The 129,577-nt window shown below is 40.2% G+C and overlaps 10 protein-coding genes and 1 long non-coding RNA gene across 14 annotated transcripts; 10 read left to right on the top strand and 1 right to left on the bottom strand.

Moving 5' to 3' along the window:
* The first annotated feature begins 4,603 nt into the window (after nt 1–4,603).
* Nucleotides 4,604–5,271, top strand: LOC101675452 (keratin-associated protein 2-3). Its single transcript, XM_004764570.3, has one exon. The coding sequence runs from the start codon at nt 4,638–4,640 to the stop codon at nt 5,037–5,039; it is 402 nt and encodes a 133-aa protein (XP_004764627.1). The 5' UTR covers nt 4,604–4,637; the 3' UTR covers nt 5,040–5,271.
* A 5,583-nt stretch (nt 5,272–10,854) lies between these two features.
* Nucleotides 10,855–11,542, top strand: LOC123392266 (keratin-associated protein 2-3). The gene has a single exon (XM_045080657.1). It carries the CDS (start codon nt 10,896–10,898, stop codon nt 11,295–11,297), a length of 402 nt encoding a protein of 133 aa, XP_044936592.1. The 5' UTR covers nt 10,855–10,895; the 3' UTR covers nt 11,298–11,542.
* Nucleotides 11,543–14,200: 2,658 nt separating this feature from the next.
* Nucleotides 14,201–14,704, top strand: LOC101678807 (keratin-associated protein 1-3-like). Its single transcript, XM_013062501.2, has one exon. The coding sequence runs from the start codon at nt 14,201–14,203 to the stop codon at nt 14,702–14,704; it is 504 nt and encodes a 167-aa protein (XP_012917955.2).
* Nucleotides 14,705–19,973: 5,269 nt separating this feature from the next.
* On the top strand, nt 19,974–20,523 carry LOC123392265 (keratin-associated protein 1-3-like). Its single transcript, XM_045080656.1, has one exon. The coding sequence runs from the start codon at nt 19,988–19,990 to the stop codon at nt 20,519–20,521; it is 534 nt and encodes a 177-aa protein (XP_044936591.1). The 5' UTR covers nt 19,974–19,987; the 3' UTR covers nt 20,522–20,523.
* A 6,967-nt stretch (nt 20,524–27,490) lies between these two features.
* LOC101675772 (keratin-associated protein 1-5-like) lies at nt 27,491–31,267 on the top strand. 2 transcript variants are annotated; one of them, XM_045080655.1, is made up of 2 exons: nt 27,491–27,938; nt 30,245–31,267. In XM_045080655.1, exons 1-2 carry the CDS (start codon nt 27,517–27,519, stop codon nt 30,663–30,665), a joined length of 843 nt encoding a protein of 280 aa, XP_044936590.1. In that variant the 5' UTR covers nt 27,491–27,516; the 3' UTR covers nt 30,666–31,267. The 2 variants fall into 2 exon arrangements, with proteins under 2 accessions (XP_044936590.1, XP_044936589.1); XM_045080654.1 differs by having other exon boundaries at nt 27,491–27,941; nt 30,233–31,267.
* A 14,196-nt stretch (nt 31,268–45,463) lies between these two features.
* Nucleotides 45,464–45,997, top strand: LOC101676247 (keratin-associated protein 3-1). Its single transcript, XM_004764573.3, has one exon. It carries the CDS (start codon nt 45,500–45,502, stop codon nt 45,791–45,793), a length of 294 nt encoding a protein of 97 aa, XP_004764630.1. The 5' UTR covers nt 45,464–45,499; the 3' UTR covers nt 45,794–45,997.
* Nucleotides 45,998–63,196: 17,199 nt separating this feature from the next.
* Nucleotides 63,197–63,903, top strand: LOC101676552 (keratin-associated protein 3-3). The gene has a single exon (XM_004764574.3). The coding sequence runs from the start codon at nt 63,238–63,240 to the stop codon at nt 63,532–63,534; it is 297 nt and encodes a 98-aa protein (XP_004764631.1). The 5' UTR covers nt 63,197–63,237; the 3' UTR covers nt 63,535–63,903.
* A 13,004-nt stretch (nt 63,904–76,907) lies between these two features.
* KRT40 (keratin 40) lies at nt 76,908–82,441 on the top strand. The gene is made up of 7 exons (XM_045080653.1): nt 76,908–77,351; nt 78,042–78,124; nt 78,390–78,546; nt 79,914–80,075; nt 80,148–80,273; nt 81,598–81,818; nt 82,342–82,441. Exons 1-7 carry the CDS (start codon nt 76,908–76,910, stop codon nt 82,439–82,441), a joined length of 1,293 nt encoding a protein of 430 aa, XP_044936588.1.
* Nucleotides 77,148–79,959, bottom strand: LOC106007070. Of its 3 annotated transcripts, XR_006606973.1 has the most exons (4): nt 79,825–79,959; nt 78,320–78,525; nt 78,039–78,112; nt 77,148–77,399 (listed from the first exon to the last, which is right to left on the bottom strand). It is a non-coding gene; the product is annotated as an uncharacterized LOC106007070 (long non-coding RNA). The 3 variants fall into 3 exon arrangements; XR_006606972.1 differs by having other exon boundaries at nt 78,039–78,525; XR_001181584.2 differs by lacking the exon at nt 78,039–78,112.
* A 6,937-nt stretch (nt 82,442–89,378) lies between the features above and the next one.
* KRT39 (keratin 39) lies at nt 89,379–96,327 on the top strand. Its single transcript, XM_013062604.2, has 7 exons — nt 89,379–89,834; nt 91,102–91,184; nt 91,817–91,973; nt 92,614–92,775; nt 92,885–93,010; nt 94,497–94,717; nt 96,075–96,327. The coding sequence occupies exons 1-7, from the start codon at nt 89,379–89,381 to the stop codon at nt 96,325–96,327; spliced, it is 1,458 nt and encodes a 485-aa protein (XP_012918058.1).
* A 21,413-nt stretch (nt 96,328–117,740) lies between these two features.
* KRT23 (keratin 23) lies at nt 117,741–128,097 on the top strand. The gene is made up of 5 exons (XM_045080652.1): nt 117,741–118,246; nt 124,439–124,521; nt 126,146–126,302; nt 127,695–127,856; nt 127,945–128,097. The coding sequence occupies exons 1-5, from the start codon at nt 117,851–117,853 to the stop codon at nt 128,080–128,082; spliced, it is 936 nt and encodes a 311-aa protein (XP_044936587.1). The 5' UTR covers nt 117,741–117,850; the 3' UTR covers nt 128,083–128,097.
* The last annotated feature ends 1,480 nt before the right edge of the window (nt 128,098–129,577 follow it).

Here is a 129,577-nt window from a genome sequence, read left to right as displayed (position 1 = left end):
ATAAATGGTGCTGGGAAAACTGGGAAGCTATATGTAGAAGAATGAAACTCGACCATTCTCTTACACCGTACACAAAGATAAACTCAAAATGGATAAAAGACCTCAACGTGAGACAGTAATCCATCAGAATCCTAGAGGAGAATATAGGCAGCAACCTCTTCGATATCAGCCACAGCAACTTCTTTCAAGATATGTCTCCAAAGGCAAAGGAAACAAAAGTGAAAATAAACTTTTGGGACTTCATCAAAATCAAAAGCTTCTGCACAGCAAAGGAAACAGTCAATAAAACAAAGAGGCAACCCACGGAATGGGAGAAGATATTTGCAAATGACAGTACAGACAAAAGGTTGATATCCAGAATCTATAATGAACTCCTCAAACTCAACCCACACGAAACAGGCAAACATATCAAAAAATGGGCAGAAGATATGAACAGACACTTCTCCAATCAAGACATACAAATGGCTATCAGACACATGAAAAAATGTTCATCATCATTTAGAACTCCAAATGACTTTACCATTAAAACAATCCCCAAGTAGTTGAAGTGGTAAAACATTAATCCACACTGGGCATATCTACCTGTCCAGAGAGATGAGGCAGGCCAGGTAAGCTCTGTGAAGGTCTGGAACTTAAATGACTTTCTTCATTGCTGGATTCCCACTGATCTGTGCCATACTTGGCACACAGGATAAAATCAGAATTTGTTGAAGGAGGGAATGAATAAGTTCTACAGGGTTGCAAGAGAAAAACATCTCTATCCCTCACTGATTCTCTCCTCATGCTGGACATGTACATTCTTATAATAAAAATAAATAAGCCACCTTATGAAAGAAGTGTTTTTCTTGAAATATGGTAAAAAAAAAAAAAAAAAAAACTTTCTCAACAAGAAGTCCATTGCAGTCAAAACATTTACACGCACAACAGAGTCTTCTCTTTAGTAAGGGTCTATCTACTGATATATAGAAACTGGACTTGTGAGCCTTTCTACACATTCTTGGACACCATTTAAAAAATTCTCCCCTCTCAGAATTTTCTTTGTTGTCTTCCTACAGAATTCCTTGTCTTACATTAGTTTCTCAGATGTAGAATTCTTTGTGTACTCCCAAGCTTATCATCATTATTGAACTGTGCTTATTTTCAGAGTAACTCCATGCCATGGTCAACCACAGTGGTTGGTGTGGATCTGGGTAAGCCTGCAAGACTATGCAAGCAGAATGATCAGAAAGGAGTCTTGCACCATAGTCTTCAGCCACAGATCTACAACAGAATCAGTTGTAAAGTAAAAGATCAGAACCAAGCAAATCCAAAGACAGAGTCTACAAAGTGGCTGAGGGAAGTGATTTTCCTCAGTCCCAAATGACTGAGAATCACAGCTGGCTCTGGGAGCAGGAGTGTGCTCAGGCATAGTGCATGGGGAGATAAGGGAACAAGATACAGGGTATGACAAAGCAGGCTTGGAGACCACTTTTGGCAGGATCACTACCTGGGTGCTCTATTATGATGGCAGACTGCAACCTTCATCTAGATGGTGGTGTAGGGGCCAAGGGCAGTCTGCCCCAAAATGGGCCACTTTGGCATAAACATTTTCCTGAGTTAAAAGCAATCAAAACCCAGCAGATTCAGGAAATGTTCTTTACCTCCCCTGCAAATACCTGCCTCTACCAGGAAGAAATCTATTAATAAAGATATCTCTTTATATAAGACACGTATCTGCTAATAGGGCAAACTTTGTTTTCCAAACATCTCCTCTCACCTTCCAGCTAATGGTCTTTCTCCCCAGACCCCCACCTCTCTCCTTAGCTCATGTAAGTATCATGTTGCCTCAATGTCTTTGGAATTTCCATGGCTGTGTGGATTCCCCATAAGTATGCCATTAAATTTTATTTTCTCCTCTTTTTTTTTTTTTTTAATTTTTTATTTTTTATAAACATATATTTTTATCCCCAGGGGTACAGGTCTGTGAATCACCAGGTTTACACACTTCACAGCACTCACCAAATCACATACCCTCCCCAATGTCCATAATCCCACCCCCTTCTCCCAAACCCCCCCCCCCCCGGCAACCCTCTCCTCTTAATCTGTCACATGTCAATCTGGTTTTTAGTCCAGCTAGAAGAAATTTAAAGGGTAGAGTAAATTATACCTTCTCAACAGTGGCTTTGTTCATAGTGCCTCATAACCACTTCGTTAGGTCCAACTTTGATGCTATCTCCTTAGGGTATGTTTTGGAATTTTTTTTAAGATTTTATTTATTTATTTGACAGAGAAAGAGAGATCACAAGTAAGCAGAGAGGCAGGCAGAGAGAGGGGGGGAAGCAGACTCCTCGCTGAGCAGAGAGCTCAATGCAGGGCTCGATCCCAGGACCCTGAAATTATGACTTGAGCTAAAGGCAGAGATTTAACCCACTGAGCCACCCAGGTGCCCCTGTTTTGGGATTTTTAGAAAGCTATGTGGGAGATAATTCTTTGAATTCCTGAGGATATGGGAAAGACATAAGAATCCTTTCAAATAACTCTAAAAATTAGCCATTTCATAAATACCAACTATTTTAAGGATAAATTAACTGTTAAAATTCATACATAGAACAGATGTTCCTTAATGGCAGGGGAATATGATAACCATATTCCATTCTTCAGCTTACAAATAATGTTCCCACAGATGTTTTTGCAGTAAGTTCTGGCTCCAACCTAGTAGGTGTATGATCTTAGGCAAGTCACTTCTCTATTTCCTTATGTGTAAAATGAGGAATACAATACCTATCTCATAGGATTATTGTGAGAATTAATACATGTATTTGTTTTAGCACAATATTTAGAATATAGTTGTTAGAATTCAATGATACATTATTGTGAAGATTTAAAAAATGCAATTTTCCATGGTTTGGAAAGCTACGACTATGGAAAATAATGAGCCCATATCTAAGACAAATTAAAAAAAAAAAAAGCCAAAGTCACAGTAACAGAGAATAGAACAGGGATTACCAGAGGCTGAGTTTATATTGTACATTGTGTACATAAGGAACCAGATAAGTGACTTGTCTAAAGTCACACACTCATGACACCCTAGTGTTGGAGCCAATACTGTGGGATGTTGGGGTGAAGAAATAATTAAGAAAAAAAAATGGTACAGTGGTGGTTGCCAGGGGCCGGGGAGAGGGTTTCAATGGGTAGTTACTGGGGTTTTTTGTTTTGGTTTGGCTTTTTTAAAGATTTTTTTTTTTTTTTTTTTTTTTTTTGTCAGAGAGAAAGAGAGAGAGAGCACGCACAAGTACGGGGAGTTGCAGAGGGAGAAGCAGGCTCCGCACCAAGCAAGGAGCATAATATGGGACTTGATCTCAGGCCCTGGGATCATGACCTGAGCTAAAGGTAGCTACTTAACTAACCGAGCCACCCAGATGTCCCAGTGGGGAGTTAGTGTTTAATAGGTACAAAATTCTAGTTCTGAAAGATGAAAAGAGTTCTAGGGGCACCTGGATGGCTCAGTCAGTTGAGCATCTAACTCTTGATTTCAACTCAGTCATGATCTCAGGCTCATGAGATCAGGTCCCACCCTCAGTCTCTGCTCTCAGTGTGAAGTCTGCTTGGGGTTCTCTCTCTCTCCCTCTGCCTGCCCACCCACCACCCTCTCATTAATTAATTTTTTTTTTAATTTTTTATTTTTTATAAACATATAATGCATTATTATCCCCAGGGGTACAGGACTGTGAATCGCCAGGTTTACACAGTTCACAGCACTCACCATAGCACATACCCTCCCCAATGTCCATAATCCCAACCTCCTTCTCCCAAGCCCCCTCCCCCCAGCAACCCTCTGTTTTGTGAGATTAAGGTCGCTTATGGTTTGTCTCCCTCCCAATCCCATCTTGTTTCATTTCTTCTTCTCCTATCCCCTTAATTTTTAACTAATTATTTAATTACATCTTTTTTTAAGAGCTCTAGAGATGGATGGTGCTAATGGTTCACAGCAGTATGAATATATACCATATCACTAAACTGTACACTTAAAAAGTATATGTTATATATGTATTTTACCAAAATTTAAAAATTGGGGGAAAAAAAACCACACTGATGACAAGACGATAAGATGGATTCCTATAGCTCCCAGAAGTACACAGTAAAACTTCTTTTACTGAGATACAGAGGGAGAAGCAGTCCTTTATTATTTTCCTGAACTTGTTTTGTCCAGGAAGCTTAGCAGTGGAAACAGACACTCACAACTTGGGGAATTCACTTCCACTATTAGTAAGAGCATGACAGCTACTCTGTGTCATCAAAACATCAATTGGCAAAACATCACTGAATTATAAAGATAATTGGACACTTTGAAGTTAGGGTCATTAAGTTCATATTTGAACCATAAATAGCAAAATATAATGGGTCTCTATTAAATAAGGAAAGCAAATGGTCTTTCACGAGTACCTGAGCACCTAAAAAAAAAGTGTCTAGGGAACTTGGTAAACTATCAGTGTCATTTCAGAAAAAATAAACACAAACAAGGAAATGATCATGTGTCCTGGGGGTCATCAGCAGCTGGCCAGGGTATATAAAGGGCCAAGAGTAGGACAAAGATATTCACACCTGACAACACCCAAATCCTCTCACCAGTCCAACCCTAACCAACCCCAGATATCACCATGTCCGGATCCTGCTGCGGCTCCACCTGCTCCTCCTCGGGCTGTGGAGGAGGTTGCTGCCAGCCCTGCTGCCAGCCCTGCTGCTGCCGCGACCCCTGCTGCTGCCGCCCTGTGTCCTGCCAGACCACCGTGTGCCGCCCCGTGACCTGCACCTGCCGCTGCACTCGCCCCATCTGTGAGCCCTGCCGCCGCCCCGTCTGCTGTGACCCCTGCGGCGTGCAGGAGGGCTGCTGCCGCCCCATCAGCTGCTGCCCCACGTCCTGCACGGCCGTGGTCTGCCGCCCCTGCTGCTGGACCTCCACCTGCTGCCAGCCCATCTCTGTGCAGGCGCCCTGCTGCCGCCCCCCCTGCTGCCAGCCTGCTCCCTGCCGCACCACCTGTAGGACCTCCCCTTGCTGCTGAGCAGTGCATCAATTACTGATGGTCCCCAGTAGAAGATGGGGTCCATCCATCCTGTTCTTCATGAAAGAACAGCACGCCTTTTCTGAGAAGTCCGTCTTGCATCTCTTCACCCTAGCTTGGAGTAGGCGCTGAACCCCTTTTTCAGTCTGACTACTCATGAAGAGTACCCTGTCCTCCCAGGAACCCTGTCTAACTCCTCAATCATGTCATCTGCTTCCTAATAAACTTAGTATTTCCAGCATAGAAATCATGGTCTTTGTGATACTTTCTTTTAGTAGGTTCTGTCTGTTTTGTCCACAGATATTCAAAGCAAGATGCAGAATAATCCTCTCAACTTGTTCTCTAAAATAACCCGTCTGGGTAGTTTCCTTATTATCCTTGTAAGTGGAATTTATAAGGCACAGTAACCAAGTGAGAAAGGTGGACACAGCTAAATCTTCATCACACAGAGAGAGTCAGATGTGCTCACAGTCCAGACATGCCAAACATCTGGGAAATGTCCTTGAACAATACCCGGTAAGGAGGCTGCATCTAGGCTGATGAGGGTTCAGTCACTGATCTGATACCTGTTGGCAAGCTTAGAAAACCCAGTGTGTTAGAGGTGGAAAGAACCTCAGGCAACATCTGGTCAAACACATTTGTGAAGCTGGAGAGCAATGACTAATGAAAGATAGAGTAAGTTTCTTATTAATATAATCACTGATGTCCATTAAAGTTCCAGGAGACCATATGCCCCCTGACATTAAGCCCTTAAAAGTCAAACACTTCCTCTCAGTATGGTAGGAGACATGTTCTTCTGCCCAGAGTAACTCTTTGGTCTTTTATAGACAAGAATAACTGTGGTTTCGGATAATTCCTTTCTATGTGTTACAGATCTGGTAGTCATTTTGAGTGTTATTCAGGGTGTCAAGTCTTGTGGGTACTGAATCGACATTGGCTCTCAAGGCTTCTCACCTTTATGCTCAGGAACTGGGCAGTAATGGCATTTTCCAAGTAAACTAATCAATCACTGTCAGTCTACACATTGTTAAATATCTACTATGAACAAGACACTGAGCTGACCACACTGAGAGAATATGAAAGAATAAAGAGAGCTCTTGCTTCAAAGAAGTTACAATGTATTTAGGGAGATGAAGTATAAATAAGAAAAAAAGTCAAATAGTACATACTGCAAGCAATATAAATATAGAAGAAATGTCAAGTAGTTAAAAATAGTTGAAGATTGTAAACATGTACAATTATCTTGTCATTTTTAAGTCAGAAATAAACAAGCTGTAACATAGTCAACTATTCTGTAAGGAAAATATATTCTGCATGTTTATGTATATTTATGCCTAAAAAATTATCTAAAACATGATGCAACAAAATCTAAGAGTAACTGGGGATAATACTCAGTTTCTTCTTTGTAATTTTTATTTACATAATTTTAAAATGAACATATATTTTCATGTACTATCTAAAACCTGTATCTATTTTGGGAAAAATATTTGAACCTTTCTCATGATTATGCTCTGCTTTTAAAAACCTACCTATCAGAGTCTAAATGGATGTAAAGCAGATAATTAGCAAATATTTGTACTCAGAAGTATTTTATTATATATAGAAGAGAATATCACTATGGTATATATGATGGACTTTCTGATACCTTTAAACTGATCAAATTATTAAACACTGATTTGCATTTTAACTCTTTGGGATCATCTCAACTGCTTAAATAAGGTGTGTAATTTGATATATCCCAATTAAAATTTGTTTCAATTGTTAGCAGTTTTAAATTACAGGTATAATTATTTTTGTCCATTTGAATAGACAATTGAGAATTAAGACATAATATTGTCATAAGACAATATTTTCCATGTTAAAATTTGATCATACTGTTACTTTAAATGATAGTGTTAAATAAAGTCCTAGCATTAGTAATACAAAATATGTTTGCCCTTCACCAGGAATCTGTCTAAATCAGCTGTAAGGCTTTTTTTAATGGAAGTTTTTCTAAGAGCTCACTCTGTGTTGCATGGACTGTGGGGTTCTCAGTACATTTCAGGCCACTATCCACAATTCTGACACATATTCTTCTTATAGGTTTTACAACAATAACCTAACTCCCCTTTGAGTAACTGGTGTTAAAAACACGGAGCTCTATATCTTCCTTCCAGGCATTTTTATTTTACTTCATTATTACTTCATTTATTTATTTAATTATTAATGAGACTCTCCAATAGGTTATCTTATTTAGTGTATATTCTGTGGTAACTGAATAGAGTGGTAACTGAAAGAGTGGGCCATTTGCCATATCAAATATGCTCACCTTTATTCTAAATTCAAAAGCTAGAGGTTATAAAGGCACCACATATTCACTTAATAAACATAAGACAGTTGCTAAGTGCCAGGCACTGTTCTGAGCCAGTGACAAATAATAGCTTATTTACTGTCACAACAACCTGGGTGTGCCCTATCATTAACCTTCATGGCCCAAGGACACGCAGCCAATAAGTGGCCAAGTTTTCAGTGAAGGTTACCTAGTTTTAGGATGAGCGGCATTAAAAAACGCTCTGTGGCTTGCCACCAATGTCAAATCACAGAGTTCTGTGGCACAAATTACTGAAATTGGACCCATATTTTCTCTGCCTACACATGAAGCTTGAATATGGGCTGGGGATGAGGATCTTAGACTAACACTAAAACTGCTTTCTGAGAGACTCACGGACTTTCTGTGGATCTTTACAAAGGAGAAAGAAAAAATCTCTTTGGAATGATTTTGGATCACAAGTGTTCAGAGTAGAGATATTAGTCTTGTTAACTTAAAGTTTTATGTATCCTTGAAAGGCTCCCTTTACATAAAATGTGATCATGAAAACCCCCAACAATATGAAAAACTGATGAGACAATGTGTATTGAAAAGAGCACAGGCAACAAAAACAAAACAAAAAAAAAAAAATCAGTAAGTGGGACTACAAATAACAAATAAAAACAAAAAGCAAAACAAACAAAAAAAAAACCAATTTGATTGAAAAATGGGCACAGGACCTGAATAGACATTTTCCCAAAGAAGACATACAGAGGCCAACAAGGTGCCCAACATCAGTAATTATCAGGGAAATGCAAATCAAAACCACAATGAGATATCATCATACCTGTTAGAACAACTAGTATAACAAGATCTAACAAATGCTAGTGAGGATGTGGAGAAAAAGGAACCTTCCTTGGTGTACTGTTGGTGAGAATATAAACTGGTGAAACTACTATGGAAAATGGTATGGAGAATCCTCAAAAAATTAAAAACAGAACTAACATATGACCCAGGCAATCCCACTTCTGGGTGTATATCTGAAGGAAACAAAATCATGGCCTCAAAGAGGTTCTGTACTCCCATGTTCATTACAGCATTGTTCACAAGAGCTAAGGCATTAAAGCAATCTAAATGTCAAATGATAGATGAATGCATATAGAAAATTAGATATATGTATACACACACACATATGGCATATATATGAACAATATATATATGATGTGTGTGTATATTCCAAGTCTTAGAATAACTGTGTTTTTTAAAATATTTTATTTATTTATTTGACAGACAGTGATCACAAGTAGGCAGAGAGGCAGGCAGAGAGAGAGTGAAGCAGTGAATTGGAAGAAATCGGAGCTGAAGATGCAACATGAGGGACTGTGGACTCTGAGAAACAAACTGAGCATTTTGGAAAGAAGGGGGATGGGGGGATAGGTGAGCCTGGTGGTAGATATTAAGGAGGGCATGTATTGCATGCATGGAGCACTGGGTGTGGTGCATAAACAATGAATCTTGGAACACTGAAAAAATAAAATTTAATTAAAAAAAAAAACACAATACTATGCTGTACATTTGAAAGTTGCTGTGAGAGTTAAGCTTTAATCTTTTCACCATAAAAACAATAACAACAAAAACCATAAAAACAATAACAAAAACAAAAATCAATAACAAAATGATAATTATATAGGGTACAGTGAAGGATGTGTTGACCAACTCTATCATGGTAAGCATCTTTCAATATATACATGCATGAAATCACCCCAATGTACACTTTAAGCTTAAAAAATGTTATATATCACTTATATCTCAATAAAGCTGGGGAAAAGAAAAAAAAAACAAGAAAGAGTAGAATACATGAGGTTTTTTTTTTTTTAAGATTTTATTTATTTATTTGACAGAGATCACAAGTAGGCAGAGAGACAGGCAGAGAGAGAGGAGGAAGCAGGCTCCCCGCGGAGCAGAGAGCCCGATGTGGGGCTCGATCCCAGGACGCTGGGATCACGACCTGAGCCGAAGGCAGAGGCTTTAACCCACTGAGCCACCCAGGCGCCCCGAATACATGAGTTTTTATCTTGGCCCTGGTTGCTGCTTTGGAAGAAAGTTAAGTGTGTCTGTGGACAAGAGAAAGAACATGAAATGTGAGAGAATCAAAGGTCTTCATTGATGAGACCACACTTCATTTATCCCTCTTATGTTTCCCCAAGTATGACTATATGTTCAGTCAGTTTACATTCCTTCTGAAGTTTTAGAATTATGTTTAAAATTTCATTGGGTGGGGGGGGTGCCTGGGTGGCTCAGTTGGCTAAGCAACCGCCTTAGGCTCAGGTCACGGTCCCGGAGTCCCGGGATCGAGTCCCGCATCAGGCTCCCAGCTCCGAGGGGAGTCTGCTTCTCCCTCTGACCTTCTCACCTCTCATGCTCTCTCTCACATAAATAAATAAAAATCTTTAAAATTTCATTGGGGGATCTTTAGCTCCTGGGGCTTGAGGCACTTTCTTTTGATTGATGGGAATGATCCTAAAGTGACCAAAAGTCCTTGTCTGGTGAATAATAAAAGGGGGAAAGCTACAAAGTAATGAGACTTCTACCCCCATGTAACTCCCCAAGGGCCTCTAACAAAACTTCCCTAAGAAGCAGTATCATCACAGAACACCTGTGCAGCCTCCTACATGCCTCCTCTGATCAATGTATTATCTATGTCTGCAATTCTGATTTAAAACCTCCATCTTACCACTTAGTCATACAGTGCCTATGTCAAGGATATTAAGAAAAAAAATTCTTGTTACACAATTCTCTATCATAGATATAAGAAAGCCAAATATTAAAAAAAGTCACATCTCAGAAATAAATATCAACATTCTGTGGTTGATATTCAACATTCAACAGTCGCTCAAACTTGAACTAGAGAAAAGAAGGGGAAAAAATGAAATGCAACTATGGATATTTTATTTCAATAACTTAACTGACTTACAAAAGTAACCTTTTATCTTTCCCATACAAATTATCTGAACTGCTGTCTTATTCAAGGTATATGCATTCTATTGTATCAAGTGATATGTCAATAAACTTCCAAGGAGTCCAGACCCAAGGACATGTCCAATACCTGTCTGACTCACATGCAGGTTTCTCAGGGCATCTCCTGGGGGTCAAGTCAGGATCCAGTCACTGATCTAGAGAGCCCTACATGTTTCTTTTAAAATTTGCAGTTCCTTTAGGGCCATTTTCCCCAACATTCATCAGGTGCTACCTACCCAACATAAATATTAAGAGCTGTTATTATCTCAAATGACTATGAGTATTTAGATTTTGATGATGAACAGCATGAATAGATCCATATTTAGGAAAGCAACAAGAATTCTCTAATGAGATCGTGAGTATGTCACAAGCAATGCAATCATTAGTCAAAACAAAATTCTACTTAATTAGCCAAAAGATAAATGGGGTGGGGGGTGTCATCAGCAGCTGGCCAGGATATATAAAGGGCCCAGAGTAGGACAGAGACATTCACACCGGACAACACCCAAATCCTCTCATCAGTCCAACCCTAACCAACCCCAGACATCACCATGTCCGGCTCCTGCTGCGGCTCCACCTGCTCCTCCTCAGGCTGTGGGGGAGGCTGCTGCCAGCCCTGCTGCCAGCCCTGCTGCTGCCGCGACCCCTGCTGCTGCCGCCCTGTGTCCTGCCAGACCACCGTGTGCCGCCCCGTGACCTGCACCTGCCGCTGCACTCGCCCCATCTGTGAGCCCTGCCGCCGCCCCGTCTGCTGTGACCCCTGCGGCGTGCAGGAGGGCTGCTGCCGCCCCATCAGCTGCTGCCCCACGTCCTGCACGGCCGTGGTCTGCCGCCCCTGCTGCTGGACCTCCACCTGCTGCCAGCCCATCTCTGTGCAGGCGCCCTGCTGCCGCCCCCCCTGCTGCCAGCCTGCTCCCTGCCGCACCACCTGCAGGACCTCCCCCTGCTGCTGAGAAGTATACTGACCATCTAGAACAAGCAATCAACCTTCTGAAAAAAAAAAGCCATATTCTCATCTCTACCTACCAAACCTCCTGCCCTGAACCATCAAAATCCAAGCCAACCAGATGATGAATGGAAATCCAGGCTCATCTCTTAAGACTTGGACTGTTCTCAAGTCTTTGTAACAGTATCAACTCCCTTCTTCCCACTGTAGATCTTGGGTCTTGTGGCATGCTTGTTTTCTAATAAACTTCTCTTCTTTGGCCTAGCAAATTACTTATTCATTCTAATTCTTTTCATTAAATTTAAATAAAAAATGTACTGATTGCCTAACATTGGCAAATCACAGGCTAGATGGTATACAACAGCAATTAAACTTGAGTTAAAAATGTGCCCCTCTTTTAAAAACTTCTAGGGAGAGAAATGAAAGTCATAATAATGCAAGTAAAAATTAGAAAATGAAAAAAAAAGTACAACACACTTTGGTGTCAACAGAGAAATCACTATTGATTGGGGAGAACAAGGACTGAAAAGGGAACTAGCATTGTATATGGGTTAAGATTTTGGCATGCAGATCTAAGGGCAGATGGCATTCTCAACACTGGTAACAGTGTGCACAAATGTATAGAGAGAAGGATTGTTCAGAGGATAGTTTGGCTGGGAACACTGGACATAAGTAGAATGAGCAGAGAGCAGAGAGCCCAAAGGCATAATGGAAGATAGATTTGGAAAATGTGTGTGCTTTGAATACTAACCAAAGGAGTATGCCCTTAATGCAATAATTTCAAAGGACCTGTTGAAAGCCGTGGGGAAAGAGAATGGCAGACAGGCATTGGGTAACAGGATGATTCTTATGGCAGCTGCTTATCAAAAAAGAACTCCAAAGTCTGGACATATTACGGCTTTACAGAAACAAATTAAGAGGCCATTGTACTGGTCCAAGTGATACACAGTAAGAACTGAACTAAGATGATAGCCACAGAATAAAGAAGACACAAAGAATATGGCAGACATAGAAACCCAAGGTATGTTACCTAATATGAATGTGGGAAACAAGAAACAATTAAAAATCAAATGTGTTACTGCGGGTCTAGAGAAAACCCTTCTGGCCAGAAGACACTTAAAAGAATCTGAAATATTCATGCTTATTTACTATGTAATTAAAGTTACTACTCCATAACATTTCTGCTCACTACTAATATTTCTATTCCTGAGCTATTATAAAGTATTTCTTTTTTTAAAGTATTTTCTTAATAGGAGACAAAGAGTTTTAATAATTTATTGATCCTGAAAAACAGCATGATATAAAATAAAATGAACTGATACAGGAGGGAGAGGTAGGAGTTTTATACCCAGCTCTTCTGTTGTGTGCTGTGTGAATAAAGTAAGTCACTAACCTCTCCAAAATGCAGTCACTCCTGGACTCAGTAGTATACTAACATCAGCTGATGCCAAGAGGAAATTAAAAGTAGTCTGTACCACAACATCAGTGTTACAACTTAAAACTATGAGAATGGATGATAATATATTTGACTCTTTCCCTTGATTCATCCCTCCTATCAATACTACAATGATTTGTACACTAGAGCAAGATATGAAACAGATTGAATCTTGTTTTCTTTTTTTTTAAGATTTTATTTATTTGACAGAGAGATCACTAGTAGGCAGAGAGGCAGGCAGAGAGAGGAGGGGAAGCAGGCTCCCCACTGAGCAGAGATCCCCATGTGGGGCTCCATCCCAGGATCCTGAGATCATGACTTGAGCTGAAGGCAGAGGCTTAACCCACTGAGCCACCCAGGCACCCCTAGAAAGTATTTCTTAAAGGTGGGATTTTCATTTTATGTAACTATACCATGTGTCCTGTGAAATGATATTAGGCCAAAGAGCATGACAATTGATTTTATGAGGGGGAATCAATAAAAGAAAAAGCAGGAGTTAGGAGATAATTTTTCTGGATTACAGTGTATATAAGGCAGGGTAGGAAATGAATGATCAAATATCATTCAATAGACATAAGTGCAAAGAGATTAAATATCCTTATACTTAAGATATAAGTGTAAAGGGATTGATGTTGTGGAATGGACCACTTTTAATTTTCTCTGAGCTTCAAAAAATTCAAAAAATACCATCTAGATAATCTACATAGCAGTGATTTTTATTACCTTTCATAGAGAAATACAAATTATACTTGAAATTTTGTGTGATACTTTCCTAATTATTGGCTATGAATTTTAACCTTTTAAATTCATGCTAATAAAATATCCACAATAAATTGGAACGGAACCATTTTTGTTCTACAGATCTTCCTCAGTGATATATTCTGATGTCTAAATGTGTGAAGTTCAGGAGAGATCATGGGAATTGGAGAGATCCAGTTTCTGGAAAAATCTATGAATTTCTATGAATGTGAAGTTTATCAGAGTTTTTATCTGGCTGACTGTAGGGACTATAATCTTATTAATCAAAAAATACAAAGACATAAAAGACAATCAGTTGTTAATAATTTTTCTCTGGAAACTTGAGTCTGGTGAATATGACCCTAAAAATTCACATTATCTTATGAGTGAGAGTCACTTTGTCAGGTGATATGATTGTAAATGCAGAATGGAAGCTGAGACTTGAGGAGAAATTATAGCATTGTTTGGAAATGAAACAACATTTCTACCAAGGACAAAAACATTTAGTGAGCATTAGCTGAGCAATAAGGAAAAACCAATCTGAAATGCATTTAAAATAACTCAATATTTGAACAATCAAAGGACTCTGGAAAAGCTTGTTTAAAGAGTAACAAGATAAAAATGCTGCCCATCACAAACACAGGAACTGGCCAAGACCTATAAAAGGCCCAAGTGAAATAAGCAGTTCTAACCCAGAAACTCCACCAAGCAAACCAACTCTCAGCCGAGTTCCTGACATGGCCTGCTGCTCCACTAGCTTCTGTGGATTTCCCACCTGCACCACCAGTGGGAACTGTGGCTCCAGCTGCTGCCAGCCCAGCTGTTGCCAGACCAGCTGCTGCCAGCCCAGCTGTTGCCAGACCAGCTGCTCCCAGCCTAGCTGCTGCCAGCCAACCTGCTGCCAGACCAGCTGTTGCCAGCCAACCTGCTGCCAGACCAGCTGCTGCCAGCCCAGCTGCTGTGGGACCAGCTGTGGCACTGGTGGTGGCCAGGAGGGTGGCTGCGGAGCTGTGAGCTGCCGAGTCAGGTGGTGCCGCCCTGACTGCCGCGTGGAGGACACCTGCCTGCCCCCCTGCTGCGTGGTGAGCTGCACGCCCCCAACCTGCTGCCAGCTGCACCATGCCCAGGCCCCCTGCTGCCGCCCATCCTACTGTGGACAGTCCTGCTGCCGCCCAGCCTGCTGCTGCTACTGCTGCCAGCCCAGCTGCTGCCAGCCCACCTGCTGTGAGCCAACCTGCTGAAGACCTTCTAAAGGAATCCTGAGAAACTGGCACTTCAAAATGAGCCAATGTAGAGTCCCAACAAACTTCTGAGCTCCAATACTCATAACCCAGCTTGCGAACTTTTGTCACATGGCTATATAATTTTCATGAAATGTGAATTTATAATCAAAAACCAAAAATATTTCATAAACCTGGATATGAATAGAAGTCCAGAGGTTAAGAGGAATATGTAAAACTTTACTATAAATATCATCTGAAATAGTTCAAAGCTCATTAGATTTGGGATTTAATAAAATTTTATTCTTCAGTGATGAAGTCATGGTTGGAGCTTTCTTTTCATTGGAATTTTTTATTGCTATTGGGGTACTTGGATTTCTCAAAATCGTACTCACTATGGTATGGCAGTATGGTTGGTCTTTATTTTTGTCCTTTTATAAAGGTCTTTAAAAGACGGTTTTCCTTTGTTTTAACATTAAGTGGCCCAATACTCTGCAGCCAAAATGTATGATTAAAAGAATCTATCAGTATTTAGAAATTATTTTCCAAGGTCCTCACATGTGCAACTGGTGGGCTAGGTGTTCCAGAAGATCAGCTTTAAGAAAAGGAATTTTTATGTCATTTAGCTTCTTGAGGTGTTGCCAAATCTATTCATTTCATTCACATATGACTCTGTGTACAATTCTTTGAATTACCAAGGATATAAATGGGTAATACATAATCGGAAAGACAATAAACACAAGATTTCAAAATATCAGCATAAAATGTAAAGACATCCCGAGTTCTTGTTCTCACTTTGTAACTAAGAATCCATGGATTCTTGAGCAAGACCATTTGCCTGCCTGAGCACCAGTTCAGAAAGCCTGGAAAATGAAAGAACTGACTTCCATTGCTTACAACATCTCTCCCAGGCATTGGACAGATTATTTCCTAAACAGACAATGCACTGACAGACTCTTCAGATGCACAACAGGGAAAAAGTGTTCAATGGTCAAATACGTTGCATATATTTTCACCATCTTGAAGGTTTTCAAAGCACATTAGAACATTAAAGAAAGCTCTATAACTATTACTCCCAAACTGATTTAGAGAATCTTCCACTCATTTATTACCAACTGACATCCTGTAACACTAGTATTCCTCAAAATATACTTTGGAAAATGATGAAAGGAAATTCCAACTAGTGTTTCTATAACATCTATATAGTTGTTTCATGTATTAAGTAGAAAATAAATATTCACTACAGGAATGGATTTAAAGGAGCACGATCCTGGCATTCACCATGCCCATTCTTATTCTAATCTCCAAACAGAGTTCTAGAATGAAGCAAGGATAACATTTAAAAAAAAAAAAAAAAAACACCTAATAAGAACATCCCTTTTAATGGATAAAATCTTTGATTTTAAAATCAAAGTGGTAAACCAGTGGCTGGAGATAAAGGGGGAAGGGGAGTGATTACTCAAGATTATTAGGGATTCTTCTAAGGCGATGAAAAAGCTTCTAAACTAGAGACAGGAATGGTGGTTGTAAAACATTATGGATGCACTAAATGCCACTCAATTGTACATTTTTTAAAGACTTTATTTATTTGACAGAGATCACAAGTAGACAGAGAGGCAGGCAGAGAGAGGAGGAAGCAGGCTCCCCGCTGAGCAGAGAGCCCAATGTGGGGCTCAATCCCAGAACCCTGGGATCATGACCTAAACCAAAGGCAGAGGCTTTAATCCATTGAGCCACCCAGGCGCCCCTCAACTGAACATTTTAAATTGGTTTAATATATGTTATGTGAATTTCACCTCAACTCAAAAACTAAGTCAAAGGGATGCTGTCTCCACTAGTACGACTTCACCAGAATTAGAAAAAGTCACCCCCTTTAGGTAGACATAGTCTGAAGAATACACAGCTTACTGAGCTTGCGCATCTTTTCATGAAGAAGATTCTCCAACTTCTGAGTGGACAAAGCCCCCCAACAGGGGAAACCTACATATTCATACACAATGTGTCTAAAACTTGTTCAATATTGTGCCCCTCATATACCACTCTCTTATCTTCCAACAGATTAGGAAGACTTAGGTTTGCTGTACCTTTGATTTAGAAGGCTTCAGATTAGACCCGAAAGAGCCAGGTTGACATTCAGAGAAAAAATCTTATTACTTGATTTAGAATAAAAAGTTGGGGTTGTTCAACTCTTTGGTATATAAACCACGTCTTATCACTCAGGGACCTAAGTAAGGCAGAAGCAGCTGAATTAAAGAACTAGTAAAATGGACTTTAAGGAATTGAGAGACACCCCAAAATTTACACTAAAAAACCCAGAACCTTGATCTCTTAAAGAAAAATAACTCAAATATTAGTATCTATAAACAGAAGGCAAATATTCAATAATAAGAGACAAACACATCCTTTCTCCAAATGGTACTATTGGGTCTGGGCCCCATTGCTTAAATGAAGTAATGAAAACCAAAGAGAATATGCATAGTAATAAAATACTTTTTTAAGTGTAAAGTTCCTGGCATTCTTTTCTCAAAGACCACAGATGGGGAATTCCAGCCTTTAAACAAGTCTGAAAAATCTACACAGCGAAACATCACAAAGGACTATAACTTCTTACTCCATTTGTATGAAAACCAATCAAAAATAAATAGATTTAAGTGATAGAAGGAAATAATTTTTATTTTCTTGACTTACTTAGGGAAGATAAGAGAATATTCAGATTAGTCTATGGCAGAAGAACAGAATTCTCAAATTTAAGTGTCATACCTTATGTGATGGATTAATCTTATGTAACAACTTGACTAGCTTAAGGAATCCCCAGATAGCTGGTAGAACATTTTTTCTGTGTGTCTGTGAACCTGTTTACAGAAGGAATTAGTATATGCATCTGTAGAATGAGTAAAGAACCTGGGCTTTCAGCAATGTGGGTGGGTATCATCCAATCCTTTGAGACCCCAAATAGAACAAAAAGGCAGAGAAAGTAACAACTGTTCTGTGGCCTAAGCTGGACATCCATCTTCTCCTGCCCTCAGACTTCAGTGCTCTTGGTGGACTTCTCAGGTTCCCTATTTGTGTGAACCAATCCTTCACAATAAATCTCTTCCTACATATTTTTATATTTATCCTACTGGTTCTGTTACTCTGGAGAACTCCATCTAAAACACCTAATAATTCTCTTAGGGCAACAAAAGACCAGAAACAGAAAACTGAGTTAAGTTTTGCACCAAGGGAGAGGCTATAAACAGTGCCACACCAGAAAAGCCAGAAACGGAGACCTAAAAGACAATACCACTATGTCCAGTGCCCTTACCAGGAAGTATTTCAACTCCTCAAACATCTAAATTTTTGCAAGGGGAGATAAATGTTTTTATTATTTATCATTTGTCAAAATAAAAGATTCTACTGAATTTAAATATGAATGAAGTAGCTCCGGGAGATTGTAATGGTGATAAATCTACATGTTCCAAACATCCAAGGTAAATAAATAAATAAATAAATCAGCTTATCAAAGAATCTGTGTGGTAGATTTGCTTAAGGAGAGGAGGCAAAAAACTCACATACCTTTTAACTCACATTTGATGTGGGATTTGAAAACGTCTTAATTCTGATTTGAGAAGAGTTATGATCTTAACTCAAAGCTGTCATTTCTGGAGAAGCAGAACTAAAACTTGGTATTCTTTTTTTTTTTTTTTTTTTTTTTTTTTATAAACATATATTTTTATCCCCAGGGGTACAGGTCTGTGAATCACCAGGTTTACACACTTCACAGCACTCACCAAATCACATACCCTCCCCAATGTCCATAATCCCACCCCCTTCTCCCAAACCCCCTCCCCCCAGCAATCCTCAGTTTGTTTTGTGAGATTAAGAGTCACTTATGGTTTGTCTCCCTCCCAATCCCATCTTGTTTCATTGATTCTTCTTCTACCCACTTAAGCCCCCATGTTGCATCACCACTTCCTTCTGATTCAAACTCTGTATGTGGTATTTTAACTTCCATTTCCCTACAATATAATCCATACTCAATGAAAGCCAGGTCACCTTTCATTGTACCTACACAAAAATTTCATCTTCACCCTCATCAGTTGTCTCAAATTATACTAACTTTCAACGAGTTGGACTAGTTCCTAATATGCACAGTAAACTGCAAGCTGCTGATCTAACACACCATAGTGTGTCATGTGCTCCAGTGTTAATACACTGTCATTTTTATGCAGATAAGGATATTTAAATACAGAAGACATCCTAATACCAAAGTTTAGATGAAGTCTCAAGTCAAATAGATTAACCATTTTAAAAGCACTTGAGATTTTTCTCAAAACGTGCTTATTATGGAGTTAAAAAAAAAAAAACCACCAAAAATTTCCAGAGAAGTCCTAATAAATAGTGTTATTACTCATCCAAAGCTCTGCCTTTCTTCCCTGGACTCTAAAAAGTTTGAAAGTGAACAAATTTTTACATCTTTCTTTTACCCTTTGATTTTCTCTACAACAACTGCTTACATGGAAAACAGAGTACTGACTGCAGTGGTTGAATAGAGTTCAGTATGGAGTCAGATGATGTAAATTCAAATTTCAAATTCACCACTTGTTGCTGTGAACCTGGGCAAGAGACGTAAATCTGCTTGAGGCTCAGTTTCCTTACTTGGATGATGGAAGTAGCTATAGGCATGGCTCATATGACTGCAGTAAAAAATTAAATGAACTGATAAATGCAAAGCAGTCAGAACCATTTGCACCAAAGTGCTCCAGAAATTGTGATTAGTAACAATTCATCCACATTCCTCAGTCCCCCAAAAAAGCATCCCTTTCTGGCCAGCTGGATCACTTCGCCTCATAGGTTGAAGATGAAAAAGATAAAGAGGCAGTAGTTGACATTGGAACCACATTGCTGGGAATTAAACTGTCATGTGAGACCCAAGAGCGCGATTATCAGAGTCAACACTGAGTAATACAACATTCCTTAAAGGTGAGGCATCAATTATTCTTAAGGTAATCACCAAATTTTAACAAATATGGGGCATTTGTGTTATGTACCCAGAGAACGCCAATGACTACTTGACTGTGGTAAAGAATCTTAATTGAAGACCAAATAAAATGAACTTATAAAAGCTTTCAGAAGTTGAACAAATAACTCAGGAATAGGGCAATTATTATTCAGAGACAGATTATTTATACACAAACAAGGAAGAGATTTTGAGAATTATGTAAATCATAGCTAGTCAAGGCTTATAAAAGGCCTGATGTGGAAGTCATCACCAAAACTCAAAAACTTCTCTTAGCAACCCAACTCTCAACCCAAGTCCTGACCATGGCCTGCTGCTCCACTAGCTTCTGTGGATTTCCCACCTGTGCCACCAGTGGGAACTGTGGCTCCAGCTGCTGCCAGCCCAGCTGTTGCCAGACCAGCAGCTGCCAGCCCAGCTGCTGCCAGACCAGCAGCTGCCAGCCCAGCTGCTGCCAGACCAGCTGCTGCCAGCCAACCTGCTGCCAGACCAGCTGCTGCCAACCAACCTGCTGCCAGACCAGCTGTTGCCAGCCAACCTGCTGCCAGACCAGCTGCTGTGGGACCAGCTGTGGCACTGGTGGTGGCCAGGAGGGTGGCTGCGGAGCTGTGAGCTGCCGAGTCAGGTGGTGCCGCCCTGACTGCCGCGTGGAGGACACCTGCCTGACCCCCTGCTGCGTGGTGAGCTGCACACCCCCAACCTGCTGCCAGCTGCACCATGCCCAGGCTCCCTGCTGCCGCCCATCCTACTGTGGACAGTCCTGCTGCCGCCCAGCCTGCTGCTGCTACTGCTGCCAGCCCAGCTGCTGCCAGCCCACCTGCTGTGAGCCCACCTGCTAAAAGCAAGCCTGCTGATTTCTGATTTGAAGTTTCAACCTCCAAATCAATTCATGAACTAATTATCTCTTCTAGCACCCATGGATGGCTAACAAATTCTTGAATTTTTATTTGGTTTTTGTTGTGGGGGGATACCAAATATTTGGGCCTCACAGACCTATCTAATTCCATTCAATTCCGGAAAGACCTTGATCACCCCAATGACGCTGCCAAAATACAAACTTAACTCAAGAAATTGCTTCAGCACACATTTGAATCTACTCTGTGACTCAGTGTCACCGATGCCACAGAAGAATCATCTCTCCTATATTTACCTCCTATACTCCACCTTTCTGCAAACTGCACTTTTTATGAAAGAGGAATAATATACCAATGCCTATTAAATTATATCTATTTGGTGCAGCAAACATATCTCTTTCTCTTCATTGAATGTGTTTGTGATACATATTTCATAAAAAGCCACAAAAGATTTTAGTCTACCTTTGCTATACCACAATTATTTCGAGGAAATTTTATCAGATCTAATGGAGGTTAATCCCCAGAGAAAGATAGAGCAAAGGCAGTTATAAAGGGCCTCAGAAGTGGCACAGGCTCTATTTCCATATCCTGACCTCATAAAGTACTTTTATAACCAGAAAGTTATAGAAGCCAGGAACTCTGAATCCAGAGCCAGAATATGATGTATTTTTTTAAGTCTGTTAAAGGAATGCTCTTTCACGCAATCTTCAAACTCTGGGAATATAAGGCTAATATATTACACTCTTCCATTTATACATAGCCTTGCAGAGTAAAGCAAGAAAGCTACAAGTTGCAGAAGGCTCTCTGAGGAAATATGCCTTTAGTTAGATGGAGGATTTAACTTTTCCCATTTCTAAACTGAAAGTGAAGATAATAATGTAACTAATTCGGTTTAAAATTTTCACTTAGAAATACATGTATTTATTATATATACACACATGTATACATACATAATACACAACAAATGAAAAAAATACATACAGTGAACTTATACATATTTATTTATTTATTTGACAGAGAGGGAGAGCAAAAGAAAGGGTAGCAGCAAGCAGAGAGAGGAGAAGCAGGCTCCCAGCCTGATGTAGGCCTCGATCCCAGGACCCCAGGATCATGACCTAAGCTCAGGACAGACACTAACCTGGCACACCAGAATGCACACAGATTTAAACACAGCATTACGAAATACTTCATGAATCTGGGTAGTTTTCAGACAAGGATCAAGATTAATTTGTGTTTTCTCGGACTCAGAACTGGAGGGAGCCAGGGCCTCGTGGTCAGTTGAGCAACCGATTCTTGGTTTCAGCTCAGGTTGTGATCTCGGGGTCATGGGACTAAGCTCTAGGCTTAGCTCAGAGTCTACTATGGCCTCTTTCTCCCTCTCCTTTGGCCCCTCCACTCTGCTTCTTCTCTCCCTCTCTCTCTTCCCCTCTTCCCTTCCGCCTCTCCCTCTAAAATAAATAAATCTTAAAAAAAAAAAAAAAAAAGAACTGGAGGGAGCTGAAGATAATTCTTTTTCATTAAAATATTGCTTTGGTTAATGGGGCGCCTGGGGGGCTCAGTCCTTAAGTGGCTGCCTTCACCTCAGGTCATGATCCCAGGGTATGGAGATTGAGCCCCGTATAGGGCTCCCTGCTAGACAGGAAGGCTGCTTCTCCCTCTCCCACTCCCCCTGCTTGTGTTCTCTACTCTGTCAAATGAATAAATAAAATCTTAAAAAAATATATTACTTTGGTGAAGATTACAATACTTAATTCATTAAAGAGTTAATGGAATAGCATGGAGGACATGGGGAGTTAGAGAGGAGAAGGGAATTGGGGGAAATTGGAAGGGGAGGTGAATCATGAGAGACTATGGACTCTGAAAAACAATCTGAGGGGTTTGAAGTGGCGGTGGTGGGTGGGAGGTTGGGGTATCAGGTGGTGGGTATTATAGAGGGCACAGATTGCATGGAGCACTGGGTGTGGTGAAAAATAATGAATACTGTTATGCTGAAAATAAAAAATAAATTAAAAATAAATAAATAAAACTTTTTTAAAAAGAGTTAGGAAGTCAAGAAATTAGAAAGCATGAGTAAAAGATAACATGTAAGCAAAGAATCAGTTTCCCCAACATTTCTTCTAGAGACCTGATCCAACCTAGAAGACACCCTTGAACAACAGAACAAAAATGGAAACATGTTTTGTCCTTTTGTTTCTTTAACTACTGACCACATTCAGGTATCACTACCTAAGAGCTCCTGCTGAGAAAAAAGTATAAAATAAAATGACAGGTGACTTGGGTAAAATGCAAATCTGGCTACTTATCATTACAATACACTGCCAATCATTCATTCCTTCCATGATTCAACAAGCCTTTACTGAGTGCCTATATTCAAGATTGTGCAGAAGGCACTATGTAGAATACCAAAATGAATCAGACATAGCAGATCATGCCTTAAGGAATGAATGATCTGGAAAAACAATTATATAATTTTAGCCCTGTAGTGTCTGAGAGATCATCTCATTTTACAGATGAATAAAACAATGTTCAGGGGGATTAAGTATTCTGAGGTCACAGAATACACTTGTTGGTAGAACCTGTTTGAGAAGCCTGTTTAGTTCTATTAGCTTAATTTAGTTCTCATAATCACCTAAAGCTGGACTCCTTTAAAATACCTTTTAGCTTAAAATTCTATGATCTCTTTAATTCAAAAGCACAAACTAAAAGTACTTGTGGATTTGTCAATAGGGGGATGACTGAATAGACTGTGGTATGATCACACTCTGGAATAGTGCATAGCTATTTAAAAGAATAACTAATACATATGGGATAGGCTAAAAAAATAGATAAGCTAGATAAAATGGATAAATTCCTAGGGGCGCCTGGGTTGCTCAGTGGGTTAAGCCGCTGCCTTCTGCTCAGGTCATGATCTGAGGGTCCTGGGATCGAGGCCGCATCGGGCTCTCTGCTCAGCAGGGAGCCTGCTTCCCTTCCTCTCTCTCTGCCTGCCTCTCTGCCTACTTGTAATCTTTGTCTGTCAAATAAAATAAATAAAATCTTTTAAAAAAATGGATAAATTCCTAGAATCACATAATGTATCAAAACTGAATCATGAAGAAATAGAAAATCTAAACAGATTTAGTGAGGAGATTAAATCAGTAATAAAAAAAAAAACAAAAAACCTCCCAACAAATAAAATCCCAGTACCAGAAGCTTCACTGGTAAACTTCACCAAACGTTTAAAGAAAAGTTAAAAATCAATCATCCTCTAACTCTTCTAACAAATTAAAGAGGGAACACTTCCAAACTCACTCTATGAGGCTATCATTACCCTGATACCAAAGCCAAAGACACTACAGAAGATAAAACTAGAGACCAATATCCCTGATGAATATTGATACAATAGTCCTCAATGAAATACTACCAAACAGAATTCAACAGTACATTGAAAAGATTACACACCACGACCTAATGGGATTTTATCCTAGAATGCAAGAGTGGTTCAACAGACAAAAAAAAAAAAAAAAAAAAATCAATGAATATAATACATCGCATAACAGAACAAAGGGGGGAAAACACATGATTATCTCAATAGATGGATGAAATTCAACATGCTTTCATAATTTAAAAAAAAAAAAACAAAACAAAAACACTCAACAAACTAGGAATAGAAGGAAAGTACATCAGCCTGGTAAAAGCCATATATGAAAGCCCACAATAAAATCATACACAGTGGTAAAAGACTGAAAGCTTTTCCTCTAAGATTAAGAAAAAGAGAAGGTTGCCCACTTTTATCTATTCTATTTCTTATCACACTGGAAGTCCCAGCTAAAGCAATTAGACAAGAAAAAGAAGTAAACAGCATCCAAATAAGAAAAAAGTAAAACTGTCTCTTTTTGCAGATGACATGATCTATAGAAAACCCCAAAGACTCCACAAGAAAGAAAGAAAGAAAGAAAGAAGAAAATGTTTAGAACTAATCAACAAATTCAGTAGAGTTGCAAGATATAAAAAAAAATCAGCTGCATTTCTATATACTAACAACAATCTATCAGAGAAAAATTAAGGGGGCCTGGGTGGCTTAGTTAGTTAAGTGTCAAATTCTTGATTTTGGCTCAGGTCATGATCTCAGGGTCGTGAGACTGAGCCTTACATCAGACCCCACAATGGGCATGAAGCTAGCCTAAGGTTCTCTCTCACTCCCTCTCCTTCTCCCTGCTGCTCTCCCTCTCATTCTCTTTCTCTAAAAAAAATAATAATAATAATAATAATAATAATAATAAAGATAAATCAAAAAAAAAGAAAGAACATTAAGAAAACAATTCCATTTATAATAGCATCAAAAAAGAATAAAATACTTAGGAGTAAATTTAACCAAGAAGATGAAAGATCTGTATACTGAAAACTAAGAGACATTGTTGAAAGAAATTAAAGAAGGTACAAATAAATGAAAAGGTATTCCATGTTCATGAATTAGGAGAATCAGTACTGTTAAAATGTCATACTACTCAAAGCAATTTACAGATTCACTACAATCCCTATAAAAATTCCAATGGTATTTTTCACAGAAATAGAAAAAAAAAATCCGAAAATCTGTATGGAACTACAAAAGACTCTCAATAGCCAAATCAATCTTGAGAAAAAGGCACAAAGCTGGAGACATCACACTTCCTGATTTCCAACTAGATTACAAAGCTACAGTAATCAAAACAACATGGTACTGGCATAAAGGCAGTCCTATAGACAAATGGAATAAAAGAAAGAGCCTAGAAAGAAACCTTTACATATACATTCAAATAATTTTCAACAGGAGTGTCAAGATCATTCACAAGATCCTTGTGAGAAAGGACAGTCTTTTCAACAAATGGTGCTGGGAAAAGTGGATATCCACGTGCAAAACAATGAAGGTGGGCTCTTACATCACACCATACACAAAAATTAACAGAAGACAGATTTTAAAACCTAAAGTTAGGAGATAAAACTGTAAAACTCTTAGAAGAAAACACAGGGAGACATGTGTTTTCCATAACACTGGATTTGGCAGTGATTTCTTGGATAGGACACCAAAAACATATAGAACAAAAATTAAAAACACAGATATTGAACTATATCAAAATTAAAAACTTCTGTGCATCAAAGGACCAATGAACAAAATGAAAATTCAATCTAGAGAATGGGACAAAGATTTGCAAATCATATATCTGATAAGAAGCTAATATCGAGAATATATGAAGAAGTCCTACAACTCAACATCAATTAAAAATTGGGCAAAGGACATGAATGGACATTTCTCCAAAAAAGATAAACAGCCAACAAGCACTTGAAAAAAGGTTTCATATCAACAGTCCTTATAAAAATGCAAATCAAAACAACAATAACATATAATCATACCCACTAGAATCCCTACACTCAAAAAACCCAAAGAGTGCTGGCAAGGATGTAAAGAAATTCCACTGTTGGTGGAAATGTGCAGCCACTATGGGAAACAGTATGGCAGTTACCCAAAAAACTGAAAACAGAATTACCATGTGATCTAGCAATTCCACTTCTAGGAATATAGCCAAAAGAATTGAGAGTATGAATTTGAAGAGATATTTGTACACCCACATTCATGGTTATATTAATCATAATACCCAAACGGTTGGAAACGGGCCCAAGGTCCATCAGTGAATTAATGGATAAACAAATCATGCTGTATACATACAATGGAATATTATTCAGCCTAAAAAAGGAAGGAAATTCTGATACATTCTAAACATGGATGAATCTTGAGGACAGTATGCTAAGTGAAATAAGCCATTCATTAAAAAGATGTATGTAGGATTCCACTTACAGGAGACACCTAGTTTGGTCAAATTCATCAATACAAAGAGTGAAAAAGTGATTACCAAAGGCCTAGGGAGGACAGAATAGAAAGGTTCTTTAACGGACAATGAGTTTCAGTTTTGGAGGTTAAAAAGAGTTCTAGAGATTGCACACCAATGTGAATGTACTTCACACCAGTGAACAGTACACTTAAATAGCTAAGATGGTAAATTTTATATTATATTATTATAATTAAAACTTTTTAAAAATACATATAGACCCCAACTTTTACTTAACTAGATGAACAATCTTTCTATCTATCTATGTATGCTGGTTTATGTCTGCAAAAGCAGGGGAAAAGGTGTCAACGAATAGGTACCCAACTGTTAATACTTATTATTTCTGAAGTACTAGTTTTGGAAAGGATGGGTGTTTTGGGGAAGAGAGGAAAATATTAAATTTCTTCATATGCCTGTGTACTTGTTTGACTTGTTTAAAACATGTATTCAATACTAGCATACATTTTTAATTAGTAGAGTGAGAAAACAATCTACCAGCAAAAGTCATTAAGGATTTCAATTGGAAATGGATAAAGGTAAAATCCATTGGATGGATAAAGGTAAAAATACTGGTTAGAGCTCTTGTATCCTCTAACTTGCACAGACAGATCCTAGAAAGCCATAGTGCTTTTGGATGCTGATTCATTTAGATAGCTCATGTCTTGATGACACTAATGTTAATCATTCCAAATCTGAACAAATTCTATTTATGAAGTCCTGGTCCCAAGTGACCACTTAGGAAGAAAATACTCAGTTTAGACAAACTCAGCCTAAAGGTTAACAAAGGACAAGTATGACAAAGCAAGCCAGGGTTGGCCCAACTCTAGTCTCTCATGTGATTCGCATAAAGAGGTGTTGCTCTGATTGGCTTCCATAATGATCCAGAGGGCAAAGAAGAAATACAATGAGACTTAATTGAATAATGACCAAAACAGGTTATTGAAATGCTATTAATAACTTTCTAAACAACTCAGGGATCAGCCAATCAGAGACTTACTTTGCAAATGGTATTAACGAACAATGTTGAATGTCAAGGAAATAGGCAGCTCTAGGAAATATATAAAAGGCCAGCTGTAGAAGGTGCAGCCAAAGCTCAAAAACCTCTTAGCAACCCAACTCTCATCCCAAGTCCTGACCATGGCCTGCTGCTCCACTAGCTTCTGTGGATTTCCCACCTGTGCCACCAGTGGGAACTGTGGCTCCAGCTGCTGCCAGCCCAGCTGCTGCCAGACCAGCTGCTGCCAGCCAACCTGCTGCCAGACCAGCTGCTGCCAGCCAACCTGCTGCCAGACCAGCTGTGGCACTGGTGGTGGCCAGGAGGGTGGCTGCGGAGCTGTGAGCTGCCGAGTCAGGTGGTGCCGCCCTGACTGCCGCGTGGAGGACACCTGCCTGCCCCCCTGCTGCGTGGTGAGCTGCACGCCCCCAACCTGCTGCCAGCTGCACCATGCCCAGGCCCCCTGCTGCCGCCCATCCTACTGTGGACAGTCCTGCTGCCGCCCAGCCTGCTGCTGCTACTGCTGCCAGCCCAGCTGCTGCCAGCCCAGCTGCTGCCAGCCCACCTGCTAAAGCAAGGCTGCTGATTAAGAAAGAATGAAAGGAGAAGCTAAGCAAACTGCTCTGATCTCTGAAGAAGTGTTCAATTTTACTCCCATGCTGAGTATCATGATGTTTCTAAGCCACTCAGAAATAATGAGTCTTAGACAGGACCCTCTTAGATGTGCTGAACTAGCATGCTGAAAGCATGTATCAGTCAAAGTATCCAGATATCCTGCCTTGCTTGAAAAGGCACCAGGGTGGGGTATTTCTTCATTTCAGTGACATCTCTGGTCTCCTCCCTTTCTCTTGATCCCCACTTATTTTCAGACATTTTTCCTTGAATATCCCCTTAATTTCAAATAAAATGTTAAATGTGTAAAGCAAATTGAGTTATTTTCTTCCTTCTACCTCTAAGTTTGTCCACCCTTAGCTGGAATTCAAGAAGAGTGGATTTGCATTTTGATAATAATCCTAAAGCATAAACAGAAACTCTAAACCAGAAAGATTAAATACTAGTTACATTATGCTGAATCCATCAGTTAATAAAATCCTCCATGCATTTAATAATCTTTGTATTTATTCAAATAGCTAAAATGTTCTAACCTATTATGATTAGGTCTAAGCCAGTAAAATCACTTTTGGCTAAAATTTTGAGGTTGCTCAAATCTATAGGACTTCTACCTGGATATATCTCTACTGTTTTAATCTCTTTCCAGTTTATATACTAGATGTTCTCCTTCAGGTGTACCTAACATCTAAAGATTATATTACTTAATATGTACATTTTAAAATATCTACCAGATACTATCTTTTAGATACTCTTTTCCAAGAGCATTTAGGTTTAATTCCTATGTCATACCTATTATATTCTTACCACTGGTCCCCAAATTGCTCTCTAAGTTTTAACTGCTAATACTCACCTTCATTTATTGTGAGTTTGTATAAAATGTATCTCTAATCTAAATGACAGTAGAACAAAGAGCCAGGGAGATACCCTGTGAGTTCTACCATAACCAATGGTCAGACACATGCATTACAAATCTCGAGCTCTGTATATTGCATTTTGCAACCCAATTTGAAAGATGTTCTCTTAGGAAATTAACATAAATCTAGAATTTAAAAATACTTTTACCATTTAATTTTTTAATTCCTCATTAAGTATTTTAGTGCAATATATAAAACACAATAGGACAAAATATAGAACACTTCATGAAAAATATTTTCCAAGTTATTTACAAGCTCCCAGAATTTACCTCTATCATTTAACTGGTAGCAATAATAGATCAAAAACATTTGACAATGATAGATCAAATGCATTTCAAAGAATATAGTAGATGGCAGTGCCTTCTTCAAAATGTCCTAACTCCCAGATGTTTTTCCCTGAGCTTTGGTTCAACTTTTCGATGCAGAAAAATATTTCAGGACTTCCTACTTTCTTTTGACAATAACAAGGACTCCTCCATGAGAGGCACTACAGCTTGAGAGTTCTATTAAATTATTTATAATTGGTACATGTGCCCATGAATCATGTCTTTTACTCCACCCATTCAAAATCAGATTTGGTAAGCATTTATTAAAGATCTACCTGAAGCTAAGCCCTCTGCGAGATATCTTTATATAAACTATGTCACTTGGTTCACAAGAAAAGATTTCTGACCTAGAATATGAATAATATTTACATATTTCAAGTTGATTGAAGCCAAAGGAACTATGATAGTAATTTGATTTAATGTTGGAGTAAATTAGTTGGAAGCTTCTAATTATCTATAACCAAAGGTACTCTTCAATTCAGTGGATGTTCCAAGGTCCTACATTCAACAGAATTCAGTCCATACAGCCAAAGGGAAAAAATAATAGTTAAAACTAAGAGCACAATTATCCTTAGCCTTAAAGATATGGACAGAGTGTCACGTGAAATAACCACCTCTACAAAATGAGGGTGTTGACGTGGACTAAAGTGGAAGAGCTCTTTGAACATGGAAAACCACAAATGTATTCCAAAGAGCAAAGAACCAATATGAGGAGTCCAAATGAAACTATAAAACAAAGTAATTTCTAAACTGCTGCTCATAATAGGTCGTAAGTATTTCAATGTAAGCCAATCAGAGGACCAATGAGGAACAAATTTAAACAAAAACAAGGAAGATATGTTAAGAATTTTATAAATAGAAGCTGGCTCAGTTATATAAAAGGCCTGTCCGACATAGACTTTACCACCAAAACACCTACAAGCAACCCAACTCTCATCCCAAGTCCTGACCATGGCCTGCTGCTCCACTAGCTTCTGTGGATTTCCCACCTGCGCCACCAGTGGGAATTGTGGCTCCAGCTGCTGCCAGCCCAGCTGTTGCCAGACCAGCTGCTGCCAGCCCAGCTGTTGCCAGACCAGCTGCTGCCAACCAACCTGCTGCCAGACCAGCTGCTGCCAGCCAACCTGCTGCCAGACCAGCTGCTGCCAGCCAACCTGCTGCCGGACCAGCTGTGGCACTGGTGGTGGCCAGGAGGGTGGCTGCGGAGCTGTGAGCTGCCGAGTCAGGTGGTGCCGCCCTGACTGCCGCGTGGAGGACACCTGCCTGCCCCCCTGCTGCGTGGTGAGCTGCACGCCCCCAACCTGCTGCCAGCTGCACCATGCCCAGGCCCCCTGCTGCCGCCCATCCTACTGTGGACAGTCCTGCTGCCGCCCAGCCTGCTGCTGCTACTGCTGCCAGCCCAGCTGCTGCCAGCCCACCTGCTGTGAGCCCACCTGCTAAAAGAAAGGCTGCTGATTTCCAGTTGCCCAGAATACAGTATCTCTGAATAGCGTATCTCCTCAACCACCCTGGACCATCACAAGTTCTTAGACTTCCATTTGCGTTTTTGTTATGGGGGCTACCAAGTACATGAGTTTTAGCTGATTTCATTCTGTAGTAGATACCCTGACCATCCACTGCAAACACGGGAATGCTGTGAACCTACCAGCTGACTATCAAAATGCTTTAGATATCTATTTCTGATTTTTTTTGCAGGCTTGAAAATTACTGATATACTGTAGAATTAATCCTTGAGAACTACCCACAACTCTAATTCTTCCCTGCTTTATAATCTATTCTTAGCTCTGTTTACCTAGCATTTTTCTAACATCAAAAGCACCAAAATATAGCCAAGTGACTTTTCTCAGTTGTCACCAGAAAGAATGGAAGCTCTTCACCTAACATTCATCCTCTAAGAAGTAGGCTAGACTTTTTCATAGTTCAACATCTGGTTCCATCCCTTTTTTTTGCAAGGGGGAGAGGATCATAATGATCTTGCCTGTTGGCTATTTCAATTACATCTGTGATACAGTGTTCTCAGTCATCTCTTAATAAATATTATAACTGGGCAAATAAACCATAGTCTGTGCATCTATTTATACATAAAATGGGTTAACTGTGACAATTCATGACTGCCTACTTGAAAGAAATACATTTATTTCTTTTTAAAAGAAACTAAAATCATATATAGTGTATTCATTCATTCATTCATTCTATAAACATTTATTGATCACCACTTCTAAAGCAAGGACTATGGAGATCAGAAAGATGAAAACTTATTTCTTATCCTTGAGGAATTTGCTATCCAGTAAGAAAAAGTATATGTGTGAAAATAGCTACATAGGGCACCTGGGTGGCTCAGTGGGTTAAAGCCTCTGCCTTCGGCTCAGGTCATGATTCCAGAGTCCTGGGATCGAGCCCCACATCGGGCTCTCTGCTAGCAGGGAGCCTGCTTCCCCCACTCTCTCTCTCTGCCTGCCTCTCTGCCTACTAGTAATCTCTGTCAAATAAATAAATAAAATCTTTTAAAAAGAAGAAGAAGAAAATAGCTACAAACAATTTAACAAGATAAGCTGTATTTTCTTGAGAGTTGGTAGAAAAAAATCTCCATCTTAGGAAGAGGCTTTTGTGGCAATATGCCTCAAAGGTCCAACTTACAATAGGTGCATCACATGTGATGTGCATGCTGGCAAACCCAAAACCCTAAAAGAAGGATGTAAAATAATTACACATGAGACAAAGAGAAGGATTTTTTTTTTTTTAATACTCCAGAAAGGGAGTGAGAAGAAGAAAGAAGAGAGGAGAGACCCAGTCAAGAGGTCATAAATATTACTCTATGACTCCTCCCCTTAAGTTACCAAACTCACACAATCTTTAGGGTAGATCAACTTTCCTGTGAATACCAGTGGAAGATCTGAATTTCATGTCTGGGTCGATTCGATTCGAAGGGAGTTGGAGACAACTCAGGACCCAGACAGAGCAGGGAGAACTACAATAAAGTAACACCACTGCTGTGGAAAGTAGTACTTTGGTTATGTAGGCTACAGAAACAGGATTTCAAAAGGAAAAGATCACTTTGGGACCAGCAGAGGTTACGTCAGGAGTAGCATCTGGAAAGGCTTCACAAAGGAGGTAATCTTGGGGGCCCATGAAGATCATTCTAAATGGGAGGAAAGAGTAAAAAAAAAAAAAAAAAAAAAAAAAAAGTTCAAGCTGCACACCATTAGAGTGGCTAAAAATCTAGTGACAACACCAAATGCTGGTGAAATCCTGCTGGAGCAACAAGATTTCTTCTCACTGCTGGTGGGAATATACAATGGTACAGCCACTTTAGAAGACCGTTGGGCTATTTCTTAACAAGTTAAACATAGGCTTATCATACAATCCAGCAATTGTGTTCTTATGTATTTATCCAAATAAGCTGAAGATTTATCCAATAAGCTGAAATCTTAGAATATAAGAGTAATTATCTACCATTATTTAAACTAATTTAGGTAATGGCTCCAATTGGAGCTTATGTTCCAGATGGAGTGTATTTCATGGAACAAATCAACATAGCCCCAGGCAATTAGAAGTATGCAGCTTTTGACATGAAAATGCCTTTTTCTCCATATCAGTTTGCAAGGACAATCAGAAGTAGTTTGCTTTTAACTGGCCTGGCATGACTAACAGCAACTTTACATACTGCCTCAAGGCTGTGTCAACTCTCCTGCTTTCTGTCATAATATACTCAGCAGAGATCTTAATCAACTTGATATTCCCCACAGCATATCAGTCCACTACATTGACACTACAGATGACATCATGCTAATTGTTTCTGAGGAGCAGGAAGTAGCAAGTACTTTAGATGTCTTAGTAAACACATGTAAACTCCAGGTTGAAGATAAACCCCACAAAAATTAAGGAGGTTCCCACCTCAGTGAAACTTCTTAGAGTCAAACTGTCAAGAACATGTTGAGATCTCCTTTTTAGGATGAAATAAAAACTGCTGTCCCTTGAACTGTCTTTGGCTGGGAAAAAACACAACTCTTGGTGGGCTTTTTTGGATTCTGAATTCAATATATACTCTATGTGAGTGTGCTAGTGTAACCCATTTATTGACAACCTGAAAAAGGCCCACTATGGATTCAAGACCTTTCAGAAATGAAGATTTAAATCATTCCCTGTCAGGTTAAGAACCTCCACCAACTCAAGTCTTGACTGAGCATAAAGAAAACATAAAATGGATAGAGGAGGAAGAGAGTTACAAGTATCAACTACAGTCTTGTGACCAATTAGAAGGATTATAGAAACTATGTGGATTTTCTTCCTTATTTTTCTTCTCCTTTCTCCTTCCCTTGTTTAGTGCCATATGCTATACCCAGACTAAACGTCAAGTGAACTCAATTTCATTTAATATTCTATCAGTTCTGTGAAACAGACAGTTACCTTGGTTTTGTAAGATGAGTAAATTAAATTTGAAAGAGGTTAAACAAACTGAAGCCAGGATCTCAAGAGACAGGTGTATTCCCGTGTTTATTACAACATTATTCACAATATCTAAGACATGGAAGCAAAGTAAGTATCCAACAATGAATGATGGATAAAGAAAATATGGTATTTATATGCAATGGGATATTACCCAACTTTAAAAAAGAAGGTAAATTGTATTGTTTCCAACAACATGGATGATTATGCTAACATAAGTAAGCCAGATGCAGAACAAATCCTAGAGGATGCCACTTATATGAGAAACTAAAATAGTCAAACTCATAGAAGCAGAGAAAAGAATAGTGGTTACTGATGTGGAGTGAAAAAGCAAAAAAAAAAAAAAAAAAAGAACAAATTAAATCTCCTTACATTACAGCCCATCAACAAGTATTTGATACAAGCAGAGTGACATTCTCCAGGAACTCAACTGCTTCACCACTAATACTTTGCTAAAGGCAAAAGACAACTTTAGCTTGACATTAGCTAGACCTCCAGGATCCTGTAAAAAACCCCTTTGGAAACTTCCTTTATCTCTACCCTGACCCAAGATATATGTTAGCAATCATCCTCCAAGCATATGGTCCACTGATATTCACCCGAAGCATCTCATGACTAAGGTTTTACTAGACAGTAGTAAATGGAGTTTTTCTAACACCTGCTAGTCCCTCAGGGTCCTGGAAACCTTGCTTCCAAGTTCCTTAGAGACTCAGGCTATCCCCAAACCCCTCCCAACTTGAAAGTATAAAATCAACCATTCTTCACAACCCCAATACAGCCCACAGGACCTGTCCCTGTGCTTTAATAAAACTACCCTTTTTGCACCAAAGATGTCTCAAGAATTCTTTCTTGTTTGCTCCTGAACCCCAATATTTCACATCTGTTACCAGAGGTTCAGGAGTGGGGAGAATTGAGAAGGTAATGGTCAAAGGGTACAAAACTTCAGTTATGTAAAATGAGTAAGTCTTAGAGTTCTACTGTGTACCACAGGGTCTATAGTTAACAATACTGCAATATATACTTCAAAATTTGCTAAAAAGATGTATATTAAGTGCTCTTATCACCAAAAAAAGAGGAAAATGAGAAAAAAAAAGAAGAGGAAACTTTCCAAGTTTATGGCATTTGATTATTGGTATTTATTGGTATTTCACTGGTCATATACTTACCTCCAAACCCATCAAGTTATTTACATTAAACTTGGTTTTTTGTATGTCAATCATATCTCAAAGTAGTTATTTAATGACTAAAGAAAATTAAATAGCTTGCTTATAGTCACACAGCTCACAAAGAAAAACTAAAATATGAACCCAACTCTGACTCCAAATCTCATAATGAGACAATGACATTAAGGAACTGGAAATAAAGAATGGTGTGGGAAGGTTCAGATGATTTATTTTTTATTTTATTTAAAATCAAATAATTGACATACAGCATATTACTAGTTTCAGGGGTAGAGTTTAGTGATTCATCAGTTGCATACAACACCCAGTGCTCTTTACATCACGTGCCCTCCTTAATAATGCCCAACACCCAGTTACCCCATTTCCCCCTACCCACCTCCCCTCCAGCAACCGTCACAATTTGTTTCCTATAGTTAAGAGTCTCTTATGGTTTGTCTCCCTTGCTGATACTGTTGGTTCAGCTGATTTAAAGATGCCTATTTGGGAAGCTCTGGGCTTTCAGAGTAAGCTCTTCTGTGCCAGGTGCTAATATACTGTCCCAGCTGCATGCCCTCCCTGCTGTTATCAGCCCTGTGATGCTCTGCAAACCACTTTGTCGGGCTTTGCCACTAGGGGGTGACAGAGGAAAGCTGCAAAGCTGAAGAGGAAGAAGGCACGTGCTCCTTCCTTTTTGCTTCCTTCTGCTTAATTGGGACTTCCTGAATGCTGACAATTCCCAGGAGTCTCCCCCAGTAATACCTGTTCACTCCAGCAGCCCCAGATCCTTCCCCAAAAAGCACCTAAATCCAGTCTGCGATATTCTCAACACTTGGAGAAACTACCTCACAGCACACCCCACTCAAAGTCACCAGCTAGCCAGTTTTCCTGAAACATCTGATTCTCAGGACAACCCCCTCTCTAAATTTCTAAGTGTTAATTCCCTCCCTTTTCCCTTGAAAGAAACTATCTTTCCCAGGGTTCTCTGTAGTTCCTACATTTGTAACATCTCAGTATCCCCTTTTAACCCTTTCCTTTTTTTAAGAGCTTAGTTTTAAAGTCTCCATATACAACTTACTTGATTCAAATAATGGGTGTGGTTCTTGTTTCTTTTTTTTTTTTTAAGATTTTTATTTATTTATTTGACAGACAGAGATCACAAGTAGGCAAAGAGGCAGGCAGAGAAAGAGGGATAAGCAGGCTTCCCGGTGAGCAGAGAGCCCAATGTGGGGCTCAATCCCAGGACCTGAGCTGACTGAGCCATCCAGGTGCCCCACCGTTCTTGTTTCTTGAAGGGACCCTTACTGTTACACTCTTACTGCCTTTAAAAATTCAGATTATCTACTGAACCATTTGTTCAGACTTCCCATCTAACTTTGGCTAATCCTGGGAACTAACTATGGAACAAATAAGACTCTGAGCTTTGGGGCACCTGGGTGGCTTAGTGGGTTAAAGCCTCTACCTTTGGCTCAGGTCATGATCTCATGATCTCAGTGTCCTGGGATGGGCTCTCTGCTCGTCAAGGGGCCTGCTTCCTCCTCTCTCTCTGCCTGCCTCTCTGCCAACTTGTGATCTCTATCTGTCAAATAAATAAATAAATAAAAATCTTTAAAAAAAACTCTGAGCTTTGGCAGTGGCAGCCAGAGAATCACATTATAGGCCTGACAAATTCTGACTGAGGAACAAGACAGACTACTCAGGACCATTTAGCTCTGTAGTTAAGAAAGCTCTACCATGTCTATAAAAACCTTCTATGCAAAGTGGGCTGTGCCATGGAGACCTGACAGCAGGTGGCCCTTTGTTAATTACTGACATCCCCAAAACTATAACAACTATGATAGAAAGCAGGTTTCTCTGCTTTCCATCATAATTGTTCTATTAAACACTAATAGGCAAACTTAGTTTTAAAAGTCCAAGAATTCAAAGGGATTTTGAGAAACTGAAGGGAGAAAATGCTGAATCATCACATCAACAGAAGCATGAAAGCTTTAGGTGAGCCTGGGGATTTGAAAGTTAGGTAAAAGTGTTCTCGTGAAATTGAGAGAGACTAATCCAAAGCACCAAATATCTGTTCATATTGGGGCTCTTCATTTTTTTTAAGACTTTTCAATACAGTATTTATCTTCGATGGAAGAGACAAACTAAATCTTTTCTCAAAATGATGGGAGGAATCTTGGTTTGAATGGAGCCAGAATAAAGTAAAGATAGTATTCATTTGTTCAAAAGATCAGACCTGTAGGCCTGCAGAAAAGATCCTAGTAGGTTTATAACATTGTGGGATGGAGAAACAAAGGAACACAGGATTTTCAGAGCCTCTGAGGTGGTAAGCCATGAGAAAGTTTGAGAAGAATCAAGATGACAGAGGTTTATGTAGAGTAACAGCCAGAAGATCTCGAAGCAGGAGAAATTCATGGTTCTACCCTAGAGGGCATCATGGGGAAGGCAGGAGATAATATAATGAATCCTAAAGATAGAATTCAGGAAACTCTTAGTTTAGCATTTTGAAACTTCACCCCAACACTTACTGTTTTATTGAACAGAAGAGGCAAAAACGAAAGAGAAGCAAAGAGAGGTTAGGAACAGAAATTTGTGTGGACCAGAGGTTGAAACTGGAAGTAAGCCAAACAAATATCTTGTTATATTGTATTTGAGTATAGACTGTACACTTTGATCACTCTAAAGACCTTTTTAATTGTAGGATGGAACCAAAAAAAGAATCAGAAGACCTAAGATGAAAATCACAAATCTACCCAGTTATATCTTGCCTATCAAATAGGGGTTCTAATATCTCAGTGTCCCTGTATCAAATAAGTTTATTGGGCACCTGTGTGGCTCAGTGGGTTAAGCCCCTGCCTTCAGCTCAGGTCATGGTCTCAGGGTCCTGGAATCGAGGCCCACATTGGGTTCTCTGCTCAGTGGGGAGCCTGCTTTCTCCTCTCTCTCTGCCTGCCTCTCTGCCTACTTGTGACCTCTCTCTCTCTCTCTCTGTCAAATAAATAAAATAGTTTTTAAAAATAAGTTTATCAATAGTAATGTGCTTGGCATTTAAAAAAATAAATAATTTTTTCTCTTCCTCCTCTCCATTCAAGTGTACATCTTCAGGAGAACAAAACCCTACTACTAGGAGGTTAACAATACCCAAATACACAAGAGTAGAGGATAAAGTTGAGAAAACTAGGAAGAAGGCTGTCCAGGGTGATGTTTTACTCCATTTAGGTGGTTGCTTCTTCTTTATCCAACTCATCTGCACTCAGAAAAATCAAAACACTCAATACTTGCAGGAATTTTTTCCCACAGATGATGGTCCTCTCCTTTTCACGTACTTCTTCCCAACTGACCAAGAAGCCAAATTTCTACTGATGAATGCTGACCAGCTATGATTTTAAGCTGTCCTAATACATCATAGTTCTCCAGTTAAAATTTCAAACTGGGGACGCCTGAGTGGCTAAGTGGGATGGACCTCTGCCTTCAGCTCAGGTCATGATCTCAGGGTGTTGGAATCAAGCCTTGCATCAGAGAGCCTGCTTTCCTCTCTCTCTCTCTCTCTCTCTCTCTCTCTCTCTCTGCCTGCCTCTCTGCCTACTTGTGATCTCTGTAAAATAAAGTCTTAAAAAAATTTTTTTCAGGAGCACCTGGGTGGCTCAGTGGGTTAAGCCACTGCCTTCAGCTCATGACCTCAAGGCCCTAGGATCGAGCCCCACATCCGGCTCTCTGCTCAGCGAAGAGCCTGCCTCCCCCATCTCTTTGCCTGCGTCTCTGCCTACTTGTAATCTCTGTCAATTAAAAAAATAAAATCTTTAAAAAAAATTTTTTTTCAATTTCAGTGTGAATTGTAGCATTTCCCATAAACCATAGATATTAATGAGGAATTCAGAATGGAAAAAACCATACTCCCTGACAGAGCTGTGCTTCAGTCCCTTCTAAATAATAAATCTTACTGAGGGTTTGCAAGAACTACCTCCACAAAATAGCAACATGGCAGAAGGTATTAGAGAAGAAGACACTGCTTCCCAATAGCTTCACAGGGTTCCAGCAAAGCAAGGCGGAGAGCCACTAGGCCTTCCTTTGGAGAGGTGGAGCTCCTACTGGTTGCAAAGTTATAGTGAAGACTGAACAGGCAGAAGACTTTTCAGACATTGAGAGACTGGAAAGCTAAACTACTAGGATTTACCCCAGACCACCTCGTTGTTAAATAGAACACCTGTAAATGATGGAAAAAGAACTCTAGCTCCCCTTCATTTAATTAATAACTACCCTTTATTTAGAACCATTTATTGAGCACTCGCTATGTTCCAGACACCGTGTTAAACATTCTTAATGCATTATTTACTTTATTCCTTAAACATTCTAGTGATGTGGTATTTTACAAATGGGGAATTAATGAAGTAATTTCCCTGCTTTAGAAAAACATGCCAGTGGCTTTCAATGGTCTAACTACTTTACTTTTGTTCAAACTCCTCAGCCTGTGAGTCAAGACTCTCCATCTAGCTTTTACCTTCCAAGACTCTTTTCCAGACACAGTATAATATTCACTGCTCCCTAATGACAATTGGTTCTTTTCCATATCCGTGCCTTTACTGCAGCTGCTCGCTACAATTGGAATGACCTTCCTATTCTGCTTTGTCTTCAAGTCCTGTGTGCCCAAAGAACTCCAGTAGAATCTAAACCACCTGAAAGTACAACTGTGTCCTGCTCATTCCTAAGTCCCCTCAGTCTCCTACCACAGTGCAAGGCAAATAGCAGGGGCTCAACAAAGACTTTTCTCCTCAAAAATATAACAGCCAACAATGGAGAGATTATAGATTAGTATACAGTGATTAAGAACACAGACTCTGGAGTCAGATAGTTCAAATCCCAACTCCACTATTTACCAGTTGCTGACTTTGAGCAACTTATTTATTCTCGCTATGCTTCAGTTTCCCTCATCTGTAAAACAGAGGATATCTTTAATAACAACCACAAGGGGCTGCTGTAAGAATTAAATTACATAATACATGCAAAGCATAGAACCATATCTGCTACATAGTGAATGCTATATAAGGGTTTGCTGTTATTATATAATCAGCTGCATATTATAGTAAACTAACAACTCAAAATGTATTTTAAAGTCATCATGCCAGTTATTTAAATACATTAACATTTAATTATCTTAATTTTTAAAAATTTCAGCCACTTACAGGAATTCTTTGGAAATATAGTAGCTATTTAATTTAACCCAGTAATTAGATTTGTCTAACTAATCAATGAGAAACATTTGATTCAAAATAAAATTATTTGATATAACTATTGTTAGCAAATAATTCCAAGGAATAAAAACCCTATGTTTACTATAGAATAATTATGTTTAACTATCTCAATACTAGATTTCACACAGTGAACAGCCAAAAATTTAATTTCCTCAATGCCTGTCATGTATTAGGCATCCAAATTTTATTAAACATCCATTTTCCCAACCAGGTTAATTTTACTTAACACATATAATTTATACCTTCCTTAACTGTGTATAATTTCCTGTTACTACTGCACATTCTACAGCCCACAGTAACACATGAGAATTAACCCTCCAAGAAAAACAGGCAGCACTGCCAGTGAGGAGAAGCTGGGTGAAGCATGCATGTGCCGTGTGGCTGAGTACCACGAAACCTGCTCTGGCATGTTGCAGCAGGACCATACGTGTCCATGGGACACAGGGTGGAAGGGCTCACTCACCCCTCCCTTTAAGCCAGTATCAGCTGTCTTCAAGTCGCAAAACATTATTTCCATTTAAAAGAAATCCATGGGGCGCCTGGGTGGCTCAGTGGGTTAAGCCGCTGCCTTCGGCTCAGGTCATGATCTCAGAGTCCTGGGATCGAGTCCCGCATCGGGCTCTCTGCTCAGCGGAGAAGCCTGCTTCCCTCTCTCTCTCTGCCTGCCTCTCCATCTACTTGTGATTTCTCTCTGTCAAATAAATAAATAAAATCTTTAAAAAAAAATAAAATAAAAAAAAATAAAAGAAATCCAGTCGGCACAGGCTAATAAGCTAGCAAGCCTTGATTCTGTCTTGGCTATAACCACACACTAGAAAATATCTCGAAAAAGCCCCCAAAGTCCACCACTTAACCCAACCCCAGAATCCTCTGCCTGCCTGCTCAGCAAAGAATAAAGTGAACATCATGCAATGAAAAGACTGACGTCCGTAGCCGTCCTCATGCCAGCTATTTGCTCTTCCAAATGATATCATAAAGGAGTTCACCAGAAATTGAATAGATCATGCAATTCAGAAAACAAAGACCAAATGTTTTTACTTACAGGCATTTTTATTAGGATGACAAACTGAAAAGGCTCCTATAGCCTGCTTTTGTGAAGGGATGAAGTGCTCCATCAGGCTTAAAGAAAATTGAGTTGCCTCGAAGTGTGAAATCTCCCCACACTGACATTCCTGCTGACTCGGGAGGTGCTGTCATGGGAGGGTTTTCCCGACAGCACCCAGGAAATCCAGGATGTTGGTAAGGCACACAGAGGCTCACAAAATAACTGTGACTAACACACATAAAAGTGACCTTTCATCCCAGGCCAAGAACTTGGCAGTCAGCACATTCTGCGTCTGGGTGTTGGGGCCTCTTGTGTCTTCAGCCCTGCTCCCTCTCAAGGGCTTCAGGCTGCTTACCTTGCAGGTCCCACACTGACTTCATCATCCACCTCTTCCCACTGCCCCAGATGGCAGCTCTGTGGCTCAGTTCCCCTCTCACCTATGAGTAAATCGGAGATCTAAACATGGTTGTTGGTCTCTCTCTCCACACATCTTCCTGATGAGCACAACCTACCATCTCTACTTTCAAAATGTCTCTCCAACTCTTCCACCTCTTACCAGTTCCTCCACCACTGGCACCACAGCTCATCCTCTCTGTTCTGCCTGTTTTCACTTTGGCCCTGGAGCACCTACCTTTCCCCAGAACATAACACATGCTTTCACCCCCTGCTGCAAAGCACCCAGTGCATTCTCAGTGCCTTCAGAATAAAAGCTAAACTGTGTTGAACCTACAAAAATCCTACATGGCCCAGCATCTGCCTACCTCTGTGAACCTCATGCACTTTCACACTCCTCTTTTGCTACACGCACACCAGCCACCTGGCAAGGGCTGTCACTGACTGCCCTGACCTCCAACCACTCTATCACTTCACCCTGTTTCATTTTCTCCTGGCACTTGTCACTTGTCATGGTTACTCCTTCATTTTTTTATTGTTGTTTTCCTCTACTAGAATGAACACCTTGATAACAAGGACTTTATCTGGTCTGTTAACACCTGTATGTACAGCATCTACCACAGTGCTGGCTGATCTGCTGAATGATTTAACTAATTTTAAAAAATGAATGAACACAATTTACAGTTATGTAAATTTAATTCCAGAAAAATGCTGATTTTTATTAATAAGTATGAGGAACTGCTATTAGACAAGGTGCCATTTACTACCCGTATTACTTTAAATCATTATTTAATATCCTCACTCTTAGTTTTGTCTTCTGGGAAGCAGGTACAGTAATAGTCCTGGTCTTATAGGGTTGTAAGAAATAAGGAAGAAAATGTGCATAAAATACTATGTATTATACCTGGCATATGGTATATATGTTCAATAATTGTTACCTATTAGCCGAGGAGAAGATGACCATATTGTAGTCATCTTAAAAACAAGAATATTAGTTTTGGGGGCACCTGGGTGGCTCAGTGGGTTAAAGCCTCTGCCTTCGGCTCAAGTCATAATCCCAGGGTCCTGGGATCGAGCCCCACATTGGGCTCTCTGCTCGTGGGGAGCCTGCTTCCTCCTCTCTCTCTTCTCTGCTTGCCTCTCTGCCTACTTGTGATCTCTGTCTGTCAAATAAATAAATAAAATCTTTAAAAAAAAAAGAATATTAGTTTTGTTGTGGAAACTGCTAAGCCACCAGTGGTCCCCAGGAAATTGAATAATCTGACGAGAAATCCCAGATATATCCCCTCTTTTGTCTGTAGGACAAAAACCACACCCTCCTCAATACCCCCAAAGGACACCCAAATAGCTTCCCATCTACTGCCCCTGCCTTCAAATTATCTCCTTTCTACCGCTAGCATTTTGGTTAAGAAAACAGGCTTTCAAATCAACTCCCCTTTTTTTTATGGTCTCAAGCACTTCAATAACCTGATCCCACCCATTTTACATCAACTTCTCTTAGGGTTGTCTAGTCAGAACAACACTCCCACCCCACCCCCATCCACCAAGAGGAAATCTGTAGAGTGGCTGAGAGTGCACAACCTGGAGCCAAACTGCTTGGCTTCAAATGCCAGCTCCATCACCTACTCACTGACTAGTTACTTAGCCTGTCTACGGCCCAGGATCCTCATCTGGGAAGTGGCAGGAATGACAACTCTTCCAGGCTCGGCCTGGGGTGAGAACTGTGTAACACATGTTAAGCACCCAGCACAAGGCCTAATACTTAGTAAGTGACGATGTTGCTGAGCCTCTACTCAAAAACTAGTCATCTTTCTAAAAACAAATCCACACATGCCCTATATCTGTTCAAAATCTTTAATTAACCTCTATTGCCAAGAGGACGGAGTTCAAAATCCTGCGTGGAGCCTACTAGAGCAAATTCTTCCTATGTGGCCCTAGCCCACCTTTCCAACTCCATCTCGCACTGCTCCTCCTCCACAGCCTCCCCGAGTAAAGATCAGGAGTCCATGCTTTGTGCTTCCCCCAGTCAACCCTGTTGCCATCCCATGAACACTCGCGGCATTTTGTTTCCTTGATTTACCTCCTGAAATTCCCTTCCTATTCCTTCCTACATGCTAAGCTCCTCATCATGCTCCGATACCCACACAATTGTTCTCTTTTCATGAAGCACTTCCTGAATTTTCCACGTAGAGTCAGTGGTACCTCCTTCTAAACTCCCACACCTCACCCAAAACAGCTGGATGTAAAACCCCGTTGTCATTTACCAGTTGAATTCTCTGTGTCTCTTCTCTACCACTTCAAGGGCAGGCACATATTTGCTTCTTTTTTATGCAATGTCTGAATTGCAATAGGTGTTCGACCAATGAGGGTTTGACTGAACAAGAGATATCTGTGGGAGGAATGTGGATGACAAGCAAAATTCTAGCAGAAAAATCCAAAACCACAAAATCATTCTAGTAGTGATAAGATGGCTAAAATGAAAAGCATGTAAAGCAGCTTTTGGATCCATCGTCTTGTTGATTTTGGCTTCTGACATCTTTATGTTGTACAATTTTCTACTTATCTTTTTAAAGCCTGAGCCATTTTATATGCAGATGCGTCAAGAAAACATATTCTTTAAGACTTTCAAAGTGGGGCGCCTGGGTGGCTCAGTGGTTTAAGCCTCTGCCTTCGGCTCAGGTCATGATCTCAGGGTCCTGGGATCGAGCCCCACATCGGGCTCTCTGCTCAGCGAGGAGCCTGCTTCCCCCTGCCTCTCTGCCTACTTGTGATCTCTCTCTATCAAATAGATAAATAAAAAAAATCTTTAAAAAAAAAAAAAGGACTTTCAAAGTAAAATATTTCCTGAAGGTTTACTAGTTCTAAAACATCACAGTAAGTTTTATATCTTTATTTAATTGAATAATATGATCAATAAGTCTTTAGTAGTTTAGATGTAACTTGGAGATCTCCCAAATGTGCTCCATAGAACACTAACTTAAGAAGCTAACTTATGGAAACAAATGAAATGATTCCATGGCCAAGCAAGTTTGGAGAAAAATACATATTACATCTCTTTATTGGAAAATCACAGAGCACTTTTGCATATTAAAGGCCCTGGAAGGTCCACCAATGAAAAACTCTATTTCCCAAATGTATTTACCAGCAACACATGTTGCTTCAAACATGTGTTCATGGAACTCATTTTATGAAATACTGTTTAGTCTCTAAATGGTCCCATATGACGGTTCTTTGGGTTACGAATAATCCTAGTTCATAACATTGTTGGATGGAGTTTTAAAGGGCATCTGTCACTGTACAGTTTCTGACTCTCATCTGCCTGTCCCTGACAAGTTATCGTTCATGGCCCGCATGGAGGGAATAAAAAGCAAAAGATTTTTACAGCTAAGGAGGTGTTTCTTTACACAGAATCAGAATCCCCTTCTCTACAGATCCCAACTGTTCATCTAAATTCAGCTTGTCGGAGCCATGAAGAATAAATCTAAGACCCTTCGCACTTTTTCAAGCAGAAGACCTGGATTATCCCATAGAATCTTTGGTTGCTAGAAGACCAGCAATCAAAAAGCCTACTTATCTCCTTATCTGAAAAACAGACAAAAGAAATGTGGGGATGATTTGCAGATACCTAACATACCAGGCCATCACTAATGATGTATAATGATTAGAGGTTAATGACTCGGTGCCTTTGAAGATTGAAATGAAGTGTCCTTAAAGTGACAAAGAGCCAACATGAAGAGTCCTAATTTGACAACAAAACAACCTAAACCCTTTTTATAAGGTAAAGAATGTGTCTCAGGTAATAAACACTTAAGTAATTAGACGGTTTTAATGGTGATAGCTATAAACTGAAACACGGAAAAAAAAAAATCGTGGTAATAGGCTGACGCCCAGGGAGGTGAGTATAAAAGAGCCAAGGCAGAAGAGAGAAGCATTGAGACACCAACAGACTTCTCTTCTCAACCCAACAAAAACCCAACTCCTGACACCATGGCTTGCTGTGTTCCCTGCTGCTGCAGCGTCCCCACCGGCCCCGCCACCACCATCTGCTCCTCTGACAAATGCTGCCGGTGTGGAGTCTGCCTGCCCAGCACCTGCCCTCATGACATCAGCCTCCTCCAGCCTACCTGCTGCGACACCTGCCCCCCACCCTGCTGTGAGCCTGACACCTATGTGCCCACTTGCTGGCTGCTCAATTCTTCCTACCCAACCCCTGGAATGAGTGGGATCAACCTGACCACCTACGTGCAGCCTGGCTGTCAGAGCCCCTGTGAGCCCTGCTAAGCAACCCTATCTCTGCATAGGTCAGGGATGTGGGGCTCATCATCTGACCTTCAACCCCTGCTACCACCTACATCAGGCTAAATCAATCCCAAGTCCCTGGGCCATGTTTTCATGAATTCACTCAACTTCTTCTCTCCTCCTTTGAGTGGAGTTAAAGACCTTCTTTCTGTCTTTTAGGCCATTTCATGGCTCTTTGAGAAATAACTATTTTGACTATTCCTTAATAAACTTTATTCTGGCTTAGCAAATGTTGCTTTGTGATGATTTATTCTCGTGTTTCCTCTCAGGGAAAGTGGAATGCCTACCTAAATCTGAACAGCAATTCATCGTATCCAAGATTTATCTCAGCAGAAGGAGAGCATGTGTGGTGGAATCATTGAAAAATTAGATACTGGCTCTTTGTCATGGGTTGAAAAGTGAAAAATTCACTAGGTCATCTTGTAAGATCTTTTTACTCAATAGGTATTTTTTTGAAGACAACCACTATGCCAAGCCCTATCCTGGAACCTGGAGATTAATATGTTTTTTAAATGTCTTATTCATTGTAATTTCCACTGACCCTGAAATTGATTTTTCTTTCTTCCCTAGGTGACTAAACAAACTGGCCAATTTGTAGAAATAATTTTGATTCCCTTAGTTATAGCCATCAGCAAAATTCCAAGCTCAAAATGCAATGTAATTTGGGGAAGACCAAATACCCATTTCTTCATATATGCTATCTTCTAGAAAAATCAATTCTGAATATTAGCATTTATTGGTTATTCCTTGATCCTTCAAATAAGGCTTGGTTTACATGAGTCAGAATTCTCCTTAGAAGTTTATTAGTCCAAGTGTCATATAATATCATGGTGTTAAAATGAATTAAAAGTATCAGACTGTAGTACAGTATTCTCCAAACACAAGAAACAGGCACACAATTCTGGAAGCAAAAACACACAGTTTCTCTTAGAACAAAACTTTGGTGATGACCATTAATTCATCTCCACAGTTGTCCTGTAAAATTCCAAGTGTGCAAGATTTTTACCAATACCCAAACTGCAATCTCATATATTTTCTTAGACTTGCCTTGGAACTTTGGGCTATGCACTTCCTCTCAGCCTAAGTTTCCTTGTTATCATAGCAGAAATGATACTCTTATCCCTGCTTATGTTTCAGGATTATTGTGAGAATCAAACAACCCAAAGTGTTGACAGCCCCACTCTGGATGGTGAGAGACACTTGCCATTATTGCCACACAAGGATTCCCAGCTTCCTCACCAAAAGGCACCCCCTTATTTCTAGAAAAACATTATTTTTCCCATGTACCTTTGTAAAATAATTCATTGCTTCCTTCATGTTTGTTCAAAATACATTTATAAGCATCAGTGAGAATTTTAGGATTAATATACCCGTTACCTTTCTTTTTAGTCAAAAGCAAAGCAGTCTGACATTTTCATACATGCTTGTAAGGGATAAATATTTAGACTTTATTTTTAATACTTAAAATAAGTCTGAGTGTCCCAGTACTACCTCTGTGGACCTTTAGGCAATCAAAGACCCTTGGCTCTAGTTAAAAATGCCCCAGATGCAACCCAGGAAAGATGTGGCTCTGCGCTTGAGCTGCCTCTGCGGCCCTGAGCTGGTCACTGGAGTCTGTGCATCTTAAATCAATTAAAAGGGTTGGTTGATCAGAAGCTCTCTAGGACACTTTCAGCTTTAAAATTCTATGGCTCTAGATCGTCCAGAAGCATTTTGAGTAAAATTATTCCATGCCACTAACCAACTCCACCCCACTTTATCACTTTTGCTATTTCATTCATTATAGCTAACATTTGGTGAATATCTACCAGGAATTCTAATTTATGCTTCATGGGCATTATTTCATTTCTAACAAAAAAACACAGACAGATAACTACCACCATTCTCTTACAGGAGAGAAAACTGAGGCTCCCAAAGTTACACAAATAGTAAGTGCCACGAGGGATCAAACCTAAAACCACCTGGGTCCAAAAACTGCTTCTCTTTCCACTATACCAAAGTACACAGCTCCTTTGCAAACAGCACTATGTTCAAGATAAATAAGATTACACATGGCTCTCTTTATCTAGGAGAAAGTATATGCCACTTAACAATACATTTTCAATTATCCCCCTAAATTATATATCTGGTTGTATATAGTAACTCACTCTTTCTGGGGTGATTATAGTTTAAGACAAAATGAGTATATACAGTGAGTCTAGGAAAAACTGTTTAGGTTCTAAGGTGAAAACAAATCATCTTTTTTTTAAGTCAGACATTAAATAGTGATTAGCAACCTCAGCACAGGAAAAACATGGACTGGGTCATTAAGCCTGCACTGAAATATGGAATGTTTGGCAACTCAAACACATTTTCGATTTTCTAATGAGTTTCAATAACCCAGTTCAATGCAAAAACAATCTGTAAAGTTAATAATTGTTTATCCATGATAAGAGAACAGAAAACCGTCATATCATTTTTCTTTCAAATTTATCCTGGCCTCCAGACCTTTCTTTCCATCTTCACTGATTCTACCCTAATTTAGGCACAGATCACCAGACCCCTGATCACAGCCTCCTAGTTAACCTTGGTTCAATAATCCCATGCCTCTCCCTTCATCCAAACTATACCTCTGTGAGACCAAGCTTCTATTCCTATTATAAATATTGGCTAAATTGGATTGCTCAAAACTCTAGGATAACTCAAAATTTATTATTTTTATTATTTTACTGAATCAAAGCTAAATTCTTCAATGTGGCTTTTAAGACCCCCCAATAACCTGATATAGTCAATTCCAGCGAATCTTACCTGCTACTAATCCTGGGGCATTGTGCAACCTACACTTGTCAGAGCAATGTCCCCTATCTGATAGTCAAGAGAGTTGTCTCTGCAACCAGACTGTCTTGCTTTTAAATCATATCTCTAACACTTACTAGCTATGTGTCCTTTGGTCATCTCATTTAACTCCTCTCTGCCTCAGGTTCCTCAACTGTCAAATAAGATTAAAAATAGTTTGTAACCTACATAACTAGTATACCACAGAACTGTGCAGGTCATGAAAAACTAGGAAAGACTGAGAAAAGATTGTCCCTGACCAGAGAAGACTAAGGAGATGTGATGACTAAATGTATTTTGGGATCTCAGATTGGATCCTGGAACAGAAAAAAAGGCAGTAATGGAAAAACTAGTGATATCTGAATAACATCTGAAGTTTAATTAACAGCAATGTACCAATGTTGGTTTCTTAGTTTCAATATATGCACAACGTCATTGTTAAGATATTATCATTAAGGGAAATTGAGTGAGGGGTAGATAGGAATGCTGTACTATCTGCAAACTTTGTGTAAGTCTAAAATTATTCAAGAATAAAGAAGTGATTTTTGAAAAGTATGTATAAATACAGAGAACTGGTGGTTTCCAGAGTGAAGGAGGTAGGGGATGGGCAAAGGGGGTAAAGGGGAGTGGGGGATACAGGCTTCCAGTTATGTAATGAATAAATTACGGGGATGAAAAGTACAACACAGGGAATACAGTCAATGGTATTGCAATAGTGTTGGATAGTGACACATGGTGGCCACACTGTGTTGAGCACAGCACAATGTACAGATCTGTCCAATTGCTATGTTGTACACCTGAAACCAATGTAACATTGTGTGTCAGCTATATTGCAATTTAAAAACATTTTTTAAAAGTATATACCTCCAAAGAATTTCCAATGGAAAAAAAGACCAGCTCTTCAACAAATGGCGCTGGGAAAATTGGACAGCCACATGCAGAAGAATGAAACTAGAACATTTCCTTACACCACACACAAGAACAGACTCAAAATGGATGAAAGACCTCAATGTGAGACAGGAATCCATCAAAATCCTTGAGGAGAACATAGGCACCAACCTCTTCAACCTCAGCCGCAGCAAGTTTTTCCTAGAAACATCACCAAAGGGAAGGGAAGCAAGGGCAAAAATGAACTATCAAAAGCTTTTGCACAGCAAAGGAAATGATCAACAAAATCAAAAGATAACCGACAGAATGGGAGAAGATATTTGCAAATGACCTATCAGATAAAGGATTTGTATCCAAAATCTATAAGGAACTTACCAATCTCAACACCCAAAGAACATGTAATCCAATCAAGAAATGGGCAGAGGACATGAACAGATATTTCTGCAAAGAAGACATTCAGATGGCCAACACACACATGAAAAAGTGCTCAACATCACTCAGCATTAGGGAAATACAAATCAAAACCACAGTGAGATACCACTTTACACCAGTCAGCATGGCTAAAATCAACAAGTCAGGAAAGGACAGATGTTGGCAAGGATGCAGAGAAAGGGGAACGCTCCTACACTGTTGGTGAGAATGCAAGCTGGTGCAGCCGCTCCAGAAAATAGTATGGAGGTGCCTCAAAAGTGGAAAATAGACCTACCCTGCAACCCAGTAATTGCATTACTGGGTATTTAACTCAAAGATACAAAGGTAGTGATCCAAAGGGCATGTATACCCCCATGTGTATAGCAGTGATGTCCACAATAGCCAAACTATGGAAAGAGCCTAGATGTCCATCAACAGATGAACATATAAAAAAGATGGGATATACATATGTATATAAATACATACACATATATAATGGAATATTATGCAACCATCAAAAAAATGAAATCTTGCCATTTGCCATGATGAGGATGGAACTAGAGGGTATTATGCTAAGCGAAATAAGTCAATCAGAGAAAGACAATTATCATACGATAGTTGATATGAAGAATTTGATAAATAAGACTCAATCATAGGGGAAGGAAGGGGAAAATGAAACAAGATGAAATCAAAGGGAGACAAACCATAAGAAACTCTTAATCTCAGGAAACAAACTGAGGGTTGCTGGAGGAAAGGAGAGTGGAAGGGATAGGGTGGCAGGGTGATGGACACTGGGGAGGATATTGCTTTGGGGATCCTGTGAATTATGTAAGACTGATGAATCACAGATCTGTACCCCTGAAACAAATAATACATTATATGTTAATAAAAAAAGTTTTACAAAAAAGTATATACCTTCTAAAACTGTAGTCAAGATTAAGTTAATTAAAACATGTACAGCCTTTAGAACACTGTGTACCAACTGTCAACCTCCAGGTTCATCTTTTTATACTCTACGATGCTTGGGGTGAGGACTCTTAATCTCCTTTGCCTGACTTTCTAGTAGATTCCACCAATGGAGGGCACTAGAAGGAGCCTGTAAGGCCCAAGGAAGAGAAGATCTTATTGCCCCAGCATCCAGTCCTTTATCAGGCAGCCACAGTAGATTCTAGTCTCCAGCTTCTTTCCATGATGCTCCAAAAATAGCATCACTGCACCCCCTCAGAAACACCTATACCAGCAAGGGGGTGACTCCCACCCATGAAGGCCCACATTCTGGCCCCACAGGGCCTCTCCCCTGAGCTTCCGAGGCAAGAGCACCAGTGGGGCAGCCCCCGGGGTCTGTGCCCAGCTCTGTAGGGCCACTCTTCCAAGCATCTGGGTTCAGTTGCCCCCAGCCTCTTCTCCCCAGTCCCTGCCCTAAGGCTGGTAGCCTGCTTCTTGTGTTTGTTACCTCAGTTTTCCTTTTTGGTTTTTTCAGTCCTCCAATAACTATTTAACCAATCCCCTAACTTAAAATTCTCTCTGTTGAAATACTTTGTGTGAGGTTTTCCTGACTAAACTTGATACAGAAGTATTTGCATCATAAACGTCAGTTATCATTATTTTCCAACCTTCCTTCCTCAACCATTCGTTCCATGTGTTCCACCCCCAAAACTCCATCCCATGATCCAGGCCCTATGGTTAGGTACTACAGAAACCAGGAAAAATAAGACATAGTCTCTGCTTTGAAGAAGATTACATTCTAGTTAAGAACCAACACGTGTGCAAAAACTGCAGCCAAGTTTTATGGGTAGATAGGGGTTGCAATCAAGGCCCAAGAAGGCCTGGCCAGCTCTACCAAGGACAGGGGCAGCATAGGGGCAAAACATGGAAGAAGTCATTGTTTTCCTTGCCCCAAAGACACTAATCTCTTTTCTAAGCATTGTCTAATCAAAACGACTTATTCCAAACCCTGCAGGCATCTCTGATCACTAAGCCCCTCCACTGTATTTCCTCCTGTGGACATTCTCACAGTGCCTATCCGGGAAACTGCACCAAAATGACCTGACAGTGTCACACGCAAGGCTGAATGATTTGCATAAGGAATTCTCATGTCATCTTTATTTAATTCTTGAAGTAAGACTATAGTAGGTATATATTACTATTTTTCCCAAATTTGTAGTTGAGAAAACTAAAGCCCAAATAACTTGATCTAGGTCTCACAACATGTAATTTATAATTTGGATTCAAACCTAGCTCCAGCACTCCTCCCATAACCTTGTCTTGTACTTAATTATACATTGTTTGAATCATATGCAAAGGGATATGTAGCCTTTTCCATCAGAGTTGGTACTCTTGGAGGGCAGGCACCATGCCTTCTATTTTTCTCTCTCTCCTACAGTTTTCAGAATGTATTACAGATTGAATAAATATTTGATTTATAATGAATAGATTTGCTTACCAGTGTCCTTTACTGTAGTTATGTACTAGCTTTGGCCATGACATCTTAATATTACCTTGAATTAAAGTGGAAGGACTTTTCTAAAAGTTTGATGGGAGGTGACTACCAGCTTTGGCAGTAGTATTGAAAAATGAAATAGGCAGGTCAGCAGTTTGGCTTTTCTGAAAAGTTTGGTGTTTTGCAAAGAGAGGAAAGCTCATTTTTCAGACCATATATAATCTTATGGACCTATGTTTTAATATGTTCAGGCTCCTGGTTAAAAATAAAAAAAAAATGTCCTTTGAGAGCTTATTTATACATAATTGCATACACAGACAATGTAGTGGATTGGTACAGAAATCATCTAGCAGGCTCTGAACTTCCCAATGAAGATGATTTTTTTTTTAATTTCTGATACTCATTTATTCCCTCAAATCCATGAAAGATAGCAAGGTGAATCTGGCAGGGAAAAAGTCCCAGAGGTTTTGACTTCCCAAATATATCCAGAACACACATTTTAAGAAGGATCATTTCTTACTTTCTAGGGAAATCACTCTTGATTCTTTACACTCAGCAGTGATCCTTTTTAAGAACACATTCTGGTTGGTAAAAAAGATGAAAGTTAGAAAAGACCGTGACATATTTGCCCGTGATTGAGTAAGTAGAGAACCTACACTGATACCATTTTGAAACAGCAACAGGAAGCACGTTTGAAATGTAGCAACACAACCAAATAAAACTGAAGGAGAGCTCATCCCACAGCTGATAAATAAGAAGTTAGTGAGTTATTTGTATGGGATTATACAAACAATAACAGGGAAACTTTATGATGGACAGAAGCTGTGTTCCCTGAGACAGCTCCATATAAAAGACTCAGAGAACAACTCTGTAGAATATCTTCCTTTGCAACAAAATGTCTTGCTGTGAGTCTGGTCTCCAAGGCTGCTGCAGCATCCCCACGGGTCCTGCCACCACCATCTGCTCCTCTGACCTGTGCTGTCAATGTGGAGTCGACCTGCCCAGCACCTGCCCACACGAGATCAGCCTCCTCCAGCCCGCCTGCTGCGACACCTGCCCCCCACCCCACTGTGAGCCTGACTCCTACGTTCCATCATGCTGGCTGCTCAACAGCGACCACCATCCTCCACACCTGAGCGGGATCTCTGTCACAACCTGTGTCCAGCCCGGTGAGTGTGAAGCACCAGGCTGCTAGCCAAAGATAGGTCCAAGAGCTTGCCCACACTGCCCCAAGAGACAACGATAGTCATTAAGGGCCACTCAGCAAATGGTCTTTAATTAAAAACTCTGGAAGAAAATGTTCTGACCCTGTGCCTTCAGTTTTGCAGAACTGTTCTACATTTTGAATGATTTCCAGTGAGAAGTCAAATAAACACTGTCATGGACCTCCTCACTTTAAAACTAAATAAACATCACTGTGCCCAAACCACGTGCTGTCTCGTGTTTAATGCTATAATTACCAAACAACTCTTGACACATGTGTGCACATCATAAACCTATAAATACGTCCAGGAGAATGACACAATCTGATGACATCAACATAAATCTCAGAGGCAAAAGGAGGCCTCACAAGGATATGCACATACTTGAAGAAAATTGCCTGAACGGTCAAATATATTAACCCTAAGATTAAAATCATTTTAAATTCCAAAGTCAGCTCTTACTTTTAATTTTAATATTTCCCTGCCTCTTTAAGTAATTACATCGTGTTTCTCCTTTTAAAGATTCTGAGAAACTGGCAATTAAACATCCACATACAGAAGAGACCCCAAAAACTGAGCTGAGCCATATTTTTTACTCATTTAGGTGAAGTTTCAAATGTAAAACCATTTTGACAAGTGTAAATGCACTTCAGAAATGAAATGAATCATTCTGCTTATGTAAAGTATTATTATTATTATTATTAAGGGATATTCTAAAAATAAATACATACCTTTTACATTCTAATCTGCAATTTAATCCAATTCAAATCACATTTATCAAATGACTACTCTGACCTAGGTACTTGACAGAGACAAAGAAAGTGAAGTCATAATTCCCACTTTCAGAGAGTTTGCATTGGAGTGAGGAAGACAGATAAAAATGATGAGCCATAATATATAACAGACTGAAACAAGGTTTACATGAAACGATAGGCAGCATACTTTGTGAAAGCAAAGAATGAAAACATCTAGAAGAACCACCTAAAGGTTGCCATGAAGAAAATAAATGAGCTAATACTTGAGGAATAAGCAGGATTTGAGAAGTAGAGAGTTGGGGAAGGACACTGCAATGGGTGATCACACAAAGATGCAAAGTTCCTAGAAGGCGCTAACTTTCATTTTTATTTGATAAGCTTTGTGACACATATCAATATTCAAGCAAAAATCAAGCCAACTTCACTAATGAGTTTTTCTTCCAATAAAACGCATGAAGCTTATTTACCAATGACATTTAGTATTTTCTGCTGATTGTTTCAACCAGGTTTCTTCGCTTTTAAACAGGCCAAGTTGGTTTTCCGTAATGGCCCCTCGGATTCAGCCCACCAAAGAATGCGTACTTTATGTTTCCTCAACAACTTGCCATCCAACAAATTATGTATTTTAGATTCTACTACCTGAGTAGTTTTGTGCTAAACAAGGGGAAGATGCTGGAATCAGGATATTACACCCTGGAGATTATTCAGTCCAACTTCCTCATCTACCAACATAGACTCTGGCAAACCAAGGCCAAGTGAGGTGAGGAATGCTTTATAAGGCATTCTTCAAAGGAATTTACAACGTTAATTGAAGATCCAAGATATGAAAACAAATAAACATGCACAATAGGAAATAAGTCCATGAAGTAAGGATTTCTATAGTTCTAAATCACATTGGATAAGATGAACTTCCAGAACACTGTCATTTTGTGAATCTTATGTCTACTCCTTTTAGTCCTTGTTTCAACTTATTTTAAATTTAGTAGTGCATTCATTTGAAAATGAATAAAGATGAGGTAAATTTTCTTTTAACAGTACATTTTACAAAAGAGCAACTGTGTGGATCTTTCCTCCCAGTGAATTTACATTTTGACATAACTTTGAGTAAAGAATGCTAAAAAAGAATGCTAAAAAAAAAAAAAATCGTAATACAGATTTCAGAAACTTGGAATAAATTAAAAATAATGAAAAGGAGTTTCATCTTATTCCATTCTGGCTCTACCCTACTTACTCAATAGAACCTGAATTATAGCCTCAATAAATAAAGTAAATATGTCTGAGATGCATACAGCCATATGCAGTGTTCATCTAGAAGTAGCCATGTCCCTGTTGACTTTCTTGAGAGGATGGTCCAATTAACCCTTTGAGTTATATGTACTAAAATTAGTAATTAAAAATTGTATCATGTTATGCAACTATTTTAAATTAAGGGGGAAAAACAAGGAAAAGAATATAACCTCTGAAACAATAGCTAAATTGTCTCTCAGACCGATTATCCATAATTCATATAAGGTTTGGCATTCCAGGACCCTGTGAAGATAAAATGTAATCATCTTACGACAAAAATGACAAGTCAGTGAGTCAAAAACATGATTTACCTTAATAAGGGCAGGACTCTTAATGGACAAGTAAATACCAAACTGATTAGAGAATCTTGGTGAAGAGGAGTGGGATAAACAAAAATGAGAGGAAGCCTTCTGGTTGGACCAACACCCACTGAGGAGCGTATATAAAAGCCCCAAAGCAAGAGGAGACATTTGAACCTGAGAAACCTCATCTTTCCAAGAAACCAAGAGCAGACCAGATTCTCAACACCATGGCTTGCTGTGTTCCCTGCTGCTGCAGTGTCCCCACCGGCCCCGCCACCACCATCTGCTCCTCTGACAAATGCTGCCGGTGTGGAGTCTGCCTGCCCAGCACCTGCCCTCACACCACTTGGTTACTGGAGCCAACCTGCTGTGACAACTGCCCCCCACCCTGCCACATTCCTCAGCCCTGTGTGCCCACCTGCTTCCTGCTCAACTCCTGCCACCCCACCCCAGGCCTGGAGACCATCAACCTCACGACTTTCACTCAGCCCTCCTGTGAGCCCTGCATCTCAAGCTGCTGCTGAATGATGGCTGCTTTGCTCCGTGCCTGACAATGAAAAACCCAGAAGCTGTCTATTCAGTATTCACTTGCCTCAGCAGTTTATCAGATGCTGAGGCAGACCAGATGGCCCAGATATGAAAATCTACCTTTCATTTTAACGGAAAGAAAAATTGAGACCCTTTTTTATGATTGTTTGGCTGAATAACCATTTCATTCATTTAGGCAGATGAATATCATCTATTATCAAAATACTAATGAATTCTCTTAAGAGCTCGGCTGTATTTTCTGGTCATGTTGCTTTGTGGATCCCATTTCTTATACTGGATATTTTCTTAGAGAAAAAAAATTCATGATGGGTTTTCCAATAAACTATTTCTCTGGCAAGATTTGTTGTTTGTGTATGTCAGAGTTTGGGGTATATGTTTAATTTTTTAAAAAAAGGTAAAGATAAGATGATTATTCTATTAAAAGAAATAATCTGTTAGAAGAATGCTTGGAACTTGCTAGCTTCCTAGGCTTGTTACCTTCAAATTGGTTATCTTTTATGTTCTCTCCTTTTCCTCAGCCAAATACAATTTGGAGGTGAGCCCATATTTATTTCCCTACATTTTGCTGGGTAAATCATAGTAACTCACATAATCCTTAAAATATCACTCATAGATGAGAAAAATGAAGCTTTAAGAATTATTCAACACTCTCAAAGTTACTTAGTAAGAACTCCAGAATTCAGCTCCTTGTATGTCTGATTTTAAAGCCCAATTCTTTCTACCATATGACAGAGCCTCTAATACCAACAGCCAGAAGCTGAGTGAACAGTTATGACATCAACTTCAAAAATGTAAGAAAAATTAAAAAATGTAAGAATCTTTAACAAAATCATCACATCCAATTATAACAGAAAAGGATCTATTGGCTCACAGATTAAAAGTGGCAGGTATTCAGTTCTAAGATCTGGATTATTTAATGGGTCTACCAATTTCAACTTCATTTTCCCTTAAAGAGAACTTAAGTGGCCAACTCTAGAAGCAGGGCACTGTATCTCTACTTGCCACCATCCTTGGCACAGAAATTCAAATCAAAAGAATGTCAAAACTTTCCAGGCGATGAGCTGAGAACTAGAGCTAAGGCTTGATTAAATATGATTTAATGGGGCATCTGGTGGTTCAATTGGTTAAGCATCTGCCTTTGGCTCCAGAGTCCTGGGATCCAGTCCAGCATCTGGCTCCTTGCTCGGTGGGGAGCCTGCTTCTCCCTCTCCCTTTGCCCCTGTCCCTGCTTGTGCTCTGTCTGTCAAATAAACAAATAAAATCTTTAAAAAGAAACAAAATACAAAAAATAAACATGATTTAATCTATGACTTCGTTTTGTTTTTACCAATCTACTTACTTTTATCTTGAGATTACCCTTTACCCAGCCTTAAAGAGAGAATACATACATAATTCATATATTACACATATCAAGAAGTATACATATACATGTGTAATGTATATATGTGTCATTCATATACAAAGGCACAACTCAAAATCTGAAAAACATTGGGCTAAAACCAAAAGAATAAAGGCAAAAAAGAAAAAGGCAGGGCAAGGAAGAGAAGAAATAAAAACTTTTAAATAAATGTGTTTCTCAATGTCCTTAGTGTGTTTGTCAGTCTCTCCAGAGAGGGATTTCTCAAACAATCTCCCAGGCTTATTAGTGGTTTGAATGAACAGAACTTAGCAGCCATGGGATACATGGATTCAGGCTACAATAATACCAACAAGGAATTTAGTCCATTCATTCATTCACTTGGCCAGTATTTCAGGAGTGCTTCCTTTGTGCCAGGCACCATATCTGTGTTAGGATTGTAAAGATAAAAGAAATGTTATTACCTGGAGTGTTCTCAAGTTTCTCTCAAATCTGATGAGGGAGGCAGACAAGCTGTCTTTTTTTTTTTTTTTTTAAATTTGGGGTACTCGGGTGGCTCAGTCAGTTACACATCTGCCTTCAGGTCAGGTCATAATCCCAGTGTCCTGGGATCAAGTCCCACGTTAAGCTCCTAGCTCAGCAGGGAGCCTGCTTCTCCCTCTGCCTGCTGCTCCCCCTGCTTGTGCTCTCACTCTCTACCAGCTCCCCCCCGAAATAAATAAAATCCTTTAAAAAAAGTATTTATTTTAGAGAGAGAGAGTGGGGGGAGGGGCAGAGGAAGAGAACTTTCAAGCAGACACCCTACCGAGCATAGAGCCCAATATACAATCTCATGACCCAGGAGATCATGACATGAGCCAAAACCAAGAGTCAGATGCTCGGTCAACTGAGCCACCCAGGAACCCTAAGACAAACCAGTTACTGTAGTCACAATACATGTGTTTTCCATAAGCATATGAATATATTTATAATGCCATGTGGATCCTGCTATGACTGATGTGAGCAGCATGGCATGCAAGCACACAGAGGAACTAAACCCCAGATCTGGTGATTCAGTGTCAGGGTGAGGGATAGTTATGGAAAGCCTCTGAGCTATCCAGGCTGAAAATTAGAAGATGACAAGGCAGGAGAGGAGGGGAGATGCTGTTCCAGACACAACAGCAGCTTACTAACTCATGGATTGAGTCCACTGAAGATGGGGAGAAGAAGTGAGGGGAGGAGGAGAGAAGCAATGCAAAGACCCTGAGGTTGGGGCTCCCTAAGCAAAGGGTTTTAAGACTGAAAGCTCCAAGCAAAGAGAGATCTGAAGCAAGAAACTAACAATCCTATTTTGTTATTTTCTTTTTATTATCAACCTTTGAATTAGGTCTTCACTGTCACAGATACCCCTGTAGGGCCAAGGGCAGGCTACCGCAAGATGTGCCACTCTGGCATACTATTTTTTATACTGATTATTTTAAATAAAAATTACTTCAGAGATAGCCTATGCAAGGACATCCAGATCCTCCTTTGTCCCTGTGAAAGCAGGAAATAAATCTCCATTGTGAAAGGTACCCTCCCTGTATTAGGAGGTAAAGACACATCCTCATCATTACCAGAGATAAGAAATGTAAAGCTGAGAAGGACGTATATAAACAAACCTTGCTACCTTTTACTTGCTCCTAATTTACTACCACAGCCCAAATTCCATTTCCAATTCCTACTATTTGAAGTTCCCAAAGTTAAGGGTTTTTTTGACCTGCCAATTTCTCACGTATTGTCTCTTTGCCCGCCTTAGTCATTTCTTTAGGTCTCAACTTCATTACTGGCCTTCCATGAGCACATAATAAAACTTTGGTGTTTTCTCCTGTTAATCTCTCTCATGTAAATTTAATTCTTAGGCCAGCTGGAAGACCTTCAAGGGTAGAGGAAGAATTTTCTCCTTCCCCATACCTCCACTGACTATAGATGGTATAATTAAAACTGGGCAAGTACTTGTGTGTGTGTGCAGGTGCATGTGTACATGTATGCAGATTTTCAGCAATTTGAAAATCTACCATCTAATCAGAATCACCACGTTTTTCCTGCATTTGCTTAAAGGAAAAAGGTGAATTTTGTTTCTTAAAATAAAATGTTTAGTATCTCTGACACATACTTTAAACTTGCATGTTAAACCACAAAAAGGTAGCTCAATTTCAATAGCTCCTATATTTAGTTTATAACAAGTCAGTCACCAGGCCATCTAAGGCAAATTACCTCACCGCTCTAGGATTCACTGTCCTAATTTACGAACAAAGGAGAGTTATTTCCAGGTCTCTCAGACCCTGGCAAAGAAAAAAAAAAAATTTAATAAAGCACCACAAGTTTTTTCAATAAAAGAGATGAGTTTACTATCATAAATGTATTACTTTACAACTGCTTCAAATCTATAACTTTAAATATTTATAATTATGAAAACATAACATTCTATACAGAACAGTAATAATTTCTTTATCTTTATAAGCTTAACTCAAAGTAACACCACATTCTAAATAAGAGTGATCTCTTTCTGCCATGAAATTCTGTGAGAATCTGAAAACCTCCCTATACTGTTTTTCTTAGTATGTTAAAATAATTTCCTTCTGCTTTTAATGTTTATGCTCTTAGAACCCTTCCTATCATAATGTATAATAACAGCAACTTAAAATAATATGTGTATGGTAAACCTTCCATCAAACTCCAAGTTCCACAAGAGCAAGAATGAGGTCTATTTTGTTCACGGTTATGTATCTAAAATTTATCACAGTGCTTAGCACGTGGGAACTGCTCAATAAATGTCTATTAAATTATTTTTAAAATACTGAAAATGTTAGTTAGTCCTAAGTAAAAGAATGAGCAATTTGGCAGGTATTCACTCAAAGATAAATCTGCTTGAAGTCCAGGGACACCAGCAGAGATTACAAATCCTTTTTTCCCAGGATGCCTGGGTGGCTCAGTTGGTTAAGCAGCTGCCTTCGGCTCAGGTCATGATCCCAGCGTCCTGGGATCGAGTCCCACATCGGGCTCCTTGCTTGGCAGGGAGCCTGCTTCTCCCTCTGCCTCTGCCTGCCACTCTGTCTGCCTGTGCTTGCTCTCGCTTCTCTATGACAAATAAATAAAATAAAAAATCTAAAAAAAAAAAAATCCTTTTTTCCCAACTCATAGAGTACTTTCTTAAATTTAAATTTTATTAATTTATGTGCCAGCTGTTTTAATTGTAGGTATGAACCTTTAAATAAATGCTTGCTGTTTCCTATAGGTTTCCTCTTCTACTTGTCTGCAGCTATGTTTTTTTTCTTTAGACTGGTTATTTCCCCTTTTCCTTACTTCGAATTTGATCTGCAACTTACTTGGATAATGATTAGTTTGTGTAGCACCTTATGATTGTCTATGGAAAATAATATTCCAAGTACAAGAATGTAGATATTATGATTCTTATCTTGCAAAGGAGAAAGGATGAAGCTCTAGAATGTGAATGACTTACCATAACAAGGAAGACAATGAGCAGGACTGTGATTAGTAAAGAGCTTTCTGACTCCTAATATGGTCCTTTTGAATCTACATGCCATCCAGGAAAACCATATAGACATGCTCTGCTATCATGCACAGATACACAGGTATACTTAAAGGAAGCGGTGGGGAGCAAGTGAGAAGAATCATGGCTTGAAGTATGAGTGAGTCAAAGTTGAGTGGAATGGTGTGAAGGTCGGGATGATCCTGCACAGAAGCCTACAGAGAGTTCCCTCTTAAACACTGAACCACGTCTAAAGTCTAAATAGTGTACTAGAACTAAAGAGTCCAGGTCCTTCCTACCACAGAAACAACTGATTTGGGGAGAAAATGCACTACACTGGAAAAAAAATTAATTAAATTAAATAAAATGTATACAGATTAACTTAGACCCTTATCTTCATTTTCTACTGTTAGTAATTTCATGTGAATATTAGTAGTGTGGTCTTGAATTATTCTTTTACTTAGGATGTAGATATAAGCTACAAATTCAACTTTCCCCCACACTTAGCAGTTAATGAAGGAAACAAAGCAAGCCAGTTCTCAATACAGAGATATATAACCAATACACATATGAAGGAATGTCTCAACTCAATGCATTATAAAAGAAATACAAATACAATAATAATGAAATCATTTTTACCCACTAAGTTGTTAAAACACTTTTAAAATAAAATATCCATCAAAAAGTATAGGGGAACAGCAACTCTCAAATACAGCTAGTGGGAATACATAAATAGAGACAAAAAGAACTGTTCTGAAGGGCAGTATGGCAATGAATATCAAAGGCCTTAAAATATTGTTCCAATAATTCTACCCGATAAGTCTGTTCCTGAAATGATCAGAAATGTGCATAAAGACTTCTATCAGAAATGTGCATAAAGACTTCTATCCACTATCCACAGTTGTTACTACTGCCACAATTACCACCTTGCAAATAACCTGATCATATGAAATTTTTAAGTAATTTAGATGTGTAACTATATGATGAATACTAGGAAACCTTAAGAATAACATTATCAAATATATTTAAGAATACAAAATAATGAAAATATTTATGTTTAAGCAAAAGGCAAGTTACAGAAAAGTAGGTATGATTCCAGTAACATAATAATAAATATATAGGAAAATGACTAGAGGCATATATACAAATATTCATAGAGAATATCTCTTGATGATAAGAATATGAGCAATTTTTCTTTATACTTTCCTATTTTGTCCAAATTTTTAAATATATAATATTTATAGTCAAAAATGGAATAATACGTGTCTTTTAAAGTTTGCCATGTTTCTCAATAGCATATTTCTCCATATTAATGTAAGTACGATCTTCAAAAGTCCCAACATTTAATACAATGTTCCATGTCGATTATATCTCAACAAAAAATTAAGTAATTTTTTTAAAGTCCCAAAGCTAAAAGAAAGTTACTAAACTTAAGTTCAACTTTTCCGAACAAGAATACATCATCAGGCCAATTGATACAGACAGAGGCAAAGAGAATAAACACTAAACCATCACTAGTGATAAGACCTACAAACTACAGGTATACTATTGTGCAATATTCCCCAGAAAGTCTGGTGTTGGAATTGTAATAGCAGAAGCTTTTGGTGATACATCATAAAGCTTGTGTTCCAGTCACAAATAGCAAGAGTAATCAGTTCAGATTTAGCAAGGAATTCAAATAAATGTTAATTAGGAGAATAGAGACTCTTTACAAGCATCTAAATGTCAAACCAATCAAAGGATAATGGGTACACTAATGTAAACAAGAACCAGGAAAGAAGCCTTCTGGTTGGACCAACACCCACTGGGGAGGGTATATAAGAGCCTCAAAGCAAGAGGAGACATTCACACCTTAGAAGCCTTATCTGTCGTTACAAGCAAATCAATTAAAAACACAGATTCCCAACACCATGGCTTGCTGTGTTCCCTGCTGCTGCAGTGTCCCCACCGGCCCCGCCACCACCATCTGCTCCTCTGACAAATGCTGCCGGTGTGGAGTCTGCCTGCCCAGCACCTGCCCTCACACCACTTGGTTACTGGAGCCAACCTGCTGTGACAACTGCCCCCCACCCTGCCACATTCCTCAGCCCTGTGTGCCCACCTGCTTCCTGCTCAACTCCTGCCACCCCACCCCAGGCCTGGAGACCATCAACCTCACGACCTTCACTCAGCCCTCCTGTGAGCCCTGCATCTCAAGCTGCTGCTGAATGATGGCTGCTTTGCTCCGTGCCTGACTTTGAAAGAATCAACCCAGAAGCTTTAGCGTTCACCTGTCTCTGTACCTGCAACTAATTGCCTCTGCTTTCCAAGTTGGAACAAGGATGACGTTACCCCTGCCAACCCTGGCTCAAAAAGAAACCAAGAGACTCTCAATGGCCAAGTGGTAGATATTAGTGATCAAGGGCAATTTGAATAGGTGGATGCTATTAGCTTCCCAAAGTTTTTCATTTCCTAATATTAAAGATTATCTTTCTTTGGGTGCTTTGGGAATTCTGTTTCCAGAGTTGGGTGGTATCTTTCTGGAAACTGAAGAGCTTCTTGATGATCAGACAATAAATTTTACATCTCTGGCATAGCACAAATGTCTACAATTATGTTTGTTTATTCCTATTAATTCATTAAATGTACTTCTCAGCCTTTTAAGAACTGAGAACATCTGCAAAACTAAAAAGTGTGACTGCAAATATTTCTTGCTTTTATTGTTCTTGTTGCTTAAAGAAAACTAAGTGGTCTTGCATATAAGATGGTCCACTATTTCAGCATACTTGCAAATAGACTTTTCCTGCCTTGTGTTCCCAAGAAATGGTTTAAGGTAAATTGGGAAGAACTGAACATGACATGAAGACATAACATATTAACTCCCAATGACCTAATGTGCTTATGCAAAAAAAAATTAATAACTTTATAACGTCATTATTCACTCAGTAAACAGTTATTAAATACCTGATTATGTGCCCCATATTTTATTGTTCCTGCTCAAAAGGAACAGATTGTCTAGCAGGTCAGGCAGATACAAACACAATACCCATTCATTCCTTCATACATTAACAATTATTTATCGAATGCTGGGCACCATATTATAATAAAAAAAATAAGTTCTACTAGAAGTATTAGCAAAGTGCTGTGACACCATAAAATTGAGGACAATTGAGAAATTAAGATTGTCGCCATGGTAATAAACAGGGGAAAGACAAAGACAAATTGACTTGAGCTTGTGGTCAAAGGGATTTGAAAGAGAAGAAGGTGTCAAAGATTAGGTAGTGGGGTTTTGTCACCTACAGAGCACAGGAGCAGAGAAGTAAGAGAAAATTAAAAAAGGATTTGTGGAGCATAACAAATAGCATGGAGGACATGGGGAGTTAGAGAGGAGAAGGGAGTTGGGGGAAATTAGAAGGGGAGGTGAACCATGAGAGACTATGGACTCTAAAAAACAACCTGAGGGGTTTGAATTGGCAGGTGGGTGGGAGGTTGGGGTATCAGGTGGTGGGTATTATAGAGGTCACAGATTGCATGGAACACTGGGTGTGGTGAAAAAATAATGAATACTGTTATGCCAAAAATAAATAAAAAATAAATTTTAAAAATAAAAGGAAATACTGTATTCTGCTCTAGATATGTGAACTTTGAAGCACAACTGTTTCTAAATGGGAAATTAGTGACCTGGAACTTGCCCAACAGTGTTCTAGAGAGAAAGAAGATGTATGAGGGAAGGTGCCCAAGTCTGTGTAAATGTTCTTATTAAGTACTTGCAAAGGGCTGGGTTGCTTGCACGCAGGATAAAATTCCATGAGGCTCACAAGAATGGCTTCTGGGGATAAAGAGGTGAATGGAGATACCAGATGTCAATCAGTACTAACAGACACCGAAGTTCCAGTACATGCAGAGATGACAAAGCTCTCAGTGCCTCTGGCATTCAACTGATGTTCCGGAAAGACACACCAAAAAGAGTAAAAAAAAAAAAAAAAAAAAAAAAAAAAAAAAAAAAAAATCACAAATTGAGAAAAGAACACACCAAATTATTCTCGCTCTAGAAAAGTCTAAAACCAAGCCTGAGACAATCAAGAGAATCTTCCAGTGATTTAACTTCCTGTCAGAACAAAACTCAACATTCAACAATACCAAGACTTCCTGAAATATATCCTCCAGAATGAATGACATATTAAAAATTGTCAAACAGGGGTGCCTAGGTGGCTTAGTCAGTTAAAACTGACTCTTGCTTTTGGCTTGGGTTGTGGGCTCAGGCTGCAGGCTCTACACTCAGAGGGGAGTGGCTTCTTCTCCCTCTGCCCCTCTCCCACTGACCCACATGCTCCCTCTAATAAATAAATAACTCTTAAAAACAAAAAGAAAAAAGAAAACCCCACAAAAATTTGCCAGACATATGAAGAAGCAGAAAAATGTCATCCATAATAAAAAAAAAATCAGCCAATAGAAACAGGTCCATAGATACACAGATATTAGAATTAGCAGACAAGAATTTTATAACAATTACTATAAAAGTCATTATAAGTATTTTCAGGGACAAAGGGAAAGAGGAACGCAGTGTGAAAGGAAAAGAGTAAACAAGATGAAGAAGCTCACCAGAAAAGTGGAATTTTAAATTTTTAATAAAATTACAAGCTAAATTAAATTTAAATTATTTACATTAAGTGAGAAGCAAATAGAAATTCTAGAACTAAAAAGTACAATCTGAAATAAAGAATTCAGTAGATGGCCTTAACAGCAGATTGGAAACTGCCCATTAGGAGTGAGGTCAGTGAAATAAGAGAACTCAAAATAATCATAGATCAAAATTATCAAAACTAAAACAGAGAGAAGGGGACTGAAAAAAATGAACAGAACCTGAGCAGCCTCCTGTGGGACAGCACCAAGTGACCCAACAATTATGAAATAGGATTTCCAGAATGATCGGAAAGTGGGGCAGAAAGTTGGGTAGAAACAGGCTGATTTTTTTTCCAAATTTAGTGATATAACTTATTAAACTACAAATTGAAGACTCTCAACAAACCCCAAACAGGTAACACAACCTACACACAAACACACACAACCACCTACATATACCACAGCCAAACTGTTGAATAAAAAAGCTCAACAGCACGCCTGAAAGAAGTAAGAGGAGTAAATACACATTAAACAGAGGGCAGCAAAGAGAAGAACGTCTGACTTCAACTCAGACAAAAAACGGAGGTCAGAGGACAATCAAATCTCATTGTAAAGGTCCAGGAGGTGTGGGGGGGCGGGGGCTCGGTTTTATAGTTTGTAAAAACCACTTTTTTTTAAGATTTTATTTATTTACTTGACAGAGACAGAGAGATCACAAGTAGGCAGAGAGGCAGGCAGAGAGAGAGGAAGAAGCAGGCTCCCCGCTGAGCAGAGAGCCCAATGTGGAGCTCGATCCCAGTACCCTGAGATCATGACCTGAGCCGAAGGCAGTGGCTTTAACCCACTGAGCCACCCAGGCGCCCCTGTAAAAGCCACTTTAAGAATGAAAGGAAAATGAAAACATGTTGGGATAAAGCTAATAAAAAGCATCCATCTGAAAGATCACTTTGGAGTTCCGGTTCAAGGTGACGCCTGAGAAGCTGTTGCACGCCCCTCTTCCCACAGATACCCAGGGTTACAGCTCCATCTGGAACAACTTTCTCTGACAGAAACCTAAGGGCTGGCTGCGGGGCACACCAGGTCACCGAGGCGGGTAGGAGGCTGGGGCACCACCTGGCCCCCACCGCTGGGGTGATGGTGGGGGTGGGGTAGGGTAGGGGGGAAGGGGTGGGACTCGCCACCAGGAAAGAACTGTAAACCCCGAGCCTCTCCCAGAGTAGCTGTGCGTTCAAACCCCACATCCGGCATCCCAATTTTCAGACACACACTTGAAAGACAAGCCCCCAAAACATCCAACCCTTCAAACCAGCGGAGGCTCGCATCCCCAGCCCCACGCGACGGCCGTGAGAGAAAGGGCTCTCAAGGTTGCCCGCGCCTGGACTCACCGGTGCAGGGCCCAGCTCCAGCAGCCCATGGTCCCCGGACTTCGACAGAAGAGGCGCTCCCGCTTATATTAGAGCGTGGGTGGCTGAAGGGGCAGGCGCTACTCCACACACACACCCCTCAGCGACAAGCACCGACCGGAAGCTAGTGGGCGCCATCTTGGCGTGCTCCGGTTCGTGTTCCCGAGCTGCAGCGTTTCAGTCCTCAGCTGGTGCCCGGGTTTTTGCAGCCACAGCTGTCTAGCGGATGTGTCCTGATCACCTGGCTCTGGAGGCCAGCGGGGAGCTTGTGCTCCTGGCTACATGGGACTGTCAGAATCCGTGTCACCCAGTCACCCCGTCTGGCACCCCTATTTTTGGCAGTGCTACAAGGGGACACCTCCTGTGGCCCGTGGAGCTTACATTCATGTGTCCCAGAGGACTGTAACCAAAGGAGAAAGAGTTCTTACCCAGGAGCTTGGTCTTTCTAAGAAGCCTGTATCTGGGGCGCCTGGAGGGCTCAGTTGTTAGGCGTCTACCTTTGGCTCAGGTCAGGATCCCAGGGTCCTGGGATCGAGGCCCCTGTCGGGCTCCCTGCTCCTCCGGAAGCCTGCTGTTCCCTCTCCCCCTCCCCCTGCTTGTGGTCCCTCTCTCACTGTGACTGTCAGATAAATAAATTAAAAAAAAAAAAAATAGAGGCCTTTAGCTAATCATATCTACACCTGAGGGGCAGGTTTCTAATTAAACACATACATCTATAATCCTTTCTAGGAATCTCAGAGGGTAGGCGCTATCTTCCCCCTCAGGCTCTGCAGCACTTCAGAGCACCACTATCCCCTGAAAGGGAACTTTACACATGTCCTGTGTCCGAGGGACACCCTAGATTATTTCACACTTTTGGGTTCCACGGGACTGTGGCAACAGGGGAGACAGTTCTTGGCAGGCTACCACCCCAAGAAAACCACAGGGACAAGCATTCCCCCGCCCCCTACTCTGTTCTCTTTCTGTGAAGAAGAGGCGGGTTGCTTCTCCTGGGAGGACTCCAGACACAGCACACATTTTGGGTTGAGTGGCTCTCAAGGAACATAGACTAAGGACACCATCTTGGCAGGCACTCTGCCTTTCTCCAGCTCAGTGGTACGACCCAAAAAAGGGCTTATACACTCATCTTGAGCCCCTATTTTTGTAACTGCGGCTCAGTGGACACCTCCAGATCACCTGGCTTTGCTGGCTGGTTGGGCCAGACTATATACAGTCTCACAGGACTGTATATATTTGCCTACTTTAAAAAGCTAATGCCTAGGGGTCTGGTTCCCAGTCACCCTGAGTCTAGATGCTGACTAAGATCCTCCTCTTTGGGGCACTGACAGGTCTTGGCACATCCTTAATGCTGGGAGCTATTAAAAAATATAATAGGCTACTTGCACAAGCACAGAGTTTGAGACACAATGAAGAGCCAGAGCAGAGCTGAACAACAAGGTTCATCTTCATAAGGCCACTCCTACATAAAGCCATCTACTGTATAGAACCTAGCATAAAGGTAAAGCAAGATGAAGAAACAGGGGATTATCTTCCAAATGAATAAGATAAAAATAAAATGGACTAAAGACTGGAATGTAAGATCTGAAACCATAAAACTCCTAGAAGAAAACATAGGCAGGAAGCTCCCGGATATAGGTCTGGACTATGATTTTTAAAATTTGATCCCCAAAGCAAAAGCCACAAAAGCAAACAAGTGGTACTACATCAAACTAAAAAGCTTCTGCACAGCAAAGGAAATCAGCAACAAAGTGAAAAGACAATCTGTTGAATGGGAGAAAATATTTATAAATCATATATCTGATAAGGTGAAATGTTCAAAATGTATAAAGAATTCATATAGCTCCATACCAAAACACAACCCAATTTAAAAATGGGCAGAAATTCTGAATAGACATTTTTCCAAAGAAGACATACAAATGGTCAATAGATACATAAAAAGATGTTTACATCATTAATCATCAGGGAAATGCAAATTAATACCACAATGACATACCATCTCACATCATTCAGAATGGATAGTACTAAAAAGATAAGAAATAACAAGTGGTGGCAAGATGTGGAAAAAATGAAACCCTTGTGCACTGTTAGTGGGAATGTAAATTGGTGCAGAAACTATGGAAAACAGTATGGAGGTTCCTACATTATGATCCAGAAATTCCTCTTCTATGTATTTGTCTGAAGAAAATATAATTTTTATATAATTTTGTATAATTTTTATATTTCATATAGTTCTATATTTTATATATATTTGTTGTATATAAAAAAAGATACATGTACTCCCAGGGTCTCCTGGGAGGCTCAGTCGGTTAAGTGTCTACCTTCAGCTCAGGTCATGATCCCAGGGTCATGGGATTGAGCCCATGGGATCAAGACCAGGGTTATGGGATCGAGCCTGTGCTGAGCAGGGAGCCTGATTCTCCCTCTTCCTCTTTCTCCCCCCTCCCACTTGTGCTTACTCTTTCTTACTCTCTCTCTGTCCCTCAAATTAAAATCTTTAAAAAAAAAAAAAAGATATGGGCACCTGGGTGGCTCAATGAGTTAGGCCTCTGCCTTTGGCTCAGGTCATGATCTCAGGGTCCTGGGATTGAGGCCCACATCGGGCTCTCTGCTCAGTGGGGAGCTGCTTCCCCTCTCTGTCTCTGCCTGCCTCTCTGCCTACTTGCGACCTATCTGTCAAATAAATAAATAAAATCTTTTTTTTTTAAAGGATATATGCACTCCCATGTTAATTGCAACATTATTTACAATAGCCAAGATACAGAAACAACCTATACCATACATGGAATATTATTCAGGCATAAAAAAGAATGAGATCTTCCCACTGCAATAACATGGATAGACCTCAAGGGCATAATGATAAGTAAAATAAGTCAGATGGAGAAATATAAATGCTGTATGATCACTCATGTGTGGAATCAAAAACAAACAAACAAATAAAACCAATTTGATAGTTATGAAGAACAGATTGGTTGCCAGAGGCAGGGAAGTGGGGAGTTGAAGAAATGGGTGAACTGTTTTATTTCTTTAGTTTAAATATATTGAATTTTAAAAATAAATCACTTTTTAATATAAATGAAAATAACTAAGTAAATACATTCTGAAGTTTATAATCTGGAAAAACTATAATCAACAAAGACAATAGCCTTCTAATAAAAAAGCATATATTTTTGTCATGATCAGACATTAGAAAACTATTAATAAATTTTACCAATACCATTTTTTCATGTCTCTTAGCCCATAATCATCATGATGCTAACACTGTTAAATGTTATCTGTAGTAATCCTTAAATGCTTTAAATTTCTTTTTAATTCAGAAGTATAATATTCTATTAAAAAGAGATGGGAATTGAAGAAAAACAACTATGAGAACAACTAAGAGAAAGTACTTCCAGAAAAAAACTTTCATTTGTGTTATAGCATGTAATAACCACCTTAGGAAGTTTTCTTTTAATTTTTACTTTTTGATAATTTTAAGTCAAACAATGATTTTAATTGCCACTTTTTTGTAGGACCCGTGCATTTACCCTAATGGTATTTTCATCCACTGAAACCAATTGCCTTGGATTACAAAATGTTATCCCTCTGATGAGGGAAACACTGAATGAAGTGCTTTTGGTTTAAAATAGTAATTTTGCCACAGGAAGGAACACTGGAAATGGTAAAAATTTAGGACAGTGGAGAATGTGTTGCAAAGGGGCATATACTTTCTCCTGGATAAATAAACCAAGAAAAATAGGCAAAAGACTTGAATAGTTGCTTCGCAGAAAAAGATATCGAAATGGGCAATAAATGCATGAAAAGTTGCTCAGCATCAGTCATCAGAGAGATATAAATTAAACTATGATATTAGTTTAGATTAGATTATTTAATGTGAATGTTGTGTGGCTGCATTCTTGAAGAACTGTTTGAATGATGGTATTATACTAGAATCAGAGAGAACACTTTTACACTGACATGTTTATAATTAAACTATGTGGCAATAACAAATATTGATGAAGATATAGAGGAATTAAATCTCTCCTACATTATTGGTAAGAGTATAAAAGGGTATGTATAATCACTTTGGGAAAAGGCCTGGTAGTTTCTTATAAAAAGAAACATATACCTACTGTATGACACAACTAGTCTACTCCTAAATATTTATGAGAAAGAAATGAAATACATATCCACAAAAATATTTGTACAGGAATATCTATGGGAGTTTTATTCATAACATCCCCAAAGAAGAAATATTCCAGATGTTCATCCAAGGAGAATTGACACATTGTAGCATATTCATACAATGAAATACTCCTCAGCAACTTTGTGGGTTTTGTTTTTTTTTTGAAAGAAGGGAAGAAAGAGAGAGAGGGGCAAGGAGGGAGGATGGGAGGGAGGGAGGAAGGAAGAAGGAAGGAAAGAGGGAAAGAAGGAAGGAAGGAGAGAGGGAGGAAGGAGATTGGGAGGAAGAAGGGACTAGAGGAAGGGAGAGAAGGAGGGAGAAAAGGAAGGAAGGGAGTGAGGGAAGGAAATACTGTAGAGCTGGTATAAGTGACAACATGGATGAAATAAAAATTGTGACACTGAGCCAAAGAAATCAAATAAAAAAGTACACACACTGTGATTTTACTTATGAAACTCACAAATAGGGAATACCAATCTCTGGTAACCAGAATCAGAGGAGTGTTTACCTTTGGGAGGTGGGAACTAAGTGAAAAAGGGTACATGGGAACATTCTGGTATCATGGAAATGTTAGGTATCTTGACTGGGGTGAGGGTTACATGGGTACATGCATTTGTCAAATTGCATTTCAATATATGTAAATTTCATCTCAACTTAAAAATTTTGGAAGAAAAAAAGAATATGTACTTGGCAATTACGGAGGTATTGGGGACCAAGGTTGATTAACTGGAGACCCTACATGGGCATCATTTTACTATTTATAAAGTGAAATATATCCATATTGTTTATGCCTTGACAACTCCATGTAGAAGTGACAGGTTATTATTTTTCCCTACAGTGAGGACTAAGTAAGTCCCAAAGGAGTTGCATGACTAGATGAAGACAACAGAGCTAGTTAGTAAGAGCACTGGAACGAGAATGTAAATATGACCAGGAGGATGTCACTGTTCGTCCTCCACCTATCTTCCTTGTCCTGCAGCATTCAGCTTCTTTCCTTAGCAATTATGTGTCAAACAGAAACCTCTATTGAGCCAAGTGTTTATATTTTTAGCAAACACTTATTAAGGGCCCATTATATTGTGTCCCAAGTGCTGAGGATCAGACAAATAAGATACGCTGGTCTTAGAAGAGACTTTTCCTAAAAGGAGAAAGAACAGTAAACACAAAATACTGATAATGGTAAGAGATGTGACAACTGCTGTAACGGACATGTGTGCGATGGGAAAGCCTCCATCTCGGTGTGAGGAGCTAGACATCGTTTCAGCTGTCTTAACAGGTGGTTTCATCCAGGGTGGCAGAAGAGCAGTGGACCAAGGAAGCACCACCTATAAAGCTTGAAGGATGGCTGCAGTCTGGGGTTTGTGAGACAAAGTATCGGGAAATTAGCCTAGAAAGGTAAACTGGCACCAGATTGGAAAAGGTCATTTGCCAAGCCAGGAAGTTGGGATGTTATAGGTGGAAAGTGGCAAAAAAATGGATTTGCATTTTATTAAAGTGATTACAGCCCTTGTAGGTGGATGTTCTGAGGTAAGGGGCACATTACAAGAAGAAAACCATGATGTCATGTTATCATGACCTTTAACAGCATCTCTTTATTTTCTCTATTCCCAATGTCCCCTCCTTTGAGGATGATATGCCATAAAAAGGAATTCTGGGCAATTTCAATATTCTTTTTGTTGTTGTTTTGTTTTTGTTTTTATTTTTGTTTTTTCTTTTTTTTTTAATTTATTTTTTATTTATTTTCACCATAACAGTGTTCGTTATTTTTTCACCATACCCAGTGCTCCATGCAATCCGTGCCCTCTATAATACCCACCACCTGGTACCCCGACCTCGCACCCCCCCTCCCCTTCAAAACCCTCAGATTGTTTTTCAGATTCCATAGTCTCTCATGGTTCACCTCCCCTTCCAATTTCCCCCAACTCCCTTCTCCTCTCTAACCCCCCATGTCTGCCATGCTATTTGTTATGCTCCACAAATAAGTGAAACCATATGATAATTGACTCTCTCTGCTTGACTGATTTCACTCAGCATAATCTCTTCCAGTCCCGTCCATGTTGCTACAAAAGTTGAGTATTCATCCTTTCTGATGGAGGCATAATACTCCATAGTGTATATTTGTTTTTGTTTTTAAGTAGGCTCCACACCCAGCATGGAGCCCAGCATGGACATTGAACTCATGACTTGAGATCAAGACCTGAGATGAGATCACGGATCAGACACTTAACCAATCGGGCCACCCAGGTACCCCAGCAATTTCAATTTACTAAGATAGGAACTAAAGCTATAGATTGTCATACAACACTACCTAATTAATCAAGCCCAAAATAAAATAGCCCTGTGTGCTGGTGCTCTCACTACTTTCCTCTCTCTCCATCCTCTCTCTTTCCATATATAACATTTTACAAATAGAAATTAGCTTAAGATTAAAGGAAATATTTCTTATTTTTACCTGCAGTTACTTTAAAATAATGACACATTGCTGCATTTTCATTAACTGGAATCTACAATAGACAACCAAGACATGGATTCTTTTCCAAGAAATCCTTCCTTTAATTCATTAGGTTACTGTGGAAATAAGAATTTTCCTTCAGAGATTTGCAATTTCTGATTTTCAAATGTTTTTGAGTCCTTGAACTCATGTCCTCTGCAAAAACCATCAATATACCGTCAGCACTCCAAGAACATGAAATGGGCAGGAGATATAAATGGACATTTCTCCGAAGAAGACATACAAGTGGCCAACAGACACATGGAGAAAAGTTCAACATCACTTGCCTCAGGGAAATACAAATAAAAACCACAATGAGATAAAACCTCACACCAGTCAGAATGGCTAAAACTAACAATTCAGAAAGCAGATTTGGTGAGGATGTGGAGAAAGGGGAACCCTCTTACACTGTTAGTGGGAACGCAAACTGGTACAGCCACTCTGGAAAACAGTATGGAGGTTCCTCAAAAAGTTAAAAATAGAGCTACCCTACAACCCAGCAAGTGCACAACCCAGCAAATAAATAAAGGTATATATCCAAAGGATACAAAAATAGTGATTTGAAGGAGCACATGCACCGCAATGTTTATATTAGCACCATCCACAATAGCTAAAATATGGAATGAGCCCAAATGACCATTAACTGATGAATGGATAAAGAAGATATGGTGTGTAAATATATAGTGGGATATTACTCAGCCATCAAAAACAATGAAATCTTGACATTGGCAATGATGTGAATGGAACTACAGTGTATTATGCTAAGTGAAGTAATTCAGTCAGAGAAAGACAAATACCATATGATTTCATTCATATGTGGAATTTAAGAAACAAAACAGATGAACACAGGAGAACAGAAGGAAAAATAAAATAAGATAGAGAAAGAGAGGGAGGCAAATCATGAGACTCTTAAACATAGGGAACAAACTGAGGGTTGCTGCAGGGGAGGAGGGTAGGGGGATGGAGTAATGGGGTGAAGGAAGAGGGCATTAAGGAGGGCATGTGATGTAATGAGCACTGGGTGTTATATGCAACTGATGAATCACTAAACACTACCCCTGAAACTAACACCACACTATGTGTGAACGAACTTGAATTTAAATAAAATGATGAAAGAATAAAAAAGAACATTTAGCATTGTTGAAATGTAAAGAGAATCACTAAAATCAAACCCAACTCCACTCTGAATAATAAAACCCAAGAGTCTACAATGATACCTCCCAATCCTATCTGATCTTGGAAGCTAAGCAGAGTCAGTCCTGGTTAGTACTTGGATGGGAGAGTAATAAATCCTAAGAGGCTATTTACACCCATCTATTTAAAATCTCTTGGTTTGTTTTTGGTTTTGGTTTTTCCATTATCACCTACCTAGGTAAGAGTGTTCAGAGTTAGAAAAAGAGAAACAAAATTTTTCTGGATCATGAAAATTTTAACTTTGTAAGAATAGGGTTTTTTTTTCCAAATTTTAAAGTATCTGGAGGCAATCTGCTCTCCCACCCTTTGAAAATGAAATAAATACCACAATTACTCCAAGCAAAGTAAAAGAGATTATTCTACATACTGGAGAGGAAATTCAAGACATAGTCTTAAAAAGTTTTATCTCAGATCCCTATCCATTTGGTACTGCACCAGGGATTTCAACCAATGGAACTGCTGGTCTGGAACTCACCTTATACCATTTTATTCCCCAGTCCCATTATTTCAAATTTTTATACTTGTGGCCTTAAAAAAGAAATAAATAAGAGAAAACAGAGTCTATCTCAGGAGAGAAGCCTTCTGTAGCTTCTTAGCCCCTATTCTGAAGTATAACCCATGAGGGCTTAGTTTCCCAAGAGACTAAAAGATTATAACCTACAAATCATATTTCATTAGGGTGCCTGGGTGGCTCAGTGGATTAAGCATCTGCCTTCAGCTCAGGTCATGATCCCAGGGTCCTGGCATTGAGCCCTTCATTGGGCTCCCTCCTGAGCAGGGAGCCTGCTTCTCCCTCTCCCTCTTCCCTCCTCCCTGCTTGTGCTCTCTCTCTCTCTCTCTGTGTGACTCAAATAAATAAATAAAATCTTTTAAAAAAGAAATATTATTTCACTCTTATTATTAATACAGGTGAAAAACAGTATCCTAATCTAAAATATGAGCCATAAGAATGTGGAAAAAACAAGTTTCAGGAAATCAAAAATCACCACTCCAGATCTTAACAACCAATTTGTATTTTTGCGTTGAGGACACAGATTATGCCCATCAGTTATGTAAATTGACTTTTCAATTTGCGCACAGGTAGATATGGTTCATACACACACATGCACGCGCGCGCACACACACACACACACACACACATACTTTAAACCCAGTTCACACCTCACTCCTCTACCATGTGAACACAGCAAGACCAAAAAAGCATTACAAAGATTGATAACAACATAGAACATTTTATGATGGTGGCACAAACAAATAAATGGCATTTAATGATAAGTGATATGAATTTTTAAAGGATACATAAACAATTTCCAATAGATAAGAGTAAAATCTGTGGGAATATTATTTTCATTATTTGTAATCAATTGTATCTGTAATTATTGAGTGGCCAAATTTTTTCTGCCTTTCCATATTCTACCAAAAAGACAATGCTTCCTATGAAGATTTTCTGAACCAAGCATTTAATCCTACTGGCACATGGAAATAGTGTCCTTACTTGGTAACCTGAAGTTATGCCTCTTTTATGAGGCATAAAACTCTTCTCAGCAAACAAACAACACTAATGAATGTTCATATGAAAACTGGCACCAACAATGATAAACAGAACATCTGGTATATTCTGTAAATACTCATTTTGTGGGCTGTATAAAAGTCTCAGGAAGCAAAGAGACCTTGGGAGCCAGTCAGTTGGAGTTTCACAACTAGTCTTTGTTCTTCACATCTAACAGGATGACTTCTGACGGTTCCCCCACGTGCTGCTCTTCTGAATCCTGTGCCAGAGCTTCTGACTGTGCATTTGCTTCAACCTGTTCCGTGGACACCACTTGCCTCCCCAGCACCCCTGCTACATCCAGATGCCAGACTCCCAGCTTCCTATCCAGGTCTCGTTTGCCGACTGGTTGCCTCACACCATGCTACTTGGCTGGGACTTGTAATCCGTGCATGGTGGGGAACTGTGCTTGGTGTGAGGATGGAGTGTTCAACAGCAACGAGAAGGAGACAATGCAGTTCCTCAATGACAGACTCGCCAACTATCTGGAGAAGGTGCGTGGCCTGGAGGAGATGAATGCGGAGCTGGAATGCAGGATCCGAGAGCAATGTGAAGAGGACCTCCCACTGGTGTGCCCTGATTATCAATGTTACTTCGACACCATCGAAGAGCTCCAGCAAAAGGTCTGATGTCTCTCATTGCCCTAACCTGTGATTTGCTTTATCCTTATACTAAAAAAAGAAAGAAAGAAAGAAAAGAAAAGAAAGTCTGTTCTATGGAAGTCCCCCCCCCCCCAGGGAAAGGGATCTTCCAAGAAGTAGTGTGACTTAGAGGAAAAGGTGGTGGGCTGAGCATCAGCAACCATCAGCATTAGCCATGGGGCTCCAGTAATCATGAAGTGGCCCAAATAAACTCACTCACATCTAGACTATGTCATCCAGAGAATGAGAAGAAAACTGTATGTAACACTGGATATTTATGCTGCTATCTTTAACATAGATATTGAAATATCATCTTTTTAATCGTGTAATATCATCCTTGTAATCATTATCTTTTCTTACTGATGAATTTTTAACATTGTGGATGGGGATACACTCATAATACAAACTACCTCGGGAGAAAAATCCAAGTTCAACTGCCAGGAATATTGCAAAATGTCTTAGATCACTGAAAAATTTTTTTTTCTATTTCTTTTATAAATTGGTCCTGCTTTTCTCTTCATTGAAGTGACATGGTTAATAAGAAAAATAGGCTGAAAGCTATTTTATACTTTCTTATAAAGACTTCTAAAAGATGGCATAGTTGTTAAATAAATAGTTATTTACATTTCTTTCAAAGAGCCCTCTATTACATATAACTAACTTACTTACCAGATCTTGTGCACGAAGGCAGAGAATTCTAGACTTGCTGTACAGCTTGACAACTGCAAACTGGCTGCCGATGACTTTAGATCAAAGTAAGTTAAATTTGAATTTGAAAATAACTTATGGCTGCCCCTCTCTCTCTCTTTCCCCCAAAGTCTCTCACACATGCACGCATCTGCACACACCACCGATATTCTCTATATAAGCTTTACTTTAAGCTAAGAATGCTCACAAAACTCATATTTGTTATTTGGGATATGGCTTCCTTGAGTCCTTGTGTCACTCACCAGCATGCCCAGCACCATACGTGGTGTCTAGCAAAGTAATCACCATCTTGTATCTCTTCGGCTCTAAAAGGTACGAGTCTGAACTGTCTCTTCGCCAGCTGGTAGAGACAGACATTGGCGGCCTGCGGGGGATCCTGGGTGAACTGACTCTGTGCAAAAGTGACCTGGAGGCCCATGTGGAGTCTCTGAAGGACGATCTCCTTTGCCTTAAGAAAAACCATGAAGAGGTGAGGAAAGTGGTAAAATTGCGGAACAAATGTAGAAGTGACAAAGTCACACTGATAGATTTCATGTTGTGTATATAAATCTAACTTGGACAGATATTGCTAAAGCTGGAATGAGATTACTCGAGGCACCGTTACAGGATTTTTGTTCCCTTAGTGCCCACAGTTCTTGGTCATAACGTTTTGAAGAATGAAGAAGTAGACCAGATAAAAGAGTGGTGGCAGCAAAGCAAAATTTATTGAGTGATAGTATAAAGCTCCTGGAGAGGGAGGGGAACCGAGAGGGTTGCCGTTTTCCCTTTCCAGTTTAGCAGTTTCTAGAAGCTCTTTCCAGAAACTATCTTGAGCATCCTGAGTGTGGGCCTCCTGTGGCTTGGCCACTAAGGTGCGCTGATCAAGGCTTTGATGAGGCACCTGTCTACCTATCAGGTTATTGTTCATGTGTTGCTGGTCTTTGGGGCTGATATCTGGAGACTAACTGCCTCAATTTGAGATAGTGACCAGTGTTTTATGGGTAATTGTTTGTTTCAGGATATTTGGCAAAAGTCACTTCTGCAGAGGCTGCAAGATGGGAGGCTATTAAGGTCTTGTCCTTGCTGTAAAACAGGATGCTAGCACAGTTTTGTCTTAGCATCCTGATCCCAGTTTTCTTTTTGGGGACCCTGGCCCTCACGACCCAAGTATCCAATTAACCTCTAACAGCACTAACACTGTCCAGGCTGATCACTCCAGCATATCTCTGGATGTACATATGGAATGGCCCCCAGCCAGTAACAGATGAAAGAACCACTGTTTACCTGCCATTGCTTTTGTGAAGGAGGCAACTCTATAAATGGCTTTCCTTGGAGGCTTTATGCCAGATGTACCTCTAATCCATAAAGTATGAAAATCAGACTGATAAACACAGGGTATGAAGGCCATTTCAGAATGGGGATAATATTTGGGCCACTATTTTGAAATATTCTGTCTCTATAAACCTTTTCATAAAATATGAAGTATATGATTATCTCACATTGATGAAGCTACAGAGTGAAAAGTTGAATGATGTAACATCGTATATTTTCCCTTTGAGCATGTGATGATGATAATAGCATTTACTGAGACCTTCCTCTGTGCCAAGGACTTTCATAAGTGATTTATATGAATATTAACTTGTATCTCACACAATAACTCTCTGGGGAAGGCAAAATTATTATACCCATTCTGCAGATGCAGAAACTGAGCAATAAAAAGAGATTCAACCTAAGCTATCTGACTCTAAATCCCACATTTTTTACTCACTTCTCCAGAAACAGGATGCCCTTGGGATGTCAAAGTGAATTTTCTTCTCCAACCCTCTGTGGCTTTCTTTACTCCATTTCCTCTTTCAGGCGGTCAGCTTGCTCCGGGAACAACTCGGTGACCGACTCAGTGTGGAGCTGGACACTGCCCCCACCATCGACCTCAACAGGGTCCTGGATGAGATGCGTTGTCAGTATGAAACAGTGCTGGCCAACAACCGCAGAGACGTGGAAGAATGGTTCGCTGTTCAGGTCAGCATCTGGAGCAAGAAAAATGACAGGCTTCGTCCTTCTTTGCATCCTCTGATCATACCTGTGTTTCAGACCGAGGAGCTGAACCAGCAGCAGGTGTGCAGCACAGAACAGCTGCAGGACTGCCAGGCAGAGATCCTGGAACTGAAACGCACAGCCAATGCTCTGGAAATCGAGCTCCAAGCGCAGCAAAGCCTGGTATGGGAAGGAAAGACAGCTCTGTTTTTCTCACTAAACAATCAGGCCCTGAGATGCTATCCCCTCTTCCATAACCCCAAGGAGAGACCCACAGTTCACAGGGCAGAAAGTCTGAATTTCTAATTTGCAACAGCTGTATTCCCTTGTTTTCCCCCAAATACTGCTGCTTACCTAGCTAGAAGCAGGGGTAATAGGTCAACAGCTTTGTACTGTCCCAGCAGGATGCCTGACCCTCCCTCCTGGCCTTGAGCATGATCCCCAGCACCTTCCAGAGTCAGAGAGAGAGAGAGAGAGAGAGAGCGCGCATGCAGGAGGGTAGGAGCAGGATGAGAGTGGAATCTCTGAGCCAAAGGCATTCAAGTATTCTAGTGGGTTTTAACTCTGTTTTGATATGGGCCATGTTCCCAAACTCATCATCATATAAAAGAATGGTATTCACACTTTGCATTCTACCACTACCCTAAAATTTCCCAGGATCCACACCTCAACCAGACCCTTCACTCACCCCACACCACCAAGCAACCAGAATACCATCCACTGGGAGCCCCTGGCTGGCTCAATCAGAGGAGTGCGACTCTTGTTCTCAGGGTCGTGAGTCTGAGCCCTACACTGGGCATAAAGATTATTTAAAATAAATAAACAATTTAAGAAAAAAAGAATACCACACTAGCCGCATCCAGTGAAACACCACTGTCTGTGCCACGTTACAGCCTAGGGAGACTGTCTTGGTGAATAATAGCTGCACATTCATCCTCTGAGAGCCTTAAAAGCCTCACAGTAGCTTTACGGGGTAAACCCCTTTATCTATAACCCCACTATATAGATGAGGAAGACTGAGATTCAGATTACATAGGGGCCATGCAGTTTTTTAAGAGGCAAAAGTGGAAGCTGGATCCAGCTGGTTCAATCCCAGAGCCTTTGCTTTGAACCACTCTTTAGGGCTCCTCCCCACCTCAAGCCCACACTCAGTTTCTCCTCTCAAATGCTGTTGACCCTCCTGAAGCTACATCCGAGTATGTTGCAGGTTGTAGTGAGCACAGTGAAGGTAGGAATAACTAACCCTTATACAGCTTTTAAAAATTTTTCCAGGCACTATTCAAAGTGCCTTACACATATTAATCCATTTAATCCTCACAACCATCCTATGAGTTAAATACTTTGCATTACCCATTTTTTAATAGAATAAAACGGAGGCTCAGAGAAGCTAAGTCATTTTCTCAAAGTCACACAGCTGCACTAGGGTAGAGCAAGGATTTGAAAGCAGCGCTCTGGCCCCAAGACTATGCTAAACAGCCCTCCTGAATACACTCTTTTCCTTCTGCAGACAGAATCTCTGGAATGCACTGTGGCAGAGACGGAGGCCCAGTACAGCACCCAGCTGGCCCAGATACAGTGCCTGATTGATAATGTGGAGAACCAGCTGGCCGAGATCAGGTGTGACCTAGAGCGGCAGAACCAGGAGTACGAGGTGCTGCTGGACACAAAGGCCCGGCTGGAGTGCGAGATCAACACGTACCGTGGTCTCCTTGAGAGTGAGGACAGCAGGCAAGTTCCACATGATTATTCTCCAAATCCCCCAAGTCACAAAGAGGCTCATGCAGGAGAATCCTGCCTCCTCAAGGTCTGCCCAAGGTGAAACCTCCCTAACGCATTAAAGAATCTCCTTACAAGGGTAAAATACAAACAAACAAAAAATAGCTCAGGCTAATCACATGACAGTAGAAGTGTTCAAAAGTATTCAGAAGTTCAAAAGCGGAATGAGTATCATATATAAGATTCCATGCTGGCGATCTCCCTTTGTTCCTGTCTGGCACCAAAGGGAAATCAGGAACATGCACAAGACAACATCTGCAAGTGAAGTAAACATGTAAAATTGTATTCAGCTGGCGTAGCTGCAGTGCATATGGAACTGCAATGCTGGGTCCAGGCTTGACATAGGCTTAAGTCAAATGTTACTCGGCGAAGAGTGTTCAGAAGATCATTTGCAGGGCAGATATTGGCATGACCTTTCCTGAGTTGAAATTCTATCCAGCTTTCCCTTGTTAAACCTGGTTCAAAATTTCCACAGGCTCCCCTGTAACCCGTGTTCTGCCATAAGCACATCAAGCAACACCTGTGAGCCTTGCTCGGCGTATGTGATTTGCACGGTCGAAAACTGCTGTACGTGAGCGCTAAACCCCCGTGTGTTGTTGGATGGAGGAATCAAAGTCGGCGGGGTCCTGGAAATTAAAAGGGGCAGCACAGACAGCTGCACCTGAAAGTCAAGAAGGCATTTCTACCCTACACTTGTCCTCTAAACATCCTCACTATATTTCTGCTTTATCATTTCCTCTCCCGCCTGCTTGTGATATTAGAGCAGTCTATAAAACTTTCTTGCTCCAAATAAAATGTGTTTCATTCCTTTAACATGGCAAACATATCTTTGTGGCTTATAACTGTGGATATACTAATGATGTGATGCCAGGGTAATTGCCTATGCCTGGCTTAATGCAAAATCAAAGTGGAACTGAAGTAGGAAACTCTATCCTTTTCTACATGGACATATATAGAAGGAGTTCACCTGGGTTGTCAAACACTGAAATGGCCATTTTATTTTTGGATAAAACAATAAGACCTTCCTCAGTAAAATCTCATAGAGTCCTAATTTTTAGTTAAGGATATAATATCCTTGGGGCACCTGGGTGGCTCAGTGGGTTAAGCCTCTGCCTTCAGCCCAGGTCATGACCTCAGGGTCCTGGGATCGAGCCCTGCATCAGGCTCTCTGCTCAGCAGGGAACCTGCTTACCCCTCTCTCTCTCTCTCTGCCTGCTTCTCTGCCTACGTGATCTCTCTCTGTCAAATAAATAAATAAAATCTTAAAAAAAAAAAAGAATATAACATTCTTGTAGCTTTAACAATGCACTAAATAAAATGCCAGTAATTTTAGCACTTAGTGTTGCATAAAATTTTTAATCTAAAAATATAATGCATCACTCATTTGTAAGAACCAGCAAAAAGCCTTGCATTCTAGTGTCTGTGTATATAGTCCACCATGAGAACTCTCATGTGAAACAATGGCCTCAAAATTTACCTGCTCTAAATGCAAGAAGCATTCATGACCCAAGGACTCGGGCTTCTCATAGTATGTATTTGGTATTTACAACTCATGGATTACTTGCTAGCCCTACAGAGGTGATATTTTCTCCCTATATCTCAGCTACTGATCTCAGTCTGGACCTAAAGCCCAACCTTTCTCTCTCCTACACAGCCTCTTTCCCAGAAGGCTCCAGCCAGGACAACACTGTAAAGGGAACTCCTTTCTATTACTCTCAGACTTGCTTTTCCAGCATCTGGAATGTGCTGGCTCCCCAGTCCCTGGGGCAGGAAAAGAGGCTGTACGAGGGTCTTGAGCTAGAGTTTAAAGACCTGGTTACTCCTAACTGCAAGGGGACAAGAAAGAGTTATCTTCCCACGTGCCCCAAAGGAGAGGAGTACCAAATATGGGTGAGTGCTGAATTCTCTCCCACAGCAGCCTTGAAACACCTAGATGAAGAAAGGTGGAGGAAACCTCAACAATAAATCTGCTCTGGGGAAACAAAGCAAGGAGAGCTTGGAGAATGGTAAGGGATACAGTTTGGTTAGAGTGTAAGCATCGGGTACAGGAGCCAAGGGATATGAGGTAGAGTCAGCTGGGTCAAGACTTGGGGGGGGGTCTTAATTGCCTGGCAATCAAAAATTTGTACATTGCTTTGCAGGAGAAGCACTGAGCATTTCCTCACTGGAAAATGGTGCTATTAAGGCAGATAAAGAAGCTCTTCAAGATAGACTATGTCATAGAATACTCACAGGTTAGTCAGATTGCCAAAAGTTAACAAATGAGCTGGTGGTAGCAAATGAAAGTGACAGACACCCAATGTTGTCTCAAAAAAAAAAATGGTAATGAAAGAAGGAAGAAGGGGCACCTGGGTGGCTCAGTCGGTAACTGTCTGCCTTAAGCTCAGGTCATGATTGTAGGGTGCTAGGATTGAGCCCCACTGCCGGCTCCTTGCCCAGCAGGGAGCCTGCTTCTCCCTCTCCCTCTGCCTCCTGCTCCCCTGTTTGTGCTCACTCTCAGTCTTTCTCGCTGTCAAATAAATAAATAAATAAAATCTTAAAAAAAAAAAAAAAAAAACGGAAGGAAGGAAGAAGCTACCTTCATGGCTGAAATGCTATATACTTATGAATAAGACATTTCCGATCAAATACACTTACAGAGAAGTGTGTAAACCTGGCGATTCACAGACCCGTACCCCTGGGGCTAATAATAAATTATATGTTTATGAAAAAAATAAAAAATTTTTAAAAAATACGCTTACAGGGAAAGGAAAATTGATCAAGCAGTACCGAAGATGTCCAAGATGAAAGAAATGAGGAATATAATTGATGAAATATGATACTGAAGAAATCATAGAGGAGTCAGCTCCAGAACACAAATAAAGCAGTCAGCTATGGAAGGAAGGAAAACCTCTACCCAAGACACTCAAGAGAAGAAAAGTGAGAAGATGAAGAAAAGGGTATGAAAACAAAAATACAAAATAATTGTCAAATCCCGATTCTGAAAGTGATACACCCAAGTAGTTGTAGAATGTGTAGAAAAAAATAAAGAAGAAAATAACATTAATCAAAGTTATAAAACTCAAAGTCCTTTTTATGTGTTTTTAAAATGATTACAATTTCAAATGCTATTATTTTTGGAGTCAGATTTATCCATTTTTTGTGGTTTCTTGATTTTGAGTCATTGTCACTCTTAATTTATGATTAATTTATAAAAATTTTATAAATAAAATTAAAAATTTATACACTCTAAATTTATAAAAGAATTCTCTTACGCTTTCTCTTGGCACATCTATGACTTCCATTTTTCGCAAGTGAATCTATGATCCACTTGTAATTCAAGTATATGAATAGAGTAATGAGCATTACCAGAGCGACTCAGCTGTATCATATCTTAACTTTCTGTATTAATATCAGTTTATTGGGATCTAATTTTCATACGGTAAAATGCATCAATGGAAAGTATGCAGTTCCACAAAATTTGAAAACATACAGTCATGTAATCATCCAGATCAAGATACGAACTAGCATAGCAAGATGTAAAATACCAACCTTGAGAGTATCTTCATGCTCTTTCCCAGTCAGCTCACCTCCCACATGAGAAGACAATCACTACTCTGATATCTAAGGCTACAGATGAGTTTTACCTGTTCTTGAAGTTAATATAAATGTAATCATACTGTTTGTAACCTTTTGTGCCTGACTTCCTCAGGCTGACATAATGTATGAAGTTCTTCCGTGTTACTGTGAATACCAATAGTTCATTCTTTTTTGTTACTGAGTATCAATCTATTCTATGAACATACCACAGTGTGTGGATCCATTGTCCTCCTTGTGAGCAGTTGGGTTGTTTCCAGTTTGGGTGCTATTGAGAATAAAAATGCTACAAGCATTTTTATACAAGCCTTTTTGTGTATATACATGCACTTACTTCTCTTGAGCACAGAACTAGTCATGTATCTGCTGGGTCAAAGGAAGGTCCTTTATAAAATAGTGAATCCTTTCACCCAGCAAGTGGCCTGCCCTTTTGCTTTCTTAGTGGTATATTTTAATCAACAAAAGATTTTAACTGGAATGAAGTGTTATGTTTCTTAGTATTCTCCATGTGCTAGAAATCTTTGCTCACCACAAGATTATGAAGATACTCTTCCATGTTGCTTTCTAAAAACTCCATACATACAATCTTCACATTTAAGTGTTTAATCCATCTTGAATTAATTTTTATAATTAATTTAAATTATTAAATTAATTTATTGTTTATTATATTAATATTTATTATAAATATTAAGTAATTTAAATCTAAATTAATGAATATTTATTATTAAATAAATTTATTTATTATTAAATAAATTTATTTATTATTAAATAAATTTATTTATTATTAAATAAATTTTGTGAGGTAGAAGATATAGTAATTTCTTTTATACAATTTTATACAATTACCTCAACATTTATTGAAAAGGCCATCCTTTTCTCATTGACCTATTTGGGAAACTTTTTCAAAAATCAACTGACCACTGGAGTGCCTGGGTGGCTCAGTGGGTTAAAGCCTCTGCCTTTGGCTCAGGTCATGATCCCAGGGTCCTGGGATCGAGCCCCACATCAGGCTCTCTGCTAGGCGGGGAGCCTGCTTCCCTTCCTCTCTCTCTCTCTGCCTGCCTCTCTGCCTACTTGTGATCTCTGTCTGTCAAATAAATAAATAAAATCTTTAAAAAAAATTAATTTAAAAAATCAACTGACCCGCATGTATATGAGTCTGTTCCTAGAATCCGTACTCTTTTTCACAATTTGCCAACCCTCATGCCAATATCACACTATCCAACTATTGTAGCAGTATAGTAACTTGTATGAATTTTTACTCTCACCAGCAATAAATGAAAGGCTGTATACAGTACATTTGTTATCAAACTGCGATTTTTTCCAATCTGATAGTTGAAAAGATAAAATGATTTCTCAGTGTACTTTAAGTTTACATTTCCTTTTTTATTAGTGACATGAAGCATTTCTTCTAAGGCACTTTTTAAATTGAATGCCTTTTGTATTTTCTTTCCGGTCATTATCTACAATGTTACTGCAAATATGCTTTCCCAGTTTGTCATCGGTCTTCTGATTTTAGAGGTTGTGTTTTTACCAATGTACAAGTTATTCGGTGTCGTCAGTTTATAAGTTTTTATGGTTTCTTTATTTTGGTCATTATTAGAAAGGCCTTCTGACTTTAAATTTATAAAAGAACTCTCATGTTTATTAGCACAATTATTATTTCATTTTTTTGCATTTGAATCTTTGATCAATTTGTAATTTGTTAGGCTCCTGGGTGGCTCAGTCAGTTAAGCATCTGCCTTTGGCTCAGGTCAATGATCCCAGGGGCCGAGGATCAAGTTCTGCATCAGGTTCCCTGTTCAGTGGGGTGCCTGCTTCTCCCTCTGTCCCTCCCCGTGTGTTGTGTTCTCTCACTATCTCTCTCAAATAAATAAAATATTTTTAAAAAATTTATAACTTGTCCTACTATAAGGCACGAGGTATGATTCTAACATTTCCTGCCCTACCTTTGACCTCAAGTGATATAGAATTGTCCCTAAACTACCTATCACAGTCTGTCTTTTCCCCCACTGATTTTAAATGTCACATTTATCATATACTAAATCCCAATCTGTAAGGAGGTCTATTTTTTTTTTTTTTTTTAAGATTATTTATTTATTTATTTGTTAGAGAGGGAGAGAGCACAAGCAGGGGGAGAGGCAGACAGAAGGAGAAGCAGGTTCTTCTTCCCACTGAGCAGGGAGCCCAATGCAGGACTCATTCCAGGACTCTGGAATCATGACCAGAACCAAAGGCAGATGTTTAACCAACTAGACACCCAGGTGTCCCAAGGTCTGTTTTAGACTCCTTATTTTTATTCTGTTCATTTGTCTGGTTATTCAGGGATGAATACTATAGTACTTTAATTATTGAGGCTTTAAAATAGAAAAGACTAATCTCTTGGCAACTTTTCTCTTTTAGAACTTTCCTGGCTACTCAAATTTGATTAATTTTTTCTCATAAAACTTCAGAATTATCTTGTCTAATTGAAACGAAATCAATTTTGGGAGGATCTCAATAAATTTATTGGAATCTAAGTTAAATTAATGTAGAGATCACTGACATTTTTATAGTGATGACTACAGTATTTCAGGCCAAGAACATGATAAATCTTTCCATTTATCCTAATTTTCTGTCCTCCAATGCATTTAAATATTTTATTCATGTGACCTACCTTTCTAACTAAATTTACTCCTGTGTATTTTATATTTGTTGATGCTATTGTAAATTATTGTGCTTTTTCCTTACATTATGTGATATGCAGAATAATGGGCCCCCAAAGATGTCCTTATCCTACAATCTTTGAATATGTTAGGCTACATGACAAAGGGGAAGGCCACTAATCAGCTGACATTAAAATAGGAAGATTATCCTAGATGATATGCATGGGCCCAATATAATCACAAGGTCCTTAAGTGTGGAAGAGGGAAGCAGAAGAGTCAGTGTCAGAGTCATGCCATGTGAAAAAGATCTGCCACATGCTGGCTTTGAAGATGGAAGGGGCCACTAGCTAAGGAGCATGGGCAGCCTCTAGAAGCTGGAAAAGTCAAGGAAATTATTCTCTCCTAGAGCCTCCATAAAGGATCAGGAACAAATAACTTTCTTCAGAAAATGCTGAGAAAGTATTCCTGAGAAAGAAAACACATGCCTTTCAACTGATCATGTTTAAACAGCAAACATAAGTCAACACCATGATAAATTTTTAGCTAACATAATTCTACAAGCAAACACTGAGCGCTAGAAATGTCATAAAATGTCATAAAATTTCCAAGAAATTTCTTTTTAGCAATCAAACCCTACCTGGAAAACTGAAACGGGAATCTAACAATCACCTTTAAGTAGTGTCTTATTTAAAACTAACAATTTAACCCATACTCACAATGTCTGAACAATGAAAATGGGAAAATCAGTGGGGCAGAATAAAATAAAACACTGATTTCTGAGTTCTCCAATGATTATTAGATATTAATAGATTCCCTTTCCTAGAGAAGAAAGGAAAAGAAGGATGAACTCATTCCCGATTCAAGCTTAATGCCAGGTGGAGAGGTCAATAAGGATTTAATGAACTTAATATACTCACACCTACTTAATAATGGATGCTGTTAGAACTGTGACGACAGTTCCTTTTGAAGACTTCATGTGAAGCTCTGGATCCAATGACAAGTAGTAGTTGTGATGGGTCATAACTTAGTAACAGCCTCAATGCACATTTTTATGAGACAAGTAACTCTTCTCAGGCAAGTAAAAAGCAGACTAATGAGATGTTCCTATGGGATTTGATATAAACATTAGAAAGGAAAACATCCTGTCAGCTGTGACCCCACCTAGAGCAAAGGCTATATAAGCACTTCAAAGAGGAAATAGCCGAGAAGCTTGGAAATCAGACACAGTCGAGGTTCCTTGAGCTTTCCATCTGGACCACGGACTAAAATAAACCAAAACTGGGTACACACTATGGAAACCAATGGTTGTACAACAACAATGATTTCTTGTTCAACGCCACACCAAAACTGCTCTAGGATTACAAATTTTCGGACCATTTCTTCTAACGCCAGCTGCCAACATGACGGTCTTGAAGCCAACAGCTGCCAACAAGTTAGCCATGTTCCGAGGACTGCCAGGCCCACTCCTTGCTTTTATTTCACACCCATCTGCTTAATAAGCAACTTCAATGCCTGTCCCCTTCTGGATGATTGTGGCTGGTGTGGTGAAGGCATCAACAGCCATGAGAAAGAGACCATGCAAATCTTGAATGAGCGCCTTGCTAACTACCTTGAGAAGGTGCGGATCTTGGAACAAGAGAATGCTGAACTGGAGTGCAAAATCCAGGAGGAGTGTAACAAAGAGCTCTGTGTTGTATGTCCTGACTACGTGTCCTACTATGCTACCATAGAGGAGCTCCAGAGAAAGGTAAGATTCTTAGGAATGTGTATAATTGGGTTGAGTCATGACACTCTCCAAGCAATAGCCATTTGCTAACCCTTAATATTTTTAGTTCATCTTATGTTGGAAAAAATATTTTGTAGAATAAGAGAATCTCTTGAATGGAATTGTCATCTGGAGGCAATATTCAGAGTTTTATATTTGTTCATCTTCCAGAGATACATTCTGCTGTGTCAGAAGTGTGTCAACATGTGTCAAAATGTGTCAACAACCTATTGCTGTCATTTCTTTAGCAAAAATAAGAAAACAGGGATATGAGAAAGGGCATTTTGTTTTAACAAGCTCCCAAATGTTTAGGAATTATTATATGTTTTAACCATTTTGCCATCACCACTGTTTCCCCCTTTTATGCTCATTTCATTATCTCCAAATTATTTCAGTGGTTTCTTCCAACACCAAGCCTATCTCCTAATCAGAGCAATGTGTTGCTGTTACTTTCCATGCCAGATTTATTCCATTTTATTTCTTCAACAAGTGTTTACCGAACACCACCACCAACACAGCAGACATTACTCCAGGCTCTAGGAAAATATTCGTGTGCTAAAAAGTCCTTGCCCTCATGGTGGTTACATTCCAGAGGATGCAAATCAAGGGCAGATTTTATATTATTTTTTTAAGATTTTATTTATTTATTAGACAGAAATTACAAGTATGCAGAGAGGCAGGCGTGGGGGAGGAAGCAGGCTCCCTGAGCAGAGAGTCCGATGCGGGGCTCAATCCCAGGAGTCTGAGATCATGACCTGAGCCGAAGGCAGAGGCTTTAGCCCACTGAGCCACCCAGGCACCCCAGATTTTATAATTTAATGGTAAAACATATACAGAAATTTTTATTGGTGTGGGTTTTGCTGATTTCTTAGGAAAATAACAAAAACTCGGACTTTCCTGGGGTGCCTAGGTGACTTAGTCGTTAAGCGTCTGCTTTCAGCTCAGGTCCTGATCCCAGCATCCTGGGATCGAGCCCCCCATCGGGCTCCCCACTCTGCGGCAAGCCTGCTTCTCCTTCTCCCACTCCCCCTGCTGTGTTCCCTCTCTGTGTGTCTCTGTCAAATAAATAAAATCTTAAAAAAAAAAAAAAACTCAGACTTTCCAAAGCTTCCCAAACTTCCTAAGCATAGCTATGAAAAGCCTAACTCCCCGCCACCCACTGTTAATTGCAATACACACAAGCCATTGGTTTTTAAAGAAGGAGATCCTGGTGTTTGTCTAATTTGTGTGTACAATTTCATAATTCTAGATCTTGTGCACCAAGGCTGAGAATTCCAGACTGGTCTCACAAATTGACAACACCAAACTGGCTGCTGATGACATGAGAGCCAAGTAAGCCCACCCAGCACTGTCATTCGCGGCAGAATTCACCCGCCTCTGACTCCATACACTCCTGAGAAGATTATCCCCAAATCTGCTAAACCTCCTGCTCCACACCATACCAGCACGAGCCCAGGGAAAACCTTCACATTCGATAAATGGAAACAGTACTTGGAGATTCTAACATATGAACCCATCTGATCACCTGCACAGTAATTCAGGAAAATGGGTTAATAAATAGTTGCCTTGATTACGTTGAGAAAACTGTGGTTTGGGGGGGGGGGGGTCTGTCACATCCAAAGACATACAGCTAGCACAAGAAATAGCTAAAACATGCCTCCAAGTTTTCTAACTCCTCATCCACTGCTCTTTCTCCATCTACTGCATTGCCTCTTGGAGCAGGAGAAAGAGGATAAATTTCCTTATCTCAAAGAATAGCAATATAGCCTCATCCCAGCAAACTGATTAAGGAATAATAATTATGTGTGATATTTATCAAGTGGTCTCACCTCTAACGAGAATAAAACTGACACAGAAATATACTAAATGAAAGACCCAAAGGAAAATGCGGAAGGAGAGTTCTTCTTGGCTTGATTTACACTATCTGATTATATTGCCTTTCTTTTTGTGTCTCATTTTTAAAGGTATGAAGCTGAGATGTCCATACGCCAGCTGGTGGAGGCAGACGCCAAAGGCCTACAGCAGATCCTCAATGCATTGACCCTGGCCCAGGCCGACCTGGAGGTGCAAGTCCAGTCTCTGAAGGAGGAGCTCCTCTGCCTCAAAAACAACCATGGAGAGGTTAGAGAAAAACCAAGAGTCATTACAAGCTAAGCCTCTAAAAATAGCAGCAATTCCTTTGACTTGAACTGGGCAATAGGTGTCTCCAAAAAGTAGATACTACTCTGCTTTTCAGCCCCGACAGTACCTACCACTACTAGCATGGGAATCCATCACCTATAACACAGTATCTGAGGCCTCCATTGTCCTTCCCGCTTTTCCAAGAGAAGGAAGCAACACTTTTCCTGTCCTCACAGCTTTCCTCTGTTTGTAGGATCCCTACACAGACTTCTGCCACTATTTCTATAAGTCTGTATTAGTAAAAGCCCATATTGGCGTCATAGAGGCTATGGTCTCTTATTACAAATTCTACCTCTCTGCTGCTTCACCATTACCCATCGCTGGAAATGATTTAAATTCTTTAAGACTCTGATCTTGCTGATTGATTCCTTTTAATGTTCTACATATTTGAACACAGAGTCATATCTGAACTAGCCTGAAGTCATTTTATGGCATCTCAATAGCACCTATAAATCATCTATGTCTTTATTGTGAGCTATATTTCAGATACAATTAAGCTAAACCATTGCTATTAGACAAACAAGAACACAAGGGTGTCATCTGTTCACCAAGTGACCTCCCATTCTTTTTCTTTTCATAGGAAATAAATTCCTTACAGAGCCAGCTTGGGGACAGACTCAACATTGAAGTGACCGCTGCTCCTTCCGTTGATCTAAACCAGGTTCTACAAGAAATGAGATGTCAGTATGAGTCCATCATGGAGACAAACCGCAGAGAAGTGGAACAGTGGTTCAACACGCAGGTGGGGGAGGGTAGAAAAGTCAAAACCAAAAAGTTGACATTGCATTTCCAGGTGTCCGTTAATCAAAGTCATGTTTTCCTTCATAATAGTCATGGTCTTTGTGTTTCAGATGGAGGGGCTGAACCAGCAGGTGGTGGCCAGCTCTGAACAGCAGCAGTGCTGCCTGAAGGAGGTCACTGGACTGAGACGCACTGTGAATGCTCTGGAGATTGAACTGCAGGCTCAACACCGAATGGTACCCAGCAAGCTGACCAAGCCTAATACAGCAGTGTGATGGCAAAAACCCCAGACACCTGCATGTTGTAATGTTTCACAAATTGTGTCCCTCAGAAGTTCCTCTGTTTGCTAAAGGGCCTATGGCCAAAAAAGGGGCCTGTGGTCCAAAAAGCCTGGGAAATGCTGGAGTAAACACAGGTTCAACAGGGTACCTTCCTGCAGGCCTTTAATAAGCTAATATGCTCTATGGCTCTCCCAGAAGGAGATATATGGTACTCAGCTTTCCAGACTTATTTGGCTCTGGACCCCCTTTTTTAAGATCCTCTCATGGCAATAATGATCTATGGAATACACTTTGGGAAACATTAAGAGGGCATTTTATTACATGCAAAACATTTTTAAAAACTATCAAATTTATAAAATAATCTTATAAAGGAGGTAGCATAATTATTGAGCCAATTTTACAGCTGAGCCTCAGGCAGCTAAAGTGATTTTCCCAAGCCAGATCCCAGGTGAGTTCCATCTTGCCTATTTTATAGAGATGGAGACACTGAGATCCTGAGGCATTAAGTAACTTGTTAAAGGTCACAAAAGAAATGAAGTCTGAACGGAATTCAGGTTCCAAAGCTGGAACCACTTCTGTTTCATTTTACTGCCTCTCTGAAGTAAGCAGTTATTTATTTATTTATTTGACAGAGAGAGAGAGAGAGATCACAAGTAGGCAGGCAGAGAGAGAGAGGGAAGCAGGCTTCCCACTGAGCAGAGAGCCTGATGCAAGACTCGATCCCAGGACCCTGAGATCATGACCTGAGCCAAAGGCAAAGGCTTAGCCCATTGAGCCAACCAGGCGCCCTGTAAGGAGTTATTTAAATGGCTCTGATATGAAGGGTACTTGGAAGAGCCTGCCCCAAAGTTGGTTTTGTCACCAGCTAATCATGTGACCATGGACAACTCACTTAACCCCTTGAACCTCAGTCTTCTCCTCTCTAAAAATTGGGAAAACCATGGAAATGATAGGTTATTCAAACCTAAAATTCCATTGTCCGTAGACTTACAGAATGACGAAGCAGGAAAGAACTTTAATCATCAAAGTTTCAACTCTCATGTTTTAGATATGCTGCGTTAGATGCTGCTGACTTCTTTAAGGTATAAATATTCATAGAATGAGGTGCCATAGTAACAGGTTCTCATAGCCCAGGTGTAAAATAAATTGGAATACTTTTTTGTCTCACAGGTAGGAGAGTGTGGTAGGATATTATCAGGTGATTAAGAAAGAAGTAAATACTTAAAAGAGGGCAAAAATAAGTTAAGAGTATAAAGGGAAGTGAGCTTTAGCATAGTTGATAATTTTGGTTTGGGATTTATTTGGTTAGGAAGTAATAAGAGGGTTGGAGATTCATTAGTACCTGCCCCAAAGAAACCATTGTTTAAAATGATGCAGTTTACAAGTGACCTAGGCTCCAACAAGTCATCGTTATAAATCCTACTTTCCTCCTCCGTGGCAGAGAGATTCCCAGGAATGCATCCTGGTGGAGACAGAGGCCCGATATACAGCCTTACTGGCCCAGATCCAGTGTCTGATCGATAATGTGGAGGCTCAGCTGGCAGACATCCGGTGTGCCCTGGAGAGACAGAACCAAGAATACGAAATTCTGCTGGATGTCAAGTCCCGGCTGGAATGTGAGATTGCCACATACCGCAGCCTTCTGGAGAGTTCAGATGTCAAGTAAGTAAAATAAAAACAGCTCCTACTAGAAAATATGCTCACCTACATGTGTTACTGCCACTGGCAACAGGGGGCGTGAGCTTTGATCTTCTTGCCAATGATGGGAACTTGCGACACATGGTCTCAAGCTGTGCTGTTCCGAGACCTACAATTGTAACCTGGTCCAAACTTGAGGCCTTAGCTGAGCTGAGTCATTCTGAAGAGCCAGTGTGCCAGGTTAATTGCTTATATGTTGAGATTTTTTAAGTACAAGGGAAAAAATGGTTTTCCCAAATATTCAAATATTCCTGGCCACTTACAGATTTTCCCCCACTGCGATGAACTTTCATGAGATTGAATAGGATGACCCTGTTCCGTTTGGCGGAACATTCTGCTCAAGCTGAAATGCCCATCCCTGTCCAGCCATTCGTCCTTGATGCCAACAGCAGCATGTAGATATGTATTTTAGCATCTTTTTTTAAAGTAGAAATTGTAAGGTTTTTCAATAAGAAGCCAAACAACTCATAAGGAACTGACCTAGATAGAGCACAACCTCTTCAGAGGAAGCAGCTCCTTCCAAATGAACGCCCCAGGTGCAGACTCTGTTAAAATTGTTACAGAAACCTTCTTCCCCAAAATAACCACTGAATTCTGTTCCCAGCATTCTTTTAACTTGCACATTTTAACTGCCACATTATACTAGCATAAGGTTAGCCATAGCTAGTCCCTATGAGGAGCTACAAGGCACCAAAGTGCCTTGAATCATCAAAGAAAGATGATGCTTTCTATAAAGAGCTCTGTTAACTGCTTCCAACTCCAATTCTGTAAAGTTTCATTTAAATACACCCAAAGGCACTTTGAAGCTTCTTGATAAAGACTGAGGACTCTTCCATAGATGGGGCTCGGGCCACCAGTAATATTGTGACTCTCTGATAAGAAAAATATCTGACTAACTTCTTGTCCTCAAATAATAAGCCCCTCAGCTTGTCCCGTATCCCTACTGACCCTGTAAATTTAGCTCCCATTATACCCAGCCTGGAGATGAAGAACTAAAGCTCGGGAGGCTTCACTGACTTATCTGAGGTCACCAGCTGGTAAATGACAGAGCTGGGCTGCACCCTGGTCGTTAGCTCCTGGCATGGTGTTCTTCCACAAGGCAATGGCATTGTGCATAATGGCAGCTTACGTAATCTAATGCTTCCAAACTAAGGATGCTGCTTCCCCATGGATCTGCTTTCATTCTTCTTCTTTCACTAATGATAGGACAAAATGAATGAATAAGCTTTTGGGAGTCCTTGTTTTGAGTGGCCCATGTTGACACCACTCCATCACCATCGTTATCTTCCCTCAGTCACAGGTAAAATTCTGTTTTTTCTAGGCTTCCCTGTAGCCCATGCACCACCAAATGTGAGCCTTCCAGTAAGGCCAGTGCCATGGAATGCACAGCCTCAGTTGACAATGCATCACCCTCAACTTCCCACTGGACACACGGGCCCTGCTGTGCCTACAGATGCCTGCCCCGAATACTGGTTAAAATCTGCACCATCACTCAGGAGATTCAGGATGGCAAAATCATTTCTTCTCACGAGCATGTGCAGCCTTGCTTCATCATCAGAACTGTCAGAGTCTAACATCCCAAGGTGATGAAAATGACCCTCATTCATGAAAGAAAGGCCAATACTTGCTCCTACCAGAAAGGCTTAAAAAGTCCCCAGCCCCTTAAGGTACCTAGTTTCTTACTACCACAGTGGGTCTACATTGCTAGATAGAATACCTTGCATTCTGATCCTTCCCTAAGTTGCCACTATCAACAGGATAACAAATGACATTGCTTGGGAAGCACATCACCCATTTCTCTGAGAGACGGGCACTGATTTATAAGTGCCCAGGAAGGTGCCCTACATTACTTGACTCCACAGGTGATAGGCAGGTTTCTCTCTTGTTTACTCAGATCTTGTTTACGTATATTGCTCACTTGATCCAGTCAGACAAGTTCTAAGATTGGTTTTGGCCATGGTACATGAGGCGAAAAGCTGCGATCTTCCCTCCTAAAATCCTTCCTTGGCTGTAGAAAGAAGCCTATATAGGAATAGCATAAATAGGGGGAAAGATCTTTAATGTTGTGTTTCCTTTAATAGTTGTGAGTCTGACTCCTGTTGAACTGGACTGTCTGTTAACCATACGCACATACTTTATATTCCCCAAGGCATTTTTGAAGATGTCCGTGTTCTTCAAAACTTTGTAACCATTGGGTTCTCCAAATATTTTCATCAAGAGTCAGGAAGAGTTGTGGGGAGTGAATCTAGAGCATTTTGAAGGAATACTATGGATCCTTTTATTAAATGTTTGCTGTTTCTCTTTCCACTCTATAGGGAATGGGAGTTGTTTCCGACTGTTTAGCAAGGAACATGGAGCTGGAACTCTCACGCCATAATCCTGTTCCTCCATCTCCCTGGGACTGATGACCATGAAAACATAACATAGCTTCCTCCTTCAATTTATCCATCACAGAGAAATGGACTTGATCCCACAAACTTTGCAGAAAAGTAATCATTGAGTAATTGCTGCTTCAGAGCACAAGACAGTCTCAAGTGAGAAGATACCATGTATGTACCAGCCATTATCAGAGCTTCTCATAAGTAGGGTCACAGAGGGTTTCAGTCAATCCCTACAAAATATTTGACATTTTCAGAAGTTTTCATAAATAATTACAAATCAAATACAGGATGTGGAGCCAAAAGACCTGAAGTCCTAAACTAGTCTCTTGGGACCCTGGGCAAAACCTTTAGCCTTTATCAAACTTAATTTTCTTATTTGTTAAGAGGACCATGGCTACTTGACAGGTTTGCTGCGTAGATCAAATGAAATTGTTTATGTCATATACTTGGTACACTGAAGAGCATGATGCAAATGTTATTTTTACATAAGCTTTGCCTTTAACTACAGCCCTAGACTTAACTGTGTTATTATCCCATGTCAAAATTCTTTCTCCATAAATGTAGTTATCCACTCATGATTTGGGGAGTTTTAATAGTGCCCGGCTTTGAGCGGTGAAAAAAGAACAGAACAAGATCTTCCTGTCATCAAGCCTGCAATTCTACTCAGTAAGGCATTTCTGAATCTTCAGGTCTATATCAGATATCAGCTGATAGCTAGTGCCCACAGCAAAAACAGAAGCATAATTTAACTCAGAGCTCAGCAGCCACTTCCTCCATACAAGTAGCAACTTATACTGAGCAAGAGGAATGGAAAACTCTCAGAGTGATCTCCTTCCTCCCAATAACTTCTTTCCCATCTGAATGCCCAGATTACCCCTGGTAGCACTTCACAGCATACTCTCAGACTGAAGGATGAAGTGTGGGAAGAGCAGGGGGTTGCCTCAGAAGCCCTAGGAGACAGTCTCATCCCAGTCTGTGTGTATGACCTTGAGTAAAAGGGACATCACAATGTAGGTCCTCACACACTGGAGAGATTAAATGGAATAATAACACTAAAAGGGTTGTGTAAGCTGTATAAGGCCAGGCAGAAGAGAGGTTTGTCCCCTAATTGGAACCAGGCATTTGTCATTTCACAAACTTCTTCCTTTGTGTCTGGTTCAGTGATGGTCCCCAGTGGACCCCATATGTACTATCAACACTAACTGAGAAACCAGTTGGTGAGAAGCCAGAGTTGCTCAGTCTGCTCTGAGTTTTGATTCCAACAGGATTCAGGGTTTAGGAACCTCGATGGATTCAGGCTAACCTTGGGTTGATATGGCAATGCCATTCTTAATTTATTCCCAAAATAGGATCTCTTCCTCCCACTCCACTCAAGGCTATCCCATCCCATGTGCCAAGCTCACACTCATACATCCTAGGCTGAATTATAGATATTTGAAACCAAAAAGACTGTGAATCCCAGTCCTGTAAGGCAATATAATGCCAGGTTCCTTTCTCTGGAAGTCTATAAAGTCCTAGTAAGACATAATTTTAAGAAGGATTGACTCCAAGAGCAAGATGGCCTTTTGATTGGTAGAACCTGTCTCAGAGCAGGAAAGAGTATCAAAACCCATTTGGTGGTCTGCAATTATATTTCCCAACAAAGGAGGTTTAAGAATATATTTTTTCTAGATTTTGTCTTTTTTTCATGTTGACCTCACCTTAATATATGACAGCTGGTTTAAACACTTCCAAATGCAGGGGTAACCATGCTTCTCTCTTCCCCTTTGTCTCTCAACCATTAACTGCCCCCCTAGTCCCTATAGATGGCTCACAACCTCTCCATCCTCATCCTCTATGATCAACTCCACCAATTCTTGCTCAGAAGAAGTGGCCTGAAAATTTTTCCTCAAGAGTTTAGTCAGTGGTAACCCATTACATTCCTTGCCACCAGGATTTCTCTAGTTGACTCAGAAACCACTTATATCCAAAATCCCAAGGAACCTATAAAATTTAGATTATTTGGCCATACTGTAGACATCCTGCATCAGCATCTCCAGGTGTGGGACCTAGGCATCCAAATTTTAAAAGATTCTCACTTGAAGCATGCGTGCTGAATTATAAAAGCCACTGCTTGTTAACTGACAAATGCCTTTTGCTTTAAAGATCTGGATGACCTACTGTCTTAGGGAATTATCTTTTAGGTTTTGACACTAGCTTGATAGATGACCACACTTGCAGACAATTCCTACCCTACATATCCATCGACCTATTTATGAAGTAGGGTTATTAAAATCTAGTAAGTAACTCATTTAATAACTAATTCATTTAATCCTTACTACCATGAAGGAGCTACCCCTAATATTTCCATTTAGTAGATAGAGGAACTAATGGATAGAGTGGTTCAATGACTATCACACAATATTGTGTGAATACTGAGTATTGTGTGACTATCACCCAGTGTCACAAAATAATAAGATTGAATGTTAAGTACTTTGATTTCCTTAATAGGGTTAAAATAGCACCAGATACATTCTGTAATCAGTCTCCAAGAATGGAAAGAATTCACAGTAGCAAGAGATTATTTTTTCAACTCTTCAAAGAACTATTTCCTAGCTTGCTTGTCTCTGATTCTAGTGAGAGACCATCCAAGGAGTCTATGGTATTAGCATTAGTCTATAAATAGTCTTAAATAGTCTATAAATAGTCTATATAGTCTTTTTATCTCTAAATTCATAGACTGAGATTTATTTTTTAACTTTCAAAACTTAAATTTTTAAATTTAAACTTTATTTTTAACTTTAACTTTTTTTTAAGATTTTTTATTTATTTATTTGACAGACAGAGATCACAAGTAGGCAGAGAAGCAGACAGAGAGAGGGGGAAGCAGACTCCCCGCCAAGCAGAGAGCCCAATGCAGGGCTCGATCCCAGGACCCTGAGATCATGACCTGAGCCAAAGGCAGAGGCTTAACCCACTGAGCCACCCAGGCACACCTAACTTTAACTTTTTAACTGTGGTAAGAATGCTTAACATGAGATTTAGTCTTTTAACAGATAATTAAATGAACAATTAGCTATAGACACAATGTTGTCCAGCAGATCTCTAGAACTCATTTTATTTTTTTTTTACCCTTTGATTAGCAATTTTCCCTTTACCCTCCCCCAAGCAACCTCCTTCCATAGCAACTACCTTTCTATGTTTTGCTTCTATGAGTTGATTATTTTAGATATATCCCATGTACCATGTAAGTGGAATCATATCATATCTCATATAAATGGAATTATGCATTATTTGTTTTTCTGTGATTGACTTATTTCACTACTATAATGTCTTCAAGCTTCATTTATGTTGTCACTTACTGCAAGATGTTCTTCTTCTTACATTCTGAATAATATTCCATTACATGTGTATGTGTGTACACACATAAACATATGTATACATATACATATATGTATGTGTGTGTGTGTGTGTATATATATATATATATATATATATCACATTCTTTTTTATCCATTCATCATCAAAAAATCCATTTTGATTGTTTCCACCTCTTAGCTATTGTGAATAATGCCTCAATGAACATGGGAGTGCCTATAACTCTCTGAAAATTAGAAAGATTTTTGATGGCATCTAATAGTTTTTTCCATATCAGAGGTGGAGAAACGGGGGCCCAGAGAGAAAGGGGATTGGTCCATGACTACACAGTCAGTGAGAGAACCCAGTGTTCTTTCTTCTACTTCTCATTCCCCACATCTGGAGTAGATAGTGCTGAAACTTGGGTTGATAGAAAACAACCTTGGACCAGCAGGGAGTGACCTTCCATTCTAGTCCTTAGGGGCATCATTTGACTTCTCTGCTGTAGGCCCAGAGATTTTTCTGATCTAATATCTTCAACTTCACTTACAATCCCTAATGTTACTCGCCTTATTAGGTCTTGCCTTCTGTGTAAATAGGAAATAACACTAGAGATAACACCCTTCAGTTCCTTCTTTCTCTGATGTCTTTTTAAAAAGGCAATTAGATGCTATTAATAAGATATTTAAGTTCTTTAGAAGCTAATGATTATATGTTCTTCTTATTAATTCCCATAATTTCCATTTATCAAATGATGGAGAAAAGTATCTTACTTGTTGCCTGAGTAAATCTATACTAAGTCTGTCCATTTTGATTTAAAATGCAAGTTCGGATAATAAAAATCATTTTAAAAGCAAGTGCCCTCTTCAAATAAGAAGGGGGGAAAAGAGATTAAAATTCAGGAGAAACAGAAAGTGTCCCAGAAGAGAAGGGAAGAACACCATCCACGCTAGGAAGAATTTGTAGGCTGAGGCAACCAGTACCCATGACACAATGCCCTGCTGAGTATCAATGCAAGCAAGCCTGGAATGCACTGTTTCAACACTGTAATCAATGCCTTTATAGGAAATGAATCCTTTGGCTGGTTGGATAGCTAGAAAATCTCTGGTGTGTTCATGAATGATTCACAAGCTTCATGGGAACAACCCACACACCCAGTTCAAATGTGAACAACCAACCCTATTTGGCAACACTAGAAAGGTTTATGTAGTCAAATGATCATTTCAGGTTGCGCATTATACTTGGAGGGTTTTCTTATGTGATGCTTTTAAGCCACAGGCTACCACGTATATGCACATGGGAAAATATGTAATATGCTGTTTCTATATGATGTTTCTAAGTATTCCAGTTCAGGTGTCACCAGTAGCAAAGTTTCTGAACATACGTTCTTCTCTTCCCACCCCTCCCCTCTGCTCTCTCCTCCCTGTCTGTCTGGAACAACATAAAAATCGGTGTGGACATATCGGTGGTACCTGAAGAAAAACACCTGAGATTAAAGTTTATCTTACTATTTCCTAGAAAGGAAGCGGGTTTGTGGCTCCCTTCTTTGGGTCTTTCTATAAAGAAAAAAAAAAAAATCAGAAAGGCCTTCTAAGCCAGGGGTAAAACCCTCTGCTTTATAGCTCATTGTGGTGGTCCAATGGGCCCAGCAAGTACTTGAGAGTTACTTGAGAGTATGTACCTACTTGATATCTGTGACTCTTAGAGAAGCAACACAACTCTACCAGAAGACCTAGAGAGACCACATTTTCGGCTGAATTTCTCCAAATACATATTGCTGGTTACAGAGAACTGCCTATCCCAAACTTGTATGTAAGGATAGAAAGGTCTTCTCTTTCATATTTGTTAGCTCATTTGCCACTAACCAATCAGAAAAACATAACTGTGCCCTCCTCCATCACTGCCACTCTCCGAGAGACCACCTTCCTGCCGCCAGCATAGATTTGTGGGTGCAGAGAAAAGCCTCACAATGAAAGGCAAGTAAAAATCATATCCCATTTAAGAGCACACTGTAACTTGAGGGAGAAAAGGAGACTAAGGTGAAAATTTAGAACAAGTCCTGCCTACCATGTCATTAGAAAGAGCCAGAAGAGGGCGCCTAGGGAGCTAAGTCATTAAGCGTCTGCCTTTGGCTCAGGTCATGATCAGGGGGCCTGGTATAGAGCCTCGCAGCGGGCTCCCTGCTCAGTGGGAAGCCCACTTCTCCCTCTCCCACCCCCCGCTTATAGTCCCTCTCTCTGTCAAATAAAATCTGAAAAGAAAAAAAAAGAAAAGAAAAGAAAGAAAGAGGGAGGAAGGAAGGGAAGAAAGGGCCAGAAGAAAACATTGGCCACTTCAGGCCAAGAAACACAATCACATGATGATTTAGAACAGATTCGTGAAGCCAGACCAGGGGTCTGATTTTCAGCCCTGCCACCTACTGTGAGATCTTGGGCAAGTTACTGAACCTCTGTATCTCCACTTCTTCCTCTTTAAAATGGGGCTTCATAGGGTTGAGAGGATCACATTAATGAATGCATGCAAAGCTCTTAGGCATGCCTGGCACCCAGTAACACTGTGAGTATGATTTCACTGTTGCTCTGAGACACTTACATTCCACTGCCAAACAGTCACACGCAAGCTAAGGAAGTATTTCACTGGAGCTGACAAGTGACGCTGTCAAGCCAAGTCATCTCAATAACTTAATGAGAGCACCAGATTAAGCATGAAACCTTTCTTTTTTCTTTTTTCTTTTCTTTTTTTTTTTTTTTACTAATTTTTTAAAGTAAAAATTATGTCTATTTAAGATGTTTTTACACACAGGGGCGCCTGGGTGGCTCAGTGTGTTAAACCTCTGCCTTTAGCTCAGGTCCTGGGATCGAGCCCCACATCGGGCTCTCTGCTCACCGGGGAGTCTGCTTTGCTCTCTGTCTCTGCCTGCCTCTCTGCCTACTTGTGACCTCTTCTCTGTCAAATAAATTTTTTAAAAAAATCTAAAAATAAATAAATAAATAAAAATAAAAAGATGCTTTTACATACATATACCTAGGGAAATGATCACCGCATGCAGGCCCAAATCTTCAATTTTCTGGAATGTTATGGATCTCAGCTGGAAAGGACCTCCCCATAATATATCAACTTTCAGACTCTTTGGCAGCCAACAGGAAGACGATGGCCCAGGAGGAGGAGCGAGAACAATATGAAGCCAGCCCTATAAACAGGATCACTTTTGTGAAGATTGGACATGACAGGGCAGCCCAGATAGGACTGGTGGCCCTTCTCCGAGAACAGATTCTGCTGCCTTTGTCTCTTCTGACCCCAGTTTCCCTGAAGTCTAGTTATGGGCTCAATAGAGAAAGCAGCAGGAAGCCTCCAAAACACCTGTCCCAGTTAACATGGAACAATCAACATGTAATGAAAACACTGAGATCCACGCAGAAGCCACAGAGCCTCCTGTGGTGAACAAGTAGAAAGTAACGCTTCTTCCAGTCAACCAAAAGTTGAAAGCTCCTCGTCAGACACTGTGCTAAGTGCTTTACCTGCACTACCTTGCTCAATCCTCACAACAACCTTACCACACTATTATTATTCCCACTTCACTAATAAGTGAAAAGGCTTACAGAAGTTAACTAAGTTGCTCAGCACCAAGTGAGTAATGGCCAAGTTGAACAAATTCGTGTCTTCTGTGCTCTAAATGCCCTGGTTCTAATCACTCAGATTTAGCCATCTATCTGTAGCCCAATCAAAGACACAAATTGTTAAGGAAATGTGTTTGTCATGGAGTGCTGAAGAAGGTGAATCCAAAAAGCAACTCGACATGTTCGTACCCAGCCCAGTCCAGGAAGGAGTGACGCTGCATGCAAATCACATGAGCACACGGAGAGTAAGGGCAGTTCCTCAGGCCGAGTTCCTTAAGACCCCACATCTCTCTTCTGGTTCCGTATTTACCAACCAGCTTCCATATCACCATCTGTTTTCTCTAATACCCCGATACAACACAGATGGGAATTTCCTGGTTGCAGAACGGATCATCTCTCAATGTTAAATTACTAAGTTTGTATTCTGGCTCATTCACCTGGCACCTAAGAATTAGGTGAGTGGGCTCCTGAGAACCCCTTTGGTTCTGGTGCTCTAATAAAATGGTGCTTTTGAACCCACCAGCTTAAGAAGAGACTCAGACCACAGGGACTGCATGAGGGAGTGTCACCCAGTGAAGCCCTTTCTCAGAGAACAGATAGCCCAACTAGATGGCACTTCCGCTCATCTCATTCCAAATACAGGAGTTAGGTGGTTGAGTTCATGTGAGGTTTACTGTTTGAGGACGGGCACAGAATGGCACAGCTCTATACTAGACATAAAACCAAGAGGTCTTGATTTGGAGAAGCATCAGGAAAGCACAGATCTCATTTCTAACCCTGTCCATAGTCATGGTGAGCTCAAGGTTGAAACAATAGCTGCCAATCAGCCATGTTTCCAACAGATGACCTGTAGCTTCAACATCAGTCATGAGCTGCTGAAGCTGTAGAGGACTTTCTGGTTGTGACCCTGAGATTAACAGGATATAGGGTAACAGGAAAGGATGTCAAAAATCTCCCCCGAATCCCTTTTAATATAGGCTACAAATTATTGGGGGGTAGCTCTAAGAAGTGAAATCAAATGTACTGGGTTTAGATAGTAAAAATAGAAGATGCTATGACTGGTAAATTCAGGGGAGATTCTGGGCGGCACAGACAAAATAAGAAGGAAGAAGGGGGAAGATAGGTATGCTCTTGTGGCCACACAGTGAGCTAAGACAAGAGGTCATTTGCAGCTCACACAAACAGAACAGAATGCTTGGTGGGAATGGACTGCAGGCATCACGTCTAGCACCGCAGTTACAGCCCCGCCTCTTCATATTAATGATATGAAGCCCGTGCAGTAAACAGCAATTACTGATAAACAAACCTGTGGTTCGGGTAGCTCTGTCTGAGAGGAAGGTCCACATAGGAGCTCGGGAGCTGTGGCCAGATGAGGAGATCGTGTGGGACATAGCTTTGGGGTGTAATTGAAAACAAATATTCACAGATCATTTAAAAAAAATTTTTTTTTAATTTAAAAAAAAAATAAAAATAAAAAAAAAATTTTAAAAAAATAAATAAAAAAATTTAAAAAAAATTTTAAAAAAATAAATTAATTAATTAAAAAAAAATTAAAAGAAAACAAATATTCACATCCACCCTAATGATGGTACCCATGGATGTCCTGGCTCTTCAAGAAAACCCCTGGTTTTTGTAATTTTAGACTTCTCAGTAAAAATCATTTGTGAAATATTTCAGTAAATGTTTAAATGTTTAAAAGTTTAAATGCTTTAATGTTGTGAGATATATACATTAACTTGCAAATTAAAAATAGGCCTGTAATTTGGATAATGTTGAGTTTATTAAATAGTTCTACAACTATCTCTGCTATTCTGCTAACAATTAAAAATCCATACGATACCTACAAAAATGTACATTTTACAAATGACATGGAAACTACTCTATTTACCTTAATTTAATCTTCAGCAAAAATCCATCACAAGAGTTTCTATTTGTATTTGTCTCTCTCTCACACACATACACTTGCTATGTTAATCTGCTATTGCCACTGAAACAAATTAGCACAAACTGAATGGCTCAAAATAACACAAATTTATTATCTTATTTCAGAAGTCTGACACAGGTCCCACTGAGCGCAAACACGGCGTTGGCAGAACTGTGCTCCCTCCTGGAGGTCCTGAAGAAGAACCTGTTTCCTTGCCTCGGTTAGCCTCCCACATTCCTTGGCTTGGGCTCTCCTTCCACCTTTGAAGCCAGCAACCTCATCATTCCCACTCTGCCTTTACCATATTCCTTCCCAGATGTGGACTTTCTTCTACCTCCATCTTCTACTTCTAAAGACAGCCCCACCTGAATCATTCAAGATTATCTCCCCACTTTTAGGCCAGCTTATTAGCAACCTTAACTCTGTCTGCAATACTAACTCCCCATTGCCACATACCATAACATATTCACAGGTTCTAGATATTAGGAGACAGACATGTTGGGGGGCGGGGGAGGACATTATTTGGCCTGTCACACTCTCCTACAACTAAACCAAAAGAAAACCAGAGAGAGGGGTCATTTCCTCTCCATAAAGCACGAAGACCCAAACTGCAGCTTGATGCATATGGTAACAAAGTCATGAGTGTTTAAGTCTACCAACCAGTCAAGTTCCATGTTGCACTTCAAGCCTCGGGGAACACAAGTGATGCTCATCTCTTAACTCATAGTTTGAAGAGGTAAACATACTCCATAGCCTTCTGGGGGTCACCTTTTTATAGCAACAATAACAACAATTAACATTTACTGAGTCCTTCCAATATGCCAAACAAAGTGTTCAGTGTTCTTCATGTGCATTTCCTACACACCCACTCATCTTTGAGGAGCCTCAGGCAAGAGACACTCTTAACTTACCAGAGTCTCATGGACACTTAGTGTCAAGAACCAGTATTCAAATCCTAGACTGTGTGACCTCACACCCTGAACTTGAAACCGTCATGCAAAAGTCCATCTTCTTTTTTTTTTTTTTAACCCACATACATTTTGCAAGAATTCATTCCCTAATTGACTGTTATGATTTCAGGGTTAAAGAAAAAGGGCAACTAGCTGGAATGATCCTGTCCCTCCAGCCAATCTGGCCACTCTTCTGATCTCTCCTCTCTGGGAGAGAATGGAGAAAACAAAGGGGAGAGAAAGAGTCATGGTCCATGAGAGAAATGAGAGAGAGACATAGATGGAAAGAAAGAATGGAAGTGAGATCTAACAAAAGGTGTCCAGGAATGGCTTTCACTTGCTCAAAGGAAACAGGACAAATTTAAGCCTTCCTAGAAGAACGGTAAGACTGGTTCATTGTGCTTCATGCTACCTTAAGCCCCGGTTATCATAACACAACGTAAGATAGAGAATGTTCTGGTAACTTCCTCAGAGTGCAAAAAGTGTCCATCCTAAAATACAAATAACTCTAAACAGATAACACAGTAGGAGTAAGAATAAAATACACCAAACAAAGAAATTGGGATATAATTAATTGAAATGTGAGAATTTAAAAGACACCAAGGATACTGAAATAGTGTCTAAGTTTAGAGCATTCTATAAAAAATATATAACTTCCCAGGAAACTGTCTAAAGCCAGAACAGAGAGTGATGAAGGCTTATTTTATCTGACCAGAATAGACTATCTTAACACACACACACACACACACACACACACACAAACGCACACATACACACACATTTTAATAAGTACCACTGAGCACTTTTTAGGTGCAGTACATGAATTATCTAATCTAATTTAATGTCCACAATATCCCCTATCTATCAGAGTGAGTATTAAGCTCAGTTCACATTTGTAGGAATTGAGGCCTGAGGGGTTGGCAGCAGATGGCAGAAGCAAATTCTGAACTTGAAGCTGTTAACTAAAACATTCATCAGCATAAATGTAGACTAACCTTCACATGGACTGTATCTATAAAATGTAAACTCTTGCAATTAATGTTTATTTCTGAGTTCATCTAGGGACAGAAGTATACCTGTTAGGCAAGGCTTTTTTATTGAGCCCCTGTGACCTCCTGACAACCCCACTGGTCTCCTCTCTCTCTCAAGACCTGTGGGATCATGGCTGAGGGTAGACATGGAGTGTTTACAACATCACTACCCTCTACCCTCAACTGTGCACTGAAGCTTATAGATTATGAAGTTCATATGAGCACATTATATGCCAATTCCACAGCTCATGGAGGTACACTATACACAGATTACATAGTTTGTGTGCATATAGCATGCACATTACATAGTTCATGTATGTATATTACATACAGATTATACAGGTGTTGTATGTACATTAACTCATTCACTCCCAACAATAGCCCCATTAATTACAGGAAAGATTGTTAGTCTCACTTTAATGATAAGAAAATAGAGACCAAGAAATTGAGACCAAGAGGTTAAGATTGCCTAGAGTGTTAGTAGCAAAGCAGGGTTTTTAACCCCCAGGCCAAAGTCCCTTCCACTAATTCACACCGTAACAAAGATATGGAAAAGGTAAAACATCATCAGGGTGATTTTTAAAAGTTTTTTTTTTCAAAGATTTTATTTATTTATTTGACAGACAGAGATCACAGGTAGGCAGAGAGGCAAGCAGAGAGAGAGGAGGAAGCAGGCTCCCTGCTGAGCAGAGAGCCCGATGCAGGGCTCGATCCCAGGACCCTGGGTTCATGACCTGAGCCGAAGGCAGAGGCCTTAACCCACTGAGCCACCCAGGCACCTCCCAGGATGATTTTTAAAAGGAGCACGGAAACTAGAAGCATAGAAAAAGCAATAATTCCTGGGGTGCCTGGGTGGCTCAGTCAGTGAAGTGCCTGCCTTTAGCTCAGGTCATGGTCCTGGGATCCTGGGATCAAGTCCTGCTCAATGGGGAGTCTGCTTTCCCTCTTCCTCTGCCCCTTTCCCCTGCTTGTGCTCTTTCTCCCGCTTGCTCTCTCTCTCTCAAGTAAATAAATAAAATCTTACAAAAAAAAAAATAAAGAAAGAAGAAGGAAAGAAAAGGAAAAACAATCATTCCTAACCAAAAGAAAGGAGAGAATAGAGAAAGAATAAATCCAATTTTCCCAAACCAAAAGCCAAGCCATGAATAGTAAATAAGCAAGAAAATAGGTAAGAAGAACATCACCCACAAATATTAAGAGGAGCAACCTAGTAATAAATTTGCAAAGATACTATAAATGCACATGAAGCCATGGTAAATACATGCATGAAATCTGCAGCCAGTGATTAAGTAGGGGATGGCCCCCGGGCCCCTGTGCCACTGACACTGGACAACCTCAGGCAAATCTATCTCCTTTTACTGTGTAAATTCTTTTAGCTGTAACAGAGATTCCATCATAGTACTTACTTGTCCATAAAAAGGTTAAGAGCCTTGAACAAAAGGATACTTTAGCCACCTATATGATTGGTCTACTTTCTGTCTAAAAGCAGACTGATTAGGACATGTATCAAACATTCACGGTCTAAGACAGCATCCTCAACACTGTGCTAATGATATAAGCCTGTAGAAAAAGTCAATGCAGCACATGCGTACTGAGGACACCATAAGAATAAAAAATAAACTGAATTTTATGACAATATCTTCTTTTTCATGGCAGAAAACCACCGCTGTGCTACTCCTCAAATATCCTTACGTATTTCATTAAAATCATTCTTCTGCAAAATAATAATAATACTCATAATGAGTAAACCACCATTGTCTCTCTTCTAGATAGGGCCAAAATCCTCCCAGCTGACCCTTACACATTTATTCTTACTCTCAAGCATTTTCCACAAGGCATCGCACGGCACTCCCCCACTTAAAATCTTTCTGTAAGAAACTCTTATGTTTCAGATCAAAATACTCAGGGTCAGGAAAGCCTGGAACATACCAGTACCTGTGTGCATCCAACTTCATCTCATCACCATTCCCCCTTGCTCTCTCCACTCCTATCCCTTAGAGCAAGTATACGGTAAGGTGTTGTTTTTTTCTTTTTTTAACAGGAAGCATTATTTTGGTGAACCAAACAAATAAATGGTTGGATTTCAGGCACCAACAACTGTCAAGTGGGAAAGAATCCTGGAGCACAAGGACCTTCCCACAACCCTCCACACACTGACCATGTCGCAGCATGAACCACACTGCACTAGAGGTAAAAGCTACCAAGACAGACTTCAGCAAAAGGCATGACATGACGTCTCAGCAAACCAACATCACAGTTACTCACAACGTCTCCTTAAATGGCCAAAGAAAGGAACGCCCCATGAGCACTGAAACTAATGTGCAGGTTGATTCAAGGATTATCAGCGACAACAACAACCTTTGTATGAGGGATTTATCTGTTACCTATCATGTTCATCAGACTAAGATGATAAAAAGGAGGAAAAAATGAAATCATTTCAGTCTTACACTAGCACTCCCCACCCACTGGTGGGGATCTGTTTGTCTTCTGCAGCCTTAAATGAACAAAATCACCTCAACAGGCCTGGTGGCCTGCCAGAGGCAGGGCAGGAGGACTTGGGGATCTGTCTAAAGCCAGGCTTAGCTCAGATTGTCCTGGCACTCCTTTCTAAGAAGCTATCTGGCTGGAACACCTCTTAACTGCTCAGAGAGGTTTGGTGGCAGCTGGAAAAGGAAACTGGGAAAAGGGAGGGGATGGGCCTCCTTTTTTTTTAAACATGATAAGTGATGAGACTGAACTCCCAGTATCATGGGATAGGCCAACCCATTCTCCCCAAGCTCCACGATGAGGGACTGAATGACAAGTCTGTCACTCAAATGAGGATGACCTCATCGCTACTGGGTGAAAAGATCCCAGCATCGGGGAAACATGGCTTTCTTTGTTGGTGGTAATGCTGAACTGCCCCATGTCTCCCTGAGATCTGGCAACTCTGAATTCAGGATCTAAATGAGTAGAGATCAGTAACTGCTCCTAAGCGCCCCCAGCACAGACCCTCACATAACAGTCTGCGTCACTGGCAGAGTGACTGCGGTGACGCAGACAGTGCAGACTGCAAAACACAAAGCAAAACAAAACCTTCATATCCATAGACTGAAGGATGCTTGAAGGCAGGAGCTGTATCTTATCGGTCTAGTCCAGGGCACCTCTAAAGGGAACTCTCAATAAAATAAATAATTATGTTAATTAAATTGGGGGATTTTTAACGCGAATTATGTGTGGCTATGGAGTTTAAGTAGCAATGGAATCAGATAGGTGAAGGGCGGGAGGAAAAAAGGAACAGAAACATTTTAAACATAGCTGGCTATTTGCAGACAAACAAATGCATGAACTGACATCCCACAAGTGCAAAAATGTTAGTGAATCCCAAGCATCAGCTTTAGGATTTAAAAAAACAGAAAAAGTAGAAACGCTAAGGAGCTCTACAACAATGTCATGGAATCCTTCTGGTAGTCCTGGCTCTGCTATATTAGCTGGCCAAAGGCCCTTGCTCCAAGTACTCCACTTCTTTATTTTCCTGTCTCTAAAGTGATGGGTATAAGACAGGTGATAAATATGGTTCATTTTGAAGTCCAATGTTGTGTCCCTACAAAACATGAAAATCCTACACATCTTTTTTTTTTTAATTTATTTTTTATTTATTTTCGGCATAACAGTATTCATTATTTTTTCACCGCACCCAGTGCTCCATGCAATCCGTGCCCTCTATAATACCCACCACCTGGTACCCCAACCTCCCAGCCACCCACCAATTCAAACCCCTCAGATTGTTTTTCAGAGTCCATAGTCTCTCATGATTCACCTCCCCTTCCAATTTCCCCCAACTCCCTTCTCCTCTCTAACTCCCCATGTCCTCCATGCTATTTGTTATGCTCGACAAATAAGTGAAACCATATGATAAATCCTACACATCTCACTGGTAACTAAAGGCCAATGAGAGAATGAACCACCATTGGATCCTAACGTTTTCTATTTATATGCTCCTTTAGTGAGCTAATGAAAGCTTAACTTCCTCTCTGAAGAATAAACATAGGAACGTGCAGAGACTATTCTGCACACAATTTCAGAGATGTTTGCTAACTTCCACTAAACTCTCCATTGAATTCCAAGTGAAAAAATCTCAGCTTAGAATGAAGCATTGCCTTGTTTTTTCACCTGGGTAATTTTCGCCTGGGATATGGAAGCTTTAAGAACTTCAGCATCGATGGCGAAGCAAGGCTGACGTAAGGCATTTTGTTACAGGATGAACAAGAAGAAGAACACCACACTCCTTGGGAAGCATTCTTGCCCAAAGAGTCCTACCTGAATCTAAGTAAGCCTATAGCTCAAACTACTACCTTCCAAGACAGGGGGGGCCTTTATTTAAAAAAAAAAACAAAAACACCATGGGGATACGATCAACACAATCTAGAATTTGGGGGTACTTCGGTGGCTCAGTGGGTTAAGCCTCTGCCTTCGGCTCAGGTCATGATCTCAGGTTCTTGGGATCAAGCCCTGCCTTGGGTTCTCTGCTCAGCAGGGAGCCTGCTTCCTCCCTCTCTCTCTGCCTGCCTCTCTGCCTACTTGTGATCTCTGCCAAATAAATAAATAAAATCTTAAAAAAAAAAAATCTAGAATTTGGGAACTTCTACAGCATTTGTCTTTTCTTTCCAGCCATTCTTTCTGACTCCATTACCTGGGACCACCTGCTCCCTTTCAATCATGACAGCCCCTCAAGGCTCCCTTCTGATCCCCTAATGCCCGCATCCACTCCATTAGAGAGCTTATTTTTAACCAGACTCCGCCACCGTCATCTTCCTTCTTCTTCTCTGTATCTCACATAGTCTGTTTGACATAATCCATAGAGCAGTAGTGGAACTTCCCAAGGCCAAGGTTAATAAACATTTATGGAAGGTCCACCACAGCCCTCTATAAACTGAAAATAGTATTGAAGACTTAAAGGTGAGCAGGCCAGAGCCTGGGCCTTTCAGCTTCCTTACTATTAAGTCCTGGGGTAACCAGGCAGTTGCTTGACGTGCAGTAAATGCACCAAACATGTCTTTTGTTTCTTACATTCTTACATAATGAAATTGCTCAGGAATATGCTAATACAGAGTAAGACCTCAGTGAACACTTACGACCAGATTTTACTGAATTGAAATCTGCTTTCTCTTTCTTTATTCTGCTCTCTTCTCTTCAAAATTTCCTAACTCTGCCCATAAGGCCACACATGCTCTTTGTCTGTGGTCACTGAGGCTCTGTCTACCTCTGCATCCTCATCTAATTCTTTGTTGATTTTCAAAATCAGATCATGAAGAGTTTCCAACAAGGTGGTCTCATCACCTACCATTTGAGAAAACTTCCTACGATGACCCTGAAATTCTTTTCGCCTGTGTGTATTTTTATTATCTCTCCTTGTACATCAGTCAATACATACACATATTATTTGGAAGCACCTTACACTGGCTTGCCTTCCCCTCTTAGTCTAGAATACTATGCGGAATACTTCTTCGCTTAGCCTTCTACCTGTTGGCCATATTTTCCTGGAAAAGTCAAAATATGAAAAAACTTTATTTTTATTTGGCCACAGTTTGATAAACTTAGGTACTTCTAGGATGTCTGGTCTGTCTGCACAGCAGGCACTATGTTTTATTTCTATAAGTGTCTAATTTTGTTATGTAGCCCTCCAAGTCACAGGATAATGACATAGCAATTTTGCCTGAAGAACTACTCATTTGTTCTGAAGTGCCATGCAGAGTCAAACTTCTATTTGGGGATTGTTCTGGCCGTACTTCTCTCTCAATCTAAAGAAATGGTGCCTAGGGAAAATCTCAGTGATGGAAGGATTGTCTTTAAAAGGCACACACACACTGTGCTCCCAGAAAATGACAGCAATGGCTGCCAGGCTCCCTTCTGATCCCCTAATGCCCACATGCAATCCCCTTCATTCACTCTCTGTCCAACCTCTCCTGCAAAATATCCATCCCCTTTAGCAACTACATCTCAATTCATCAGAAAGATGAACCAAATGCGAAAATTACAAATCTTTTAGCTGTCAAGTCATACAAAGAAGAATAATTTAGAAACAGTTTGAACCCCATAGAAATACAAAAAAATTCATGAAACCGGATCATAGGTGAAATGCTCATTGACCAGAAAGATGAGTAGGTGATGGACATCTATTAAGAAGGCAATTGAGGGGAACCTGGGTGGTCCGTGGGTTAAAGCCTCTGCCTTCGGCTCAGGTCATGATCCCAGAATTCTGGGATCCCCACATCGAGCCCCACATCAGGCTCTATGCTCGGCAGGGAGCCTGCTTCCCTTCCTCTCTCTTTGCCTGTCTCTCCACCTACTTGTGATCTCTGTCTGTCAAACAAATAAATAAAATCTTAAAAAAAAAAAAAAGAAGAAGAAGAAGGCAATTGAGCCTTTATCCCTTGAGTTCTTTAAAAATCAGTTTAAAAATAAGCTCAGCAATTTGCAGTTGAGCTACCTAGAAGCAGAAAGCTGCAACAGATGACCTATTCTTGCCCTTCTCTCCAACTCTGTGATTCCACAAATTTACAGGTCATTTTATTCCCCTTAAAAATTGCAAAAAGAATATGACGAAAAGTCTAAAAATCCTATAGAAAACATGTAACTAAAGAAAACTCATTTCAGCTTGTCAACTACATTTTTAAAATTTCATTCTTCTACAATAGAATACACTGTATGAGCTCATTTTTCTAAAATTATTCTAGTCACCCATATGTCTATAATATATAGAGATCGAGAGTATCTGAAATAATGTTCACCAATTTACCAATGTTGTCTGTGTGGGAGAATCTTTTTTCTTATACTTTCATGTAGTACTTGAGTGTTTTTTATAATAAGCAGGTATCATTTTTACCAACCAACAAACAAAAATCCACCATTTCTTTTAAAATCTGTAGTGGAGCACTACAGATTGGGAGCTACAAGGAAAATCTTTGCATAATAGTTCTAGAAGTGACCTCTCTCAAAGAAAAAAAAAAAAGAGGTGACTTCTCTCCAGTCTTCTCAGATGGCACCACCAATTTTTCCCTTCCCTGGTCCTGCTGGATATAACACAAGAAGTATTTTGCTTCGGGTTAGCTCCTGTAAATCCCAACTCCCACACACTGATGTAAAATGACGCATGGGCCAATTCACAAGGCTAATAGGTCATGGCCACTTCAGACATGCCTGCAAAGTGCAGTGAAGTGATCATTCCCATCACCAGTCACTGAGAGGGAGTTTCAGGAGACAGCACACAGACTGGCCCTTTATACAACCTGGGTGTTGTCATTTGTGAGGCTGGGTCCATGTGAACACTCTCCGGAGCTGACCCAAACCTTGAGTCAATAAATGATCAGGCAGCATCCACATATCCAAACAAGTCTCTATGCTTCCCTCATTTGTGAGGCTGGGTCCATGTGAACACTCTCCGGAGCTGACCCAAACCTTGAGTCAATAAATGATCAGGCAGCGTCCACATATCCAAACAAGTCTCTATGCTTCCTTCTTTCCATCTTGTTTCTCTTTTGTCTCTTTCTAGTGTTCAGAGATATAAGTGACCCATAGAACACTTTTAAAGGATATTCCCTCTAAGCACCCTCAAGGCTACCTTTAGTCCTGACTAAATTTTCCCATCTTGCCCACAGTAAGACGAAGAAATCCAGAGAACGTTTGCAAGGTTTTGTTGCCAGGGTGGACAAGCAGAGCTGGTGTGCTTTAGGTGATTTTATTCGCAATGAGGAATGAGGTTGCCTTTATGGCTAGCTAGTTCACCTCGTGGCGTGGCTTTCTCTTACTATCTGATTTTACAACTCACACTTCTCAAAGGGGCGGGAGGCAATGACTTCAGAGGAGCAGAGTTAAAATCCTAACTCTAGAAAGTTCATTACCAAGTTAACACACATTTATGAAATGCTTATAAGAAGCCAGACTCTGGGGCGCCTGGGTGGCTCCGTTGGTTGAGCATCTGCCTTTGGCTCAGGTCACGATCCCAGGGTCTTGGGATCGAGTCCTTCACTGGACTCTCTGCTCAGTGGGAAGTCTGCCTCTCCCTCTGCCCTTCACTCCACTTGTGCTCGCTCTCTCTTTCTCAAATAAATAAATAAAATCTTTTTTAAAAAGCCATACTGGTGTTTGAGAGACAGAAGACATAATCCCAGCTTTCAAGATGCCCGTGGTCCCAGAGGAGTCCCGGGAGGCATCTGGGCCCAGTTGAGGGGCTCCCGGTGGGGTGGGGATACAAATCTGTTTGCCCCTCCAGAGGGTCTTAGGATCCAGAAAATGTGGCTTCTTCATAGAAGGGGCACCCAACTCATGCAGGAAAAAATCAGTTAATGATCTCATGGAGGGAGGTAACCCTTGAACTATGTCTGGAAGTCAGGGGAGTGGGTGTGGGCAGTCAGGCAGCGAGTGTCCCAGCAGTGGGAACAGCACAGACCAAGGCAGTGACGCCTACGCATTCATGTGCTGAGTTATATTACACATGCAAATCAGCTCTGAATCAGTCACCTCCATGGGCCCCGGATGCTTTATCTATAAAATGGGGACACTAACCCTTGCGTGGCTACCTCAAGAGTGGTCGAGCACCTTTAATAACGACCATCAAAGGGCTGTGTAACCTGGGAAGTCCCATTACCACCATGATGGGAGAGAATCTTTACAGGCTCTGTCAAGATTCAACTCAATGATGACAGTGCTGTGTGATGGAAAGAATCCCACCGTGGCTTTGCCTCTAACCCACGATCTGTCCTCTGCCATGCCCTACCACCCCTCACCCAGGCCAGGTTTCCACGTCTGTAAGATTAGTGGTTTGAATGGAGGTATACTAAAGTCCGTTCCAGTGTTGCCATTTTATTTCAAAGTCCCCTTTAAATCTAATTGCTGGTAACCAGCACGTGGCTCCCCACCCCCAGACTCGTTCTTTATCCATTCCTAACCTTTACCTTGGCAGATAAAGCCTAAGATTCATCAAGCATGTTCGACAGCCCATGGCACAACTCCTGTGTTCCTCCATCCCCTCTGCAGGTCACAGACATACAGAAACCAACCTGTTCAAGGCTCAGCCAGGACAGGGCCGCTGGCCAGTTACCAAAGGCTACATTCCTGCCAGGGGCCAAGGAAGTCCTGGTGCAGGCTGGGTTGTTTGGTTTTGAGGTGTGCTGGGGATGAAAGGCACCCTGGAAGTGGAAGGCTCGGTCATTCATTAATTAATTATAATTGAGGGTTTGTTCTTAAGAACGATCCTTTGAAATTACTTTCCATCAAACAGTAACTGCCACAAAGGCATCAGATGTTCAGACCATTCTCCATCTCCTCAGCATGAGTATTTTTATTCTAGAACCTGAGATTCTGATCTGGCTCTTCGCCTGGGAGTCCCTCCCACCCTCACTTTAGAGCTGGGGTGTGTTTGGGGCTGGGGAAGGCGTGTGTGTCTGTGCGCTTAAGGTCTACTTTTCAAAAGGAAATCTGTACCACACCAAATAGCCTTTTGTCAACTTCAGTCTGATCCTTTTCAGATAAATGGCCAAAGAAAAAAATCCCACAGAAAGATTAGAAAGACACCTGAGACTAATACCCACCTCATGCGGTGGGCCGCACCTCCCGGTTACAACAAGAAGGGAGAAGCAAACTGGTGTATTGATGTGGCTCTAAACAACAACAGTGTGTGTGAAGGCCCAAGGGCACTTCGGGATTGACCAAGAGGAAACACCTGTTGCACAATGATACGATCTTGTTGGTGCAGTTGTCAGGGAAGGGAACTCCCACAGTGAAGCGCATAAAACCATCCAGGGCAGTTTGGGGCGGCTCAGTTCTGCAGGGCCAGGGAACGGAGCAGAACCCAGCCCTGCACCAAACACAGATGGGACCATGAACTCCAGCCACAGCTTCAGCCAGACCCCTTCTGGCTCCCTCCGTGGCACGGGAGGCAGCTGGGGCCAGCTGGGGAAGTTCCCTCGGGCTCCCAGTGTCCATGGAGGCGCCGGGGGTGTCCGCATCTCCCTTTCCTTCAGCTCACCAAGGTGCCTGCCTCCTGGAGGCCCTTGGGGATCTAGAAGAGGCAATTCCCTCCCTGCTGCAAGTGGGAAGGAGGTGATGCAGAACCTCAATGATCGCCTGGCTTCCTACCTGGACAAGGTGCGTGCCCTGGAGGAGGCCAATGAGAAGCTCGAACGTCGTATCCTGAAGTGGCATGAGCAGAGAGATCCTGGCAGTAAGCAAAATTACTCCAAGTATGAGGAAAACATCAGCCACCTGCAGGAGCAGGTAAGATCATGGGCGACACTGGAACTCAAGAGGGGGCTGCATTTCCAGTCATGGGAGGAGAAATCAGTACAAAAGACAATTTCCAGGAAAAATGGCAAAAGAACTGAAAGTAATTATAAACAAAGGGATTGGAGGATATTTTCTTGTTATACCTTTTGGACTTGGGAAAGCCTGTGTTGTGTATTTCGTCCTCTATACATAAATTTTATGGAAAATCCAAAAAATGTAAGGCAACCAGGTGCTGTCTGGTGTCACTTGTGATACAGGAATGTTACAGTAACAATAAGGGCCAATATTCATCCCTCATGCTCAGGGCACAAGAGGCATAAGAGGCACAAGAGAGCGTTTGCTTTCTCATTACTTCAGTTCTGCTCCATCTCAAAAGTCCTGGCAAAAGCGTGATTACCCACAGAAAGAAAGGCCAAGTTCACGATTCTGGAGATCATACCTAAAGGCTGTCACTTCACTAACAGATACATCTGTTGACATTCCTGGGTGTTTCCTCTTGAGGGCTGCTAGAAGTTCTAAGTTCTGCTGCTCCCAATTCTAAAAAGGCATATTGCTAGGAAAAAAAAATAAAATGGGCACAATTTTTGGAATCTTGGAGTTGGGATGGGTTAGAGAGACTTCTTTAAAACAAAAAAAAATTTTCAACCAAACAATTAAAAAAAGAAAAAAAGCTGAGCTTATACCTTCTGGAACACCTCACAACACTGATTAGAAGTGGAGGGAATCCAGTCGGTTCATAAATTATTTTTTAAAGCTATATAGCTTCCCTCTTATGTAAAGTGGTCCCAGAAAATTCCCTGTAAGATCACGATTTTACCCATCCTCGAAAGGGCATCACAGGTTTCCAATATTTATACAGTATGATTTCTCAACCCTTAGTCGTCCTTGTTTGAATGTAGGAAAGACCAATCAAGATAATATAAATCTGTCCTCATAATGAACCCTAATTATTGAATAATCAACCTAATAACTGACTGCATAATTACCGTAACTATATAGTACATGGTTGTCTTTATGGAAAAAACAAGGTGACTCAACAAACCACATCATATTTTTTTTCATTAATAAAGTTGCTTTTGTGTTAGAACGGAGAGAATAGAAGATTTTTGCAGATGGACAGCTGAGAACCTAACTCCCGAAAGAAACATGAGGTCAGACCTGGTCAAACAATTCACTAACTGACAGCAGAAAAAAGGGAAGAGGAAGGAAAACATTTATTAAGCCCTTATTGTATGCCAGCCTTCATGTAGGATTTTTTAATACACATTAGCTGAAAGCAGAAAGCTTTCTGCGCTGATGGAAACATTCAACGTTACCTGATTCAATTCTTACAATGACCCTGTAAAGAGACAGAAGCTCAGAGAGGTGAGGTAGTCACCAAAAGCCACCAGCAAGAGGCGGACATGGGATTCTAACTCAGATGTGTTTCTAAAGGCCTGACAATTTCCACACAACATGGTGCTCACTAGCCTACGTCCTACAAAAATGGTACTGCTTGTAGAAATACTGCATTACAGTTGCATTGCTAATCAGACGACACACATTTCATATACATTATCTCATTCTGCGAAGCAAGTATTCTTACCCCAAATTTATAGATGAGGAGACTGAGACTGAGTGGTTGCCCAAATTCTTTGGAACAGAACTGAGTGAAGTGAGCAGGGGGCAATGCCAAGGAATGGGTGGCTTGCCCACTCTCTAAGCCTACTCTCTAAGCCCACTCTCTAAGCCTGGGATTCTGGGTTCTGACTTTAAATTCTGGGCTATATATTAAATTCAGGTTTGAATTCCACTCATTTCTGGATTGCTTATTTTAGTTGTATTCTTTTCATGTTTGAAGAAAACAGTTCTTTGAAGTTGAGGTTGTACTATCTGTCCTGACCTCCCCCACAGGCAAGAAAACAGAGACACAAGAGTACAACCCCCCACAACAAGCAGGGACTGACCCCTTCCCAGGCCTTGATGAAATGCTATCAGTAGATACAGTGTTCTTCCAACTCCACTGTAGGGATCTTAAGTTTTACTCAAAAAGTCTGTAAGAAAATGAGTTCAAAAATTAATCCAATCCTTTTGAAACACCAAGTTGGACTTCATCATAAGGGTATGTGTATTTTAGAATGGCTCTCAATAGTACTATATTTTGGCACTGTGGTTTATGATTAAAAAGTTCTATTATCTTCTTCCTGGAACAAGATTACACACCCTGGAGCAACAATGCTATACAATACCCCAACTCAAGTGTTTTAAAAGAATGAACTCAGAGCCTTGAGGGAAAATTCAGGTGATTAATTACAACACACAATGCAAAACCTATGCTTCACAAATTATTTCTCAATCCATCCTCATCATCCATTCATTACTGTGAAGGATGTCTCTGAAAGAGTGGCTGTATCATAATATTGCATCAGGTAAGCCTGAACAGGGGAAATAATTTTGGTTTTTAAATATGCTCTGTATCAAATGCATTTCAGAATTCACCATTCATGTGCTCTGAGAAGAACGCTGACTGAGGGAATCAGATTCACTTTTTTTTTTTTAAAGATTTTACTTATTTATTTGACAGAGAGAGCGTGAGAGAGGGAACCCACCAGAGGGAGTGGGAGAAGGAGAAGCAGGCTCCCCGCAGAGCAGGGAGCATGATGCGGGGCTCGATCCCAGGGTCCTAGGATCATAACCTGAGCTGAAGGCAGACACTTAACCACTGAGCTACCCAGGCACCCCAGCATCAGAATCTCGATGTGGGTTTTACAACAGATAAATTACCAATTTAACTCAGAAAAGCCAAATAGGCCCACAGATTGTATTTTTTATTTTTCTGATTCCACAGAGGGAATACTGTTTGGTTTCTCTAGATGTCAGTCAAAAACTCAGCACGCAGGGTCCCCAAGCTTTTGAGGATGGAGCTGCTTAGATAACGGAACGAATAAAGAGCCTGGAAGGGAAAAGCATTGGTATGAAAGTCCCTAAGCAGCACTGGAGTGGGGAGACAAAGAAATATCCACAGAATCCTTTTTTAGAGCAAAGGAAGTAGTCATAGTACCTTTTGGAATCCACCAAAGGATGAAAGGAGTGGAGCAGGGGAGCAACCTGGTTTTCTCCCACCACGAAGAGCAGAAGTTTGAGGATGTCTCTCAACATACAGAATCTGGGTTTTATCGAGTACAGACATTGGCTCTAATTACAAAAGTGCTGGCTTTTTACCTTTTTTTTTTTTTTTTTTTACTATATTCCCTACACTGTTTGTTTGTTTTTTTATTTATTTATATTTATTTCTTTTCGGCGTAACAGAATTCATTGTTTATGCACCACCCCCAGTGCTCCATGCATACGTGCCTTCCATAATCCCCACCACCTGGCTCCCCCAATCTCCCACCCCCCACTGTACTTTTTATTCCCATGCCTCATTTATTTTGTAACTGGAAGTTTGCATCTCTTGATCCCATTTTCCTATTTCACCCACTTCCCTCCCCTCATCCTCTGGCAACCGCCGGTTTGTTCCTTGCATTTATTAGTTCATTTCTGTCTGTTTGTTAGAATTCCATATATAAGTGAAATCATATAATATTTGTCTTTTTGACTTATTTCTTGTCTCTGTGGTATTTTTCTGACTTATTTCAACCAGTATATATCCCCTAGGCCCATCCATGTGGTTGAAAATGGTAGAATTTTTTTTTTAAAGATTTTATTTATATATTTGACAGACAGAGATCACAAGTAGGCAGAGAGGCAGGCAGAGAGAGAAGAAGGGAAGCAGGCTCCCCACTGAGCAGAGAGCCCGATGCGGGGCTCGATCCCAGGACACTGAGATCATGACCTGAGCCAAAGTCATAAGCTTAACCCACTGAGCCACCCAGGTGCCCCTAGAATTTTTTTTTTTAATGGTTTGGTAGTAGTATTCCATTATGTGTGTATGTATGTATGTATGTATGTATACATATATATCTCTCACATCTTTTGTATCCATTCATCTATTGATGGACACTTAAGTTGGTTCCCTATCTTGGCTCCTATCAATAATGCTGCAATGACCACAGGGGTGCATACATGCTTTCAAATTGGTGAGGGTCTTTCTTCAGGTAAATACCCAGAAGTGGAATTATTGAGTCATTTGGCAGTTCTATTTCTAATTTTTTGAGAAGCCTCCATACTGTTTTTCCATAGTGGCTGTACCAATTCACCTTCCCATCAACAATGTATAAGGGTTCCCTCTTCCCCATATCCTCTCCAACACTTACTATATCTTATCTTTTTGCTACTAGCCAATTCTGACTTGTGTGAGGTGTTAACCTTATTGTGATTTTCATTTGCAGTTTCCAGATGATGAGTGATGCTGAGCATCTTTTCATGTGCCTTTTGGCCATCTGTATATCTTCTCAAAAGTTCTTATAAAAGAAAATTAAGGGGGCACCTGGGTGGCTCAGAGGGTTAAAGCCTCTGCCTTCTGCTCAGGTCGTGATTCCAGGGTCCTCGGATTGAGTCCCGCATTGGGCTCTCTGCTCAGAAGGAAGCCTGCTTCCCTTCCTTTCTCTCTGCCTGCCTCTCTGCCTACTTGTGATCTCTGTCAAATAAATAAATAAAATCTTTTTTTAAAAAAAAGAAAATTAAGTACTCTACAGTTTTCCAAATTAATATAGTTTCAACTAATTCTTCTGAGTGTCTACAGTGTGCCCAGAATATGCTAAATATGTTACAATGTTATTGTGTTTAACCTCTTCTCATATAATTCTCATAATTCTCTGATGAAGTGGCTACTATTATTATTACTATTGCCATTTTATGGATGAAGAAACTGAGACTCAACAAGTTCACTCCGCTAGTAGGTACAAGAGCAGGACCCCAGGCTCTGCCTTTTGGGTTCCAGACCCAGAGTTACTACCACCTCTGAATCCTGCATTCATGATACCAGATTCCAAGTAATCAGGGAAGCTTTGAATGGGTGCAAATCTTGAAACGGTGCCTTTGTATTGAGCTATAAATATGCGCTAAGGAAATCTTTTCCAAATAAAGGAATTATCTGTTCAAATGTACGGCAATGTCACAGGATTCTCTGCCTCCAGGTAAATCATGAAGTTTAGAGCTAGGACCTCTAGTAGTTTCTACTACAAACTCCTTACTTAACAGATGATGAAATCGAAACCCAGGAAATAGGGTGACTGACCCAAGTTCATGCCAATGGCCAGTAACAGGAAGTAAAGAAGAAAAATCCCCAGTTCCTGGTTCAGCACAATACTTGGCACAAAAATAAGTAGTATTATACTTTTGATGTTGAGACATCTTCCATCTAATTTTCCTGAAGACAGGGACATATATCAAATGAACACTACTCTGGTTACTACTACCTAGAAGAATTAACAAATCATGTACGTAAACACAACTGCTCAAGTAGAAACTTCCAATAGTAGTTTTCATGTTAAGGTTAAAAAACACATAAACATCTAGTAAAAGTCTTAACCAGAGGCTTTATCACAGTTAAAGTTTACTAAGCTGCCAAAAAGTTTCAATAGCCACAGTTTGGGCATTCTCATCATGGAATAATTTACAAACACTTACACATACCTACAAGTTATGTGAATGGCTATAGTCACTGTGGACAAAAAATAATTATGGCATGTGATGACTCTTATAAAATTCATTTAAAATCAGTTTGATGAACTAGTATCAGTGATATTTTGATACTTTGCTCAGTATCACTGATCAGAAACATGAATGCTACCACAGGGAAGAATTATGTTCATCTAAAATAACTATTGCACTTGAAGGGAGCCAAACTAATAGTCACAATAAAAATAGAACTAGAACTTAAAACTCTTCTAACATCATCAGACATGGGTGAGCTGAAACAAAACAGTAAGATATGTTCGCAGCGCTAGAAAGCCAGGAGGCCCTTTGAACGATGATTTTCTTTCCTCTTCCAATGTCATTCTTTCAGCATCGCCATCAATCCTAGCCTGTCAAACTGAGTGTGAAGAAAGACAGTGAAGTGGCTGCAGACCACGTTCTTACTTTAAAAACCATTCTGATGCTTTGTACCTAGTAAGTGCTCGGCATTTACTGATTTGATTATTTGTTGTTCCACTGCCGGAAAAGAAGTCATCTATGCTAACAAGTCATATACCCAGGAAAAATGCAGCTCTCCCATGGGAGTGTGTCTGACTTAAATGACTCTTAATGGGTGTTTTACAGATCATGGATGGTAAGATGACCAATGCTCAGATCATTCTTCTCATTGACAATGCCAGGATGGCGGTGGATGACTTTGGCCTCAAGTAAGTTGCTTCCTCACCCCACTGTGGGCAGTTTTCATTTGCTGTTTTTCTTTTGCTTTGTTTTGGAGGTTCCTCTTGTTTTTATTTTGCCAAAGGAAAATTTATTTCACCATTAGCCACATATAATATCTTTTTTTAATTAAATTTATTTATTTTCAGCATAACAGTATTCATTATTTTTTCACCACACCCAGTGCTCCATTCAATCCGTGCCCTCTATAATACCCACCACCTGGTACCCCGACCTCCCACCCTCCCCCCACATCAAACCCCTCAGATTGTTTTTCAGAGTCCATAGTCTCTCATGATTCACAAATATAATCAAAAGGCATAACATGAACAAATACTTGACTGGAGCCTACTTTAAACAAACTGGATATAAAATACAAATACACCTTATTTGAATATGAATCAAGCATTAGATGATTTTAAAGAGTTATTATCAGCTCGCTAAGGGTGATAATGTTATTATGCTTATTTAGAAAACTCCTGTTTTTATTTTTTTTATTTTATTTTAATTCCAGTAGTTAACATACAGTATTATTATTTGTGTGTTGTTACACTTATCAGGTGTATAATATAGTGATTCAGCACTTGCATACATCACCCAGTGCTCATCACAAGTACACTCCTTAATCCCCATCACCTCTTTCCCCCGTCCCCCTACCCATTTCCCCTCAGGTAACCATCAGTTTGTTCTCCATAGTTAAAAGTATGTCCATCACTTAGATTTAACAGCTGTTAACATTTTGCTTCTCTCTCTTTTTTTTTTAAAGATTTATTTACTTATTTGACTGACTCTTAATCTCACAAAACAAACTGAGGGTTGCTGGGGGGAGGGGGGTTACGAGAAGGGGGGTGGGGTTATGGACATTGGGGAGGGTATGTGCTTTGGTGAGTGCTGTGAAGTGTGGAAACCTGGCGATTCACAGACCTGTACCCCTGGGGATAAAAATATATGTTTATAAAAAATAAAAAATTTAAAAAAACTAAAAAGAAGAAATTAAAGGTCTAATAAAAAAGATACTTCATGTCAAGGAAAAAAAAAAGATTTATTTACTTATTTGAGAGAGAGAGAGAGAGCATGTGGCAGGGAAATTCAGAGGGAGAGGAAAAGTAAGAATCTTAAGTAGACTCCACAGTGAGCACAGAGCCCAACATGGGGCTTGGTCTCAGGACCCTGAGATCATGACCCAAGCCAAAACGAAGAGTCAGATGCTTAACCAACTGAGCCACCCAGGTGCCCCCATTTTGCTTCACTCTTAACAAAAATGCTTTTTTTTTTTACGATGTATCCTAAGTATTTAGGGGGGAAATATCATAATGTCTATAATTTAGTTTAAAATACAAAATAGAGATGAAGCAAAATTTTAACAGTTAGTAAGTCTAAGCAATGGGCATTATGACTGTTTATTAGTCAACAATCCTCTCTAATCAAAAATAACAACAACATTGAGTCACCATCAGAAAAACTTGCGTGAAACAGACATATGAAGGATTCATGATGTATTCATTTGCTCCTAACCTAAAAAGTACAAAATTCCCTCTAAAGTAAGGTGAATCCTTACAAGGCCATGGCCTTCCAACAACAGGTGTATCTTCTCTTCCTTCCTTCCAACCAAAGGTATGAAAATGAACACTCCTTCAAGAAAGACCTGGAAACTGAAGTTGAAGGTCTCCGAAAGACCTTAGATGATCTGACCATTGTCACAACAGACCTGGAACAGGAGGTTGAAGGGATGAGGAAAGAGCTCATCCTTATGAAGAAGCGACATGAACAGGTAGGACTCCTCAGGAGCTCCTGGTAACCAGCACAGCTCTTAATCTGTACCTTCAGATGATTCAATAGCCCAGAAGAAACAACCTTCTAAATGTCAGTCTTAGTTTCCTTCAACCTAAGTAATTATAAGGAATCATATAAACATCTAATTTTTCCATCTTCAAGGTTATCTATACAGTGTCAAATCCAATAGCCAAAATATGATCAAAATTAATGATGAATCAGTCAACAATTTTGCTAATAAACAATGTTTACCTAGACTAGTTTATGAATATGATACTGCAAGAATAAATGCATGGGATTGAACTTCCTTCATTGACCCAATGTGCAGCAAATTGGGAGACAGTAGAATAAAGAGAATTTGCCACTAACCAAGGTAAATAAAACTAGTGGCAAAAATGAATCTTAAAACGGAAGAAGGAGGAGGAGGAGGAGGAGGAGGAGGAGGGGTAAGAGGAGGAGGGAGAGGAGGAGAAGGAGAAGAAGAACATTAATCTCCATAAGCATTTAACTGACTTTGAAAAAGGTACCACCAATCTAAATTCCCTGAAACTCTGACACAGTAAGAGAAAAGCAATCCCTGTTTTAGGCAAATAAAATTGCTTAAGAACATCAAAGAACTTCAATTCTAAACAGTTGGTAAGACAGTGATTATTAATTAAACTTTTCCTATGGTTTCTTGATTTTCTTTTTTTTTAAGATTTTATTTGAGAAAGAGAGAAACAGATAGTGACAGAGACAGAGAGAGAGAGCATGAGCAGGAAGGAGAGGGAGAAGCAGACTCCCTGCTGAGCAGGGTCCACCCCCCCCCATCCCGACTTGGGGCTCAATCCCAGGTCCCCAGGAGCATGACCTGAGCCAAAGGCAGACACTTAACCAACTGAGTCACCCAGGTGCCCCTCTTGATTTTCATGACATCCTATGGGTGTCAGCCCTATAGAGTCATAATGCATTGACAAGGTATTAAAAGTCTTTATACTTTTTGGCTTTGGGTTGCTGAACTGCCTCCCAAAATCTTTAGCCTCTAACCTGAAATGTTCAACAGTTGAATTATGCCACCACTTCACCCATGAACATGTGCTGGGTACTTTACATGCTATGGAAGCATGATTCTTTGTGAAACATTTTCAACCAGGGATTAAGTCAATAATCACAGAGGTCATTTGGTTACCTATCTAGTGCTATTTTTTTTTTTTTACTTTGTAAACTTATAACAGAAAAAAAAATACAGTGTTTTGCCATCAACAAATAACTGAGAAACCAAACCACACCAGTAAAAGAAAAACAACGACAAAAGCTGAATTTTTAAAAGATCTGTTAACCGCTGCCAATCAACACATCTCTGGCCTTCTGATTATCACAGCCAATTCATTTTCTTTCTGTTATTAAACAGGAAATGGAGGAACATCATGTACCAAATGACTTCAAGGTCAGTGTGAAGGTGGATACAACCCCAGGAGAAGATCTGATCAAGGTCCTGGAGGATATGAGGCAGGAATATGAGTATATAATAAAGAAGAAGCATCAAGACCTGGACGCTTGGTATAAAGAGCAGGTAAAGGAAAGGAGTTCAAACTTCCCAAAGGTTCCATTGCCATGTAGTCCCAATGCCAATGCCTCTCTCCTCTGTTTGGTCCTCCTAGTCAGCCACCATGGCCCAGGAGGTGGCCAGCCCAGCAGCTGTGCAGAGCAGCCAAAGTGACATCCATGAGCTGAAGCGCACTTTCCAGGCCCTGGAGATAGACCTGCAGGCACAGCACAACAGGGTGAGCCTGAGCTAGGGTCAGGTACCACCTCCTCCATGAAGCCTCTCTTGACCTCTCTCCTGGGCTCCTCTCCCCAACTCCCTTGGGAGTTCCCACTTCTCATCCAAACTGTTCATGGTGAGAAAGATAATAAGTGCTGTCATTTATTGAGGTGTCCACAATGTGCCACATTGTGTGCCAGGGGGTTCATTAATGTTAACTGCCATCAAACCTCACTTTAGCCTTTCCAGGTAGGTCTTCATGTTCTCATTTTAGGAATGAGGAAACCAAAGCTCCAGACAGTTAAGTAAATTTGGTCAAGGTCACACAGATAGTGAGTGGCCAGTGGCAAAGCCACCTGGTGTTTAGGGAAAGGTATGAGGGTCTAGTAGGCCCTCATAATCTCTAATAGTGCTCTCCCCACTTACAACCAGGCTTCCCCCTGAAACCCCAATACAAAAAAATTCTGGTGTCAACCTGAATTGGTGGCAAATCCAGGCCAGGCTGACTCCAAAGTACTGCTCTGTCCATCATGTAGATGTCTTATTACCCAGTAAATTATAAATTCTTTTATTAAAAGATTTTATTTATTTATTTGACAGGCAGAGATCACAAGTAGGCAAGGGGTAGGCAGAGAGAGAGAAGAAGAAGCAGGCTCCCTGCTGAGCAGAGAGCCTGATGCGGGGCTCAATCCCAGGACTCTGAGATCATGACCTGAGCCGAAGACAGATGCTTAATCAACTGAGCCACCAAGGCATCCCTAAGACATAGTTTTTTGGTTTGGTTTTTTTATTTATTTATTTATTTATTTATTTATTTATTTATTTAACAGTAGGCACAAGTAGGCAGAGAAGCAGGCAGAGAGAGAGAGAGGAGGAAGCAGGCTCCCCGCTGAGCAGAAAGCCCGATGCGGGGCTTGATCTCAGGACCCTGAGATCATAACCTGAGCCAAAGGCAGAGGCTTTAACCCACTGAGCCACCCAGGAGCCCCAAATTATAACTTCTTATATCTAAGTCATTTCTGTACTTTTCATGGTTTTTAGTAAAATGCTCTGAATGAGTGTCACAAGCACTCAAAATTCATTAAATCAAATCTATGATTCAAATCTATGATTTGATTCCCTTTGTAGCCTATCTGAATCTTCTAGTCATTCATCAGTATTATTTCCAAGTGCTACTCTGACCTTGATCTTGAGGAGAAGTAATTGGTTCATTCTGTTGCCAGGTACACAAGATAAATTACTGTTATGCTTTAAGAATAAGTGATAGTGAACAGACATTTAAAATGTACACTGTCAAGGTGGTAATAATGAGCACAGAAATAATTACAGTGTTTTATAGTTTTCAAAACATTTGGACATACAGTATTTCACAACAACCCTGTGAGGTCAGCAAGACATTGACATTCATTTTCATGCATTCTACTATCTGACATGATTCTAAGTACTAAGGATTTTATCATAAGGGAATTTACATTCTAGTGTGGATGACAGATCATCAAAATATATAATGTGTGAGTTGGAGAAAACGG

The sequence above is a fragment of the Mustela putorius genome, unplaced genomic scaffold (genome assembly GCF_011764305.1).
Source record: "Mustela putorius furo isolate JIRA1106 unplaced genomic scaffold, ASM1176430v1.1 tig00000487_pilon_pilon_pilon, whole genome shotgun sequence".
Lineage (NCBI taxonomy): Eukaryota > Metazoa > Chordata > Mammalia > Carnivora > Mustelidae > Mustela > Mustela putorius.
The sequence above is the reverse complement of the archived record's forward strand: the minus strand, read 5'-3'. Positions and strand labels throughout refer to the sequence as shown.

Bases quoted from the DNA above. Each gene is read 5' to 3' on its own strand.
- KRT40 (XM_045080653.1), top strand. From the start codon at position 76,908: ATGACTTCTGACGGTTCCCCCACGTGCTGCTCTTCTGAATCCTGTGCC. The intron at 77,352-78,041 runs GTCTGATGTCTC...CTTACTTACCAG, and splicing joins TCGAAGAGCTCCAGCAAAAG to ATCTTGTGCACGAAGGCAGA. The intron at 78,125-78,389 runs GTAAGTTAAATT...CGGCTCTAAAAG, and splicing joins GCCGATGACTTTAGATCAAA to GTACGAGTCTGAACTGTCTC.
- LOC101675452 (XM_004764570.3), top strand. From the start codon at position 4,638: ATGTCCGGATCCTGCTGCGGCTCCACCTGCTCCTCCTCGGGCTGTGGA.
- LOC101678807 (XM_013062501.2), top strand. From the start codon at position 14,201: ATGGCCTGCTGCTCCACTAGCTTCTGTGGATTTCCCACCTGCACCACC.
- LOC101676247 (XM_004764573.3), top strand. From the start codon at position 45,500: ATGGCTTGCTGTGTTCCCTGCTGCTGCAGCGTCCCCACCGGCCCCGCC.
- KRT39 (XM_013062604.2), top strand. From the start codon at position 89,379: ATGGAAACCAATGGTTGTACAACAACAATGATTTCTTGTTCAACGCCA. The intron at 92,776-92,884 runs GTGGGGGAGGGT...TTTGTGTTTCAG, and splicing joins AACAGTGGTTCAACACGCAG to ATGGAGGGGCTGAACCAGCA. The intron at 93,011-94,496 runs GTACCCAGCAAG...CCTCCGTGGCAG, and splicing joins TGCAGGCTCAACACCGAATG to AGAGATTCCCAGGAATGCAT.
- LOC123392266 (XM_045080657.1), top strand. From the start codon at position 10,896: ATGTCCGGCTCCTGCTGCGGCTCCACCTGCTCCTCCTCAGGCTGTGGG.
- LOC101676552 (XM_004764574.3), top strand. From the start codon at position 63,238: ATGGCTTGCTGTGTTCCCTGCTGCTGCAGTGTCCCCACCGGCCCCGCC.
- LOC123392265 (XM_045080656.1), top strand. From the start codon at position 19,988: ATGGCCTGCTGCTCCACTAGCTTCTGTGGATTTCCCACCTGTGCCACC.
- LOC101675772 (XM_045080654.1), top strand. From the start codon at position 27,517: ATGGCCTGCTGCTCCACTAGCTTCTGTGGATTTCCCACCTGTGCCACC. The intron at 27,942-30,232 runs CTAAAGCAAGGC...CACCAGTGGGAA, and splicing joins AGCTGCTGCCAGCCCACCTG to TTGTGGCTCCAGCTGCTGCC.
- KRT23 (XM_045080652.1), top strand. From the start codon at position 117,851: ATGAACTCCAGCCACAGCTTCAGCCAGACCCCTTCTGGCTCCCTCCGT. The intron at 126,303-127,694 runs GTAGGACTCCTC...GTTATTAAACAG, and splicing joins TGAAGAAGCGACATGAACAG to GAAATGGAGGAACATCATGT. The intron at 127,857-127,944 runs GTAAAGGAAAGG...TGGTCCTCCTAG, and splicing joins ACGCTTGGTATAAAGAGCAG to TCAGCCACCATGGCCCAGGA.